The sequence below is a fragment of the Cetorhinus maximus genome, chromosome 5 (genome assembly GCF_964194155.1).
Source record: "Cetorhinus maximus chromosome 5, sCetMax3.hap1.1, whole genome shotgun sequence".
NCBI classification, from domain to species: domain Eukaryota; kingdom Metazoa; phylum Chordata; class Chondrichthyes; order Lamniformes; family Cetorhinidae; genus Cetorhinus; species Cetorhinus maximus.
Window position 1 is genome coordinate 160,352,120 of NC_135883.1, and position 124,019 is coordinate 160,476,138.

Sequence of the window (124,019 nt, forward strand, 5' to 3'; positions counted from 1 at the left end):
TCATGATCTAAAATAGTTGAACTCAATATTCAGTCCGGAAGGCTGTAAAGTGCCTAGTCGGAATAAAAGGTGCTGTTCCTCCAGTTTGCGTTGGGCTTCACTGCAACAATGCAGCAGGCCAAGGACAGACATGTGGGCAAGAGAGCAGGGTGGAGTGTTGAAATGGCAAGCGACAGGGAGGTCTGGGTCATACTTGCGGACAGACCGAAGGTGTTCCGCAAAGCAGTCACCCAGTCTGCGTTTGGTCTCTCCAATGTAGAGGAAACCGCATTGGGAGCAGCGAATGCAGTAGACTAAATTGAGGGAAGTGCAAGTGAAATGCTGCTTCACTTGAAAAGAGTGTTTGGGCATTTGGACAGTGAGGAGAGGTGAAGTAAAGGGGCAGGTGTTGCACATTCTGCGGTTGCATGGGAAGGTGCTATGGGAGGGGGTTGAGGTGTAGGGGGTGATGGAGGAGTGGACCAGGGTGTCCTGGAGGGAACGATCCCTGCGGAATGCCGCCAGGGGGAGTGAAGTGAAGATGTGTTTGGTGATGGCATCGTGCTGGAGTTGGCGGAAATGGCGGAGGATGATCCTTTGAATGCGAAGGCTGGTGGGGTGATAAGTGGGGACAAGGGGGACCCTATCATGGTTCTGGGTGGGAGAGGAAGGTGTGAGGGCAGATGCGCGGGAGATAGGCCAGACAGGGTTGAGGGCCCTGTCAACCACCGTGGGTAGAAAACCTCGGTTAAGGAAGACATATCAGAGGAACTGTTTTTGAAGGTAGCATCATCAGAACAGATTCGACGGAGGCGAAGGAACTGAGAGAATGGGATGGAGTCCTTAAAGGAAGTGGGGTGTGAGGAGCTGTAGTCGAGGTAGCTGTGGGAGTCGGTAGGCTTGTAATGAATATTGGTGGACAGTCTATCACCAGAAATTGAGACAGAGAGATCAAGGAAGGGACGGGAAGTGTCAGAGATGGACCATGTGAAAATGATGGAGGGGTGGAAATTGGAAGCAAAATTAATAAATTTTTCCAGGTTCAGACGCGAGCATGAAGCAGCACCGAAGAAATCATCGATGCATTGGAGAAAGAGTTGTGGGAGGGGGCCGGAGTAGGACTGGAACAAGGAATGTTCCACATACCCCATAAAGAGAAAGGCATAACAAACCCATGTGGGTACCCATAGCCACACCTTTTGTTTGGAGGAAGTGAGAGGAGTTTAAGGAGAAATTGTTCAGTGAGAGAACAAGTTCAGCCAGACGGAGGAGAGTAGTGGTGGATGGGGATTGTTCGGGCCTCTGTTCGAGGAAGAAGCGGAGAGTCCTCAGACCTTCCCGAAGGGGGATGGAGATGTAGAGGGATTGAACGTACATGGTGAAGAGGAGGCAGTTGGGGCCAGGGAACTGGAAATTGTTCATATGATGTAGGGTGTCAGAGGAATCATGGGTGTAGGTGGGAAGGGACTGGACAAGGGGAGAGAGAATGGAGTCAAGATAGCAAGAAATGAGTTCCGTGGGGCAGGAACAGGCTGACACGATCGGTCTGCCAGGACAGTCCTGTTTGTGGATTTTGAGTAGAAGCGGGCCGTCCGAGGTTGGGCGACTATCAGGTTGGAAGCTGTGGAAGGAAGCTCTCCAGAGGAGATGAGGTCAGTAACAGTCCTGGAAACAATGGCTTGATGTTGAGTGGTGGGGTCCTGGTCCAGGGGGAGGTAGGAGGAAGTGTCTGCGATTTGACGCTCAGGCTCTTCTTCCACCGCCTTTGTCTCCGTGCTCACTTCTTTGGGCAGGAGTCTTCTCCCCATTCAACAGATCCTTTTACCCACCTCCAATATTCTCCCTCCACCTGGACCCCTCCCTCTGGATTCTTACCTTCTCTTGATCTTTTCATTGAGAACTGTTGGTGTGACATTAGTCGTCTCAATTTCTCTGCTCCTCTCACCCACTCTAACCTGTCTCTCTCTGAACTTGCTGTACTCCGTTCTCTCAGGTCCAACCCTGACATTGTCATCAAACCCACTGATAAGGGTGGTGCTGTTGTTGTCTGGCACACTGACCTCTACCTCGCGGAGGCTGAGCGTCAACTCGCAGACACTTCCTCCTACCTCTCCCTGGACCATGACCCCACCACTGAACATCAAGCCATTGTTTCCAGGACTGTTACTGACCTCATCTCCTCTGGAGATCTTCCTTCCACAGCTTCCAACCTGATAGTCGCCCAACCTCGGACGGCCCGCTTCTACCTCCTACCCAAAATCCACAAACATGACTGTTGCCGGCAGACCGATCGTGTCAGCCTGTTCCTGATAGTTTTTGCATTAGTTTTAATTTTCCAAAATTCCCTAGATTCAGGAAGGTTCCATTAGATTGGAAAATAACAAATATAACTCCTTTATTCAAAGAGGGAGGGACACAGAAAGCAGGAAATTATAGGCCCATTAGCCTAACATCTGTCATAGGGAAAAATTTAGAAGCTACTATTAAAGGTGTTATAGCAGGGCACTTAGAAAAATTCAAGGCAAACAGACAGAGTTAACATGGTTTTGTAAAAGGGAAATCATGCTTAACCAATTTATTTGAGTTCTTTGAAGGAAACACATGTGCTGTGGATAAAGGAGAACCGGTGGATGTACTATAATTAGATCTCCAGAAGGCATTTGATAAAGTGCCACACCAAAGGTTATTGCAGAAAATAAAAGCTCATGGTGTAGGGGGTAACATATTGACATGGATAGAAGATTGGCTAGCTAACAGGAAACAGAGAGTTGGCATAAGTGAGTCTTTTACTGGTTAGCAGGGTGTGACGAGTGGTGGCCACAGGGATCAGTGCTGGAGCCTCAACTTTTTACAAATTAAATAAATGACTTTGATGAAAGGACCAAAGGAATGGTTGCTAAATGTGCTGACAACACAACGATAGGATGGAAAGTAAATTGTGAAGAGGACGTAAGGAGGGTACAAAGTGACATAGATAGGTTAAGTGAGTGGGCAAAGATCTGGCAAATGGAGTATAATGTAGGCAACTGTGAAATTGTTCACTTTGGCAGGAAGAATGAAAAAGCAGCTTATTATCTAAATGGTGAGAGATTGCAGAGCTCTGAGATTCTGGGTGTCCTAATGTATGAATCATCTGGAGTATTGTGTACAGTACTGGTCTCCATATTTAAAGAAAGATGTAAATGTGTTAGAAGCAGTTCAGAGAAGGTTAACTAGATTGATGCCAGGAATGGGCAGGTTGTTTTATGAGGACAGGCTGGGCAAGTTAAGTTTGAATCCACTGGGATTTAAAAGAGTAAAAGGCGACTTTATTGAAACCTTTAAGATCCTGAGAGATCTTGACAGGGTGGATGTGGAGAGGATGTTTCCTCTTGTGGGAGAATCTAGAACTAGGGTTCAGTTTAAAAATAAGGGGTCACTCATTTAAGACAGAGACGAGGAGAATTTTTTTCTCTCAGAGAGTTGTGAGTCTTTGGAACTCTCTTCCTCCAAAGGCGGTGGAAGCAGAGTCTTTGAATATTTTTAAGGCAGAGCTAGAATTAAAAAATATTTGAAAGGTTATCAGGGGTAGGCAGTAATATGGGGTTTAGTTTACATTCATATCAGCCATGATCTTATTGATTGACAGAGCAGGCTCGAGGAGCTGAGTGGCCTATTCCTGCTCCTAATTCGTATGTTTATTTGTATAAGCCAAAATTGAAAGAAACACAGAAAACAGCTAAACCCTGAAGCTAAATTACTTTTGGAAGGGAGCCAACCAGCCAGTCACTTCAAAACACCCCATTACACAGGTTGGAAAGAAAACATTTAGCCTTCAATATTTCTTCCATAGATAAGATTTATTAATAAAATAGACAATAGGAGCTTGTTTTGTCTCTGCAGGCACTGGGCGGAATCGTCCCAGATTTGCTTTAAGTGCGGTAGCGGGCGGGTAAAATGACATTTTACCCATCGGCCGGAATGGCAGCTTTGCATACCTTATTGTCCCAAACCCACCGTGTTAATTACGCATTCCCAGGAAACACACCATTTCCATGCCAGGCGGCCTCTCATTTGCCCTCCACACCATCATCTCACCGCTTCATCACACCAGGCACCATATTTAAAGTGTAGCTGCAGCAAAACCTCTCAGTGCTTCCAGCCCACGGCTGCTGCACAGAAGACATAGTCCTGAATGGAAAAAAGACTGCAGCCCTCCCAGTTCAATGACATGTCTCTTGCGCACCTTTTGGACGTAGTGGAGACTCGCCATGATGTCCTCTAACCCCACTCTGGCCTCAGGATGGGCAGCAACATCACCAATCCGGCTTGGCAGGCTGTGGCAGTGTGGTCAGTTCCAATGCCCTGCACAAGAGGACTGCCACCCTGTGCCACAAGAGGATGAATGACCTCCCCCATTCTACCAGGGTAAATCTACCCTTTCTCCTCAAGAAGTCGGGCAGGGGCCCTTGGGCATCCATAGCGGGGAGGATCAGCAGGTGCACACCCTGAGGCGATCCATCCAGGTGATGCCGGAAGTGTCCGGCACATCTTAATCCCCTCATCCTGTGGCCTCAGCAGCTCCAGCGGCAAAGGCCGAGGAGAGTTCCACTGCCACACAGCAGGACCCCGAAAGCAGGCCGGGGCCCTCCAGGTCTCAGTCTCCAGAGGATACCCATCTTCTGTCTTCTTATTCTGATGAGCAGCGTTCTTGTCACTCAGATGTGAAACCTTTCTGCACAAGATAAAGGCAGGAGTCTCAGTCCATGGCCTCTTCCCTGTGCTCTTTGCAGCCTTCAGGCCAAAGTAATGGTGTGTCCTCACGCTCCCTGGACACATTCCTGATGCCTGAACCTCAGTGGTGCTTGTCATTGTTGCCAGAATGTCGTGGGCAGGCATCCCAGAGATCCATCATTCTCTCTGTGTGTTCTCAGCACCTTTAAGATGGGGCTGGTCCCCATCTACTCAGTATCTGTGACCAGTGACGCTGTGCTCCTGAAGGGCTCAGGTGCTGAAGGCGAACAAAGGATCAGGTGTTTCTTAAGTTTCATGGGTGTGTATCTTTGATATGACCCTGATCACAGAATGCAAGTGAGCTGCCCTCGGCCAGACAGGAGTCAGACATTCTCAGAAGCTACGTAAAGATATTAGGCGAGTCCTCACTGCATGTCATCATCATCCTTCTGCAATCAAGTGACTATTAGGGCCTCCACTGCATCTCCATGACAGGAGCATTATCACAGGGGGCAGGTATGCTGCCATAAGCCAGACTGGATTCAAATATTCATAGATGTAATTTGAGGATCTTATGGTATCTCCTCACTGCATGTTGCCATCATCCTCCACAAGTCTAGAGGCTATGAGGGCCTCCTGAGCACGCCTGCCTCGTCTGGCCAGTGGGAGGGCCTCATCCCCATCATCTTCACCTTTGAGGACCTCCACACCTTCATCTCTGTCGACGTCCTTCTCCTTCTCGGAGACCTCCAGCTCCTCCATCTCCCCCTCAGCCAGCTCCTCTCCTGTTTGCAGCACCAGGTTGTAAAGGGTGCAGCAGGCGACGATGATGGGAGACACCCACTGGGGACTGTGTTGCAGGGCTCCTCCAGACCGGTCCAGGTACTGGAACCTCCTTTTCAGCATCCCGATGGTTTGCTCCACCAGGTTACAGCATGAGCCTCACTATAGCGTTGCTCTGCTACAGTCTGAGGCCGCCGCTCGGGTGTCATCAGCCACGTCCTCTGTGGGTAGCCCTAGTCCCCGAGGAGCCATCCCTGCAGCCTCTGTGGACCCTGGAAGACATCAGGGATCTGTGACTGATTGAGAATCTAGGAGTTGTGAACACTCCCTGGAAACGGTGCACGGACCTGCAGGATGTGTTTGTGGTGGTTGCACATCAGCTGCACATTCTGCAAATGGAATCCCTTATGGTTCACATAGTGGACCGTGTGTAGCGACGGAGATCTGAGCGCCACATGAATGCAGTCGATGGCACCCTGCACCAATGGGAAACCTGAGTCCTGGACAAATCTAATCACTCTAGCATCCTGGCTCTCGTATAGTCCCTAGGTCTAGCTAGTTGCCGACCAGCGATGGCTCACTGTGGTCCTTCAGCGGCGTGAGCGGGAGTCCCAGTCGCCCTTCTTCCTGAGGGTGCTACTCCTCCCTCTGCGCAGCCAGTGCCTCAGTCACTCTCTTCTCCATCATCTTTGTTCTCTGTAAGCCACGAGGCGTACAGTTAATTCAGCCAACTCCATTATCCTAATGTACTCCTCCTGCAGGAAGAAAGGGAGAGGTGCGTGGGTTACCATGGGTGAATTAAGAACCTGTCTTGGTTAAGTGTTAAGTTTGAAGGCCCCTTAATGCATCCTGGAGAGTTCTGGCCAACACTTGGATGGCCAGAGTTTATTGCACTGCATGGCTGCCCAAAACCCCACTGACCTCCGCCCCACTCCACCCGGCCGATTGGTGACAGCTTTGCCCATTGGACTGCATGCTGTGCTCTCAGCTCAGGCACAGGCATTCTCCTAACCCGTGCTGCAAAACTGCCCTGTTAGCTTGTACCATGGGGGAGACTGGTCCAAACCGGGATGATGACAATGCAAAGGGCTGTGAGCGCCTCCACCAGTGACTGCTCCATGGACAGCTTTAGCAAGGAGATTGTACAATGTGCCCAGTCATCCAACTGTTCTGCAGTCCACTAAAACACTCATTAGTTTACAGTCTGTGCCCGAGGGGTAATAAGCTCTGGAACACTTGGTGACACTTTAATGCCTCTGTGTTGCTTGAGTGGGCAGATAAGCTCGAGGCCCAACTCCAATCATATCAATGTGGCTGCTCCTGAACTGTCTCAGCTGCAGAGTAAGGGTCACTTTATACAAGGTGTCCCTAATGCGTGGCCGCTTCCCTCACCCACTCCCCCACCCACCATCCCACATGGGCTTGTGCACTACCTTCAACTGCAGGGCAGCCTTTGCCCCAAACCCCCTGAAAAACACGCCTGAACCTTGACGTCTAACAGGCGTCCTTGGTGAGTGCTCTGCAATGTTACTGTGCACTCGCCTCCAAGTTTGCCTCAAAGTGCAGCCTGTCAAGTGCACGCCTTTTATATGCTGTTGTGAAACACATCAGCGTGAGTGGACGATCCGGCCAGGGGAGGAATGAGTCTGACAGGTGAGCCTTACAATGATATACAGGTGTACGACATTGAGGTTCCCCATGTCCAATGGATGGAAGTGTCGCCCGCCATTGCTGGACTGAGAGGACGATCGCAAACTGGTTTCACAACTCCCTGGAACCCATTTTTGGCCTTCTTGCCATATTGTCCGCTCACAGCACTGAACACGCCCGATGCCAGTGGGCACAGATAATTCCACCCACTGCATTTAAAAGTTCACACCATGAGGATTAGGTCAGTCAGCCACATTTGGAACATAAAGGGTCAGTGTTCTCTTTTGAGAATTACCCCGGGTTGAGACAGAGATATATCAAAATTCAATATAGCCATATTGAATTTGTGAGTAAATATTTTTATTAATTGCTACTGATTGTTTGAGTTATCCAACAATATTTGCAGGTAAATTGGATTTAGAAATTTCATGTATTTCAGACATGTATTGTTGACATGTTATGTTTAGCTTTACTTACCATTTATAACTTCAGGTATAAGCTATAAACTATAATGGGCTTCAATGAAATGTGTGTTTTTGAAGCATATGCAACGTGTAGTCTGCAAAATGTATTATCTCAGCAATCCACATAAATACACTACTCCAGAAGTCTTATTATGATTTCTAAGAGCTGATATTGGTTGACTTTCAAAGAAGCTGGTCTACTAAAACCGGCCTCAATGTATGTCCTGTCCTGAGATAATTTTGTGGGCTTTGAGACTCCTGGAGGAGAGGGTTTGTATTTGAGGACCCCGTCTAAGATTATGTTCCTTTAATGCTTAGAATCTATTTTAATTGAGACTTGAAGCTAGCAATAAGTTGAAGGGAATTGGCTTACCTTACCAGGAGTTAAAAATAATAGAACCATGAGAAAGACTGGAGAGAATGATCCCTGGCATTGGGAAAGTGGTCAGGGAAAAGGTCTGGAAGTGATTGGGATTGGGGAAGGTGATCAGATGCCTGTACCAGAGGGTGGACAAGGGTTTTGAGTGGATCCTGGAGTGACAATCATATTGACTGGAGGGACTGAATGGAGGGTCAGTCTCGAGGGGTTGTACTATCTATCCCTGTCCTCTTTGCCCCGTAGGAAGCCCTCAAAACATTAAAAACTTGAACATGCCTAGTTTTCTCCTTATTTTTACACTGTGCCCCCTCATTCCAGGTTCCCTTTTACCCCAGTCAGTCAGTGCCAGGGGGATTGCACCCCACTGAGAGGCAGTGCCCAGGAAACAAAAACCCAGTGAGAGGCAATGCCAGTGAAAAAGTAACACAGTGAGAGGCAGTGCCCAGGAAACAGAAATCCAGTGAGACGCAGTGCGAGGGAAAGAGAAACCCAGTGAGAGGCAGTGGGAGGGAAAGAGAAATCCAGTGGGATCAATGCCAGGGGAACGGCACCCGAGTGAGTGTCAGTGCCAGGAAACAAAAACCCAGTGAGAGGCAGTGCCAGTGAAAACATTTTTTTTATTCATTCATGGGATGTGGGCTTCACTGACTGGGCCAGCATTTATTGCCCATCCCTAATTGCCCTAGAGAAGGTGGTGCTGAGCTGCCTTCTTGAACCGCTGCAGTCCATGTGGTGTAGGTACACCTACAATGCTGTTAGGAAGGGAGTTCCAGGATTTTGACCCAGCGACAGTGAAGGAACGGCAATATATTTCCAAGTCAGGATGGTGAGTGACTTGGAGGGGAACTTCCAGGTGGTGGTGTCCCCATCTATCTGCTGCCCTTGTCCTTCTATATGGTAGTGATCATGGGTTTGGAAGGTGCTGCCTAAGGAGCCTTGGTGAATTCCTGCAGGGCATCTTGTAGATGGTACACACTGCTGCTACTGTGCATTGGTTGGGGAGGGAGTGAATGTTTGTGGGTGGGGTGCCAATCAAGCGGGCTGCTTTGTCCTGGATGGTGTCAAGCTTCTTGAGTGTTGTAGGAGCTGCACTCATCTAGACAAGTGGGGAGTATTCCATCACACTCCTGACTTGTGCCTTGTAGATGGTGGACAGGCTTCGGGGAATCAGGAGGTGAGTAACTTGTCACAGGATTCCACGCCTCTGACCTGCTCTTGTAGCCACAGTATTTATATGGCTGGTCCAGTTCAGTTTCTGGTCAGGATGTTGATAGTGGGGGATTCAGTGACGGTAATGGCATTGAACGTCAAGAGGTGATGGTTGGATTCTCTCTTGTTGGAGATGATCATTGCCTGTCACTTGTGTGGCATGAATGTTACTTGCCATTTGTCAGCCCAAGCCTGGACATTATCCAGGTCTTGCTGCATTTGGACATGGACTGGTTCAGTATCTGAGGAGCAGCGAGTGGTGCTGAACATTGTGCAATCATCAGCGAACCCAAGGCAGTGTCAGGAACTGGACTTCAGTGAGAGTTGTTACCAAGGGTTATGTACCTCAGCCAGTCTCAGTTACCTCAGGAGAGGAGGGGAAGAAACAAACAGGAACAATGTGAAATGCTCAATTCATTGGGCAGTGAGACCCACACCAGCTTCACCTACTCAGTGAGGAAATGGTGGTGTGTCCTGGGGTTGGAGTGCAGCATGGCCACTGGGTTCCCACTTTCAGCTGGTGCAGGAAACCCAAGAAATGAAACTGTGCAGACATGAAACCCGAATGTGAAATTGTTTTCTCCCGGATCACTAACACCAGCGACCGGCAGATCAATCTTCCGTTCCAGGCGACTCCCAAACAGGGAGGGTTGACAATCCTGAGTGTGTGAACTGGAATCAATTGTAAAATAGCTTCCCGAGTGTTCAGACTTCCTGGGAACCGGCACTCAGAGAGTTAATGGTTTCTAACTTCAACTAACATATCCATAATGAATCAGCCAGTGCGTTTCTTCAACACATGGTGTTGCTACCTGCAGCTAAACTAAATTCAAAATCATCTTCATAAAACAGTATAAAAAGATCTGAGCTCTCTGCTCAAACTGCAGATCCACCTGAAGGTGCTGAGAGTCATTCAGTGTGTTCACCAGTGACCTGAGCAGACACCAGGATGCTGAGACTCTTCCTAACTGTGTCTGTCCTGTTCTGGCATCAACTTGCTGCAGAGGAAAAATTCCAAGAGGTGATCGACTTCAGTGGAGAAAATGGCTGCATTGAGCCTGCAGAAGTCATTGTGGACAAGGTAAGTATTGTTCAGAGTTTACTGCGTTCTGTCATGTTTGTAACAGGGGAAATTCTTTAATGACCATTTTTGGGGTAAATAACCTGTGGTGCACCGACAGTGCACACCCCAACCCTGAAACATGAGAGCGGACTGAAATTGGTCCTTGGGTTTCATTAACATTTTATACATGAGCTGCTGTTGGCTGATTGGTCTCGACTGCCAGCTTCTGCAGTTTACTAAGAAGAACAGTGAGTTGCCTCGCTCTTCAAGAGTGGGCAAACCAGGAGGGAGTGTTAGTATGGTGACAGAGTGAGTGCTGGTGTGGTAACAGGAAGGGTGTTGGTGTGGTAATAAAGAGGGTGTTGGTGTGGTAACAGGGAGGGTGTTGGTGTGGTAACAGGGAGGGTGTTGGTGTGGTAATAAAGAGGGTGTTGGTGTGGGAAACAGAGAGGGGGCGGTATGGTAACAGAGAGGGCGTTGATAGGGTGAGTGCAAGGCTTGTGGAATCTGCATGCACTCCTGCTGCTCAGAGGAAGCAAATTTCTAAAAGGGAGCTAATAACATGTGTCAGTAAGGTTGCTATGTTACAAATGCCTTTTTTAACTCTTTTGGAGTCAACCGAATAAACTAAATTAACAAAATGAAGGACAAAATAAACGCAGCCCCTAAATTAGGGTAACTGGAATCCAAAGACAAAATTTAAAGAAAACTTACAAACATCAAATCAAAGTGATTAAGGGGGTCGATAAAACACCCCAGTCCCCGTGGTGCCCGTCGGGCACGGAAGGCCTTGACCATGCCGCAGACACCTCGTGCTCCCTCTCCAGGGACATCCGGCCGCGAACGTAGCCGCAGAAGAAGGGCAGACAGTCGGGTCGGATGACCCCCCTCAATCACCCGCTGCCTGGACCTGTTAATGGCCAACTTGGCCAGGCCCAGGAGCAGGTTCACGAGGAAGTCCTCCTCCCTCCCGGTCCCCTTCTGCACCGGGTGCCCATAGATCAGGAGCGTGGGACTGAAGTGCAAACAAAACATCAGTGAAAGGTTCTTTAAATAACTGAAAAGGGGGTGCAGCCTACAACACCCTATTTAAACGTGGTCCACGGACTCCACAAGGCCGCAAAAAGGGCAGGTCTCGTGGGAGTCTGTGAAACAACACAACCTGCGGCTGTATGGGATTGCTACGTGCAACACCCTCCACCCCAGGTCCCCGATGGAAAGTGGGAGGACACCTCCTTAGGTGGCCCCCCCCTCCAACGGGGACCTCCGCCGCTGGATGGCAACAAGGCATGCCAGGACGTGTCCGGGTGGCAGGCGAGGGCAAGAAAGTGAAGGGTGTGCAGCAGCAGCCCGTACAGGAAACACCTCCGCACCGTGCTAAAGGACACGGAGGGCATTTCCCCGAGGCGGCTCAGGTTGCGGGGCACCGGCTCCCGAGGGAGGGCTCGGGGCTTGGGGGCCAAGGTGGAATTCCGTCCGAAGAGGGGAACGCTTAGGTGGAAGACCACCTCGAATCCCAGTACGACATCGGGGCCGAGCACGACCGTCCTGAGGTCCTGAATGGCATTGGCCGTGAGCCAGCTGTCCTCGGACGCACCAACTCCTGCGGAACAAATGCCTCTTTTAGGTGGGCCCCAATCCAAATGCCCGGAATGTCATACACAGCACTGTTGGTAGCTTCCAACTGTCTTACAGTAATAGTTACTCAGAAAAAGTTAGGAGAATTAAAACAACTTCTAACTTCTGGGTAACTATAGGACTGACATCAGCAGTTCCTTGGTCTGCCAAAATCATCACAGGCAACAGGGCCTGGTAGTCAGCAGGCTACCCCCATGTCTGCTGCGGATGTTGGGGGAGCGACTAGATGTTGTGGTAATGTAAGGAAGATGAAGAAGTATTGAATGAGCACTGTTGGCACAGGTGTTCGATCATTGTAAATAGTTTTTGCACTCCCAGATACAGATGATGTTGCAATGTTTGGAAGTCGCCTGGATTCACTCTTGCTGCTAGTATTTTTAATGTCCACATGCACTCCATCCCTTCCAGAGGGGGAACCAAGGATGGGTCTTCCTCCCCCTAATACATGGCTGCGTATGGAGACATTGCTCTTTGACAAGGGTGATGACTGCCACGTGCAAGCGGCCTCCCACTCACAGGATTCCCCTTGTATCCACTGCACTCGAGACTCTATGCAGAGACCTTGTCACAACAGAAAGGCTAACCACATGAGCCCTTGTCAGGCAGGTCCATTTCCCACGGGAGGATGGAGGTTTGCCGTCGTTGTTTGGCTGCCATTCACCCACATGCCCTTTGAACGCATCCCCCTACCTCCCTTCTTCCCTAACTCTGCCTGGAGCAAATGTCAGTGGCTCAGAATGAACTGCAGCCCTACACCTTGTTGGGATCTCGTTGACGTGAGACCTGCGGCCTTGTGGCCTTCACCAAATAGTGAGGAATAGCAAATGAGAAAGCTCTCAGGCAGTCTCCACATGATTATTGGGGTTTCTGTTTACTTGTCCAGTTGTGCTGACCTTCAGCTCCACCCACCTGAGCAGGCCCTCCCCCACCTTGACGATTTGCAGTTGGACAAAGAGGGCAATGCCTTGGGTGGAAATTTTCCAGTCCCTCACACTGGCCGGATCTTCTGGTCCCGCCGGTGTGAACAAAGGTTTCAATGGCTCGCCGGCCCCACTGTGGTGTTGGGGGGGCAGAATTCTGGCCTTGCTCTGGCGCTGGCTCTGACTCAGGATGGTGCGTGTTTCATTTCAAACTGTCTCCACCACCTTTTAGCCTCCCCGTGTCACCCACCAACATCCCCCCATCGCTGTCGACTCCCACCGCCGCACCAATGTCACCTTCAATCTCCCTTGATAACCTTTGAGCCGCCCCCCACCCCCTCCCCCATCACTTTGGACCCTATCACTGGCAACTTGGACATGCCTCCCCTCCCTGCTGAGCCCACCCCAGTCACCATTCCTATGGCCACCCTCATCCTCTTCATTCCCTCTGTCCGTGTCACCATCCTTGTCCCCCTCAATGACCACCGCCCTCACCCCGGAGGGCATGCCCAGATCCTTCCACCCTACCACATCCCAATTCCCCCTCTCACAGTCACCATCCCCTCATACCACCAGCATCCCTACTTCTCCCCGCAGGATTCCAATGTCAACTCGGCTGAACTCCCCCTCTGAACCCACTCCCTCCCCCCCATGCCTTCCTTTCTCCCCTTTCCCTTCATGCCTTCCTTCGCCCTTACCCTCCATGTCTCCCTTGTCCCCTCACTCCATCCACACCGCCCCTTCTTCTCAACCACAACCACCCCCCAGCCTTCTCATATAAACACCCTCCCCATCTTCGCTGGACAACCCCCCATTTCATGTCTTCACTCATGCCCCCCTTCGTCTGCTCCGGATCTCCCCCGCTTCTGCCTTACGCATGCACTCTACCTGCGACCGGCTCCAGTGGTGCAGCCAGCTTCGACTCCAAAGTAAATGCTTTCAAACTCCCCCTTGGCGGGACGCAGGTCACGAATGTCCAGTCAGCTTAGAGAACAGCATAAACTCCCGCTGGCGGGGCGGATTATTTGACGGGGGTGCGTGATTCCGGTCTGTTGGGGTTTTAGTGGGCATGCATGAGGTGCAAAATGGGTTCCCGCTGAGCTTCAGCGGGAGATCGGACCCGCCCTCGACCCGCCCTCAACCCGCCATGAACGCCAGGAGGGGACAATCCCACCCTGGCTTTCCGACGCCGGGGACCCAGCTTTTTTGCTCCCCGCCCTATCTTCCGGCCCCCACCCCACAAGAATCCAGCTGATGGCGGGAAGAGACAATTCCGCCCTATGTGTTTTATGTTGAAAATCCAAGGGGACGGAACAAAGTCTACTGTGCGGGACATTACCGAGAGTAAAACAATCAAAGGGAAATCAAGATGGACCAGGAACTGCTGATGTAAAGAGTCCATCAAAAACTCCTGATGCCTTTTAAAGCTGAAAGCGTCCAGGAGAGGAATATTCCCACCATACCCGGGCACCGAGGACAGTCCTCTCAACACAGATATTTTTCGGTGATCGTTCAATTGTGTCGTATGGTAATACATTTTATTTTCTTGCTTTAGAATTACGAAGAGTTGGAATTTCAGTCTTTCCCACGGGTTGAAACAATGGTATTTGGGATGGATCTGGATAGTGTTGGCCAGAAGAAGCCTCTCAATTATTCACATTTTGCAAATGACGCAGGTACTATCGATGTTCTTTCAATGTAACAATGGAATATAAAACAACCCCCCTACTCTTTGACCTGTTGTATTTGAAGCTTCCTGTATAGAGAGACAGACTCACCAAAGAATTCTGAAATCTAAAGACGATAGAGAAGAGTAGAGGTTTAGGAAGAGACAAGCAGAGTGAGACAGGAAGAGACAGTTTAACAGCGTATCAGTGAATCAGGCCCATGTAAAGAATTGTAGTAAAAAAAAATTGAAGTCTCTTTATCTGAATGCGCCAAGCATTTGCAGTAAGATAGATGAACTAATGGCACAAATTGGTTTACATCGAATCATCATTGGAGAGACATTGGCCTGGACTTTGGCTCCCAGCTCGGAAGTGCAGAGTTGGGACATTTCCCAGCTCCATGAACCCTACTCAGGGTAAAAGAATTGGAATTTTCCTTCTGACATGGGGGGTAGTGGGATGGAGTGTAACAGGAATCAGACCCACTGCCTGCCAAACGAGTGTGGAGGCTGTTGTGTGTCAAAGGTAAAGACAGCAGATTTCCTTCACTAAAGGGCATTAGTGAACCAGAAGGGTTTTTATGGGTCACTTGCTCATCCTGCTTTCTACCCTTAATGCCACCATTAGCACATCCTTTAGCTAATATCACCACCATCAACACTCCTTTGTCCATGACATCCTTTGCAATCTCTTCTTTGCCTCCACCTATCACTGGCCCTCTATCCAGCTCCACTGGTCCCACCCCCCTTAAACAGCTTACATTTCACCTCATTTCTATTTCTCTTCAGCTCTGATGAGGAGTCATTCAGACTTGAAAGGTTAACTCCGTCTTCCTCTCTGCAGATGCTGTCAGACCTGCTGAGTTTTTTCCCAGTTATTTTTGTTTTTGTTTCAGATTTCCAGCATCTGTAGTATTTTGCTTTTATCTTGGGTTTTTATGACAATTGACAATGGTTTCATGATCATCATTAGGCTTTTAATTCCAGATTGTTATTGAATTCAAATTCCATCATCTGCTGGTGAGGGATTCGAGCCCAGGTCCCCAGAGCATTGCCCAGGGTCTCTGGATTACAAATCCAGTCACAACACCACTATGCCATTGCCTCCCCCTCCTCTTTTAACAGCATCTTCCAAACCCGTGACCTCTACAACCTAGGACAAGGGCAGCAGACACATGGGAACACCAACACCTGGGAAGTCCCTTCCAATCCACCCACCATCCTGACTTGGAAATATATCACTGTTCCTTCACTGTCGCTGGGTCAAAATCCTGGAACTCCCTCCCTAACAGCACAGTGGGTGTACCTACAGCACATGGACTGCAGTGGTTCAAGAAGGCAGCTCATCACCACCTTCTCAAGGGCAATTAGGGATGGACAATAATGGGTGGCCCAGCCAGTGATGTCCACATCCCATGAATGAATATAAGAAGAAATAGAGAGAATGTTTTTGTAACTTGCTGCAGAGGGTGAAGCTGATTGGTTAATCTGGTGGAGTGGGTGAAGCTGACTGGTTAATCTGGCGGAGTGGGGGAAGCTGATTGGTTAATCTGGTGGAGTGGGTGAAGTTGACTGGTTAATCTGGTGGAGTGGGAGAAGTTTATTGGTTAACCCAGCGGATTGGGTGAAGCCGACTGGTTAATCCAGCGGAGAGGATGAAGCTGATTGGTTAACCTAGTGGAGCAGATGAAGCTGGTTTTTGTAACTTGCTACAGAGGGTGAAGCTGATTGGTTAATCTGGTGGAGTGGGAGAAGATGGTTATTAACCTGTTGGAGTGGGTGAAGCTGATTGGTTAATCTGGTGGAGTGGGTGAAGCTAATTGGTTAACCCAGTGGATTGGGTGAAACTGATTGGTTAACCTAGTGGAGTGGGTGAATGTGATTGGTTAATCCAGTGAAGTGGGTGATACTGATTAGTTAACATGGCAGAATGGGTGAAGCAGATTGGTGAATCCAGTGGAGCGGGAGAAATTGACTGGTTAATCCAGAGGAGCGGGTGAAACTCGGGGGAGTGGATGAAGCTGACTGGTTAATCCGGTAGAGTTTTGAAGCTAAAACAAAAATACCTGGAAAAACTCAGCAGGTCTGGCAGCATCTGCGGAGAGGAACACAGTTAACGTTTCGAGTCCGAATGACTCTTCAACAGAACTAAGTAAAAATAGAAAAGAGGTGAAATATAAGCTAGTTTAAGGGGGGTGGGACAAGTAGAACTGGATAGAGGGCCAGTGATAGGTGGAGATAACTAAAATATGTCAGACAAAAGGACAAAGAGGTGTTGAAGGTGGTGATATTATCTAAGGAATGTGCTAATTAAGGGTAGAAAGCAGGACAAGCAAGGTACAGATAGCCCTAGTTGGGGTGGGGTGGGGTGAAGGAATCAAAAAAGGCTAAAAGGTAGAGATAAAACAATGGATGGAAATACATTTAAAAATAATGGAAGTAGGTGGGAAAAGAAAAATCTATATAAATTATTGGAAAATAAAGGGGGGGGGGGTGGAATCGTCGGAAAGGGGGTGGGGATGGAGGAGGGAGTTCATGATCTAAAATTGTTGAACTCAATATTCAGTCCGGAAGGCTGTAAAGTGCCTAGTCGGAAGATGAGGTGCTGTTCCTCCAGTTTGCATTGAGCTTCACTGGAACGATGCCGCAAGCCAAGGATGGACATTTGGGCATGAGAGCAGGGTGGAGTGTTGAAATGGCAAGCGACAGGGAGGTCTGGGTAATGCTTGCGGACAGACCGAAGGTGTTCTGCAAAGCGGTCACCCAGTCTGCGTTTGGTCTCTCCAGTGTAGAGGAAACCGCATTGGGAGCAACGAATGCAGTAGACTTAATTGAGGGAAGTGCAAGTGAAATGCTGCTTCACTTGAAAGGAGTGTTTGGGCCCTTGGACGGTGAGGAGAGGGGAAGTAAAGGGGCAGGTGTTGCACCTTCTGCGGTTGCAGGGGAAGGTGCCGTGGGAGGGGGTTGAGGTGTAGGGGGTGATGGAGGAGTGGACCAGGGTGTTCCGGAGGGAACGATCCCTGCGGAATGCCGCCGGGGGTGGTGAAGGGAAGATGTGTTTGGTGGTGGCATCATGCTGGTGTAGGCGGAAATGGCGGAGGATGATCCTTTGAATGCAGAGGCTGGTGGGGTGATAAGTGAGGACAAGGGGGACCCTATCATGGTTCTGGGAGGGAGAGGAAGGTGTGAGGGCGGATGCGCGGGAGATGGGCCGGACACGGTTGAGGGCCCTGTCAACTACCGTGAGTGGAAAACCTCGGTTAAGGAAGAAACAGGACATGTCGGGGGAACTGTTTTTGAAAGTGGCATCCTCAGAACAGATGCAACGGAGGCAAAAGAACTGAGAGAGTGGGATGGAGTCCTTACAGGAGCTGTAGTCGAGGAAGCTGTGGGAGTCGGTAGGCTTGTAATGGATATTGGTGGACAGTCTATCACCAGAAGTTGAGACAAAGGTCAAGGAAGGGAAGGAAAGTGTCAGAGATGGACCATGTGAAAATGATGGAGGGGTGGAGATTGAAAGCAAAATTAATAAATTTTTCCAGGTCCAGACGAGAGCATGAAGCAGCACCAAAGTAATCGTCGATGTATCGGAAAAAGAGTTGTGGGAGGGGGCCAGGGTAGGACTGGAGCTAGGAATGTTCCACAAACCCCATAAAGAGACAGGCATAGCTGGGGCCCATGCGGGTACCCATAGCCACACCTTTTATTTGGAGGAGGTGAGAGGAGTTAAAGGAGAAATGTTTCAGTGTGAGAACAAGTTCAGCCAGACGGAGGAGAGTAGTGGTGGATGGGGATTGTTCGGGCTTCTGTTTGAGGAAGAAGCGGAGAGCCATCAGACCATCCCGGTGGGGGATGGAGGTGTAGAGGGATTGGACGTCCATGGTGAAGGGGAAGCGGTTGGGGCCAGGGAACTGGAAATTGTTGATACGATGTAGGGTGTCAGAGGAATCACGAATGTAGCTGGGAAGGGACTGGACAAGGGGAGAGAGAATGGAGTCAAGATAGCAAGAAATGAGTTCCATGGGGAAGGAACAGGCTGACACGATCGGTCTGCCGGGACAGTCCTGTTTGTGGATTTTGGGTAGGAGGTAGAAGCGGGTCGTCCGAGGTTGGGAGACTATCAGGTTGGAAGCTGTGGAAGGAAGATCTCCAGAGGAGATTAGGTCACTAACAGTCCTGGAAACAATGGCTTGATGTTCAGAGGTGGGGTCATGGTCCAGGGAGAGGTAGGAGGAAGTGTCTGTGAGTTGACGCTCAGCCTCTGCGAGGTAGAGGTCAGTGCGCCAGACAACAACAGCACCACCCTTGTCAGCGGGTTTGATGACAATGTCAGGGTTGGACCTGAGAGAACAGAGTGCAGCAAGTTCAGAGAGAGGTAGGTTAGAGTGGGTGAGAGGATCAGAGAAATTGAGACGACTAATGTCACGCCGACAGTTCTCAATGAAAAGATCAAGAGAAGGTAAGAATCCAGAGGGAGGGGTCCAGGCGGAGGGAGAATATTGGAGGTGCGTAAAAGGATCCGTTGAACGGGGAGAGGACTCCTGCCCAAAGAAGTGAGCACGGAGACGAAGGCGGCGGATGAAGAGTTCAGCATCGTGCCGAGCCCGAAATTCATTGAGATGAGGGCGTAAGGGTATGAAACTAACTCCTTTGCTGAGCACTGAACGTTCAGTGTCGGAGAGGGGAAGGTCAGGGTGTATGGTGAAAACACGGCCGGGGCTGGGATTGGAAGACGGGATGGCGACAGAGGGACAGACAGGGGTGGAGGGTTCTAGATGGGTGTTGGTGTCGATGAGTTATTGGACCTTGTGTTCCTTTGCACCTAAAAGAAAGAGACAAAGTTTCTTGTTGAGGCGTTGGATGAGACGAAGAATAAAATGAAATTGGGGGCACGCGCAGCTTTGAAAAAGGGTGTGGCGGTGTTGCTGGAGGGAGAGGTTGAGTGTGTTCATATTGCGGCGCATGGCACTGAGTGTGGATCTCAGAAAGCGATGAGAGCAGCAGTCCGAGGAGTGTTGTATGTCCCAGAGATACCTGTAATCCTGGGTGGTTCGAAACATGAGGAGATGAGGTCAGTAACAGTCCTGGAAACAATGGCTTGATGTTCAGTGGTGGGGTCATGGTCCAGGGGGAGGTAGGAGGAAGTGTGTGTGCGTTGACGCTCAGCCTCTGCGAGCATTACCCAGACCTCCCTGTCGCTTGCCATTTCAATACTCCACCTTGCTTTCATGCCTGCATGTCCGTCCTTGGCTTGCTGCATTGTTCCAGTGAAGCTCAATGCAAACTGGAGGAACAGCACCTCATCTTCCGACTAGGCACTTTACAGCCTTCCAGACTGAATATTGAGTTCAACAATTTTAGATCATGAACTCTCTCCTCCATCTCCACCCCCTTTCCGAGTCCCCCCCTTTATTTTCCAATAATTTATATAGATTTCTCTTTTCCCACCTATTTCCATTATTTTTAAATGTATTTCCATCCACTGTTTTATCTCTACCTTTTAGCCTTTTTTGATTCCTTCACCCCACCCCACCCCCACTAGGGCTATCTGTACCTTGCTTGTCCTGCTTTAATTAGCACATTCCTCAGATAATATCACCACCTTCAACACCTCTTTGGCCTTTTGTCTGTGACATATTTTGGTTATCTCCACCTATCACTGACCCTCTTTCCATCTCTACTTGTCCCACCCCCCTTAAACTAGTTTATATTTCACCTCTATTCTATTTTTACTTAGTTCTGTTGAAGGGTCATTCGGACTCGAAACGTTAACTGTGTTCTTCTCCGCAGATGCTGCCAGACCTGCTGAGTTTTTCCAGGTATTTTTGTTTTTGTTTTGGATTTCTAGCATCTGCAGTTTTTTGCTTTTATCTTAGAGTTCTGAAGCTGGTTGGTTAACCTAGTGAAACGGGTGATGCTGATTACCAACCTTGAGGAGTGAGTAAAGCTGATTGGTTAATTCGGCGAAGTGGGAGAACGAGAATGGATTAATCTGATTGGTTAACCAAGTAGCATGTGAAGCTGATTAGTTAACCAGGCAGTGTGAAGCTGATTGGTTAATCCGGTGGAGTGGATGAAGCTGATTGGTTAACCTGGTGGAGTAGGTGTAGCTGATTTGTTATCTGGAGTACTGTGTCCAGTTCTGGGCACCATACTTGGGGAAGGATGTGAAGGCATTGGAGAAAGTACAGAAGAGATCCATAGGAATGATTCCAGGGATCAAGAGCTGTATCTACGTAGATAAATTGGAGAGGTTGGGACTGTTCCTTGGAGAAAAGAGGTGGCATTGAAAATTAACAAATGTATTCAAGATCCTAAGGGGACAGGGTCAATTGTGAGAAACTGTTCAAGAGATCATCATGAACTAGAGAGCCCAGATTGAAAACTTGGAAACGTGACGTGAGCAAATATTTTTTCGCCGAGAAGGTGGCTGGGGTTTGGAAAAACTTCCTGAGAGGCGGTGGAGGCAGGTTTGATCGAGTATTCTGAAAACAACGCGCAAGGTGATGGGGATAAAGCAGGGGAGTGGGACGAGGTAGAATGCTCTTTCAGAGAGCCAGTGCAGACCTGATGGGCCGAACGGCCTCCTTCTGCGCTGTAAAGATTCTGTTGCACCGCTGCAGTGTGTGAAGCTGATTGGTTAATCCGATGGGGGCGGGTGAAATTGATTGGTTCCCTCAGCGATGTGGGTGAAGCTGATTGCTTAATCCCGGGGGGTGGGGGGGGGGGGGTGCCGGGGGAGAGAGTGAGAGAGAGGGGGGAGCGTCTTAAACTGATTGGTGGGGTGTTTTGTTGACCCCTTTAATCACATTTTGGTTTAATGTTTGTAAGTTTCCTTTAAACTTTGTCCTTGGTTTTACAGCTGACCTGAATTAGGGGCTGTGCTTGATTTATCCCTCGTTATTGTTAATTGAGTTTAATTGTTTTGACTCGAAAAAGAGTTAAACTGATTGGTCAACCCGCCTCTGGAGCGCGGCACGAGGTCGCGGTGGGTTGCGTCAGAGCCAGTGACGTCGGTCAGTGGGCGGGGCCTGCTTCGCCCTCGTCTCCTTAAAGGCGGGCGAGCGAGCGGGAGGGAGAGAGAGAGGCGTCAGGCACCGGGAGCGAGGCAGGGGATCGAGCGGCTGCGCACATCGCCTCAGCCAATACCGAGAATTAAAACAAAAGCACGTAACAGCGCGAGGTCCACTCTTACAGATTTACCTGCTCCAGGAAGGTGTTTTGTATTTTAAATTAACGGTTTTATTGAATCGTCGAGGCGGTCCCTCAGCATGTTCAGCTGGTTGGGGAGGGATGACCGGAGGAGGAAGGACCCCGAGGTCTTCCAGACGGTGACCGACGGCCTGAAGAAGCTGTACAAAACCAAGCTGCTCCCGCTCGAGGAGTATTACCGCTTCCACGAGTTCCACTCGCCCTCCCTGGAGGATGCGGATTTCGACAACAAGCCCATGCTGCTGCTGGTCGGCCAGTACTCCACCGGCAAGACCACCTTCATCAGGTCAGGAGGGTCAACGCGGGGCAGGGGCCGGGGCCGGGGCAGGGTGTGGGGGGAGAAACCTCACTCACACTGCCCCCAGGGGCGGGGAGGGGGCATTGCGCAGGGATATCACTGTGTGCCCCCCCAGGGGAGGGGAGGGGGCACTGTGCAGGGATATCACTGTGTGTGTGCCCCCAGGGGAGGGGAGGGGGCATTGCGCAGGGATATCACTGTGTGTGTGCCCTGAGGGGAGGGGGCATTGCGCAGGGATATCACTGTGTGTGTGCCCTGAGGGGAGGGGGCACTGTGCAGGGATATCACTGTGTGTGTGTTGCCCCCAGGGGAGGGGAGGGGGCACTGTGCAGGGATATCACTGTGTGTGTGTGTTGCCCCCAGGGGAGGGGAGGGGGCACTGTGCAGGGATATCACTGTGTGTGTGTGTGTTGCCCCCAGGGGAGGGGAGGGGGCACTGTGCAGGGATATCACTGTGTGTGCCCCCAGGGGAGGGGGCACTGTGCAGGGATATCACTGTGTGTGTGTGTTGCCCCCAGGGGAGGGGAGGGGGCACTGTGCAGGGATATCACTGTGTGTGTGTGTGTGTTGCCCCCAGGGGAGGGGAGGGGGCGCTGTGCAGGGATATCACTGTGTGTGTGTGTTGCCCCCAGGGGAGGGGAGGGGGCGCTGTGCAGGGATATCACTGTGTGTGTGTGTTGCCCCCAGGGGAGGGGAGGGGGCGCTGTGCAGGGATATCACTGTGTGTGTGTGTTGCCCCCAGGGGAGGGGAGGGGGCGCTGTGCAGGGATATCACTGTGTGTGTGTTGCCCCCAGGGGAGGGGAGGGGGCACTGCGTAGGGATATCACTGTGTGTGTTGCCCCCAGGGGCACTGTGCTGGGATATCACTGTGTGTGTGCCCCCAGGGGAGGGGAGGGGGCACTGCGCAGGGATATCACTGTGTGTGTGTTGCCCCCAGGGGAGGGGAGGGGGCACTGCGCAGGGATATCACTGTGTGTGTGTTGCCCCCAGGGGAGGGGAGGGGGCACTGCGCAGGGATATCACTGTGTGTGTGTTGCCCCCAGGGGAGGGGAGGGGGCACTGCGCAGGGATATCACTGTGTGTGTGTTGCCCCCAGGGGAGGGGAGGGGGCACTGCGCAGGGATATCACTGTGTGTGTGTTGCCCCCAGGGGAGGGGAGGAGGCACTGTGCAGGGATATCACTGTGTTGCCCCCAGGGGCACTGTGCTGGGATATCACTGTGTGTGTGCCCCCAGGGGAGGGGAGGGGGCATTGCGCAGGGATATCACTGTGTGTGTGTGCGCCCCCAGGGGAGGGGGCATTGCGCAGGGATATCACTGTGTGTGTGCCCCCAGGGGAGGGGGCATTGCGCAGGGATATCACTGTGCCCCCAGGGGAGGGGGCATTGCGCAGGGATATCACTGTGTGCCCCCAGGGGAGGGGGCATTGTGCAGGGATATCAGTGTGTGTGTGCTCCCAGGGGAGGGGAGGGGGCACTGCGCAGGGATATCACTGTGTGTGTGCCCCCCCCCCCCCCACCAGGGGCATTGTGCAGGGATATCACTGTGTGTGTGTGTGCCTCCAGGGCAGGGCCGGGGGCACTGCGCAGGGACATCACTGTGTGTGTCCCCCCAGGGGAGGGGAGGAGGCACTGTGCAGGGATATCACTGTCTGTGTGCCTCCAGGGCCGGGCCGGGGGCACTGTGCAGGGATATCACTGTCTGTGTGCCTCCAGGGCCGGGCCGGGGGCACTGCGCAGGGATATCACTGTCTGTGTGTGCCCCCAGGGCAGGGCCGGGGGCACTGTGCAGGGATATCACTGTGTCTGTGTGCCTCCAAGGCCGGGCCAGGGGCACTGTGCAGGGATATCACTGTGTCTGTGTGCCTCCAGGGCAGGGCCGGGGGCACTGTGCAGGGATATCACTGTGTCTGTGTGCCTCCAAGGCCGGGCCGGGGGCACTGTGCAGGGATATCACTGTGTCTGTGTGCATCCAGGGCCGGGCCGGGGGCACTGTGCAGGGATATCACTCTGTCTGTGTGTGCCTCCAGGGCCGGGCCGGAGGCACTGTGCAGGGATATCACTGTGTCTGTGTGCCTCCAGGGCCGGGCCGGGGGCACTGCGCAGGGATATCACTGTGTCTGTGTGCCTCCAGGGCCGGGCCGGGGGCACTGCGCAGGGATATCACTGTCTGTGTGCCTCCAGGGCCGGGCCGGGGGCACTGTGCAGGGATATCACTGTCTGTGTGCCTCCAGGGCCGGGCCGGGGGCACTGTGCAGAGAAATCTGTGTGCCCAGGGAGTGGGCATTGTGCAGGGAAATTGCTCTGTTCCTTTGTGCTCTGTACCCTGTAGTCAAGGTGGCATTGAGGGAGCAAAAGCTGCATTTTGTTACCAGACTGCCACCTGCACTCATTGTGCACTGAGAATTCCCCACAGCTTGGCTTGGTTGCTCCATCACCCTGCACCTTGGATCTGGGATGGTTGTGGCTTTGGTTTATCTCCCTTCTCTGTGCGATACTTTGACCTCCTGAGCCTGCTCCTCCATCCCTTTCGATCTGGGCTCATCTGCATCTCAGCTATGTTTACCTGCCTTTGCTCCGTATCAGAGAGTATAGTGTAGAAACAAGTTATTTTGCCCAACTACAGTAATCCACAGGATACTTCTTCCATCCCTATTAAATTATGAGCAGATCCTTATTCCTTCTTTGGTTGCGTAGCTTTCCTTAAATGTGTGTCTGCGATTTGCTTCGGCTATTTGTAATGAGTTCCAAATTCTTTCCACTCACTGGGTTAACAGATTTTCTTAATCCTGTAGTCAGCAAGTCTGGCAGTACTGTGGAGGGAGTTACGTTTCAGGTCTGTGCCCTTCCATCACAATTACCTGAGACAATAACTGGATTCTCTCTCTGATGTTGCCAGAGCTGCTGAGCATTTCCAGGCCATTTGTTTTTATTTCAGATGTCCAGCATCTGCAGTTTTTGCTGGGTTTTTTTCTCTCTAGAATTGCTTAACAGCAATTCATGACCACTTGAGATTACTGGGCTCTAGTTATGGTCTTGCATGCAATCGCAAACACCTTCCATGTCAACCTTATTGAATCCTCTCATAATATTAAAAACCTCTTCCTCTTTTAATATGGAAAAGAGCCCCAGCTTGTTCAGTCTTGTCTGATACTCAGTTCAGGTACCATCCTTCTAAATTTCTTTTGTACCTTTGCCAGTGCTCCTGTAATCTTCCTATGGTGAACACAGCTCTGCTGTGTACTCCAAGTGTGTTCTCACCATAACATCTCCTTCCATTCCAGAAATGAATTCCGGTGCTTTATTTGCTTTCTCTATTAGCCTTATTTAAACCATGTGACTTTTAGTTATTTATGTATCAGCACCCTTACATCCTTTTGCTCCTCCATCCTATTTAGACTCTTACTTTCCAGGGAGTATGTGCCCCCTTATTCCTATTAAAATGCACACTTCTATTGTTTAATATTAAAAAAAAATAGGAAAGTGCTGGAAAATCTCTGTAGGTCTTGAAACATCTGTGGAAACAGTTAACGTTTTGAGTCCAATATGACTTCAGAACTGAATTGATCCATTTCTCTTCAGAGTTCAAAGAGGAGTCATATTGGACACAACATTTACTCTGTTTCTCTCTCCTCAGATGCTGCCAGACCTGCTGAGTTTTTCCAGCACTTTGTTTTTATTTCAAATCTCCAGCATCCACAGTATTTTGCTTTTATCCTGTTGTTTGATACCCTTACTAACACATTTATTGATCTGTCTTGAAAGCTCCAATTATTCTCTCATCTACAACCTTTTTTGAAAGAGATTGCTTTTGTGGAGGGCCCTTTGTGACCTTTAGAACGTCTCAAGGTACTTACAGTCAACGTAGTACTTGAAGTGTGGTCACTGTTGTAATGTAGGAAATGGGGCATACAATTTGCGCACAAACTCCCACAGATAGCAATGTGATAATGACCAGATAACTGTTCTTGTAATGTTCATTGAGGGATAACTATTGGCTAGGAGATGGTGGATAAATCTTTAAAATAGTGCCATGGAATTTTTTACGCCTCTGAGAGAGGGTCGACAGGGCTTCTGTTTAACATCTCACCTGAAAGATGACACCTCCGACAGTGCAATGCTGTCAGATGTTTACAGCATAGAAGGAGGCCATTTGTTCGGTCCATCGTGTCCACACTAGTCAACAAAAATCTGACTACACTGATCCTATTTTCCAGCACTTGGCCCATAGCCCTGGAGGCTATGGCAACGCAAGTGAATATCTAAAGACTACTAAAATGTTACGAGAGTTTCTGACTCAATCACCCTTTCAGGCAGCGAGTTCCAGACTCCCACCACCCTCTGGGTGAAAAAATTTCTCTTCAACTCCCCTGTTAGCCTTCTACCTCTTACCTTAAATCTATGACCCCTGTTTATTGACCTCTACTAATGGAAAAAGTGCCTTCCTATCCATGCTCACTCAGTATTGCACTGGAGTGGCGGTTTTGATTTTGTGCTCAGGTCTGTCGAGTGGAACTTGATTCCATAGCCTTGTGACTCAGACAAGAGTGCTACCAACTGACAGACAGCTGACATTGGAGAGATTTTGTTTGTACTACCCTTGCTTGACTCCCCTTTCATTTTCGCCTTACTCATTGGTGATAATCCTTGGTCCCATATCCCCACCTCCTAAACTCCTTAACCATCCCTAATCTTAGAATGCATTGCTGGAGGTGTGCTGTCAGATCATGTTAGTTTGCCTATCCCATTGGCTAATCCTCATCCAATGGATGCCGGAGGTCCCATGTCACAGTTTGAACAGTAGGGAAGTAAGTCCCCCAGTTACTAAAGAAGAGGCTTTGCTCCTTGTGCGATCATGTATAAAAAGAGCTGCCTTTGCAAATCATTGGACTTGAAAGTGAGTGGACGTCAAATGCTTTCAGATTTCTGAAGAAAAGGAGCTGTGTAGATGCAACTTTATCCTCAAACGTGACATCCCGAAGTGCTTTCAGAATTATTTCAGTTATCTACGTCATATACATTTAATACTTGTAAAGTATTTTAGAATTCTTGTACTTAGAAAAGGCAGAAAGTTGGGAAAATGATATATGAAATGATTGGATGAATTGAGTCAGACCTACTATGCATAACAGATGCCTTCAAAATAAGGAAGTGCGGAGTGTAGGGTTGTTCTAGATGGATGGACTAAATGGCTTTTCTATTTGTTAGTTATTTATCTTGTGACTTTGAGCTATGAATAGTTACTTATATTTAAATTAGATTTTGTCCATCTTAGGAACTGAATTAATCTCTGTCTAAATGTACAAAGTGACAAAGTGATTCTGTTATTCTAAAGGCAATACAGAAAATTAGCAGTAAATTTTAATTTGCATAATAGCCTGGAAAGTTACCTTCAAGGAAGATGTTGCCAGTTGCTGCTTGCTAGTTCAGTAGCTGCAAAGTACTGTAGACACTGGAAATATGATGCTAGGTGCTAATAAGAAAATGAAGTGTTGGAGGTCTGCCATTGCCTTGGAAACTATATCTCACCTTGTCACTGAGACCTGGCCTTCTCCCATGTGGCTTCAGAAAACCACTGGCCTAACTTTAAGGATGAGTTGTTCATGCAGCCAGAGGTTTGCTGATGGGATGTGCCATCTTACCTGGTTAAACTCCACCAAAACCTTTGCCCACACCTGAGGATCATAGGGACGGGAGTAGACCATTCATTCCCTTGAACCTGTACCATCAATTTATTAGATTATGGCTGATCTGTATCTTAACCCCATTTACCCACCTTGGTTCCATATTCCTTAAATAGCCTTGAAGAGCAAATCTGTCTGTCTTGGTTTTGAAATTTTCAACTGACTTAGCCACAATAGTTTTGGAGGAAGATGAGTTCCAGCTTTTTACTTCCTTTTACATGAGGAATTCCTGAATGGCCTAGCTCTTCCTCTGAAAACCTTGCTGTTGCTGGCATGGAGGGAGAAACCAGATAACACAAGGCTTCTGCGTTGAGGAAGTTCCTGGACACACTCATCAGGGACTGAGTGGCTGAACACTTGGGCAGTATAACCAATCAGGATAGATTTTTGAAGGTAGCTATCTAACTAGTCAAATTTTTAGGATGTCTCTAAAGTGATGGCCTCTGGAATTTCTATGTCTAATTTCTGTAAATAAACCTTTAGTGGCATTCCAAAAGTTTCTACATAAGTTTATTAGCAGAAGAAAGTACATGGAATTGGAGGTAACCTGGTAACATAGGTTGGGTAGTTGGTTTCAAGTTGGAGACAACATTGGGGATAATGGGAATGCTCTCTGACTTGTGTGTTAAAATGAGTGGTGAATGAGTACTGGGGTCTTAGCTTTTCATCAAATATATTAATGACTTGAATGACAGAATAGAATATAACTATACATCCAATTTTGCAGCTAATATTGCTTTGGGTGGCACAAAAAGTTGTGTAGATGAGAACAGGAACTTGCATAAGGACTTAAAGTAGACAAAAGTGTGGCAGATGGTGTTCAACATGGGGAACTAAAGTGATCTGCTTTGGAACCAAGAGACAAATTGGAGTTTTTGTTTTTTCATCCATGGGGTGTGGGTGTCACTAGCTAGGCCAGCATTTACTGTTCAGCCCTATATGGTGAGATCCTAGGTGCTGCAAAGGAGAAAAGGGATTTGGGCATCCATGTAAATGCATTACTGAAAGTGCATAAGTAGAAATTTAAATTTAAAAAGGTGTTGGCCTTTTGCAGTTTGGAATACAAAAGGGAGGAAGAGATGATTTCTCTGTCGAGAGATTTGATTATTCCTGATCAGGAGTATGGTATTCCATTTTGGGCATTGCACCTCCAAGATGTATTGCTCTTGAAAGGGGAAATAGCACACATTCACCAGAATGATGCCCAGGCTCAGTCTGAGTATATATTGGATAGATTTTTGATGTAAAGGGATATGGGGATGGTACAGGAAGGTGAAATTAGCCAAGGCTGCATCAAATCAAGGTGCATAAAAAGATCATGTTTCATATGGTTGGGTAAGATAGAACAAAGGGCATAATACAGCTGGTTCAGTTATGAAGTAAAATCAGGAAACCTCTTTTCACACAAGATAATGGAAATGCAAAATCTTTCTCCCCATTACCTTCAGCCTCCCAAAAAGCTGTGGGTGACATTGACATTTGCAAGACTTGAGATTGAAAGCTTTACTAAGGAACATGTGAATGTGGGTGAAAGGAGTTGAGGTGCTGATCATCCATGGTGTAATTAAGTGGAAAATGGGCTTTGAGGAGAATGGCGTATTCCTGTTTCTATAACCTTTTTAAAATAAGCTGCCCATTTAACAATGCTTAAGGAATTCCTGGGGCATCTTCCCCTCAAAGGGGGACATCGGTGTGTTCTTTGTGAACCATTGCTATTAATGCAAAGACTGTTTTGATAGGGCTATATGTGTAATGCACACGCACACAACACTTGAGATTGCTCTGAAAATTGGCCTACAATATTGTAATCCATCTTGCTATTGATCTTGCAAAGTGACCTCCATGTGTATGTGTTTTGTGACAGCATCAGAAGGCTGAATTATGGTGACACCTGAACAGTTGCTTGCTTGTATGCTTATTGATATTAATTGCACCCTTTAACCTTAATTGCTGCAAATATTGATAATTTTCTCTGGCTCTGTCTCAGGTACCTTCTGGAACAAGATTTTCCAGGAATGAGGATTGGACCTGAGCCAACTACTGACTGCTTCATTGCTGTAATGAATGGGGATGTGGAGGGTATGATTCCAGGAAATGCTCTGGTGGTGGATCCAAAAAGGCCATTCAGGAAACTTAATGCTTTTGGCAATGCATTTTTGAACAGGTTAGTACCTTTAGCACTTTATAAATTGGTAATGTTGGGGAATTTGAGGCGTGCAGCAAGCAAGATTGGAGTTTTTAATTAAGAAATCAAACTACTGTAGTTGAGTGCTGGGTTAAGCAGCTTGAATCTCAGGACTGTATCAGGTTTACTGCACATTCTTGTTAGAGATTGGGGATGTAGAAACAGGATATTGGCAGTTCTAAGGTTAAAAGTAAAGAATATCAATTAATAATATGCACCCAGTACCTGATGTGGAGATGGGAATTATAATCTACAAACTCTGTTGAATTAAAAAACATTCAATGACACCACACTTGGCACTGCTATCTCCGACTCCAATAACCTACCCTTTCTGTAGATAACTATTGTAAATAGACACTTGCAATATGGCACCCTGAACTTGAATGACACTATGCCTGGAATGCTATCTCAATCGGGCTCTGGCCCTCCAGGTTGCTCTGGTTACAAAGATTTCTAATCAATTCCATTTAGCTTGTGTAAATTCAGTGCTTTTTAGATTGCTTGGTGGCTTCACCAGTTCAATCCTTTTAAAGGCTTTAGAATTGGGAGGAGGGGTGGGGTGAAATGCTGGCATGATGGTAATATCTCTGGACTAGTAATCCGGAGGCTCAAGCTAATGCTCTGGAGACACTGGTTCAAATCCCATCACTGCAGCTCGTGGGACTTGAATTCCATTAATAAATCTAGAATCGAAAGTCAGTCTCGGTAATGGTAATATTATAAAAATTAATATGGTTCACAACTGTCCTTTAGGGAAGGAAATCTGTCATCCTTACCTGACCTGGCATATATGACTCCAGGCCTACAGCAATATGGTTGACGCTTAACTGTGCCCTGAATTGGTCTAGCAAAACACTCAGCTTGAGGGCAATTAGGAGTGGGCAACAAACGCTTACCTTGCCAGTGCCACCCACGTCCCATGAATGAATTTAGGAAATGAATGAATGTTTAATCTTTAGTGGATTTTTCCAGATTTAACAATTTGAGGATTTTATTTTTTGGCTAAAGGTGTGAATTGGGTTGAGAATTCTGACTTGAAAAGCCTAACTTTTGTACAGCTGGGATTTCTTTTAAATCCAACTGACAAACTTCCAGAATGCTTTTGATCACAGTATGGAGTTAGTTTTCCAATGTGTTTTTCCCTGAAATTTTCTGTCTTTCATCCAATTTTATCTTTCCATAATATGAATTGTTTTATGTTCTGAGATTTTATTGTCTTACAAACAAGTGAATTAATAGATTAAGAGTAGGGGCAGGCCACTCAGCCCCTCAAGCCCGCTGCACCATTCAATAAGATCATAGCTGATCTGTTTTTAACCTCAGTTCCACATTTCTGCCTACCCCTGATAACCTTTCACCCCTTTGTTAATCAAGAATCTATCTAGTACTGCCTTAAAAAAAATTTAAAGACTCTGCTTCCGCCGCCTTTTGAGGAAGAGAATTCCGAAGACTCACAACCCTCAGAAAAAATTTCCTCTCGTCTGTCTTAAATGTGTGACCCCTTGTTTTTAAACAGTGACCCCAAGTTCTAGATTCTCCCACAAGAGGAAACATCCTCTCCACATCCACCCCATCAAGACCTTATGTTTCAATCAAGTCACCTGTTACTCTAAATTCCAGTGGATACAAACCTAAACTGTCCAGCCTTTCCTAGTAAAACAAGATTATTGAATGGCAGAGCACGCTCGAGGGGCCAAGTGGCCTACTGCTTCTAATTTGTATATTTGTTTGATTCAGTGCTGGGGTGAAGTGACATTGATTCTTGTGCTAGTTAATTAGTGTTTTGGTTTTAGTTGGCCATCGTTTGGCCAGGAATTCGCTCTCGCTCTCGCTCTCGCTCTCGCTCTCGCTCTCGCTCTCGCTCTCGCTCTCGCTCTCGCTCTCGCTCTCGCTCTCGCTCTCGCTCTCGCTCTCGCTCTCGCTCTCGCTCTCGCTCTCGCTCTCGCTCTCGCTCTCGCTCTCGCTCTCGCTCTCGCTAGTTAAATAAAACAGGTATTTTCCACACTAACGGTTATGTTACTGGGGAGGCAATGACGTTTTGAAAGTAGACTCAATTACTTTCAAATGGAATCGATTAACGTCTCTTGTTGGGAAATTGTTGGAATCCATTATTAAGGAAGTAGTAACAGGGCATTTGAAAAGCCAAAATGCAATCCATTAGAGTCAGCATGGTTTTATGAAGAGTAAATCGTGTTTGACTAATTTGCTACAGTTCTTTTGAAGATGTGATGAGTGAAGTTTCCTACTTTCTGCCTCCCCTGCCCCCCCCCCGCCTTTTTAATAAGGGTGTTATATTAGCATTTTTCCAATCCACTGGAACTTTTCCAGAATCCAGGGAATTTTGGAATATTATAGCCAATGTATCCACTATCTCTGCTGCCACTCCCTTTAAGAACCTGGGATGTAGGCCATCAGGTCCTGGGGACTTGTCACCCTTTGATCCCAATAGTTTGCTCAGTACTTTTTCTTAAGAGAATTTCTTAAATTCTTGAGAAGGAATTTTCTTTTTGTAGTCATTGATTAATACAGCACAGGAGGTTGGGTCGTCATGCTTGTGCCAGCTATTTGAAAGAGCTATACAAATATTCCCTTTTCAAGTATTTAATTGATTCCATTTAGAAGTAATTGAGTCTACTTTCACTGCCCTTTCAGACAATGTGTACTAGATCACCGCTCACTTCCTCAATATTCTTTTCTTGGTGTTACTTTTGCTGCTTTTGGCAACTTCCATAAATTTGTGTATTCTAGTTAGCAACCTCTGACTGGAAACTTCTATTATTTATTTACTCTATCAAAACCCAATCCTCTAAATCGCCCCTGACTTAGCCTTTTCTGTCATTGGAAAACCAACTGCAGCTTCTCTAGCTCATTTTGTCCATGAGCTTGATTTTTTTTTGTTTGTTCATCTAATCAAACACATTTCATCTATGAGGTTATTTATTTTTGCTGCAGAATGTCTCAGCAGTGAAGTTAACAGCAGTGTTTCCTAAGCCACCATGATTTGTATTGAAGGGCTGTAAAGCAAACACTCGAGGAAGTCAGTCTGAAGAATAACTCTTACTTGTTTTGGGAATTATATTGACAAACTTGGCATAAATATGGTACAGTAAAAATTAAAATATTCAAGTCTCCTGAAAATACTTTAAGAAGAAAATGAATCTGATCATTATTATAGGCTAGTAATTTTCAGTAGGAAATATTGGGGCTTTTAAGGAGTTATCCTTGGACTGAAAGAGTTGCATATATTTGCAATGCTGATTACAACTGCAAGAAAATTAATTTGTCTGGTCTGGAAAGATTTATGCCTGATAAGTGTTCAGAATGTCTTGTCAGAGGGTGGTTTTAACTGTGTATTTGATGTGATGTTTGACCTGATTAAGCAGACTGCCAGCTTGAACGTTTTCTGCATCTCCCAGCTGTGGATGTTTTTGTCTTATTATAATTATTTTGTCTTTTTTTTTTAAAAGTTGAAACTTGATTGTGCATCTGCTTCGCCCCCTCCCCCCACCACATACAATTTTTCATTTCAAATCTGTCACTTTGAACCATTTTGAAGCAGCTATTTTTGACTAACTTTTGGAAGGAACAAAATCGTAGGATAACAATGGATGAGGAAGACTATTCAGTCCAAATTATTCATCTAACCAGCGATTCAACAACGTTTCTTTTCCCACCAACTCCTCCCTGTGTCCACTTTCAGTGGTCTACCTGTGGAATCAGTCCATGGTTGTATGCTCCATTTCCCTTCCTGGAAGGTCCTTCCATGCATTGGTCACTTTGTGTGAAGAAGAAATTGCGGTCATCAGTTCCAAGTCTTGTTTTTATTAGATTGAATCTGTGTTCCCTTCGCAATTTCATTTATGGGATTCTGACTTTTTCTTTTTGCATTAAGATTTTTTTGGGTGGAAAAAGTATCTGAGAATTGATCTCAAGAGTTGACCATCCTTTCCAGGCTGCAAATCCCACCTGTTTTCAGACTATTCTGATGGCTCAGCCCTTTAACATTGCTGAAACTTACGGGCCTCTGCACTTGTTCTGGAGCTTGAATGTCACTCATGCCTCAGCCCCTAGAACTGGATCATGTGGGATGTAGCCTAATCAGAAGTTTGGTCATAACCTCCTCTGACTTCGATTCTGTGTTCTTCAGTGATTGGACATTCTTGGCTTTTTTTTAAATTAATAGATAGCAGTAAAATTAACTTGCTCATCATGGAGCCCACGGGAGATCTGTAGATCTCTTGGCTTTGTCCTTGCTTTTTCAGCACTATTCATGGGATTCATGTGTCATTACTTATTCATCTGTGCACTTGTCTGCATTATGATACATCATTGTTCTTTCCTATCCACTTATGCATTTTATCTAATACATCCTGTAGTTTCTGGGCTGCTCCCTTATGATTCCCTTGCCCCTTCTAATTTTGTGCCACTTGCAAATTTTGACCCTCTGCATTAAGTTTCTGAATCAGTCGTTGATCTAAATTAGAAACAGTAGTGCTGCCAACGCCAAGCCCTTCTGCCCTGTGCAACCCCTGTGACTTAACCACTAATAATGAATTGTTACATTCCATGATTGGGTCCATTTCCTTTCCAGTCTCTCTAGCTTTGAGATGTGAAACTTTTCCTGTTTACGTTTTGGTATATCACCTTATAGGGCTTTCTACAATTCACCTGTGTTCGGGATGTATGTTTTTAAAGTTAACTATTGTCTGAACCTGGTTCTTGGATGCATTGCCATTAGATGCGCCATTACTTTCTGGATTGATATTTGAATATCACTATTGAATATTTATTTAAAAAAAATAAAAATTTGTTGTGATCTTGAAATTTGCCATTCTTGTTATGTCCTGGAGAGTTTAAGACAGAAACCTTTGGCAACATTTGTGTCTCCATCAGTACTCAAGTTCTGTTCTACCAGGTGACCAATTTGATATTTGCACTGTTTTCAAACAATCTTGAGTTGATTTTTATTTGCCCACAGCTTGCCCCAATTATTTCTCCTTCCCTGAAGAAAGCCACTTAAACTGCTGTGGGTTTTATGGACTATCTTGGTTCTCTGCAACTTGTGGGGGGAAAAAAAATAGTCATTTATGCATGTTCTATTATGACAACTACATGCGCACAATTTGGCAAGGGTCCTTTGACAGTGAGCATAGCTCTCTTGCCCTCCAAGTCTGTGTGGCTAAATGCTACACGATGCTGTGTAATATTCCCAAGTTGGAAGTTGAGGAATGGATGGGAGCAGCAGTAAGGGTTGACAAACGTTTAGTGGTATGAGTATTCGTTGGGTGGTGATTTATGCAGATGTACTAAAAAAATTCATTTAGAGCCTACTTTTTAGGCCCCACTGTTTGCTGATTGTCCAAAAGCCTGTTGCTAGTTCAACAGCTAAATGGTTTGCATTGGCCATAATGTTTACGTTTTAGGTCCAATTCAGAACTCCTGTTTACTGATATATCTGTTCTGTTTCTTCTACTTTAAAATCTTTTAAGTAAATGAATTAAGGTGGATTGAAAGATCTTCCTCATCCACTTCCAAACATGTTTGAGGCTCTATCTAGGAAATTTAAGTACTGCGTTTTGTGCACATCTGTCTCCCCTCACATCAGTGTTGTTTATACATGCTCTGTTTCACACTGTCCCAGACACTTGATTAGCTCATACTTATACATTAAAAACAGCAAGAGTCTGCAATATTCCAAAAGAGCTGCACCCATAAGTGACGTGAGATCGTGTTATGTTCTGACAATTCCATTGTACTGAGCTTGTATTTGAGGGTGTAGACAAGTTTAATTCCAAGTTCTTGAAGTTGCCTTTGTACTAACAACAACAAGCATTTCTATCGTGCTTTTGACATAGTGAAATGTCCCACAGTGGTTCCTAGGGACGTAATTGAACAATAAAAGTGAAATCCAGCTGAAGGACACAAGTGTCCTTCTAAAGAGAGGTTTTTAGGTTCCTCTTAAAGGAGAGGGGCGAGCATAAGGAAGAGAAACCAAGAGCTTAGGACCCAAGCTTGGGGACCATCTTCAAGTAGAACCTAAAGGATGTTAAAAGAATGAACTTTTCTTCCAGGTTCTTTTGTGTCAGCATAGGTAACTTGTGTCCATTCACAGCACATAATTATACTGTTACTGTATCCATTCTTATATTTGAGGGGGGGAAAAGGAGTGGAGGATTTGTAATATCTGATTTAGGAACTTGAAAGAAAACAGGAATGCTGGAAGCGCTCTCTCCATGTTACCTTGCAATGGACCGTGACACAGGCCAGCTTCACCAGACCTTTGGCAACAGGCTGAGCAACAGGAAGGCTGACGCAATGGTGTGGGAATACCACTGTCTTGCCATTTTGCTAGAAGTGGGAAAGCTGGCACATCTGCCTCCTGCCTACAGCCACTTAAACTCCACAGGCATTTTGACTGTGATGGAGTGGGGGCCACCACCACATGGGGAGACTATCCAGCAAAACCCAACAAGCTCCAAATGAGCACTTCATGGCCAATGGAGGGGCGTCCCAGTGGCTTTGTTGACCCCCCCCCCCCCCCCCCCCCCCCACCCTCTACCACCAATGGCAATGCCACCACCGCCTTTTTGCTTCTCAACACCCCCACAGCCTCTAATTGCAGTATGCCTGCCTAACCCTAGCGTCCCTCAACCCCATTTACCTCTCTTTGAAGACTGCAGCCATTGAAGCACCCTCTGCTGCAGTAGCAGCCTTAGCACTGCTCTCTGCTTACTATTCTTTGAATGCTGTTGAGTTCTTTTGCATCCGCTGCTGAGAGGTGCCTCTGTTTAACATTCTGTTCAAAAGACAACATCTCCAACAGTTGTGATCCACTTTCTGAAGTTGGGTTTGATACTGCATCCTGAATTGGAGTGAGAACTACCAGTGTCTAGGATGGCATCTATTGTATCCTAGTTTTGAGATATTGGCGTTATGAGGATGCAGAAGAGATCTTTGCTGAATGTTGGGAGGATTGACAGAAGATTGAGGAGACTAGCAGAACAAGGGCATAGAACAAAAATCTAGCAGACAAAATTAAGGGGATTGGATTAAGCAAATTAACTACAAAACTCTGTCCACTGGTTGTGGAGTTAACTAGAGAGACAAACTTAACGTAGCACATATTAGCATCAGTAGAATGCATAATCTCTAGATCTTGGTGTGCAGGGGTTAATTTCAAAGTTTGTGGATGATGCAAAACTTGGAAGCATTGTAAACTTCGAGGAGGACCATATAGAACTTCAAAAGGCAATAGACAAGTTGGTGGAGTAGGCATATGAAGTTCAATACAGAGAAGTGAGGTGATGTCATTTTGGTAGGAAGAACATGGAGAGATGATGTAAAATAAGGGGTACAATTCTTGAGGGGGTGCAGGAGCAGAGACACCTGGGTGTATAGGTGGCAGATCATTTAAGGTGACAGAACAGATGGAGAGCAGTTAATAAAGCATACAGTATCCTGGGCTTTATTAATAGGGGCATCGAATACAAGAGCAGGGAGGTTATGCTGAGTTTATATAAGACACTAGTTAGACCTCAGCTGGAGTATTGTGTACAGTTCGGGTGCCACACTATAAGAAGGATGTGAACACATTGGAGAGAGTGCAGAAGAGGTTTACAATAATGGTTCCAAAGATGAGAAACTTCAGTTATGACTATAGATTAGAGAGGTTGGGACTCTTCTCCTTGAAGAGGAGGAGGCTAAGAGAGGATTTGATAGGATTGATTTGATAAGGAAAGATTTACTGGCATTGGAGGCAGTCCAGAGAAGGTTCACTAGGTTGATCCTCTGGAGAGATATTCTTGAGGAGAGGTTGAGTGGGTTGAGCCTGTACTCATTGGAGTTCAGAAGAATGAAAGGTGACCTTATTGAAATATATAAAATTCTTAGGGGGCTTGACAGGGTAGATGCTGAGAGCTTGTTTCTCCTTGTGGGAGAGTCTAGGACCAGAAGGCATAATCTCAGAGTAAGTAATTTCTTCTGAGGGTAGTCAATCTGTGGAATTCTTTACCGTAGAGGCTGGATTATTAAGTAAATTCAAGGCTGAGATAGACACTGATTTTTAATCAGTAAGGGAATCAAAGATTATGGGGAAAAGGCAGGAAAGTAGAGTTGAGAATTATCAGATCAGCCATGATCTCATTGAATGATGGAGCAGTTTTGATGGGCTGAATGGCCTAATTCTCCTCCATCTTATGGTCTTATAGGTGTTCAAAATCCTGAGGGGGCTGGATAGAGTAGATGGGGACAAGCTGTTCCCGTTTGTCAAGGGTTTGAAAACGAGAGGGCATAGATTTAAATTGATTCGCAAAAGAAGCGCATGTGGTGTGCAAAAAAAAAAAAACTTTTTCACATAGTGAGTGGTTCGAGTTTGGAATGCACTGCCTGGAGGTGTGGTGGAGGCAGGTTCAGTCAAGGCATTCAAGAGGGCATTGGATGATTATTTGTTTCTGTTCAATGTGCAAGGGCATGGGGAAAAGGCAGGAGAATGGCACTAGCTCATGATGCTCATTTGGAGGTGCTACTGTGGCCATCAACGTGACTCCAGGATGGTGTGTTGCCTCCCTGGTATCAGGGTCTGGGATGTCACTGAACAGCTGCAGGGGCATCCTGAGGTGGGTGGGGTGGGAGGTGATAAGGCAGAGGTCATGGTACATGTTGGTACCAATTACATAGGTAGAAAGAGAGATGAGGTCTTGCATTAAGAATTCAAGGAGTTAGGCAGTAGATGAAAAAGCAAGACCTCTCGGGTTGTAATCTTTGGATCACTCCAGTGCCACGTGCTAATGACCTCAGAAATAGGAGAATAGTGCAGATAAATACATGGCTTAAGAGTTGGTGCAGTAGGTAGGGTTTTAGATTCCTGGATCACTGGGACCGTTTCTGGGGAAGGTGGGACCCGGGGCGGTCTATATCTGAACCAGAGTGGGACTAACATCCTTGCGGGCGGGTTTGCTAGTGCTGTTGGGAGGAGTTTAAACTAATTCGGCCGTGGGAGGGGGACACAGAATGTTAGCAGAATAGGGACACATCATAATACAGTAAAACAATCAAGTCAGAGGGAGTACAGCTGCAATAAGCTTCAAGGGAGTAAGGCAAGGCTGGATGACCTCTACTTTAATGCCAGGAGTATTACAGGTAAAACGGATGAGTTAAGGGTGAGGATTGACACGTGGAATTGTGATATAGTAGTCATCACAGATGTGGTTGAGGGAAGGGCAGGATTGGCAGCTCAACATTCCAGGATATAGAATCTTTAGGTGAGAAGGGAGGGGGTAAAAGAGGAGGAGGCATTGCATTATTAGTTAAAGAGTCAGCTACTGCAGTAAGGAGAGATGATATCTTGGAAGGGGTATCGAATGAAGCTTTGTGGGTAGAGTTTAGGAATAAAAAAAGGGGCAGCCTCATTGTTAGGTCTTTATTATAGACCCCCAGATAGTCAGTGGGAAATTTGAGGAGCAAATATGTGCACAATTTGTGGAAGTGTGTAAAAACAGTAATAATAGGATAATTATATCAGGTGATTACAACTTTCCCAACATTAATTGGGATAGACAGTGTTAAGGACTTGGATGGAGTGGATTTCTTGAAATGTGTACAGGAGAACTTTTTAGGTCAGTATGTAGAGGGTCCAATAAGGGACGGCACAGTGCTGGACCTAATTCTGGGGAATGAAGCTGGACATGTGGCTGAGGTGGTGGTGGGAGAGCATTTTAGCAACAGTGACCACAGTATGGTACAGTTTAAGTTTGCTATGGCAAAGAAATAGACAAGTTGCAAATAAAATGTTTTGAATTGGGGGGAGAGTGGATTTTAGTAAAATAAGGCAGGGTCTGGCCAAGGTAGACTGGGAACAGCTACTTATGGGGAAATCTACAGAGGAGCAGTGGGGAACACTCAAAGGAAATGGGGAGGGTACAGGCTCAACATGTTCGCTCTAAGGCAATAGGAAGGAGTAACAAGCCCAGAGAACCATGGATGACCAGAGATATTCAGGTTACGATGAGAAGTAAAAAGAGACTTTTAGCAGGTACAAGAGAAGCAAATCAGTGGAGGCATTAGTGGAGTACAAACAGTGCAGGGTGGAGCTTAAAGCAATTAGGAGAGCAAAAAGTGGATATGAGAAAGCCCTGGCTGGTAAAAACAGGGAAAATCCCAAGATATTCTATCAGTATGTCAAGGGGAAGAGGATAACCAGGGAAAGAGTAGGGTGCAAATGGGACCAAGGGGGCAATCTATGGGTGGAGCCAGATGACATTGCTAGAGTGTTGAATGAATACTTCACATCCGTCTTCACCCAAGAGAATGAGGATGAAGGTATCAAACTCAGGGAGAGAGACTGTGAGGTTCTTAAGCAAATTGATATAGGGAGTGACAAGGTATTGGAGGTGTTGGCAGGCTTAAAAGTGGACAAATCTCCAGGTCCGGATGATTTGGGTCCCAGACTGCTGAGGGAGGCAAGGGAGGAGATTGCAGGGGCTCTGACCCAAATTTTTAATTCCTCTCTGGCCACGGGGAGGTGTCAGAGGACTGGAGAACAGCTAATGTGGTTCCACTATTTAAGAAGGGTTGTAGAGAAAAGCCAGGGAACTACAGGCCAGTGAGTCTCACGTCAGTGGTAGGGAAACTATTGGAGAAAATTCTGAAGAAGAGAATCTATCTCCACTTGGAGAGGCAAGGTTTGATCAGGGATAGTCAGCATGGTTTTGTCAGGGGGAGGTCATGCCGAACAAATTTGATTGAATTTTTTGAGGAGGTGACCAGGTGTGTAGATGAGGGTAATGTAATAGATGTAGTTTATCTGGATTTCAGCAAAGCCTTTGACGAGGTCCCACATGGGAGACTTTATAAAGAAGGGAAATACACATGGGATACAGGGTAATTTGATAAGGTGGATTCAAAATTGGCTTAGTTGTCGGAGACAGAGGGTGATGACAGAAGGATGCTTTAGTGACTGGAAGCCAGTGTCCAGTGGCGTGCCACAGGGATCTGTGCTCGGTCCCCTATTATTTGTCATTTATATAAACAACATAGATGACTATGTGGGGGGTAGGATTAGTAAGTTTGCGGATGACACAAAGATTGGCCAGGTGGTTAACAGTGAGGTTGAGTGTCTTGGGCTACAGGAAGATATAGATGGGATGGTCAAATGGGCAGATAAGTGGCAGATGGAATTTAACCCTGAAAAGTATGAGGCGATACACTTTGGAAGGAGTAATTTGACAAGGAAGTATTCAATGAATGACATGACAGTAGGAAGTTCTGAGGAACAAAGGGACCTTGGCGTGTGTTTCCATAGATCCCTGAAGGCAGAGGGGCATGTTTGTCGGGTGGTGAAAAAGGCGTATGGGGCACTTACCTTCATCAATTGAGGCATAGATTACAAAAGTAGGGAGGTCATGTTGGAGTTGTATAGAACCTTAGTGAGGCTACAGCTGGAGTACTGTGTGCATTTCTGGTCACCACATTATAGGAAGGAAGTGATTGCACTGGAGGGGATGCAGAGGAGATTCACCAGGATGTTGCTTGGGATGAAACATTGAAGTTATGAAGAGAAGTTGGATAGACTTGGGTTGTTTTCGTTGGAGCAGAGAAAAATGAGGGGCGGCCTGATCGAGGTTTACAAGATTGAGGGGCTTGGACAGGGTGGATGGGGAGCTGCTGTTCCCCTTAGTTGAAGGGTCAATCACAATGGGACATAAGTTCAAGGTGACGGGCAGGAGTTTTAAGGGGGATATGAGGAAAAACTTTTTTACTCATGGTAAATGGTGACGGTCTGGAATATGCTGCCTGGGAGGGTGGTGGAGGCTAAGTTTTGACTAAGTGTGCACATTTTGTCTAGTATTGTAGCATAACATTTCAATCCAATTTAAAATGGTGTATTTTAAAGTTCTGAGATTTAATTCAATGTGGCATAGAGAACATTGATAAAACCTGGCACTGCTTACCAGTAAGAGAAAAGTTTATTGCATCCATATTGTGTTACATTCTGTTTTGGGGGGAGAAGAAAATCCTTTCAAAGTTAGTGTACTGAATTATGTTTATCACACCCAATTATACAAGGGGGCATGTGAGGAAAAACTTTTTTTATCCAGAGGGTGGTGATGGTCTGGAATGCGCTGCCTGGGAGGGTGGTGGAGGCGGGTTGCCTCACATCCTTTTAAAAAGTACCTGGATGAGCACTTGGTACATCATAACATTCAAGGCTATGGGCCAAGTGCTGGTAAATGGGATTAGGTAGGTAGGTCAGATGTTTCTCACGTCTTGGTGCAGACTCGATAGACCGAAGGGCCTCTTCAGCACTGAGATTCTGTGATTCTGAGAGCTGGTGTTGACACGATGGCTGAATGGCCACCTCCTGTGCCGTAACAATTCTGAGATTCTGTGGAAAGAGAAGTAATTACCAAATATTTGTTGGGGGGGTGGGGAGAAGAAATTTTAACAGGCTATTGGAATAAGACTAAAGGGTTAGCATTTCCAGCTGAATGGCCTCCTCTAGTCCTGCTTCTGTTGAGCTCAAGTGACCTTGTGATTGCTGAAGTGAAAAATGGTTTGAGCTTTATATTGGATTCCAAGATGGCACTAATTACAAAATATTCAGACAAAACCATCCTATTCAAGAGGAAATGTTGCTTTGAGAACATTCTGTGCAAGCGAAGGGTATTAAAACTGCTTGGTAATGGAAAATTAGATGGAGATTGATTTTTGCAAATTTGTGAATTCTTATTGGAGACTAAGGTGTGATGGGCTAGTTTTGTCATCATTGTTCTCACAACCCCAGTCTTTTTCTCAAATTTGATTGTGACAGATTCCCCTTGGACTTTGCTGTCTAAAGCCCAGGACAATTCCACAGTGAAAAATTATGCTGAATCCAAATTATTCAATTCCACCTTTGAAAAAACCTAGTTTTCTTCAACACACAGGATCCTGGCATTCCAGTAATTTCTTAAATCGTTTAATAATCCAAGGGGGAAAGAACTTAAAACAACTGCTAACAAAGCAATCTATCTTGCTATGCTCATCATTTGGCCCCATTTCCATAACTGACACTTGTGGAAATTTTTCTAAATCCTGTGTTCTAAAGTGTTTTTTTTTAAACCCATTATCCAGCAACCCCTTCCTCAGATGATACTGTTGTGACCTGTTCTCAGAACTGAAAAAAAACATTGTTTGTTCAAGGCAGTCAACCTCCTGGGAAGATGACACCAATGAATTGACACCTCTGTCCTCTGCTACTCTGATGCATTCCACATAAGCAAACAGCATCCAGTCCACTCCTGTCGCTTGCCATTTCAACACTCCACCCTGCCCTCATGGCCACATGTCTGTCCTTGGCTTGCTGCATTGTTCCAGTGAAGCTCAACGCAAACTGGAGGAACAGCACCTCATCTTCCAACTAGGCACTTTACAGCCTTCCGGACTGAATATTGAGTTCAACAATTTTAGATCATGAACTCTCTCCTCCATCCCCACCCCCTCCTTTTTTGTTTTTACCAATAATTTATATAGATTTTTCTTTTCCCACCTACTTCCATTATTTTTAAGTATATTTCCATCCATTGTTTTATCTCTACCTTTTAGCCTATTTCGATCCCTTCCCACCACCCCACCCCCACTAGGGCTATCTGTACCTTGCTCGTCCTGCTTTCTACCCTTAATTAGCACATTCCTTAGATAATATCACCACCTTCAATACCTCTTTGTCCTTTTGTTTGTGACATCTTTTGGTTATCTCCACCTATCACTGGCCCTCTATCCAGCTCTTCTTGTCCCACCCACCCCCTTAAACCAGCTTATATTTCACCTCTCTTCTATTTTTACTTAGTTCTGTTGAAGGGTCATTCGGACTCGAAACGTTAACTGTGCTCCTATTCGCAGATGCTGCTAGACCTGCTGAGTTTTTCCAGGTATTTTTGTTTTTGTTTTGGATTTCCAGCATCTGCAGTTTTTCGCTTTTATCCACTATATCTGTCGTCCATGTTGTCCTTTTCTCCTCCAAAAACTGTCTCTTATCTACTGTCTGCTCTAGGTGAATGAAGTATTGTATCTTTCTCTCTTTTGTTATGCATTAATTTTTTTTTTCTCCAAACATTTCCAGCACTTATTTTTCTGCCTGTGTAGGATATGCAGAACATCGTTTTTTATGTCCACATCTCAAATGTATTCAGTCTATCAGTAGTCTTTGTTGTCCATGTCTCCTAAGCATATAACAAAGATGACAAAAGCATGCTTTTCCTCAGATTTGCGCTCAGTTTCTCTGTTAACACTGCCTTCCTTCTGACAAAGATGGTCTTGACTACCTCAATTATCTTTCAAATCTCAATCTCATCTTCCATCGTTCTGTCATAATCTGCCCAAGGTATATGAACCTTTTTCCTTGTCCCAGGATTTGACCAATTACTTCAATTTTAATTTCCTGGGTTAGATCTCCTCTTATCACCATTTTCTTCACATTTTATTCTTAATCCATGTTCCTCGCTCCTTACTTTCACTTTATTTGCAATTTCCTGTAGTGCCTCTTCTGACTCTGCAATCAATGCAGTTTCATCTGTGTATCTCCAATTTTTGACATTCAACCCCTGCCATGTTTCAATCTACATCTCTGAAGATTGTATAGGATGAACAGTTTTGGGGACATGGCACATCACTGGCGCTCGTGCACTCTCCTTTTGATTGGGAAGCTGTCTGACAAACTGCTTCAGGTCTTGCCACTGCTGATTGATTCCAGTATGGATTCTGAATTATCCTTTTATCATTTCAGTTTCTGGGTTGTCTAAACACTCCTTTACTTCCCGATGGTAGACTCTCCAATGACTTCTTGCAGTCTATAAAACATACATACACTAGGTTTTTGCACTTCCCGGAATCTTTCAATGACTACTCAAGTTAAAGATGCCATCTCGTGTTCCTTTCTTTGGTCTGATGCATGATTGGCTATCATTTATCTCTGCTTTTATAGACTGATTTCTTTACAAAATAATTAGAAATCATTTTCATCACATTGCTTATGAGGCTTATTGTCCTGTGCTCGGAACACACCAAGGCTTTTGGTTTCTTTGGGAGCTTAATGAAAACTGACTGCATATGATCCTCTGATAGGAATCCTGCTCAATAAATTTTGTTGCAAAGGTTTGTCAGTATCCCAATGTTAACAACATTTGGGACTCTCGGGCATTATGTTGATATCTTGGGGAGATGGTGGCATAATGTTGGTAATGTCACTGGACTAGCAATCCAGAGGCCTAGCCTCCATGTGACTCCAGATCCACAACAATGACCTTTAACTGCCCTCTGAAATGGGCTTGCAAGCCACTCAGTTCAATAGTAATTAAGGATGGGCAACAAATGCTGGCCTTACCAGTGATGCCATGAAAGGATAAAGAGGAAAAAATCTTGTTGATCCCAGGTGCTGCCCTTGCTTTCACTGCCCTGACTTCTGTCTAAGTTATCTCTGGTCAGAGATAATTGACCAGTGATAATTGAAAAAATTGAAAATATCAGTTAATTCCCATTGGAATTGATTTGGGGAGGGTAGGGGCAGGAATCTAACAACAAAGCAGACTTGCTCTGAAGTGAAGTTGAATCTGCTCTAGAATAGAAAATGTCAAGAGCATGGCACTGCTAGCTGCCTGAAACAATGGCTTTATGACATCTTGTCATGGAAGAGGAGACCATGGTACAATTTTCACCTTCCCCTTAAGATAACTTTGCCAAATGAACTATATATATTTTTTAAAAAGAATGAGACTACTTTAAAGACTAACCAATGAAATCTATTTGGAGCATTATAATACTTCTAACTTTCTAAATTGTGGTAAAAGATCACAAAGTTATTGATCACAGTGCAGAAGAGGCCCTTCAGCCCATCGAGTCTGTACCGACATGTGAGAAACACCTGACCTACCTACCTAATCCCATTTACCAGCACTTGGCCCATAGCCTTGAATGTTATGATGTACCAAGTGCTCATCCAGGTACTTTTTAAAGGATGTGAGGCAACCCGCCTCCACCACCCTCCCAGGCAGCGCATTCCAGACCATCACCACCCTCTGGATAAAAAAAGTTTTTCCTCACATGCCCCCTTGTATAATTGGGTGTGATAAACATAATTCAGTACACTAACTTTGAAAGGATTTTCTTCTTTCCCCCCCCCCCCCCCCCCACAAAACAGAATGTAACACAATATGGATGCAATAAACTTTTCTCTTACTGGTAAGCGATGCCAGGTTTTACCAATGTTCTCTATGCCACATTGAATTAAATCTCAGAGCTTTAAAATACACCATTTTAAATTGGATTGAAATGTTATGCTACAATACTAAACAAAATGTGCATACTTAGTCAAAAAGTTTTTAAATTCAGATGATATGGTGAACCACATGGTAAGCAATTGCATTTTGTGATCCTATGCATCCTGTGCATTACAGGGATAGAGGTTAAATACCTGCAGACTGAAAACCGCATGCACATTACACAGCAAAGCTTTACAGACTTAATATGAATCAAATGCCTTATCACAATAAGATACTCTGTTGAGAATGAGACATAATTCTATAGCAGTAAGCAAAAATCTACTTGGTATATTTTGTTGCCAGTTTCTAAAGGGGCCAGTGATCTTTGTCAAGTGCCAAGTTAAATTATCATGAATCTAAGCATTCAGGATTTCAGCTTGAGCAATGCTTTTTTGGGCTCTAAACAAAGCATACTACTGTATGTTAGAATTGCTCTCAGGACTTTGCTGATTGAGGAAAGACTTCCTCAATGGCAGAAAAGAACATAAGGCAAATGAAATGCAGGCGATTTTTAAAATTTGATTTGAAGTTAGTTTCGGCCTCAAGCTCCTTCTCCCTCACCTTCTTAAATATGAACATTAAGTGAAAAAGCTTGAGCGGCTCTTTTTTTTTTGTGGCCTCTTTTTCCATCCCACCCTCAAACACAGAATCACAAAGTGTTGACACTCGTGAGGCAGAAACAGCATTTGTATGTACGTAACACCTTTTTTAGTAAACTGAATAAGGAGAGAGGAGGCGTGAGTGTGGTGTGTTTTAAGGAGAAAAGTCGGAAAAGCAGGAGGGTTTAGGGAAAGTTTCTAAACAGTGGGACCTAGGCGGCTGAAGGCATTATTGCTAATGGTAGGTGTGGGCTGCTGTGATGCACAAAGGCTTGCATTTGTGTGGTGCCTCTCACGACTTGGGGACTTTACAATAGTGTCTACAACTCTATGAATTGTTTTGTAGAAAACTGGCCAATTTGTGCACAGCAAGTTCCTGTAAACTGTTCTCCTTGGAGGAAAGACTGTTCAGAGGCGATTTAATAGAGGTGCTCAAAATCATGAGTCCTATCATGATCTCTCTTTTTGGTTTCATCATACTGCATTAAATGAAAGTGCTAATTTATACAACAACAGCTTGTGTTTATGTAGCACCATAACATAGTAAAGCAACCCAGTGTTTAAGTGTGTTATAAAACAAAATTTGACACCATGCCAGAGTTGAAGGCAAATGACAAAAGCTTGAAAGAGGTAGGTTTTAAGGCGCATTGTAAGAGGAAAGAGGTGGAGAGGGTTTAGAAGCGCATTCCAAATCTTATGGCCTTGGCAACTGAAAGCACAGTTGCCAGTGGTGAAGCAGTTAACATAGAGGATGCTCAAGAGGCCAAAATTGAGTGCAGATATTTGAGGATTGGAGGAGATTGGGGATAGAGAGAGGCAAGACCATAAGATGTGAAGGCAAGGATAAGAATTTTAAATTTGAGATGTTGGGAGCAAGTTTAGGTCAATGAGCATAGTGATCATAATGAGGTTAAGAAGACTTGGTGCTAGTTGTGCATGGGCAGCAGAGTTTTGGACAACCTCCAGTTTATGGAGGGAGGCTGTGAGCAGTTATTAACTTTGATTATTTTCTCCGGCAGCACTTAAGCTGGCAGATGCTGGTCAATAGATGACGAAAGTTGGTGCGACTTTTAGTTTTGCAGTATATTTTTACATATGTTTGAGGGATCGGGGGAAATGGAAAGAGATGGCATTTATTCACTTGTGAAAATGTTAAATTAAGATTTTTCCTTCAGTTGGTTAAGCTTTTCATATAATTCTGCAACCATGACAATATACAATAAGCTGGATGAAAGTTTAATTCAAATGCCAGAGGCATGTCAAAGTAACATTTTCCAGTACAACTGTTGGATTCAACCTGACCATTATAACTGCTTGCAGCATTCATGAGAGCTTGAATCATGTAATTAATTATTGCAGTTCACAGCACCATGTGGAAGCCACCCTTTGGCCCACGTTTATACTGGATTTTTGGAAGACCAATCTAAATTTAATGCCACTGCCCTGTCCTTTCTTTTTAGTCTAATATCTTCCTCTGTTTCAGGGGAGGGTTTGGGTGAAGGGAGACTTAGAAATCCAAAGTGAGGTCGATGTATCGGAACAGTATAAGAGATGTGGGTAAAGATGAGCAGGGTGGGACAGGAAGGGACAGAGTTGTACTTTTTTTTTTGTTATTTAGAGCATAAAGTCATTGCAGGGAATACAAGTAAAAAATAAAGTTATTTTATCTGATTGCTTGAAGCATCTGCAGTAAGATGGATGAATTAGTGGCTCAAATAATAGAAATTATTTCGATCTGATCATTACAGGAACATGGTTACAAGGTGATCAAGTTTGGGAAATAAATATTCCAGGCTACAAAATATTTCAGAAAGAGTGGCAAAGGAGGTTGGATAGCCCTTATGGTAAAGGATGACATAAGAACATGATTGAGAAAGGATGTTGCCTCTGAGGATCATGTAGCAGAATCAGTATGGGTGGCAATTAGGGATATCAAGAGTCAGAAAATACTGGAGGGAGCAGTTTGTAGGCCCCCTAACAGTAGTTATACAGTTGTGCAGAGCATTAATCAAGACATTATTGGAGCCTGTAACAAAGGAGATGTAATCATTATGAGGGACTTTAATCTTCATATGGACTAGGACAATCAAATCAAGAATGGTCTAGAAGATGAGTTCATAGAATATTTTCACAACTGTTTCTTGGAGCAGTACGTTGTGGAACAGATTAGGATAAAGCTATCTTAGATCTAGTATTGTGTAATGAAGCAGGGTTAATTAATAATGTCATAGTAAAAGACCCACTGGGAAATAGTGACCATAATACCATTTGAGTTTCAGGTTAAATTTGAAAGTGAAGTATTCCGATCAAAGAAAAATCTTAAAGCCATATGAGGTGGAGAACTGGCTAAGGTTAATTGGGTAAATAGACTAAAAAGGTAGGGAGGTAAATGAATAGTGGGAAACATTTAAAGAAGCAATCCAGAATGTTCAACAAAAATATATTCCAGAAGAAGGACACATTCCTGGCTCACTCGGGAAGTTATGGATTGCATTAGATTAAAAGAAGATGCTTGCAATGTCGTAATAAACAGTAGCAAGCCTGAGGATTGGAGTGTTTTAAAACCAGCAAAGGGCCACCAAAAAGTTGATAAAAAGGAAAAAAAAAATGAGAAACTGTATAAAAATCTGTTTATGTAATATAGTTAAGACTTTTTAAGTATATTAAAAGGGAAGAGTGGCTAAAGTAAATGTTGGTCCCTAAGAAACAGACAGGAGAAATTATCATGGGGAATGAGGAATGGCAGAGGCATTGAACAATTTTTTTGTCTGCCTTCACAGTAGAAGGTATAAGTGTCCATTTCTGGCATGGAAATAACTTACAGGCTAAAATGGGTGAGGAAATTTAATATCAGAGAAAGTATTGGAGAAACTTGAGGGACTAAAATCTGACTAATCCCCAGGACCTGATGGCCTACACCCTAGGCACCGAGCACATCGAGAGACTTTGGGAGCATGTGGAGGTGAAGCCAAAGCATCAGAGTACAAACCTCCAAATGCCTCATCTGATCAACCCTTCATGCACCCCCTGACCTGCATGTGTCAGTCTGCTGATCATGCATTAGACTTATCAGCTATCTTGGAACCCATCAAAACAGTAGAAGCAAGCCATCCTCAATCCTGAGGCACTGCCTGAGAAGGTGACCTTGGAATCACTGAAACCATCTGTTTCTAGGCAGCCTGTTCCATCCCTTCAATTTTTTAAAACAGCTTTGCCATATCCAATGTAATCTCCTCTTCCAACAACAGGTCCAATGTTTCCAGGTTTTTCTTCATGTTTCATCATACCAGGCAGTTTCATAGTGAATCTACACTGTACCGTCTCTTACTTCAACATCCTTCATTGCATGTGAAATCCAAAATAACCTATAGTATTCCAGCTGTTCTGCTTTTATTACATCTTGGCTTTTGTATTCTATACCTCTTGCCTTAAAACCATGGTTTTCTATTATCTTTTTTTAAAAGCCTTATCCACTTGAAGTGTTGCTCTAAATCCAATTTGGACAGCCCAGGTCACAGTACTGTTATGTGGATTGCCTCGAATCCTACAGCAAATTTTTGTAGGTCACGTCCATTCACACTGGTGAATGGTCTGATCTGGGCAACCACAGTTGCAAACTGGGCTGACATTGAAGGTCCAATTGTGGAGAAAGTATGATCTCCTTGCATGAAGAGTTGATTCTGTTGAGAGACGACTTTTTTTTTTCAAGGGAGGTCAATGGCTGTACTGTCAAATCACACAACCAATCTTTGGCAATATTGGTGTCAGCCCGGAGATTGTGACATTTGTCGTCTTTTTTTTTTTCCTTCGTCAAAACCTGTATCACTCAAAGCATTCAGTATTCCAGAAAGATTTGTGATTGGAGTCACATTTAGTAACTTCTGAAGGTCTTCACAGATTTGCAGTTCTGAGTTGGCTTCAGTGCAGTCAAACTCAAGTGTTTTTTGCCTCAAGCACCCACCAAGAGGTGGGACATTTGACAGGACTGGGAGCTTTTGTACATGCTTGATTTCTCTGTACCACTGATTATTTGCGTTGTGTTGACAACCATTTCCAAGCACTGAGACTATTCTTTGCCACACAGGAGCAATGCAGGATCCTGGACTTTATAAATAGAGGCATGGAGTGGAAAAACAAGGAGGTTTTGATGAACCTTTATAAAACATGGCTTAACTCTCCACTAGATTGTTGTCTCCCCATAAGATCCACTATGTGCTTTATCTTGCATTGCCCTTCAGCTTGCTCATTTCTTTTAAATGTGGTACCTATTATTTCTGTGCCAAGATTTACCTTTTTTCTGTTTTGATCTCAAACCATATCACTACTTCCGTGATGCTCACCCACATTTAACTCCTCACCTTGAGTTCTGATACGAGTTGGGGATGTTTCCAGCAGATGTCTTTGCCAGAATCGACATCACCTCGGCTCCCATATCCTGTAGGAACCATGCATCACTCTCCCTTCCTGCGCAACCTGCAAGTCTCACTATGCACGATATCAAATTAAAACTCAACCAATTTTAAATTTGCCTAATTTCACTTGAACTACTCTTGCTCCTTCCTCTGCTTTTGAATTTCACCTTGAGCTAAATTCCTGTTTTGGAAATATTCTTTTCTTCCTACCTCACTTATTGTTGCCATATTCATTATTGGACTTTTCACATGAACTTTTGTATTCTTTTCAACTCCCTTAATGATGTCTGTGCTATGAGTTTGTTTGACCATTTTTTAAAAATTGTTTTAAAAAGCATTATCTACATCTACAGCAGAATATGTACTGCTAGTATAAGTTTTATTTTAGACGCTATTGCTAATTCTAAATACATCATTGTATTGCAAATGTAAATCTTGCCATGTGTTTGGCAACATCAGGGTAGTAGCTAAGTCATGGAGGTCATTTTCCTCCCTCATGTAAATATTGAGTTATACATGTTTTGACTATTGAGGTATGAATTTCATGCCGGGGTGTTGGAACTGCAACCCTTCCTCATGGTTTTACTACGGTTTATTCTTCTTTTTTATTTTATTCAGTCACGGGATGTGGGCTTTGCTGGCTGGGCCAGCACTTATTGCCTTACCCTGGTTGCCCTTGAGAAGGTGGTGGTGAGCTGCTGCCTTGAACTGCTGCAGTCAATGTGGTGTAGGCACACCCTTAGTGCTGTTAGGGAGAGAGTTTCAGGATTTTGAGCCAGCGACAGTGAAGGAACGGCAATATATTTCCAAGTCAGGATGGTGAGTGACTTGGAGGGGAGCATCCAGGCGGTGGTGTTCCCCATCTCTCTGCTGCCCTTGTCCTTCTAGGTGGCAGTGGTTGTGGGTTTGAAGGTGCTGTCGAAGGAGCCTTGGTGAATTCCTGCCGTGCGTCTTGTAGATGGTGTACAGCTGCTACTGTGCGTCAGTGGTGGAGGGAGTGACTGGCATCACAACCACAAACAATCAAGCAGACTGCTTTGCCCTGGACAGTGTCCAGCTTCAGTGTTGTGGGAGCTGCACTCATCCAGGCAAGTGGAGAGTAGTCCATCACACTCCTGCCTTATGCCTTGTAGATGGTAGACAGGCTTTGGGGAGTCAGGAGGTGAGTTTCTCATCACACGATTCCTAGCCTCTGACCTGCTCTTGTAGCCACAGTATTTATATGGCTAGTCCAATTCATTTTCTGGTCAATGGTAACCCCCAGGATGATAGAGGGGGATTCAGTGATGGTAATGCCATTGAACATCAATGGGCAATGGTTGGATTCTCTCCTCCTTGGAGATGGTCATTGCCTGACAGTTGTATAGTGCAACTGTTACTTGGCACTTGTCAGCCCAAGCTTGGATATTGTCCAGGTCTTGCTGTTTTTGGACATGGACGACTTCAATATCTGAGGAGTCACGAATGGTGCTGAACATCCCCACTTCTGACCTTATGATGGAAGGAAGGTCATTGATGAAGCAGCTGAAGATGGTTGGGCCTAGGATACTACCCTGAGGAACTCCTGCAGTGATGTCCTGGAGCTGAGATGACTGACTTCCAACAACCATTGCATCGCTGGCAAGGCAAGAATTTACTATCCCTGATTGCCCTTGAGAAGGTGGTGTTGAGCTGCCTTGAATGTCTGCAGTCAATCTGGTGCAGGTATATTTAGTGCTGTTAGGAAGGGAGTCCCAGGACAGTGAAGGAATGGCAATTATAACTGCAAGTCAAGAAGGTGTGTGGCTTGGAAGGGAGCTTTAACATAAAGGTGTTTCATATGTCTGTTGCCCTTCTCGTTTTGAGGTGGTAGAGGTTTGGAAGGTGGTATTGAAGGAGCCTTGACGAGTTGCTCAGTAAACTCTGGGGTTGAGTTTACTTGGAAGTTCTTCCGATAGCCTGCCATAAATTCAGCCATAAGTTCCAGGAAAACTGCATACACAACCACATGTGAAATTTCTCAGGTTTCCATTAAAGTTGCACTGCTAATTACCTGTGGAAATTCTGAACCAGAGAGAAATTCCCAGGGATAATGTGTGGGTGCTGGTGTATACACTAACCTGATTGTCAAAGCCCTTGGATATCAGGAAGAAAATTGATTCCTGAGGTAACAGACCCAAAACTTCTACAGGGATTCCTTTGAGGAAAAGTGGAATGTGTGAGAGGCTGCATCCCTATCAAGGGATTTGGGTCTGAGAAATTGAATTATGTCCAGTATGTCTTCTCTAAATGTAAAAAAAAATACATTTATTGACAAGTGGGAAGCCCATATTATACAATGCTACTATTGACAAGCGAAATTAGATCAGGTAAATAACAAATATGTAGGTTCTGGACCTGTGCATTGCTGTCTTTCCCCAGCTGCTTTTGTACAATTGAGTGGCTTGCTAGGACAGTTAGTGTAATCTGTGTTGCTTTAGACTGGAGTTGCATGTGAGCCAAGTAAGGATGAGAGGTTCACTTAATTGAAGTGAATTGGTTGGGTGTACTGCCCCTAACAGCACTGTGGGTATTCCTATAACACATGGACTGCAGCTCAAGAAGGCAGTACACCACCTTGAGGGCAATTAGGGATGGATAGATAGTAAATGTTGGCCTAGCCAGTAATGCCCACACCCCATGAATGAATTTTTAATAAAATTACAGCAATGATCATTTTACTAGTACCAGATTTTTATTTCCAGCTTCTTTTAAAAACTGAATTCAAATTCTCAAACTAGAATTTGAACTATGGATTTACCTGTCCAATAATGAATAGCTATGCTACCATCTCCAAGGCCTCACTGGCAGAGAGTATTACTAAATGACCAATCTGACTAACACCAATTTTTCTTTGTAATTAGTGGAAAGAAACCCAGGCCCAGGGTGACTTATCTGTCTCTATCTTCCAACAATGATTTTTCTCTTCTTCCTCTCCGCACCAGTGTTAAGTACTTAACCTGTACTAAGTTTGCTTTATTTCTAATTTGTCAGAGGTTCAAGCGCACAACCAGATCCTAGTCCTCCATACCCAGCTAACTGAAGATTTGTCTTGATCAATTCTGTGCAGGGAAAATGTAATTTCAAAATTGCTTATGCTACATAACTTGATAAATTCTGCTCAAGATGCAGCTCCTGCCCCCACACACCTTTTTATAAGCATTAATGCACCCTCCATCCACCTGGCAAATCAGGACTGGAGGTTCGTTCCAGTTCTCTATTCTTTATTTTGTTGGAATGCAATGATTTTAAGCAATATGTGGATAAATCCATGGATGTGCAGTGCACAATGTAAAAATTTGCAGATGGCACAAAACTTGGAAGTATTGACAACTTTTGAGGAGGATAGTGATAGACTTCAGGAGGACATAGGCTGCTTAAATGGGTGGACATGTGATGGATGAAATTTAATGCTGAGAAGTGCGAAGTAATGCATTTTTGATAGGAAGGCCATTTTTGATAAAATATGCCATCCTAAATGCAGTGCAGGAGCAGAAGAACCCAGGGGTATACATGCACAAGCTGTTGAAGGTGGCAGGGTGGGTTAAAAAAGCAATTTAATGAGGCATTTGAGGTCCTGGGTTTTATAAATGGAGGCAAAAAGCGCAAAATCAAAGACGTTATGATGAACCTGTATTAAACACTGGTTTGGCCTCAACTAGAGTATTATTTAATTCAGGGCAGCGCACTTTAGGATGAAAAGGCATTGAGAAAATATTTACAATGTTCCTAGGGGATAAGAGACTGTAGTTACAAGGATAGATTAGCAAAGCATGACTGTCTTCTTTAGAGAAGATTTTGAGAGGAGATTTGAAAGAGGTGCTCAACAGCATGCACTGTAGAGTACATAGGGAGAAACTTCCCTTTTGTGACAGGGTCGAGTTTAAGGTGATTAGCAATAGAAGCAATGGCAACATGAGGAAACACTTTTCTACACAGGTTAGGATCTGGAATGCACTGCCTGAGTGTGGTGGAGGGAGGTATAATCGAGGCCTTCAATAAAGAATTGGATAATTATTGAAGAAAAAATTTGCAGGGCTACAGGGAATGGCAGGGCAGTGGGGCTAGCTGAGTGAGCTGTGCCAGCACAGACATAATGGGCTGAATGACCACCTCCTGTGCTGTAATTATTCTTCCTTGAGTGTGTTTCATTCAATTTAAAATAGCATTATTTCATCAAATCTTGTGGTTAATACAAACTGAAACACCAAAATTGTTTGTCTTCTAGATTTATGTGTGCCCAGTTGCCGAACCCTGTGCTCGAAAGCATTAGCATCATTGACACTCCTGGCATCCTATCTGGAGAGAAGCAGCGCATCAGCCGAGGTGAGGTTTTTTATGTGACTCGGGTTTAACATTTTTTTAAAAACACCCTAGTTGTGTTTTAGTAGTGTCCTCTTTTTTTTTAAAAGAGGAAAACGGACACCTGTTTATTGCAGGGCCCTTTTGTCAGTGTACCGAGCCACACTGGTAAATTAAACTTCAAAAGATCACGGAAATAAAATATTCCAACTCAACTTATGATATTCAATTCCATCTTGCATTGAGATATGAAATGATTGAATGTTCTAAAACCATATTTAAAAGCAGCACCCATTTCTTTTTTCCCTACAACTTATTTCCCCTCCTGTGATTGACAAGAATGTTGATACATCACCAAGTATCCAGACAAGAAACAGAACTTGTACAGGGTGGGAGTTACCTGGGAACAATTGTTTTTGCAATGTGTAGGAGCTCCTTTCATATAAGTTACTATGGTGAACAAAATACTCTAACTAGCAGCTTCCTTTTGAACAAATGATGTAGAATCACCAAATACCTCAGCAAATAAAATGTTGTATTGGTGTACTAACAAGTGTACTGTTTGAATCCTTTCTTTGGCCTGATTTATTCTTTAATCCCAGCAGCAGTTTATTTTCTTGCAATTTCCTTTTTATACAGCCCAATTGTCTCTTTCTCTCTCTCTTTCCCCCCCCCCCCACCCCACTATTTTCCTTGTTTGTTTTTAAATGATGCTGATCTGTAATATTTCTGGTATTAAGGAAAGGGCCAGTGATTGGAAACACTGACTGCTGTTTTTCCACAGATGTTGCCTGACCTGAATGTTTCTACTTTGTTTCTACTTTGTTTTTTCTGTTTTGTTGAAGGGTGGGTTTGTTTAAATACACAGCTATTGCTTGTTCAGGAAAGGTGAGTGAATTGGCAAGCAGTGCTACAACCAGGAGGTTGTGAAGCAAACACCTCAACTGTTAGTCAGTTTTTCTCTCTTTCTGCTCTCCATGCCACTAGGGAATGTTTTATTTCTCAGTATCCTGCTCAGAGTGGAATTGACAAAGATCTCACAGCAATTGATGCCTCTGTACTCTGCATTGGTGGTGGCGCTAGGGGGAGAATAGGTGGCACTGCAGATAAAGCCATTTATTCACTTCCTTCTCCCTGCCCACAGACAAGTTGAGAGTAAAGTCCACAGGCGATGAAGAGCTGCATCAGTGACCCCAGAAAGATGACTACAATTGACGGCGTGTCAGATGTTTTCATGAAAATTCGAGACAAAGGTGGAAGTAACTACTTGCTCCTTAGGATGTAAAATCCAACTAAGAACAGAGTGCTTATAGCAATTCACAAAATGGTGAGGGCTGTGGACAAGTCCCAGTGATTTGTTCTCAAACAGTAGCATTATTGCTTCCAGTGTGAAGGCTCTGGTTTATAAAGTATCAGTAGACCTATTTCCAACAGGGAAGACTTCAAGAACCATCAGCCCTAATCTTTCCTTGGGTCATTAACGGAGCATAGAGCAGAATCTGTCCCACTTGGTGTTTCAACATCTTTGAGGATTCCTTCACACTGAAGTACAAAGGCCAGGCCAATGTGTCACCCTTTCTTCTTTCTTTTCGCTGAGGAAAAATACCTTGTTGAGCTTACTTTTTTTTTTCTCTAAGCTATTTTGACCTTGCACGAAAAAGGTAACTTCTCATTAATACAAATGAACAGACTTAGTCCTGATTTGAAATAGCTAACAAAGCCGACTTGGGATTTGATATTTAAATTTGGCCTGGAATGACTTCCTGAGTATAACACTAACGGGGCTTCCACAGGGTGACCTGGCCATCCCTAGGATGTATGCTTCAGACGTTTAATGTCACCTGTTTGTCCAGAACAGGAGACCCTGCCTGGAAGCAGCCAAGGAACAACTGCTGTGGACCTTGAGCGCCTGAAGTGTAGCAAGTGGCATTTGGGGCTTGGCACCAAAATGCTATAGTGTATGTGATCAATCCCCCTGTGATCAATTACAAGGTCTTTGTAGCCTTTCAAATTTCAAACCCTCGCCACACTACCAACAGGAGTACACCAGTTATCTTTGAGCCCAACATTGTGTTATGATCTTGGTATAGACCAGTAACTTTTTTTTCTTAAGTAAATGAAATTCTAAATACCAGGTTTTTACCAAGAAAATAAAACCACAAGATTCCACAGTTTTAAACTAACAGAAGAATTCTTGTTTTACAAGAGTCAACAAATACTATCTATCCTGTTCTCTAACCTCCAGAATTAACACTGGGTAAACAATTGACAGGCAAGTTGTGGACTAATCAACTATAAATGCACCTTTTAAATGGCAGATACAACTAAGACCGATTTATTTTTCTTAATTATAAATTGGCTCAGCAGCCCACTTAGATTTTAAGGATCAGCGTGAGTCTCAAAGTCTTTTAAACTCTGTTGTCCTTGCAGGGAATTTCAGCTCCACTGCTGATCCCCAGCCAACAGCAGCGCATAACTAACCAGAGTTCTACAGGTACAATCCTCACCAAGAGGCACACTATATCCTGTATCTCTCAGATCTGCCCCCAGATCAAATCTTTTTGGACTGCTTCTCCAGCTTCATTGACCATTTTAAGAGTGCATCCCACTCTTACCAGGCTACACTCCAGCCTCTAGTCACCAGACACAGTCCCAGCTGAGCTGCTGCTAACAAGTACTGCTTGGACTGATATGTCCTGCTATATCTCCCAGTAAGGTTCAGCCTCTGCCCTGATGTATTGAAACTTGGTACATTATGTACTTCAAATGTTTCAATCTGTGGAATCCCCTTTGAATTGTTTCCTGGCATGGCCATCAGCTGGTTGATGTATATGTTTGGCATGTTCAAGACTTTGGTTTTGATGATCACCATGATTAAATACTTCCATCCAGTATATACAGACTAGGAAGTTTTATTGTTGCTGTCAGTGGGAACTGGGCGATTGTTGAAGGAGTTTAAGGAAAATCCGTATGCCAAACTTATATGGCTCTGAGGAAACTAAACAAAATGCTTTGTTTATAATGTGCCTCTACCCATAACACTTTTTGAATTGCTGCTGATAATGAAGCAGTGAATATTATTGATCTGAAATGTTCTTAACCTTGCAAAACAACTTTTCATCTCATGCAGTGAGTACTCAACGTTCCTGATCTCAGTCTTGTAAATGGTGGCAGAGGATCTGAGGTCAGGTGGTGAGCCGTTCATTCCAGAGTTTATGATAGAGGACTCTGTAGTCGTGGTGTTACTGAAGTTGGGGGGGAAAATGGCTGGATTAGATCTAGTTTGAGATGATCAATAGCTTGCAGTTGATGGTTAACATCAATGCTGTACATGATTTTTTTTCAACAAGCACACTAGGATAGGATGAGCTGCATCTTTATTGGAGGAGTTCTGAATTGAGCTGAGCACTATGGAATTGCCTGTTTCTGGGCCTAATAACCTATTCATGAGGGCAAGGATATTGAAGTAGCTGAAGATGGTCAGGCCACGTGATGTCCTGGTTCTGTGATGAGTAACCTCTTGGTACCATAGGCATCTTCCTTTTGCATCACATATGATTCTAGTCATGATTTTTCTCTTCAGCCCCTTTTGCTAGGGCTTCCTGATGCTATACTTGATCAAATGTTGTCTTATTACTGAGGGCAGTTACTCTTCCTTGACACTTACCTGCATCAAGGTTGTGATGAGATCTGGAAAAATCCTTGGGACCAAAATGTAGCATCACTGAATAGGTATTTGATAATGTTAATGACTTCTCTTCTACTGATTGGGAGGAGGTTGATAGTTGGCCAGGAAAACTTTCCACTCCTACAGCAGAAGTCTTAATGTTATAATATGCATTGCTTAGTTTGATCTGTAGTTAAGTTTACTACAATGACTATTAGTAGGGTGGATGAGAAAGTTCAGCAGAGGAATGTGGTGAATCCCAGGTCTGAAAAAATCCTTGCCTGAATGTGGCATCTAAGAAAGAAACATCCTAGTATTGTTGAAGGGCTGTATTTTTGAAGAAATGTTTTTTTAAAACGTTTTAACCTGGGAGGTTAGGAACCCAGTCAAGGTTTGCAAAATTCTGGAGGACTAGTGAACATTGTTCCACTGGTTGCCAATCACTAGGGGCATTGATTTGCCGTATATCGAGAAGGAATGGGGACACTTTGAAATATGGGATCTTTTACTATAAGAGGCTATTGAGACAGTGCTTGAAAGGCAATTTGGTGTCTTATTGAAAAGAACTATAAAAGGCTGCAGGGAAAAGGCATGAACATCAGGGTAAACAGTAAGAGAACTGACCGTGGCTCGGGCACAGTCGGTCAATTGAACATATAAATATGCAAATTAGGAGTAGACAACACAGCCCTTCGAGCCTGTTCTGCCATTCAGTAAGATCATGGCTAATCTGTAACCTCACTCCACATTCCTCTACCACTGATAACCTTCCACCCTCACCCTCTTGCTTATCAAGAATCTATCTACCTCAGCCTTAAAAATATTCATAGACTCTGCTTCCACTGCCTTTTTTTTTGTTGAAGAAAATTCCAAAGACACCTAATCCTCAGAAAAATTCTCCTTATCTCTCTCCTAAATAGGCAATCCCTTTTTGTTAAACAGAGGCCCCTAAGAGGAAACATGCTCTCCATAGTGACCCTGTCAAGACTCCTCAGGATCTTGTGTTTCAATCAAGTCACCTCTTACTGTTCTAAACTCCAGTGGATACAAGCCTAGCCTGTCCAACCTTTCCTCATAAGACAACCGGCCTAATCCAAGTATTAGTCTAGTAAACCATCTCTGAACTGTTTCCAATGCATTTATATTCTCCTTTAAGGAGACCGATACTGTACACACTACTCCAGATGTGGCCTCACCAATGCCCTGTATAACTGAAGCATAACCTCCCTACTTTTGTATTCGCCTCCCCTCACAATAGATAACATTCTATTAGCTTTCCTAATTGCTTGCTGTACCTGCATACTAACCTTTTGCAATTCATGCACTAGTTCATCTAGATCCCTCTGCATTTCAGAGCTCTGCAATCTCTCACCATTTAGATAATATGCGTCTTTTTTGTTTCCTGCCAAAATGGACAATTTCACACTTCCTCACATTATACTCCATTTGCCAGATCTTTGCCCACCCACTTAAGGAGGCTACAAAGGGACATAGATAGGTTAAGTCCTCTTCACAATTAACTTTCCTTCCAATCTTTGTGCCATCGACAAATTTAGCAAACATACCTTCGGTCTCTTCATCCAAATCATTTATATAATTTGTAAAAAGTTGAGGCCTCAGCACTAACCCTGTGGCGCACTGCTCATTACATCCTGCCAATCAGAAAGAGACCCATTTATTTCTACGCTCTGCTTCCTGTTAGCTAGGTAATCTTTTATCCGTGCCAATGTTATCCCCTACACCATGTGCTTTAATTTTTTTGCAATAACCTTTGTGGCACCTTATCAAATACCTTTTGGAAATCCAAGTACAGCATATCTACTGGCTCCCCTTTATCCACAGCACATGTTACTTCAAAGAACCCCAATAAATTGGTTAAATATGATGACCCTTGCACAAAACCATATTGACTCTGCCTAATTACCCTGAATTTTTCCAAGTGCCCTGCTATAATGTCTTTAATAATGGCTTTCAACATTTTTTCCTTATGACAGATGTTGGGCTAACTGGCCTATAGTTTCCTGCTTTGTCTTCCTCCCTTTTTGAAAGGTTACATTTGCTATTTTTCAATCTAATGGAACCTTCCCTGAATCTGGGGAATTTTGGAAAATTAAAACCAATGCATCAACTATCTGCTGAAGGGTCATGAGGACTCGAAACGTCAACTCTTTTCTTCTCCGCCGATGCTGCCAGACCTGAGTTTTTCCAGGTAATTCTGTTTTTGTTTTGGATTTCCAGCATCCGCAGTAGTTTTTTTGTTTTTTGCATCAACTATCTCACTAGCCATTTCTGTTAAGACCCTAGGATGAAGTCCATCAGAACCCGGTGACTCATCAGCCTACAACTCCGACAATTTTCTCAGTACTACCTCCCTGTTGATTGTAATTTTCCAAGTTCCTCCCTCTCTTCCATTTCCTGATTTACATCTATTTCTGGAATGTTACTTGTATTCTCTATAGTGAAGACCCATTCAAAATACTGGTTCAATTAATCTGCCATCTCATTATTTTCTATTATTAATTCCCCAGGCTCACTTCCTATAGGACCAATGGTCACTTTGTTAACTGCTTTCTTTTTTAAATAGCTATAGAAACTCTTACCACCTGTCTTCATATTTCTAACTAGCTTTCTCTCATACTCTCTAATCTTTCCTTCCTTCCTTATCAATCTTTTGGTCATCCTTTGCTGTTCTTTATATTCTGTCCAATCTTTTCACCTGCCACTCATCTTTGTGCAATTATGTGTTTTCCTTAAGTTTATTACTATCTTTAATTCTTTTAGTTAACAAAGGATGGTGGGTTCTCTCCTTGGAATTTTTCTTGTTGGAGTATTCTGTAATTTCCCCATAAATGTTCACCACTACATCTCTATGGACCTACCCCTTAAACTATAATTGATATGACTCTGTTGTGATTGTGTCTGAGAATTTATTGTTGCAAATTGAGGCTGGATTTGGTCTGAAATCAATCCAATGTCTCTCTAATGCTTTAACACGGCACATTACTGGCAGAGATCCAGATTGCATTAAAACCTAGACCAACTGCAGGAGATTTGATGTTGCTGACAATCGGGTTTGTATGTTGGCATCCAGTGTTGATGCTGCTTCCTAAGAAGCATGTTTCCTTATGCCAAACATTTCCTTTCCCTTGAATAACTCTGACCTCTCTCAACTCAATTCATTCCAGGATTTGGATACTCAACAAGATTGAGACCTACTATACTGGAGAGTTGAGTTTCAATGAGTTGAATGGTCTTTTGTCAACTCTTGACTTAACATTTCTTATTGCTGATTAATGGCCAGTGCATTCCTTGTCCCTTACCTGGTGTATCATCCCATGTATTATTGCTTGCATCACCTGTCTCTCTTTTTACCCTTTCCTTCTGCATTACCTGATGATTTCTAAAGCTGCTGAAACATGTTGATTTTCATGAAGTAATATTCTAACCACGTCCCTGGCTTTAAATAGAAGGCATTTCAGAATTTGTGCCAAGGAAAGAGCAACTTGCACTTGTAAAACTCCTTTCACAACATCAGTAGGTCCCAAAACAATTTGCAGCCGATTAACTGTTTTTGAAGCGTAGCGCCTTTTGACACAGGAAAGACAGCAGCCAATTTGTGCACAGCGAGACTTCTAAGATGCATAATTAGATAATCTTTAAATAATGTTAGTTGGTTAAGTATTGGCCAGGCCACTGGGGGGGAATGTGTAATTGGTTTCACAAAAAGCACATGAAGTTATGAGCATTTCTTGATTTCCACCCCCCATTTGTTTACAGGATGTTTGTCATTCAATTAAGACCAGAGCTTAATTGAGTAATTGATTATTGCAGCTAAATTCTGGATTTTCTTTGTCATGGTAATGGATTATGTATTAGAGATTGCTGAGGCTTTTTCCAGTGGCGTTCTCCATATAATTGTAACTACAGCATGTTGACTACCAGTATCTTGCACAAAAGGCCATTCAGCAGGTGCCACTGGTCTATAGCACCATAGGGGTGCTTGACTCGAGAACCTGACCCTGTCCTTGCCGAATATCAAAATGTGAAGATTAGAAAAGTTTGCTGATTAGTAAGAGTAGGAAGCCTTTTTATTTCCTGTTCTCTCCCAGTTGGTGGATACATGGCCAAAGGCCACCACTTCCTTTAGACCTAAAAAGTGCCCTGTCTACCTCCAATTACCCTGGAAGGGAGAAATATCTCATTTGAGCAACAGATGAAGCTTTCTGTTTCGTGCTCCTACTATGCAGTGCTAACACTGCTTTTCCACTAACAGGATGTTGCTGTCAAGCCAAAAGGATGTTCTGTCTTCCACACAAATGAGTAATGTGGTATATAAAAGCAATGCCAGTCCGATACCAGGTACGTAGGTCATATGTCCAAACAACTGGCAAATCATATCAAACAGCAAGTCCCTTCGCCTGTTTTGCAATAGGCGGAGTACTGACTGTACTCAACCAACCCATGCTTGCAAAACTCAAAACATAATGTCTAACATTAGATGTGACTTCACATCTAATTGGCCAGCTCTTGCTGAACAATCACAAGTGTCCGAAGAATTAAACAACTAATTTACAATTATCAGTCGGGCTCACAATGCAGCTCATTTATGCTTGCTAGAAGCTACATATCATATGTAGGGATCTGTCCTCTGCAGGCAAAAGAAATATGTCCAGACAGTACCTTTTTTTGAATAAACAGAAGCATGGGGGACAATAGCTCCCTGGTGCAATTGCCAAGGCAACATCTTGACCAATCAGCGCACCTTTTATGATGCAGTGTAAATTGTTGTTACCTTTGAAATTTGGCATTCTTGCATCTGTCCTGAAGAGTACAAGACAAAAAGCTTCAACAGCATGTCTTTCTAAAAAAAAAATCTGACTCTTTTTCACAAGAAATTTGGACAGTGTGTATTTTAGGCAAAAGTTTTCTGAAAGGTGGAAATTTAGCTTGACAGAAATATGTTAGTTTCTCCATCCAGAGGTAGCTAAGATGTAGTATAGATGCAAGCCAGGATGCTCTCCCCAAGCCCCAAACAATACCTCATTCTTTAGCAACATCTGATCATTCAAAAGACCATCTGGCACCTTGGCATTGTCAAATTTCCTTTGATTTCTGCAAGCCTTTCCAAAAAAAGGTTTACCTCAAATGCTGTGTATTGCACATACTCATAAATGGGCCAAAGGTCTTTCAGAGGATCAAGAGACTGATTTAAGAGGGGAAAAATAGAGTGAGTAAACTTGCAAGGAACATAAGAGGACTGTAAAAGCTTCTATAAGTATGTATGTCCCTTACAGTCTGAAACAGGAGAATTTATAACTGAGGAAAAAGGATATGGTAGAGCAATTAAACAACTTCCTTAGTACTGTCTTCACGGAGGAAGACATAAACAACTTCCCAGAAATACTAGGGAACCAAGGGTCTAGTGAGAAGGAGGAATTGAAGGAAATTAGTATTACTAAAAAACAGTGCTGGACAAATTAAGGGGACTGAAAGCTGATAAATCCCCAGGGACTGATCTATGTCGCAGGGTAGTAAAGGAGGCGGCCATGAAAATAGTGGGTGCATTGGTGGTCATCTTCCCAAATTCTATAGATTCTGGAACAGTTCCAGCAGATTGGAGGATGGCAAATGTAACCCCACTATCTTTTATTTTAAAAAAAAAAAGAGGGAGAGGTGAAAACACTGGGAATTGTAGACTGGTTAGCCTAGCATCAGTGGTAGAGAGAATGCTAGAGTCTATTATAAAGGATGTGATAACAGGACACTTAGAAAATATCAATGGGATTGGACAAAGTCAACACGGATTTATGAAAGGGAAATTATGTTTGATAAACCTACTGGAGTTTTTTGAGGACATAACTCTCAATAGGTGAGGGAGAACCAGTGGATGTGGTGTATTTAGACTTTCAGCTTTTGATAAAGTCCCACATAAGTGGTTAGTGCGTAAAATTAAAGCACATGGGATTGGGGGTAATATATGGACATGGATTGAGAATTGGTTAACAGACAGGAAACAATAGGAATAAATGAGTCTCTTTTGGAATGGCAGGTAGTGACTGGTTGGTTACTGCAGGGATCAGTGCTTGGGCCCTAGCTATTCACACTATATATCAATGATTTGGATGAGGGAACCAAATGAAATATTTCCAAGTTTGCTGGCAACAAAACTAGGTGGGAATGAGTGTGAAGAGGCTTCAAGGTGGTTTAGACAAGCTGAGTGAGTGGGCAAATACATGGCAGATGCAGTATAACGTGTGGATAAGTGTGAAGTTATCCACTTTGGCAGGAAAAACAGAATGGCAGAGTATTATTTAAATGGTGATAGATTGGGAAATGTTAATGTACAAAGACACCGATCACTGAAGACAAGCATGCAAATGCAGCAAACCATTAGGAAAGCAAATGGTACGTTGGCCTTTATTGCAAGAGGGCTTGAGTACAGGAGCAAGGATGTCTTAACTGCAGCTACATAGAGCCTTGGTGAGACCACACCTGGAGTATTATGTGCAGTTTTAATCTCCTTTCCTAAGAAAGGATATACTTGCCATAGAGGGAGTGCAGCAAAGGTTCACCAGGCTGATTCCTGGGATGGCAGGATTGTTGTTTGAGGAGCGATTGGGCCAACCAGGCCTGTATTCACTGGGATTTAGAAGAATGAGAGGAGATGTCATTGAAATGCATAAGTTCCTGACCATGCTGGACAGGCTGGATGCAGGGATGATGTTTCCTCTGGCTGGGGAGGCTCTAGAACAAGGAGTCACAATCTCAGGATAGGGGGTAGGCCATTTCAGACTGAGATGCAGAGAAACTTGTTCACTCGTAAGGTTATGAACCTATGGAATTCTCTACCACAGAAAGCTGTGGAGGCCAAGTCACTGAATATATGTAAGGAAGAAATAGATTTCTGGACTCTAAAGGCGTCAAGGGGTACGGGGAGAGCGCAGCAGTCTGGCGTTGATAGAAGATTAACGATGATCACGTTCAATGGTAAAGCAGGCTTGAAGGGCCGAATGACCACCACCTGCTTCTATTTTTCTATGTTTCTATCTAAAAAGTTACTGTACTGACAACTAAGCTTCAGTGCTTAGTTGGCTGTAAAGCCCTTTGAGATATCCTTCAGTTGTGAAAGGTAGTTCACAAATGCAAGTCTGCCTTTTCTAAATTGTGAAATAGAACTGTGACTTTGAAGCAAGATATCAAAAGGTCAGTGAGTCTTATCAGGAGAGATAGGGCAGAGCTTTCTGGAGTGGCCCTCATCAGCCTGAGCTGTTGGGTTTCCTTTCCTGTAGCCTTCACCACAGATTTATTTTGCACAGTAACTTGCTGGAAGTGCAAACTTAAAACTGTGGTGAGGCCAACACCATATCAGGGACAATTGAACAGCAGGGCCAACAGTGCATCTCCTTAACCATTGAGTTTTAACCATTGGGAAAATAAGAATGGCGGAGAAGGAAATAAGGTGAAATTATTCAAATCGGTACTGAAGGAAATGGAAAGAAAGGCAAAGTAAATTGTTAGATTTGAAAACTATGCATTCCAGTAGTGAGATTGAACCATTTCAATTGCTCTCCTTCTGGGCCAGGGAGGTTGGCATTGCATTCATAAATATTATGGTTCCAACTGTAACTTCCTGCAGTTACTTTAATTAGTAATTAATGTGGATTTAGGACCTGGAATGCACTGCCTGAAAGGGTGGTGAAGGTAGAATCAGTTGTGGCTTTCAAAAGGGAATTGAATAAGCACCTGAAAGAGAAATAATTGCAGGGCCGTGGAATGGGGCTAGCTAAATTCTCTGCCAGAGAGCTGCATGGGCTTAATGGGCAAATAACTTTCATGTTCTGATTCTAAATTCTTTAAAAGTAATTGGCTAAAGTCAAGATGTCGCTTGCGCAGAGCAGCATAAATCAACCAGCAAGCCCTGGAGATTCACAACTCACAGCATATCTCTGAAAGCCCAGGCTTTCTGGTTGATTTGTGTGCTGTTTACATGCTGTTTTTCCAGCAAGATTTGGCACAATATATTTCGACTTTGACTGTTTCTCAATGCATCTAACTGCTTCAGCTTTTAACCTTGCTGAATCCATTTCAACTCCTCGTTCCAAAAGAGCATTAAGTTTAGCAAAACCCCCATCAGTCATACTAAACATTTAAATTGTGTTGGCAACATACTATCCACAACCACTAACATACAAATTATGAATACTGTCTAACAACCTCACTTTTTAATGGCTTTAGGCATGCTATAGCCACACTTTTGATTAAAGCTTAAAATTAAACTAGCCAAGTATATTAGTAACTCCAGAATTATAGCAAGCATGGCATTAACTCCAGCTTCACAGAATAGCATGGTATCAACCCTAGAAATCTGGAACATAAGTAGCTTTTGTTGCCTTTTGGTCATCAAGTCATTTGTGGCACAGGAGACCATTCAGCCCCTCAAGCCTCTGCCAGCTCTCTACAGAGCAATCCTGCTCCCCTGCCTGATTCCCATAGCCCTGCAAGTTTATTTCCTTCAACTGCTGATCCAGTTTCCTTTTGAAATCATTGTTTCCACTTTGGCCGCCCACTGCCCTCGTGGACTGCATGTTCCAGGTCATTACTGCTCATTGCGTAATAAATTCTTCCTCATTCCCCCTGCATCTCTTGCCCAAGACCTTAAACCTGTGTCCACAACTCCTTGTACTATTAGCTAGTGGAAACAGTTTTTTCCCTTGTCTACCTTATTGAAGCTTGTCGTCATCATCTTATACACCTCAATCAAGCCTCCTCTTGGTCGTCTTTGCTCCAAGGAGAACAGCTTCAAGTTGGTGAAAAGGCCAGAAGGAAAGTAGGGAATGCCCTTACCAATTGCCTGTTTCTTTTTCTCTCCAGATTGTTTCTAAAACCTTAACCACTACTGATATTAAACTAACTGACCTGTAGTTAGGACTGTACTTGCAACTTTTCTTGAATAAGGGTGTCATATTTGCCACTCTCCAATCCTCTAGCACCTCCCCATATCAAGGGAAAATTGGAAGATTATGGCAAGCACTAATGCTATCTCCACCCTCACTTCCCTTGGCAATCTTGGATGCAGACCAGGTGTCTTAGCCATTTTAAGCATAGCCATTGTTTCCAGTACCATTTCCCTCACTTTTCACCCTATCCATTGCCTCTACTATCTTTGCTTCTACTGAAATTTGGTCAGATTTCTCCTCCTTAGTAAACACTGATATTATCTTATGATGTTTATTTGTGGGGTGACAAACCACTTGCCTTCCATCTTGTGTGGGCAGTAGTTCCAGTATCCACTTGTTACCAACACTTGGCAGTTTAACATTGGCCTGTTGAATATTGCTTCACCCATGGATACAAGTTAAACTAACATGCCACCATAGAATTTTTTTGACAACGAAGTTGAGATTGATGTTTGCAGCCTCTCAACCAAAACAAACTTCAGAAAAAGGTAGAAGCTAGGCATTTATATGGTGAGCAATCTAATACAAAAAAGTATCTTGCAGCAAAGCAATGATAGCCTCAACAACAAATCTGCAATTGTTTTTGTATTTTGCTTTACACTGGAGGCTGTTTTCCTTCCTTGGATGAGAATGCATCATATTACAAGGATGGGCTTTTCTCTGGATGAGGAGTGGCAGTAACATTCTCCTCTCATTCCATTTAATGAGAGCTTTGTGCTAAGTGGGTATTGACTGTAATGAAATCTGTTTGGATGCAGTACAAAAAAACAAGTGCTGTCGACCAGGAGGTTCTCTGAGGGATTTCAAAGGAAAGTAATCATTGAGATGTCCTTGACCCAAGTATAAACTGCATAACCTACTGTAACAAACAATGTTGGCCAGAAGCAGCCATAAAAGGACAATGGATAGAATTTTATTGTTCTGACAATTAACTTGAGTGGCGATCCTGATTTAAAGATGAGCTTTGCTGCTATCAAAGTAAATGGGAATGAACAATGTTACTTTGGTTGCCGTTTCTGTTCACAATCTAAATCTAACTTTATTACTAGAATCATATGTCGTTCATTAGGGCCATAAAAAATTCATCTGTGAAATGTCAGTGCTCAAGCTTCAAAAACCTAATGTTTGAATCCTGGATTGTTTTTATTTGAATTGGCTTCAAGGTCTGCAACATTTCAAGCAGGTGGCTCACCTTGAGGGCAGTTGGGGATGAGCAATAAATGTTGGCCTAGCCAGTTATGCCCACATCCAATGAAAGAAATAAAAAGAAGTGACAAAGCAGATTTCCAAAAGTGGATTGTAACCTTGTCTGCTTTATGGCATAGAATTTCATAACATGACCAGTACAGAAACTGGCCATTCAGTTCCATCCTGCACTTCCTTCATCTAACGCCCTCAACATAAGCAGTAACTAGTGGGGTGCCACTGGGTTCGGTCCTTGGGCCCCAACTATTTACAATCTATGTTAATGACTTGAATTCAGGGATAGAAGGTACTATAGCTAAATTTGCAGATGACACCAGAATAGGTGGGAAAGTAAGTTGCAATGAAGAAATAAATTTACAAATGGATATGGACAGGTTAGATGAATGGGCCAAAACTTGGCAGATGGAGTTTAACGTGGATAAGTGTGAGGTTATCCATTATGGTTGGAAGAATAAAAAGGCGACTCATTATTTAAATGGAGAGAAACTTCAGAATGCTTCAGTGCAGAGGGATCTGGGTGTCCTTGTGCATGAATCGCTCAAAGCTAGTATGCAGGTGCAGCAGGTAATAAGGAAGGCAAATGGAATTTTGGCATTTATTGCTAAAGGAATAGAGTATAAAAATAGGAAGTGTTGTTGCAACTGTACAAGGCATTGGTGAGACCGCACCTGAGTACTGTGCAGTTTTGGTCCCCTTACTTGAGGAAGGATGTAGTTGCACTGGAGGCAGTTCAGAGGAGGTTCACTAGATTGATTCCAGAGATGCTGGGCTTGACTTATGAGAAGAGATTGAGCAGTTTAGGCCTATACTCACTAGAGTTTAGAATGATGAGAGGAGATCTAATTGAGGTATATAAGATGCTAAAGAGATAGACAAAGTAGATGTAGAGCGGATAGTTTCCCCTTGTGAGGCATTCTAGAACGAAAGGCCATAGTTTTAGGCTAAGGGGTGGTAGATTTAAATCAGATGAGGAGGAATTACTTTTCTCAAAGGGCCGTGAATCTGTGGAATTCACTACCTCGAGAGTGCAGTGGATGCCGGGACGCTGAATAAATTTAAGGAGGAGATCGACAGATTTTTAATTAGTAATGGGTTGGAATGTTATGGGAAGAGGGTGGGAAATTGGAGTTGAGGCTGAAATGAGATCAGCCATGATCGTATTAAAGAGCAGGGCAGGCTCGAGGGGCAGAATTGCCTTCTACTGCTAGTTATGTTATGTTATAACCTTTTATTCATTTGTCCTTTGTTTATCCAATTCTCCCTTTAAATGCAGCTATGCTATTCACCTCCAATTATTTATTTTAATGAGTTTCACATTCTAACCACTATTGTCCAGTCACTCCTGGATTCTGTCCCATCACCAGAACCACCACCTACCCCAGTACCATTCAAATTCTCATCTGTAACTTCATTACTCTAATTTCTCCCAACATTTTGTCTAGCACTCTTCAAAACCTCCATAAACCCCAGTTCACTCAAACTGCACCACTCTCACCCAATACTATATGAAGTCTTACTTGCCTATTGCTCCTGATCACCACTGGCCCCTCATGGCTACCCCCCACCCTACCTCTGCTGTCAGTTTGCACTCTGTGGTCTTCCCCTTCTCCCTGCTGCTCCATATGTGACACAACTTCCAGCTGTTTCAGCTCTGCTGAGGAACTCCTATATTTAAAAAAAAAAAAATGCCTTACTGCATTTTTCACCCACATATCTTTGGGAATGCTTTTTAAAAACAAAATATAGAGCCCAAAATTCGTATTGGGGACACTAGAAATTTGTCACATGTTTTGCAACTCGCCATTGGTCAGGAATGTGTGGATCTTCCTTCCCCAGCTTCCTTGTCAAGAAGTTAGGTTAGTTGATTGTTAAGCCCACCCCTGCTTGCCCCCGACCCATTTCTCTGGAGGTGCTGAGATATTAGAGGTGTTTATGTGCATGTTACGGTCGAAGTTAACAGGTGTTCATTGGTTGCCGCAAGTACAGGCTAAGTTGTAGTTCAGCTTTTTCTGTTTTCTCCATCAGGTAGTCTGAGAATGTAAATATTTAAAATCAGAACCAGCAATTATGGTACTTTTGGCACCAATATTTGGACCCCATAATTTAACTAGCAATTGGGACGACCCCCATGAGCATGAAATATGCTTTTCAGCTCATGCTTTTAGTTCTCGGCGTATTATAACAGGCGTATTTGTTTAGAACCTGATTTTGGCCCATGTGTTATGATGTATATCTGGGAGGGTCATCATAACTCAGTAAAGAAACATAGTTAGACCTCCAATTAAAGTTGTAGTTATGTTCCTGAAAATTGTGACTAAGTGAATCATGGGTTCCCATAGGAATCAATGTTAAAGCCAGAGTTGGGTTACTTTGTACATTCTTGCCCAGAAAGCCAATGCACAAATTGAAATATTGTATCATACGTGTGCAGCACTATGTATTTCTAGCTGGAATAACTTGCAAAATAAAATAAATCTCTGAATATAAGAGAAATACTTTTATTTTTCTAAATTCACAGAATGTAGGCTTTGCTGGCCAGGCCAGCATTTATTGCCCTTAAGAAGGTGTAGGTGAGCTGCTGCCTTGAACCGCTGCAGTCCATGTGGTGTAGGTACACCCACAGTGCTGTTAGGAAGAGTTCCAGGATTTTGACCCAATATTGGGTGATTTAGTGTTATCTAATTTCAAACCAGTCCTGAGTAGCTGACGGGGCAGGGGGCCTGCCACAGAAAGGGTCTCGTGCTCTCCTCAAACCTGGGTTTCTGGTGACTGTGGCAGCAGTTGCAGCGTTTGAACGTTGCGGCGTTTGAACATGGCAGCGGCTGGCCCAGAGTTCAGCGCAGTGCTGCGTGGCCAGAATGCAGATGACGTATATTGAAATAAAGTCTTAGTGAATGATATTGAAGCAAAATTTAAGTGGGGCAACTTGTAGTGAGGGCTCACTATAATTAAGTACAATAATCAAATTGATTTACAGATTAGCCATACCAGTTCATGTGTAAACTTATTGGGTTTACATCACCAAGGAATCGATGCCATTTTTCCTCATTTGAGGGAAATGAGCAATTTCCTTGGTTACCCACCGACTTCAGGAGTTTAATGATGGTCTGTAGCCAAAATATATGGATCAGGGAGCCCTAAGTGTGGTGATCTGTGTTGAGCTAGCCATGACTGCTTTGGTAGCAGTGAGGTACTCAACTTTTCTCAAGTGGATAATTGTCCAGGGTCGGAGTTAAATCAGTGCCTCATTCACCCTCTTGGGTGAATGTCAAAAGATCCTATGACACTATTTGAAGGAGTTTTGGCGTTCAGACTGTTTATCCCTCAACAAAAGCAGACAGTCTCCTCTTGTATTTCACTTCAATTTGTGAAATCTCGCCTGGAATAAATTAGCTGCTAGGTTTCCTACCTTATAAAATTGACTACATTTCCAAAAATCCTTCATTTGACTTAAAGTACTTGGGAATATCCTGCAGTTGCAAAAGGCACCATGTAAATGCAAGTTCATTTGTCCTTGCAATGCACTAAATCTATTCTTCCTCAACAGAGATATCATGCACCCTATATAGCCTGCCAACTGATACTGTCTAGTTTTACCCAAGACCACATGAATGGTCACTTAAATGCACTGATGAATCACTGCCTTCAAGGAGAAAAAGATAGGGGTGAAGTGTGTGGGTGGTTGTGGGCACGATGGGGAAGAAAGACTTTTGAAGAAACAAAACTGGGTTTCGCCCCCCTCCTGTTTTAGTCCTTGAAATTAATTGAGCACCAATTCCAGATATTCCGCCTGACATTATCTAGATTATTCAGCGTCCAGCTTCAGTTCCAGCTACTTTGTAGCCACGGCTTTCAGTTGAGCATTTAGCTATTTCGGCATTCAACTCATTTTCACTATTTACTCTGAATTAAGTTTTGCCAAACTTTATATTAAGTACATACAAACATACGAATTAGGAAAAGGCCATTTGGTTCCTTGAGCTTGCTTCACCATTCAATAAGATCATGGCTGATCAAATTGTGGCCTCAACTCCACGTTCTGCCTACACCCCCATTGTTCTTAGTTGCAACCTATGGGTGGAATTTTATGGCCCTGTCGTAGCAGGGGCAGTGCTGTAAAATGCAGTAAGGCGTTCAAAAATCCATTGACTTTGCAGGTGTAAAATTCCACCCTGTGTCAAGGTGAGATGTATCCCCACTTTAATTTCAGTGTTAGTGTTTTCAGACCAGCACCAATCAATTCCTTTGTTAACCCCTCCCTCAAAGTAAAGCAGCATTTGTTTGGATCAGACACATGGGTAAGGTAGGCTCAAAATGGCTGGATTAAGAACTCTGCTAGTGCCTTGTTTAACTGGAGACTGAATTCTATCTCTAATGAAGAGTGATCCCTATGGTCCTTTGTGGACTATGGGTCATTACTTAATGGCAAAAAGCAAAAGACTGCAGGTGCTGAAAATTTGAAGTGGAAACAGAAGACTGAAAACACTCAGCAGGCCAGGCAGCCTCTGCTGACAGGACATACCTCATTTGGAAGGGTTGCTTGTCTGAAAAGTGTTCAGCTTTAAGCAAGGGTCAATACTGGGTTTGCGTGGAGTGGGGTGGAAGAAATCTGCTGTTTCCTCACTGCCCTTTCAGTGGGTAATGGCTAGCCTACTGATTTGCAGTGATTTCTGTTGTTTCTATTTATCTTTCCATGCTTTTCTCAATTTCAGCTGCCCTGAAAGAAAGAAGCGCAGATGTGTGGAGCGCAAAGGGTTTTTTTTTTACTTTGAGTCATTCCCACTTTCCCATCTTCAATTCCAGCCCTCTGTTTTTCTGTGGGTGGCAAGTTGCTCGTTCTGACTGGACTTGTGACCAATGGGGCACTTTTATTGCAATTTTAATGAGGAATCTGAAGGGTGCATGTCAGTGTGGGCAAAACAGCTGACTGGCAAGGCCCTGCTAACCCCTGGGGTCACTCGCTAAGTAGAACTTATTTACAGGCAATCTCAAAGATTAAAATAACTATACAGCGGAGATGAGAAAAGTAGTGAACTATTTTTGAATTGTTCTCGTACTTCAGGGATTCTGCTTGGCACTGTGATGCTGGCACTTTAATGTGAGATCTCAGTCATTTGGCAATTGTTATTACTGCAGGGATTTCAAAGTGGACATCTGATGTGGAAATATTGTCCAGATAATGCTCAGTTTGAAAGTTACACCATGTAGTCAAAAATTTGGCTTTTTCCTAAAACGACAGCAGTTCTGGAATTAGTGCATTGTTTAATCGTGCAGGACATCAACAGATGTGGGAGGAAATCCTTCACTATTCTCCCTCCCCTGGCTTGTTTCACAGTTGTCTTTGTGCCTGTCTCTGTAATAGCCTCAAAAGGGAAAATTAATGAATATTTGCAAATCAAAACTCTTAACAGGTTTTGGGCAAGAGCAGAGGAATGAGGAGTGGATGACCATTTGAAAGCCAGTATGGGGGTGGTTGGGAACAATTGGGCATTTTGACTTTCAAGTACAAATCCTCCACTACAAATCTACCTAATTTTATAGATGTTCCGCATTGAGGTTCCAACTTGAGTTACCTTTTCTTGCATTCCTTTTCTCTTCTGTTCCTCATCTCTTCTGTCCATGCCTGGCACACTTCTTTCTTTATTTCATTGTCTTTTTTGCTTTTTGTTTCTACAGCCCAATTTTGGTTTTGGAACACTTTGCTGTATATTTTCAAAAGAGGGATTTGTGCTGTTCCCTTGTCTCCAGGTTATGGGTTGCCCTCCCCAATTCTCTCAGAAGGAAGATTGAGCAGTGAGGCAGCAGCAAAATGTGGCCCCTATATTAACATTTTATAGCCCAGTGATATGCTTGGAAAGTTTTTTTAGTAAATAACGTGCTCTGATGATGCCAATAACATTGAAATCATACTCCTGTAATTTTCAAATTACGGTGAACCAAGTGCATATGGGACCAGAGGTCATGCCTTAAAAACGTATCGGTAAGAGCAGGCTAGATGTTAAGTGATTCTTTTCCCAAAGAGTAATGAGTATGTCTCTGACTTTTGCAGTATGAGCTGCCTCCCTTCATACTTTCAAAGGGAGAGTTAGATTGTGATCTCTGCCCTAGGCAAGGACCATATATAAAAAGTAAGTGATTTAACAGTTGATGTGCAAAAGGTCCATATGACTTTGTGGGACTGCCTTTGATCACTTGAGGGATATGGGGCATGTTTCAGACTCTCTTCCACCCCCCCCTCTTTGGCCCTGGGTTTCCTTTTCTCCTAAGCTGGGATGCAAGATGTGTCTAGTTGTGTTACTTCAGTCATTGTGTGTGGCAAGCATGATTGACATGCTGTTCTCTTCCTGCACATCTTGTTCATCTGAAGTGTCCCAGGGTGTGCACTACAATACAAGGTGGCAAACAGTCACTTTTTGGAAATGGGAAGTCTTTATCTTCAGCCCATGACTCTTCTGGGAGGGAGAAAGGCTTTTATAGGCCCAATTGAATGTCTTGCATGGGAGCTATGTAGAACAGAGCAGGAAATTTAGAGGATAGAGGATGAGTAAGCAGCTCTCTCTCTCTCTCTCTCTCTCTCTCTCTCTCTCTCTCTCACACAGCACCACTGCCAATGTCAGCCCAATATATATATTTTAATAAACCAGTTGCATCATGAGGGATCTCTGGGACTGGAACTGGAGTGGATAGAAAATGGCTTGAGTATTCACTCCCTTGTCTAGTCTTCATAGAGTTAAACTGAGACCGTCATGGTGTGAGGTGTGCCTGAAAGTTAGATGGGAGCAGTAGCAATTGAAAGAATTGAAGTTGAGGAAAAGGTTTTACCTAATGAGTGAATTAGAAAATAGCCATTGGAAACATGAAATCCCACATTAAAAGTACTTAACTGGTGAAGAAAATAGACCTGTTTGTCTGTCACAACATAGTGATGATCTATTTTAATAACCATAATGTATTTGCAAAACACAAATTGAGGTGTATAATTTAAATTTAAATGGGGCAGACCACATCTTGAAGCTCAGGAAAATGTTAAAGGAATCCATTCAAAATCTGATGAAGCCATATTTAGCAAACTCATTGGAGTGACAGAAATTTGAATTTAATCAGCATGGTCGTGAATTAGACAATGGACATAAGAGGAAATATAAAATGAAGAATTGGATCATTAAGAATTCAGAAACCCACGAAGGCTCAGCAGTTAATATCTTAATCCATTGGAACATACTGAACACTTAGTCCCAGGGCAGATATTGCTTCAAGACTGCCACATCAGTGTGGAATGTAAATAGGGGGAGAGCATCAGTGAATTGGTATTCCCCAAAATGTGATCACAAATCTTCAGATTTTGTAAAACCAAAAAAAATTCTGAAAGTTTGAAAAAGATTGACAGCAAGCTGTAATATTAATATGTTACATGAGATCATGTAATGGTTCATAACCTGCTATAGATGAATGCAAAGAACCTTCAGTCAATGAGTTCCTTTCCATGGAGGTATTTTAATGAATTTTACTACTTTAAAAGAAAAAATGGGCAGTTTTCTTTCATACTGGAACTCCAGAGGACTGCATGTGAACAGAAATGGGTCATTTAGCCCCTCGAGCCTGTTCTGTCATTCAATGAGGTAATGGCTAATCTGTGACTTAACTCCAAATAGTTTGCTGGGTAAGCAGCAATGTCCTTGGCAGCAAAGTTCAATCTTTCTAGCCTGAAAGCTAGAAAATGATAGTACAACCCTTTCAATGTCCATCTTGAATTGTGTAACTTTTCACAGGCAGCCTGAATTGGATGGGTTTAATGCTGTTTTCGAATGTTTCTTATCTTTCCTTATAACCATCTTTTATCTTTGAGCAGAGCAAGAGGAAGGGTACAGCTGGCTCCGTAGATGCCCGTATGGAGGTACTTCAAATTAAAGCAGCGCAGCTTTTTTAAAAAAAACCACAAACCTTTGCTCTGACTTATGAATTACTTACATCACTGGCTTCACTGAAAGAAGGCTAAGCTCTGGCTTGCAATTTGCCTGCTTCACTTTTTTAAAATCCCTTATCCTATTAATAGGTAATAGGAAGGTTTCAGGGCTCAAATTCCAGTAATCTCTTTTCCACCTTGATATCTGTTCTCCATACCTCCACACACTTCTGCTTCATTTTTTTTTCCCAGCAGAAAGCAATACATGTCTGTTCCTGTTGAAGGTGGATATATTCACCATTATCATTTTCATTTTTCAGGCTCAGAGGTAACCGTGTCAGTTTGATATCTGTTTAGACAGACCTTGGAGTGACATTGGCAGACATTTAAAAGCCAGTCATTTGCCCATCTAAAGTAGGCAAGACCATTTAAATGGTTTAAAAATACAATATCATAAATTTAAAAATAACTAAATTCTACAATAGTCCCTTTCTTGATTTAGAGCCTCCTATGATCATTTCCTGTCACTCTTATTTGATTCATGCCTGTATTGTAGAAAACCTGTGTCCATATTTCAAAAAAATTGCCCCTTTAACATGTAGAAGCTTTTATATAATTTTCACCTTGTTTCAAACTACCTGACAAACTGACTGCAATCGTCTGATAACAGATTGCATCAACTGCCTTTCAAGGCCTTCTCTGATGTTACAATGATCTGTCCAATTATACAGGTCTGTATCATTTAAGAAACCACTGGATTCTCTTTCTTTGGAAGTGGGGCAGAAATGAGTGGAGTGGGCAAGAGATTGTCGGTCCTTTCAAGTTTAACCACCCAGAATAGGCTGCATAACCCTTGTTACCTTTATCTTGATGTCTTGAGTATTCCACAAACAAAAATGAAAGCTGGCTTGGAGGTGTTTTGTTTTGAGTCATGAAATAAATGAATTGTCACTTCGGAGTGTTATGACACTGTGCTAGGAAGCCTGACATCTTGAGTGTAAATCCCACTGCAAAAAGCTTGAAATTGAATTCAGTAAATCTGAGTGCTAGAAAATCAGAAAGGAATCTGCTACCCGCATGTGCTTTGACCTACAAGTGACTGTAGTGGCATACTGCTTTGCTAGTCTTGCCCACATGCCAAGAACTAATTTAGAAAAATAACATTTTCCACCCACCCAGATATTTTTATTTGCAGTTTTATTCCGTGGATAATGTTCAGCTTTTTAACCCTGTTTAATGTGTTGGAAAACTGGATGCTTATGCAGTGAATAATAAACGAATGATTCACTTGCTTCTAAAACATATTATGGTATTGCATTTGTTTCTTTTGTAATATTTGCATTTTTTAATACATTTTGTTTATGAAACGATGCATTTGAAGTGGAATCCTGCTGCAGAAATGGATGGATAACTTTTTTTTTCTAAAAAGCAGATTTGATGTAATGATAAAAAAATTAACATTTGCTATAAACAATTGAGCGCTACTGTACAAAACATACTAGGATTAGAATGTATTTGACACATTGATTGACACTTGGTATGTGATACAGTAACACAACACCTTGTATGATATTAATTGGTTTACAGTAAATTCCCACTGTTCCCTCCCCCTTCCATCACATTTCGTTTACCTGTGCAAATCTGTGTATCCAATTGCAGTTTGCACCTTCGAAACTTTGCGCATCCACAGTTAAAAATGTAACAATCTGGATGCTACCTATTGAAGTCGAACCAAAAAGGCACTTGAGGGACACAAACTTGCTTCCATTTGCAGATCTTCGAGCTGTTGACAAACTTGCTGCTTCAGTGCTTCAAGCTCGTCGGACCAGCAAAAAGCCACAAGTGCAGAGTGACATTTTAAACAGCACACATGCAAAAAAGTTAATAAAGAACTTGCTGTACTGTACCTTTATAAAAATTCTTCAGAAACCATAAAAAGTTTGTCCTCCTGTCCTCGAAGAAATGACACACTGCAAAAGCCCCTTCACTGCCATATGCAGCCTCCATGTGCGTATGGGGTTGCTGTGATTCATAGGATTCTACAGTAGTGCAGTATTTTGCAGTACTGTTACAAGTGAGCCAGAGCCAAGCAGAAAATGTCCAGCAAGATGATACATGAACAAAAAGTTACAATCCTAGATAGACTGCAAAATGGGTGCAAGTGCTTCCATGTTAGCCCCGGAATAATAGAATGAATCCACAATCGGGTACATTAGGCAGTCTGAAGGAAAAAATAAGGGCCAGCCTTCGTGTTTCTAATAGTTGTACTGACAGGTTAACTTTTGTAAGTAGGAAGGATCCACACTTGGAGAAAATGGAGAAGTTACTCAGTGTGGATAGAGCAACTCTTTCGAGTACAATCACAGTTCTTGGTTTTTCCAGGAGTGGGACATGAACCCACAACCCTCTGATTCAAAGGCGACGGTGCTATGAACTGAGCCACAGCTGACACCTCTAAGAGCACCAGCATCAAAGGAGGACCCCTGTTAATGATCCAATCATTCAAAACAGCCCTTGAATTGTGCCAGCAGAGAGTAGTGAAGAGGGTAGTGCTGCTGATGACTAAGGTGTTGCAGCAGGTGTCTCCTATTTCCAAAGGATTCTCAGACAGTGCAGGACTGTTCAATCACTCTATATAAAAAAAAAAGCGTTTTGGGCTGCATAATGTGCAGTTGGTCGGGGAGGCTGCTTCAGCTGACCATGTAGCTGCAGGAATACATTGAGAGGCTACCAGGCAAAGCAGGTGTTCAACACAAAACTGGCCTGTTGTGGAAGATGTGAAGTAGGACTTGCATGTCAAAAGAAAAGACAGCTCCTGAGTTTAAAGCAGCAAAGGAGGACAGGTTGATACTTCTGCTATGTGCCAATGTGGCTGGTTTTAAACGTAAGCCACTGCTGGTTTATAGGACAGAAAACCCTCGAGCTTTGGGAAAAATAAATCTCATCTGCCAGCCGTTTGGAAGGCTAACAGCAATGCCTGGATTCCAACATCTGTATTTGAAGACTGGTTTGCCAATTACTTTCTGCCAGCGGTCCGCATTTATCCGAGGGAAAAGAACCTGTCTCTCAAAGTCCTGTTAATCTTCGATAATGCACCTGGACATCCACACTGTTTGGCCAGAACCATCCATATGTTGAAATTTTGTTTTTGCCCTGAAATACAACCACACTTATCCAACCAATGGACCAAGTGTCATTGCCCCATTCAAGGCTTACTACACCCGATGAAGTTTCAGCCACAGCCCATGATTGCTGGAAGCAATTCAACATCCTCATAGCATTAGGGATAATTAAGGTCTTGTGGAATGAAGTTCGACCTTCAGCCACAAATACCTGCTGGAAAAAACATTTTGCCTGAGGGTGTGAATGATTTCACCAGGTTCCCCAGTGTGGATGCTGAAGTGGCCAGGATTGTTGACTTGGCAAAGCAAGTTGGAGGGGAGGGATTTGAAGACATCACCACAGCTGAAGTGGATGAGTTGCTTCAATTTCAAGAAGAGGAACTCTGTCTATGGAAGAATTGGTTGAACTGATGAGATTAAATGAGCCTGAGCAGGAGTGGGAAGAAGAGCCTAAAAAGGCTCAGTTCGATGGCATATCTCATGAGGTCAGCCGAAAGATTTGGGGGTGGGGTGGGGGGAGAAAGCAGGCAACAGACCATGATACAAGCATGGAAAGAAGCAACGCCTTTTGTAGTGATTGACACAGCTATTGCTCCTTACAGAGAACCGTATGAAATTGATAAACAGAAAGTGAAGCACTCAACAATAACATTGTTCTTCTCATCCAAATCATCCATATCAAAGCCTACATCAGCCATGTCACCCACTCCATCTACATCCATTCTCCAAAGTATGGTACCTGTACTGTACAGTAACACACAGCACTGATTTGTAAATTGTTCTGCAGATACAAACTATATTCTAAGTTTTTTAATTCCTGTTTTCTTGTGTTGACAATTTTTCTTCAGTAAAACTGTCTTCAATTTAATCAACAAAAATAATTTTTATTGCTTCCATTAATGTAAAAATATGAAATTTGGGATGACTGGAACATATCTAATTCAGTTCCATTATACACTGTTCGCCCTTCGAGATCTGATGGGAACAGAACCCCCATGAACGGCAGGAATTTACTGTATTCATTTGAGTGCATCCAGATTTGTTCTAAAAAAAAATAATTGCTTGTTTACTTTGCTAAAAGCCTATCCCAAATTATCGATCCTACAGCTCAGCAAATGCTTATATTAATCAGTACTGTCCTTCCTAGAAATTGATTACAAAGTTGAGGAGTGTCATGTTTTGCTTTAAGTACCCTTTTTCACTTGCATGATTAATTATTGATTGCACAGTTAGGAAAAAGTGGTGAGGGGGATGGACAACAGAGTCGCACAGGATTCGAACTGGTGCAATCGCTGACTACCTTGCTTTAATGACTAATTGACCTCAGTCATTTGGCTTCAAAACATAGAACAAGAGGCCATTCAGCCCCTCAAGCCTATTCTGCCATTCAATGTGATTGTGACTGGTCTGTATATTAACTGTATACACCCTGACTTCGCTCTGTATCCACTGTACTACTGCTAGCCTCTTTTTCAAATTTAAAATGATGAATCGAACAAGCACCTCCTTTTTGTAGGAAGCAGTTCCGCATCTTTAAATCTTTTGTGTGAAGAACTGTCCTGACTATAATTTGGAGGTCATGCCCCCCTTGTCTAAGACTCCTTCCCCTCCCCCATCCCTGCCTAACCAGCATCTGCTTATCAACACGTTAGTTCTTTTCCAACCTAGCGGTGATTATGAGAGTAGTCAAGGTAACTTGTTGCGCAGTCGGCTGTCAGTATTTAATGCAAGGTAATTACAACAAAGATTAACTTGGTTTCGTCTGCAGGACAATATCTTGCACTGTGCAGATGATGATGATATCCTCTCTACCATTGTGTCACTGGCGTTCCAGAACAATGCTCCCTGATGCCGTGCAACATGAAATTAAGACTAAAAGTCATTCAGTGTGTTAATATAATGACTCACTAAGCTGGAAACTATTTGAAAAAAACTGCCTGTATAATAGCTGTCACATTTCATAAAATTGCTATCCTGTTTATGTAATAGTTTTCCTCTTGTGAAGTACAATTGAGATAAATTCATGAATGAGAAGCTATTTTTATACAAATGTCCAGCCTTGCATTAGAATCTTTGGGAGAAGTTGCAGAATATGCTGATTTCAATACCCAGTTGAGGCAAACTTTTTCTCGTATTTTTGCAAAAAAAAAATAATTCTGGCAGCATGCTCCATAAAAATTAACCCTTGAGCTGAAACCATAAATATTTAAACCAAATGGAATTTCACTACTTAATCCACAACAGAATTACTGAAGGTCATCTTCTAGTTGCATGAAAAATGAAGCTGTGTATTGCTGCAAATTAGTGTTGTACCTGGCCGAAGGAAAGATTTGATGATTATGTTGACCTTGTAGTGCTTATGAAGAGTATCAACAAGATGAACTCTTCAGAGATTTTTTGCCATGAGCCTTAGATGGTGATGAAGGGCACAGGACAAGACTGCAAAGGGGGAACGTGATTGAACAGATCTGATGTAATTAATTTGCAGATTAGGCAGTAATTAATTCGCACATTAGGCAGTTCTTATTTGGAATGGGGAAGGCAATTTAGACTGGTCACAACAGTAATTTTAAGAGGGAGTTCCAAGAACATTTGCCCAAAAAAGATTTGAGTGGGGTGGGAGGCAGGGAGCAGAGAAAAATGATAAGCAGATGTAACTGGCAAGCTGAGGTGAGCAACATGAACTTTAAGCAGCAGGTGAAGTTAGCTGTTTCATGCTACTACTAAGCAGGAGTAACACGAGTGGTATTCACCACTAACTAAGATGCTGCCGTCAAGCCAAAAAGACGTTCTGCCTATTGCACAAATGAGTTATGTGGTATACAAATTTCAGTGCCAGTGTGATGTTAGGTAGCCTTATGTCCCAAAGACTGGCAGATCGTATCAAAAATTATGTCCCAGCCACTATTCTCAACAGGCAATGTAGAGACTCTGCCCAACCCAACCAGTCCGTGCTTGCAAAACTCAGTGTCTTAACATTAGATGTGATTCCACGATTGGACAACATTTTGCTAAATAATCCTCCATGCCCTTAAATTGGTTGCAAGCGCAATTTTTTTTTTTTAAGATTGTCAGTTGGGCTCGCAGTGTGGTGCTTTTTATGTATACTGGAAGCTACATATATTAATACACAGGGCTCTGTTCTTTACAGACAGAACATGTGTACACATTGCGCTCCTTTCAACTAAACAAAGTAAGTGACAGCCATTCACTGGTTCATTCCCCAGGGCAATCCCTTGACCAATCAGGGTCAAACTGCCTGGTTTAAATTTCAAACAATGCTTGGCAGTTAACTGTCGGCCCCCATCACTCATGCACTCTCCATGGCAATGCCTCCATCAATCAGCACTTCTCATGCAGTATAAATTGTTGTTTTCCCCTTATTGGTATTCTTGTGAAGTGCCCTGGTGAGTGCAAGATGAAAAGCTTCAACATGTCCCTTTTCTTCAATGTGAGCTTTACAGCTGCATCTGAGCAACCATACTTGAATTTCAGTTTCCTTCCGATGAATGATGAGGTTGAGCAGCATTGCATTCTGAAGTTCCTTTCTTTGAGCTTTTATATTTAGACATAACCAGGCAGCCTTGTAATGAATCTGCATTGTCCCTCTTCTAAAACCTCAACGTTCATCCAAAAGACAGAACTCGATACTCCACAGCATTCTTGAGCTCTGGTGGATTTACAGATCCTTGTGATAACTAGAATTCCAGTGATTTCTAGTGATTCTAGTGATAACTAGAATTCCATGAACTTCTTTTCACAACCACATCTACCTCTGGTATAAAACCTGTGAACATCTTTTTTGAATTTTATTGATGGCAATTTGGCAATTTCCGTAATAGGAATGCTTGCTACCCATTTTTCTTGTGCACCACTTTATATTGGCCTGTGTTAAGCTTCATTGCCGTTGCTCAATTCCAATCTTAAACATCCAGTGTCACTGAACGAAACAATGCTCGGGGTGGAGGACTGTTTGAGGAGGATAGTGTGACTGGTGTCAGAGCTGAAGGCGAGCATGGATAAGACATCGTGGTCGCAACCACAGAGAATATTTACACTGCCATCAGGACCATTTTGTGCTGTGGAATTTGGGAAAACCTAAGTAAATGTTTTAACACGGGTATAATAATTTTCAGATGATACCATAAAATGGATACAACACACTGCAGGACAATTTATGGGTTGAGTAAGCAGATCAGGCATTTTATTTTTTTTTTAAAGTCAAAATTGCTAAATGTAAATCTAAATCCATTTGACTAATTTGCATGTAAAATTTAATAACTTCATTTTGTTTGTCATTATGTAATTTAGCACCTGAAAAATAAGTAATTCAAATCAGTTAAATTTTTACTTGGGTCTTGTAACACGGAAGCGAGAGATCACAGAAGTGAGAGTGCATCTGGGGAATTGATAATGGAAAGTTGAGTGATGAGTTAAAGGTATTTTGCATGGGTCTTCACTATAGTGGACACAAGTAACATCCCTGAAATTGCTGTAAATCAGAAAATGAAAGGGAGGGAGGAACTTAGGGAAAATTTACAATCACCAAGGAAGTGGTATTGAGCAAATTGTTGGAGTTGCGGGCTAACCAATCCCCAGGTCTGGATGGGCTTCACCCTAAGGTCTTAAAGTGGATAGTGAGATAATTGATGCACTGGTCTTAATTTTCCAAAATTCCTGAGATTCGGGGAAGGTTCTATTAGATTGGAAAATTGTAAAAATAACTCCCCTATTCAAAAAGGGAGGGAGACAAAGCAGGAACTATAGGCCAGTTAGCCTAACATCTGTCGTAGGGAAAATGTTAGAAGCTATTATTAAAGACGTTATAGTAGGACACTTAGGAAAAAGTCAGGCAGAGTTAACACGGCCTTGTGAAAGGGAAATCATGTTTAACCAATTTATTGGAGTTCTTTGAAGGAGTCACATGTCATGGATAAAGGGGAACTGGTGGATGTACTGTACTTGGACTTCCAGAACGCATTTGCCACATCAAAGGTTATTGCAGAAAATAAAAGTTTATGGTGTAGCGGGTAACATTCACATGGAAAGAAGATTGGCTAGCTAACAGAAAGCAGAGTTGGCATAAATGGGTTGGCAGGATGTGATGAGTGGTGTGCCACAGATCAGTGCTGGAGCCTCAACTTCTTACAATTTATATAAATGAAGGGGACGAAGAAATGGATGCTAAATTTGCTGACAATCAAAGATAGGTAGAAAAGTAAATTGTGAAGAGGATGTAAGAAGGCTACAAAGTGACAGGTTGAGTGGGCATCAGGCAAATGGAGTATAATGTGGGCAAATGTGGAATCATTCATTTTGGCAGGAAGAATAAAAAAGCTTATTATCTAAATGGTGAGAAATTGCAGAGCTGCGAGATTCAAAGGGATCTGTATGTCCTAGTGCATGAATCTCAAGGTTAGTATGTAGGTACAGCAGGTAATCAGGAAAGCTAATAGAATGTTATAATTTATTGAGAGGTGAATCGATTACAACAGTAGGGAGGTTATGCTTCAGTTGTACAGGGCATTGGTGAGACCACATCTGGAGTATTGTGTGCAGCACTGGTCTCCTCCTTATTTAAGGAAAGATGTAAATGCTTTAAAAGCAGTCCAGAGAAGGTTTACTAGACTAATACTAGGAATGGCTGGTTTGTCTTATGAGGAAAGGCTGGACAAGTTAGGCTTGTCTCCACTGGAGTTTACAAGAGCAAGCGGCGACTTAATTGAAACCTTTAAGATCCTGAGGAGTCTTGACAGGGTGGATGAAATTGGAGGTCACCGTTTTAAAAATAACGAGTCACTCATTTAAGACAGATGAGAAATTTTTTGAGGGTTGAGAGTCTTTGGAACTTTTCCTCGAAAGGCTGTGAAAGCAGAGCCTTTGAATATTTTTAAGGCAAAGGTAGATAGGTTATCGGGGGTAGGCAGGAATGTGGGGTTGAAGTTGCATTCCATCAGCTATGATCTTATTGAATGGCGGAGCAGGCTTGAGGGGCTGAGTGGCCTACTCCTCCTAACTTGTATGTTCGTATGTAGATCATTAGCTGTCACCACTTCCCGTCACAAAAGTATTCCTGTACATTATCTTTTCTTTTTCCCCTTTAATTTGGAAAAATTGCAGATGATTTTGTACCCTTCCTATTTTAAAGCAAAGTAAACTTTCCATTTGATGTCACTTCCAGGTTATGACTTTGCTGCAGTATTGGAATGGTTCGCAGAGCGTGTTGATCGTATCGTGCTCCTGTTTGACGCTCACAAGCTGGACATTTCTGATGAGTTTTCTGAAGTTATCAAAGCACTGAAGAATCATGAGGACAAGATTCGTGTAGTGTTGAACAAGGCAGACCAGATTGAGACCCAACAGCTGATGCGTGTTTATGGTGCGCTCATGTGGTCTCTGGGCAAAATTGTCAATACTCCCGAAGTGATTCGGGTGTACATTGGCTCGTTCTGGTCTCATCCTCTGCTGATTCCAGACAATCGCAAGCTTTTCGAGGCCGAAGAACAAGATTTGTTTAAAGATATCCAAAGCCTTCCTCGAAATGCTGCTTTACGAAAACTCAATGACCTGATCAAGAGGGCACGTCTTGCAAAGGTTTGTTTGCGTAGAAGATATTGAAGGGAAATTTTTGTTACTCATTCACAGGATACAGGTGTCATTGGCAAAGCCACATTTATTGCTCATATCTAATTGCCTTTAAAAAGTGGTGGTGAATACAACTAAATGGTGTGCTAGACCATTTCAGAGGGCAGCTAAGAGCCAGTTGTATTAATGTGGGCCTGGAGAGTCTCGTAAGTAAGGACAGCTGATTTTTTTTTTACCCTAAAGAACCAAATTAGTGAACCAAATTTTATTTTTTTTAATGACAATCCAGTAGTTTCTTGGTTGCCATTACTAATTAATAAATCTGGAATTAAAATCTGGAGTTAATTGAATTTAAATTCCCCGCCTGCTGAGATGGTTTGAACTCATGACTACAGACCATTAGTCCAGACTTCTGGACAGTTCAGTAACACTGCTTCAAATCTTTAAATGATTGAAAACTGAACTTTTTTGTTTCCTCCATATCCCTATGTGCATTATTCGAGAATTTTAAGAGATGGGAAAAGATCATTTAGCCCATTGAAGCTTTTCTGCAGCACTGTCATAATAGCATCCACCTGTGTTTTGATCTTGATTTTTGTCCTTCTGCCATGTATGGCAGACCATTCTACACATATTACTCTTTGAATATAGATTTTTGTTTTTCTTGTGCTTTAAATTTTTAACTACTTTCCATTCATGTCTTTATACGTTGGTCACTTTTGATGTGATAATTTGGGTTTGCTTCCTTCAAATTTAGTTAATATTTTATGTACCTCAACTTAAACACTGCACACCTGTCTAGCACACCCTAGATTGTAAGGCTCAAACTTGCAAATATTTATTTCCTCTTAGCATTTACTACTTTGTTTTATTTCTCTACAAGTAGAGTAGCAAGTATAAAGTTTAAACATTTGTAATCCACACTTAAACAATGTCCAGTGGGGGCTGCATCGTTGAGACAGTCTACACCTGAACCATGTTCTTGTGAATCGCATAACCAGGGAAGTAGAGAAGGCTTTAAGCTAAACAAGGGGGGTGGGGGAGGATGAGGGATGAAGCTTGCATAGATGTGACAAATCAGAGGATGGTTCAAGGCAGGAGACCATAACAGTAATATGGGAAACAAGGGCCACAGAATAGCAGGAAGAGGCAAAGAGATAAAACCTAAGAATACATCAATAGTCAAGACTACATGTTACAAAGAGACAAAACTAAAGGCTCTGTATCTGAATGCGTGTAGCATTCATAAATTAAATGAATTGAAGGCACACATTGAAGTAAATAAACATGATCTGATAGCCATTATGGAGATATGACTACAGGATGATGAAGATTGGGTCCTGAATATTGAGAGTATATGACATTCAAGAAGAGCAGGAAGCTAGATATGGTGGAGGGGTAGCAGTGTTGACGAAGGATCACATTGGTGCAGTGGTTAGAGATGACCTTTTTGTTCAGGAGACCAGGATGTGGATAAAAGCCAAATACTGTGGATGCTGGAAAACTGAAATAAAACAGAAAATGCTGCTAAAAGGGATGTGGAATTGGTTTGCGTGGAGATGAGGAATAGTAGGGGAAAGAAGTCTCTATTGGTAGAGGTCTACAGGCCCCCTAACAGTAACCACAATGTAGGACAAAGTATACAAGAAGAAATATTGGGTGCTTGTGATAAAGGAACGGCAATAATCATGGATAAGTTTAATCACCGTATAAACTCTTTTTAAAAAAAAAAAAATAGAATAAAATAAATAAATTAGAATGGCAGTAGTAGCCTGGATTAGGAGTTCATAGAATGCTTTCGAGAGAGAGTTTAAGAGCAGCATGTTCTGGAACCAACCAGAGAGCAGGTTATATAAGACTTGGTATTGTGTAATGTGACAGGATTAACTAATGACCTCGAGTGAAGGCACCCTAGGTAACAGTGACCACAATATGATTGAATTTTACATCCAGCTTGAAAGGGCGAAGAGTGGATCTAAGACTAGTATTTTAAACTTAAATAAGGGCAACTATGTGGACATGAAAACTGAGCTAGCTAAAGTGAACTGCAATACTAGGCTGGGGATAGATCAATAGAGAAGCAGTGGCAAACATTTAGGGGGTTTTTCAGAATAAGTATATTCTTAGTATAAAGAAAAATTTTAAATTAAGGATCCACCATCTGTAGCTAACTAAAGAAGTTAGGGAAAGCATCAAAGGTGAGTGGCAGGTTGGGTGATTGGTCAGAATACAAAATGGCAGAGAATGACTAAAAGGTTAGAGTATGAGAGGAAACTAGCTGGAAATCTAAAACAGCAAGAGTTTCTACAAGTATTTAAAAAGGAAAAGAGTAAGTAAAGTGAGTGTTGGTCCTCTAGAGAGATTGACAATGGGGAGTTAATAGTAGATAATAAGGAAATGACAGATGAAATGAACAAATATTTTGCTTCTGCCTTCGCTACAGAGGATACAAAAAACATTCAGTAATAGCTGTAAATCAGGAGGTGGAAGGGAGAAAGGAACTTAGTGAAATTACAATCACTAGGGAAGTGGTACTGAGCAAACTGATGGAGCTGTGGGCTGACAAGTCTCTGGGTACTGATGGAGTTCATGCCAGGGCCTTAAGAGGTGGCTAATGAAGTAGTAGATGTGTTGGTGTTAATTTTCCAAAATTTCCTGGATTCTAGAAAGGTTCCGTCAGACTGGAAAGTAGCAAATATAACCCCTCTGCTCAAGAAGGGGGAGGGAGGCAGAAAACCGGAAACTATAGGCCAGTTAGCTTGATGTCTGTCATGGGAAAGGTGATAGAATTGATCATTAAGGAGGTTATAGATGGGCACTTAGAAAAACTCAAGTTAATTGGAAAGAGTCAGCATGGTTTTATGAAAGTGAAATCATATTTAACCAATTTTATTGGAGTTTTTTGAAAGAGTAACATGCACCATGGATGAAGGGGAACTTGTAGACATGCTGTCCTTGGATTGCCAGAAGGCATTTGATAAGGTGCCACAAGGGTTGAGGGAAATAAAATCTTATGGTGTAGGGGATAATGTATTAGCATGGATAGAAGATTGGCAGAAAACAGTATGTATAAATGGGTATCTTTCTGATTTGTAGGATGTAATGAGCGGAGTCCTGCAGGGGTCTGTGCTGGGCCTCAATTTTTTACAATTTATATCAATGACATAGATGAGGGGAGTGAAGGCATGGTAGCTAAATTTGCAGATTCCACAAATATAGGTAGGAAAGTATGTTGTGAAGAGGACATAAGGAGGTTGCAGACAGATCTGGATAGGTTAAGTGAGTGGGCAAAAATCTGGCAGATGGTGTATAATGTGGAAAATGTAAAGTTGTTCACTTTGGCAGGAGGAATACAAAAGCAGAGTATTACCTAAATGTAGAACGGCTGCAGAATTCCGAACTACAGAGGGATCTCGGTGTTCTGGTGCATGAGTCACATAGTTAGTATGCAGGTACAGCAAGCAATTAAGGTTAATGGAATGCTATCCTTTATTACAAGTGGAATTGAACATAAAAGTAAGGGTGTGTTTCAGTTATACAGGGCATTGGTGAGACCACATCTCAAATATTGTATGCAGTTTTGGTCCCCTTGTTTAAGGGTGTAAATGCATTGGAGGTGGTTCAGAGGAGGTTTACTAGATTGATACCTGGAATGAGTGGATTGTCTTATGAGGAAAGGTTGGACAGGCTGGGCTTTTTTCCACTGGAATTGAGAAAAGTGAGGGGTGACTTGATTGAGGAATATAAGACCCTGAACATGGTTGACAAGGTGGATGTGGAGAAGCTATTTCCCCTTGTGGGTGAGTTCAGAGCTCAGTGCCCTGTTTTTAAAACTAGGGGTTGCCCTTATAGGGCAGATGAGACCTTTTTTTGAAGGTTTTGGGACTTTGGAATACTCTGCCTCAGAAGGCAGTGGAGGCAGGATGATTTGAATGTTTTTAAGGTGGAGGTTGATAGGTTCTTGTTAGGCAAGGGAATCAAAGGTTATTGAGGGTAGATGGGAATGTGGAATTTGAAATGCAAACAGATCAGCCATGATAATGAATGGCAGAGCAGGCTCAAGGAGCTGAAATGACCTCCTGCCCCTATTTTGTATGTTCGTATGACTGTATTGCTTCCTTTTGAGTGAGATGTTCTTTGGGTTCATTATGCACAAAAAAGTCTTGGCAGGCAGGCGACTTGGGTATACTGTAAAAAAGGGGGAAATAGAATGCAAAGAATGGACACGCCAATGAAGTTTATTGTTGTTGGGAGGGGTGGCCCAAGGTGGCAAGACAGTCATAAGCAGCATGCAATAGACAGAACTAATCAATCCCACAACCAACAGATCAGATCTAAGCTCTGCAGTCCTGCCATATCCAGTTGTGAATGTTGGTGGACAATTAAACAACTAAACATGAGGAGGGGGCCCCACAAATATCCCCATCCTTAATGGTGGGGGAGCCTAGCAAAAAGAACAGGCTGAAGCATTTACAACCATCTTCAGCTAGAACTGCCGAGTGGATGATCCATCTCTGCCTCCTCCTGAGGTCCCCATATCATAGATGCCAATTTGATTCGCTCCATGTGATGTCAAGAAATGGCTGAAAGCACTGGGCACTGCAAAGCCTGTTGGCCCTGATAGTATTCTGGCAATAGTACTGAAGACTTGTGCTTCAAAACTAGCTTTACCCTTACCTAAAGTCTTCCAGTATAGCTGCAACACTGCCATCTACCGGACAATGTGGAAATTTGCCCAGGTATGTGCTGTCCACAAAACCAGGACAAATCCAACCTGGCCCCTTAGCCCCAACAGTCTACGTTCAACCATCTGTCAAGTGATGGAAGTGGTTGACAGTGCTATCAAGCAGCACTTGCTTAGCGATAACCTGCCCACTGATGCTCAACTTGGATTCTGCCAGGGCCACTCAGCTCCTGACCTCCATTGCAGCCTTGGCCTGAACATGGTTAGAAGAGGTGAGATGAGAGTGACAGCCCTTGACATCAAGGCAACATTTGACAGAACATGGCATCAAGGAGCCTGAGTAAAACTGAAGTCATGGTAATCGGTAGGGGGGGAGAAACTCTCCACTAGCACAAAGGAAGATAGTTTTGTGGTTTTTGGAGGTCAGTCATCTCAGCCCTGGGACACTGCTGCAGGAGTAACTCAGGGTAGTGTCCTAGGCCCAACCATCTTCTACTTTGTCAGTGATCTTCCCTCCATAAGGTTAGAAATGGGGATGTTTGCTGATGATTGGTGTTGAACATTGCACATTCATAACTTCTCAGATGTTGAAGCAGTCAGTGTCCATATGTACCAAGACCTGAACAACATTCAGGCTTGGGCTAATGAGTGGCAAGTGACATTCACACCACACAAATGCCAGATAATAACCATCTTCCCTTGACATTCAATGGCATTCGCATTGCTGAATCCCCCACTACCTACATCCTGGGGGTTACCATTGACCAAAGACTGAACTAGACTAGCTGTATAAATACTGTGGCTACAAGAGCAGGTCAGAGGTTGGGCATTCTGCAGCAAGTAACTCACCACCTGACTCCCCAAAGCCTATCCACCATCTACAAGGCACAAGTCAGGAGTGTGATGGAATACTCTCTACTTGCCTGGGTGAATGCAGCTCCCACAACACTCAAAGCTGGGCACCATCGAGGGCAAAGCACCCCTCTTTATTAGCATCATATGCATGAATACACACTCCCTCCACCACTGACGCTCATTGGTAGCAATGTGCACCATAATATACACTGCAGGAACTCATCAAGCCTCCTTAGACAGCACCTTCCAAACCCACGACCACTACCATCTAGAAGGACAAGGGCAGCAGATAGATGGGATCACCACCACCTGGAAGTTCCCCTCCAAGTCACTCACCATCCTGACTTGGAAATATATCACCGTTCCTTCACTGTCGCTGGGCCAAAATCCTGGAACTCCCTCCTTAACAGCAATATGGGTGTACCTACACCGCATGGACTGCAGTTCAAGAAGGAAGCCCATCACCTTCTTGTGGGCAATTAAAGATGGGCAATAAATGCTGGCCCAGCCAGTGACACCCACATCCCATGAATGAATAAATAAAAAAAATCATCTGCCATTTCTACCACCTGCAACATAATGCTGCCACCAAACCCATCTTCCAGCATCCCAAAGGGACCATTCCCTCAACCTGTTACACCCCTCACTGGGTGATTGCTTTTTTGAAACACCTCTGTTCAATCACTGATTTTGTGTGATATACTCTTACCTCTGTCCTCTGCCTGTTACACTGTTGTAATGAAGCTCAATGAAAGCTCAAGGAACAGAATTTCGTCTTTCACTTAGGCACTTGACAGCCTTCCAGACACAACATTTGAGTTCAGCAATTTCAGATCATAACCACTACTCCCATTTTTTTTCCCCACATAGTATGTCGCATATGATGTTCCTCCACCTCCTTGTTTCTTTTACTTCTCTCATTACCGGTGTCTTTTTTTCTCTCCTGCCTTCCACCCTATCACAAACCCTCCCTTTTTGGCCCTTTTTCTCCTCCTCTCCCATATGAACAAGTGCAGGAGTAGGCCATTCGGCCACTGAAGCCTGCTCCATCATTTAATAAGACCATGGCTGATCTGATAGTACCCTCATCTGAATCCCGCCTAACCCCGATAGCCTATCACCCCCTTGCTCACCAAGAATCTATCCACCTCTGCCTTAAAAATATTCAAAGACCCTGCGTCCTCTGCCTTTTCAGGAACGGTTCTAAAGGTTCACGACCCTCAGAAAATTTCGTCTCATCTCCATTTAAACGGCCGACCCTTATTTTTAAATAGTGACCCCTAGTTCTAGATTCTCCCACAAGAGGAAACTGCTTCTCCACATCCACCCTGTCAAGTTCCCTCAGGATCTTGTATGCTTCAATCAAGTCTCCTCTTATTTTTCTAAACCCCAGTGGATACAAGCCTAGCCTGTCCATCCTTTCCTCATAACACAACCTGCCTGTTCCAGGCATTAGTCTGGTAAAACTTCTCTGAACTGCTTCCAACACATTTACATCTTTCCTTAAATAAGGTGACCAATACTGTACACAATACTCTAGATGTGGCCTCACTAGTGCCCTGCATAACTGAAGCATAACCTCCCTACTTTTATATTCCATCCTCCTCGCAATAAATTATAACATTCTGTTAGCTTTCCGAATTACTTGCTGTACCTGCATACTAGCCTTTTGCAACTCATGCACTAATACACCCAGATCCCTCTGAATCTAGAAGCTCTGCAACCTCTCACCATTTAGATGATATGCCTCTCTTTTATTCTTCCTGCCAAAATGGATAATTTCACATTTGTCCGCATTATACTCTATTTGCCAGATCTTTGTCCACTCACTTAAGCTATCTATATATTTTCGTAGCCTCCTTAAGCCCTCTTCACAAATTACTTTCCTACCTATTTTTGTCATCAAATTTGGCAACTATCCCTTCACCCAAATCATTTATATAAATTGTAAAGCAGTTGAGGTGCTTGCACTGATCCCTGTGGCACACCACTAGTTACATCCTGCCAACCTGAAAAAGATCCATTTATGCCTACTCTCTGCTTCCTGTTAGCCAGCCAATTTTCTATCCATGTCATTGTTACCCCTGACACCATGAGTGCTTATTTTTCATAATAACCCTTGATGTAGCACTTTATCAAATCCGTTCTGAAAATCGAAGTACAGTGCATCTACTGGTTCCCCTTCATCCACAGCACATAATACTTCCTCAAAGAACTTCAATAGAATCACACAATCTCAGGATCTCAATGCAGAAGAGGCCCTTCGGCCCATTGAGTCTGCACCAACACATGAGAAACACCTGACCTACCTACCTAATCCCATTTACCAGCACTTGGCCCATAGCCTTGAATGTTATGACTTGCCAAGTGTTCATTCAGGTGGTGCTTTAAAGGATGTGAGGCAACCCGTCTCCACCACCCTCCCAGGTAGCGTATTCCAGACCGTCACCACCTTCCGAGTAAAAAGGTTTTTCCTCACATTTCCCCTAAACCTCCTACCCCTCACCTTGAACTTATGTCCCCTTGTGACTGACCCTTCAATTAAGGAGAACAGCTGCTCCCTATCCACCCTGTCCATGCCCCTCATATAATCTTGTACACCTCGATCAGGTCGCCCCTCAGTCTTCTGTGCTCCATCGAAAGCAGCCCAAGTCTATCCTAAACAAAAATACCTGGAAAAACTCAGCCCGTCTGACAGCATCTGCAGCGAGGAATACAGTTAACGTTTCGAGTCCGTATGACTCTTCACCAGAACTAAGGAAAAATAGAAAAGAGGAGAAATATAAGCTGGTTTAAGGAGGCTGGGACAAGTAGAACTGGGTAGAGGGCCAGTGATAGGTGGAAATTGCCAAAAGATGTCATAGACAAAAAGACAGAGATGTTGATGGTGGTGATATTAGCTAAGAAATGGGCTAATGTTGACATTAAGGTTAGAAAGCAGGACGAGCAAGGGACGGATAGCCCTGGTGGGGGTGGGATGGTGGGAAGAGATCGAAATAGGCTAAAAGGTAGAAATAAAACAATGGATGGAAATACATTTAAAAATAATGGAAATAGGTGGGAAAAGAGAAATATATATAAATTATTGGAAAAAGGGGGTCGGGATGGAGGAGAGAGTTCATGATCGAAAGTTGTTGAACTCAATATTCAGTCCAGAAGGCTGTAAAGTACCTAGTCTGGAGATGAGGTGCTGTTCCTCCAGGTTGCAGTGAGTTTCACTGGAACATTGCAGCAGGCCAAGGACGGACATGTGGGCATGAGAGCAGTGTGGTGGGAAATGGCAAGCGACAGGGAGGTCTGGGTCATGCTTGCGGATAGATGAAGGTGTTCTGCAAAGCGGTCACCCAGTCTGCGTTTGGTCTCTCCAATGTAGAGGAAACCGCATTGGGAGCAGCAAATGCAGTAGACTAAATTGAGGGAAGTGCAAGTGAAATGCTGCTTCACTTGAAAGGAGTGTTTGGTCCATTGGATGGTGAGGAGGGGGGAAGTAAAGGGGCAGGTGTTGCACCTTCTGCGGTTGCATGGGAAGGTGACGTGGGAGGGGGTTGAGGTGTAGGGGGTGATGGAGGAGTGGACCAGGGTGTCCAAAGGGAACGATCCCTGCAGAATGCCACCAGGGGTTGAAGGGAAGATGTAAAAAACAAAAAACTGCGGATGCTGGAAATCCAAAACAAAAACAGAAATACCTGGAAAAACTCAGCAGGTCTGGCAGCATCGGCGGAGACGAACAAAGTTGACGCTTCGAGTCCTCATGACCCTTCAACAGAACTAAGTAAAAATAGGAGAGGGATGAAATATAAGCTGGTTTAAGGTGGGGGTGGGGTGTGGGGGGCGGTTGTAGCGACAAGCAAGCAGTGATAGGAGCAGATAACCAAAAGATGTCACAGACAAAAGAGCAAAGTTGTTGAAGGTGGTGATATTATCTAAAAGAATGTGCTAATTAAAAATGGATAGCAGGACACGCAAGGTACAGATAGCTCTAGTGGGGGTGTGGTGAAATAAGACTAAAAGGGCATAAAAGGTATAGATTTAAAAATAATGGAAATAGATGGGAAAAGAAAAATCTATATAAATTATTGGAAAAAACAAAAGGGAGGGGGAAGAAACGGAAAGGGGATGGGGATGGAGGAGGGAGTTCAAGATCTAAAGTTGTTGAACTCAATATTCAGTCCGGAAGGCTGTAAAGTGCCTAGTCAGAAGATGAGGTGCTGTTCCTCCAGTTTGCGTTGAGCTTCACTGGAACAATGCAGCAAGCCAAGGATAGACATGTGGGCAAGAGAGCAGGGTGGAGTGTTAAAATGGCAAGCAACAGGGAGGTCTGGGTCATTCTTGCGGACAGACCGAAGGTGTTCTGCAAAGTGGTCGCCCAGTCTGCGTTTGATCTCTCCAATGTAGAGGAAACCGCATTGGGAGCAACGAATGCAGTAGACTAAGTTGGGGGAAATGCAGGTGAAATGCTGCTTCACTTGAAATGAGTGTTTGGGCCCTTGGACGGTGAGGAGAGAGGAAGTGAAGGGGCAGGCCCCCCACCCCCCACCTTAAACCAACTTATATTTCACCCCTCTCCTATTTTTACTTAGTTCCGTTGAAGGGTCATGAGGACTCGAAACGTCAACTTTGTTCTTCTCCGCCGATGCTGCCAGACCTGCTGAGTTTTTCCAGGTATTTCTGTTTTTGTGTTGAAGGGAAGATGAGTTTGGTGGTGGCATGCTGGAGTTGGCGGAAATGGCGGAGGATGACCCTTTGAATTCGGAGGCTGGTGGAGTGATAGGGTCCCCCTTGTCCTCACTTATCATGGTTCTGGGAGGGAGAGGAAGGTGTGAGGGCGGATGTGTGGGAGATGGGCCAGACACAGTTGAGGGCCCTGTCAACCACCATGGGTGGAAAACCTTGGTTAAGGAAGAAGGAAGACATGTCAGAGGAACTGTTTTTGAAAGTGGCATCATTAGAACATATGTGACAGAGGCGAAGGAACTGAGAGAATGGGATGGAGTCCTTACAGGAAGCGGGGTGTGAGGAGTTGTAGTCAAGGTAGCTGTGGGAGTCAGTAGGCTTGTAATGAATATTGGTGGACAGTCTATCACCAGAAATTGAGACAGAGAGGTCAAGGAAGGGAAGTGTCAGAGATGAACCATGTGAAAATGGAGGGGTGGAAATTGGATGCAAAATTAATAAATTTTTCCAGGTCCAGACGAGAGCATGAAGCAGCACTGAAGCCGTCATCGATGTACAGGAGAATGAGTTGTCTATCCAACCTCTCTTCATAACTTCAGTGTTTCATCCCATGCAACATCCTGGTGAATCTCCTCTGCACCCCCTCCAGTGCAATCACATCCTTCCTATAATGTGGTGACCAGAACTGCACACAGTACTCCAGCTGTGGCCTCACCAAGGTTCTATACAACTCCAACATGACCTCCCTACTTTTGTAATCTATGCCTCAATTTTTAAAGGCAAGTGTCCCATATGCCTTTTTCACCATCCCACTAACATGCTCCTCCGCCTTCAGAGATCTATGGACACGCATGCCAAGGTCCCTTTGTTCCTCAGAACGTCCTAGTGTCATGCTGTTCATTGAATACTTCCTTGTCAAATTACTCCTTCCAGAGTGTATCACCTCTCTCTTTTCAGGGTTAAATTCCATCTGCCACTTATCTACCCATTTGACCATCCCATCTATATCTTCATGTAGCCCAAGACACTCAACCTCACTATTAACCACCTAGCCAATCTTTGTATCATCCGCAAACTTAGTAATCCTACCCCCCACATAATCATCTATGTCGTTTATATAAATGACAAATAATAGGGGACCAAGCACAGATCCCTGTGGTATGCTACTGGACACTGGCTTCCAGTCATGAAAGCATCCTTCTGTCATCACCCTCTGTCTCCTACAACTAAGCCAATTTTGAATCCATCTTATCAAATTACCCTGTATCCCATATGCATTTCCCTTCTTTATAAGTCTCCCAAGTGGGACCTTGTCAATATGGATTTCAGCAAAGCCTTTGACAACATCAACTGCACTACCCTCATCTACACACCTGGTCACCTCCTCAAAAAATTCAATCAAATTTGTTAGGCATGACCTCCCTCTGACAAAGCCATGCTGACTATCCCTGATCAAACCTTGCCTCTCCAAGTGGAGATAGATTCTCTCCGTCAGAATTTTCTCCAATAGTTTCCCAACCACTGACGTGAGACTCACTGGCCTGTATCTCTACAATGCTTCTTAAATAGCGGAACCACATTAGCTGTTCTCCAGTCCTCTGGCACCTCCCCCATGGCCAGAGAGGAATTAAAAATTTGGGTCAGAGCCCCTGTGATCTCCTCCCTTGCCTCCCTCAGCAGTCTGGGACCCAAATCAACCGGACCTGGAGATTTGTCCACTTTTAAGCCTGCCAGCACCTCCAATACCTTGTCACTTCCTGTAACAATTTGCTTAAGAACCTCGCCGTCTCTCTCCCAGAGTTCGATACCTTCATCCTCATCCTCTTGTGTGAAGACAGATGTGAAGTATTCATTCAACACTCTACTGATGTCTTCTGGCTCCACCCATAGATTGCCCCCTTGGAACTTATAGGCCCTACTCTTTCCCTGGTTATCCTCTTCCCATTGATATACTTGTAGAATATCTTGGGATTTTCCCTACTTTTACCAGCCAGAGCTTTCTCATATCCCCTCTTTGCTCTCCTACTTGCTTTCTCAAGCTCCACCCTGCACTTTCTGCACTCCACTCATGCCTCTGCTGATTTGCTTCCCTTGTACCTGCTAAAAGCCTCTTCTCCTTCTCATCATAACCTGAATCTCTCTGGGCTTGTTACTCCTTCCTATCACCCTAGAGGGAACATGTTGAGTCTGTACCCTTCCCATTTCCTTTTTTAACCCCCCCCCGCCACTGCTCCTCTGTAGATTTCCCCACAAGTATCTGTTCCCAGTCTACCTTGGCCAGATCCTGCCTTATTTTACTAAAATCCACTCTCTCCCCCCCCCCCCCCCACCCCCAATCCAAAACATTTTATATGCAACTTGTCTATTTCTTTGTCCATAACAAACTTAAACTGTACCATGTTGTGTTTGCTATCACTAAAATGCTCACCCACCACCACCTCAGCCACCTACCCGGCTTCATTCCACAGAATTAGGTCCAGCACTGCGCCATCCCTTGTTGGACCCTCTACATATTGATCTGAAATGTGTACAGGAGAACTTTTTAAGAAATCCAATCCATCCAAGCCCTTAACACTCTGTCTATCCCAATTAATGTTGGGAAAGTTGAAATCACCTAATAAATTACCCTATTGTTATTGTTCTTACACACCTGCAAATTGTGCACATATTTGCTCCTCAATTTCCCGCTGACTATCTGGGGGTCTATAAATAAACACGTAACAATGTGGTTGCCCCTTTTTTATTCCTAAACTCTACCCACAAAGCTTCATTTGATGCCCCCTTCAAGATATCATCTCTCCTTATTGCAGTAACTGACTCCTTAACTAATAATGCAATGCCTCCTCCTCTTTTACCCCCTCCCCTGTCTCGCCTGAAAATTCTATATCCCAGAATGTTGAGCTGCCAATCCTGCCGCTCCCTCAACCACATCTCAGTGGCTGCTAGATCACAATTCCACGTATCAATCCTCACCCTTAACTCATCCGTTTTACCTGTAACGCTCCTGGCATTAAAAGTAGAGGCCATCCAGCCTTGCCTTACTTCCTTGAAACTTAATGCTGTACTCCGTCTGACTTGATTGGTGGTTAAACATGGTTTCTGTTTCCCAACGCCATGTTGACTCTGCCTGATTACCTTGAACTTATCAAAGTGCCCTGCGGTAGCTCCTTTAATAATAGCTTCCAACATTTTTCCCTATGACAGATGTAAAGCTAACTGGCTAATTTCCTGCTTTTTTTCTCTCTTTTTGAATAATGGAGTTCCAATTGCTATCTTCCATCTAATGGGACCTTCGCAAATCTTGGAAGTTTTTGAAAATTAAAACCAATGCATTAACTGTATCACTTGCCACTCCTTTTAAGGCACTAGGATGAAGTCCATCAGGACCCGCAACTCTCACAATTTACTCAGCACCACTTCTCAGGAAAATACAATCGCCATAGTCCCTCCCTCCCTTCCATTTCCTGATTTATAGCTGCTTCCTGTATCCTCTTTAGTGAAGGTCCCTTTCCCTGCCTCACCCTGTTATATCTTTATTGTTTCCAGTCCTGATAATCATTTAACAGAAACATTAACTGTTCCCTAGATGCTGCCTGATTTGAGTGTTTCCAGCATTTGCAGTTTTTATTTCCAGATTTTGAGATTCTATCATATTTTTCCTTAAATATGTTTGGCTGTGAATTGCTTTGGGACACCCTGAGACTGAAAAAGATCTTACTATGAACCAAAAGTTTAACTAGTTGCATTTATATCACTTAAATCCCAAGGTGTTTCACAGGATTAAGCCTACAATGATATTACCCCATTTCTAACCCATGCATACTTAGAGTGCAGCTCTCCTGTGGGTTCAGCCCTGGAATCAACCCTAGGGTGGTGTGTGAAAGCTGACTGTAGTTTTCAGTTTTACCATTGTGTTTGTGGGGAATTTGAATGGCATATTCATAACATGCAGTATTCAAAGTTAATTGCAATGGGTAACATGAATCTTAATTAAAAATGTCTGTAATCCTAGCCTGTTAATATACTTGCTACTAAAGAAATTCTGACCCACCTGATGTAGTTCCAACTTTGAGAACAATGCATATTCATTACCTAGGTGGCCTGGTGGTGTTCTAACTGTATATACACAATATATTTGCTGAAAACAGGTATTTTAAAGTTTTATTTCTAGAATAAGTAAGCTGATTATTGGATATAGAAGCATTTATCTTAAAGTTGCAGCATGCTTTTCATTATTACATAGGATATGCAGCATAGAAACTGGCCATTCGGCATCCATGCTGGAATTTATGTTCAAGACTCCACCTGCCTTCATTTAAGTCTTATCCACAGCCCTCCATTTCCTCCTCCCTCAAATGCTTGTCTAGCTTCCCCTTAAATGCTTTACCTAAAATTGAAGGAATAGGCACACCAGGTTTATAACTTTCAACCCAAAAAATAACCTTCACGTTTCACATGACTCAAAGAAGCACAGACCTCAATGTTTGCTTTGAGAAGGGAGGGGGTTGCTTATACTGCAGCTCAGATAGTAGGAGTGAGTGGAAACACAGCAGCCATCTGGTATCTTGCCCAGCTTATTTTGTGAGTTAACATGGGGATTTGATTCTATGTCTGCCTAGACATCATTTCCAGGAGTGGTCACTGGATAATCAGCAGGATCAGAAATTCCAGCCAAAGATTGCCAGACCCCAGCCTTGGGAAATGTTGTAACCAATTTATATTCCCACTGTTGGCTTGGCTGAGATCACCTAGCTTCCCACAAATTATTGTTGATCTACCTGGGTCTCCGCTACGCACTGAACATGAAGTTGCTAGTCCAGAATGGTTACTTTCCAATCCCAGAGTCTTATATCTTTCAGACCTAACTCCCAAATAAATGTTACAGGCTATCTATTGTACTTGATCCAGGGTGCTTTCTGGAATATAATCAACTTTAATAATGATCCTTTCCAACTCACTTGTAAGGTCAAGGTGCTCTTCCTTTTGTTAAAAGGGAAGCAGTTTTGCAAATGAATTATTACATATACATCCCGAGAGTTTCCGGAGCTTGAATTTGTTTTCCTGTTTGTGTCACTTGGAAATACTTGTCGTAACTGACTGTTCTCGCCTATCCTTCAGACCCTTTTTTTAAAGTAGTCTTTTAGGTCCTTTTAAAATAGTGAAGCATCTTGGTTGTGCTGGTTGCTTTGACTAGTTACTGGATTAATTATTTACTGGTTTTGACTGTTGGTCTGCAGAAGAATTCTAGTGGTGAGATTACATTTGATCATTTAGAAAATAACAACATATGTGCAAATCCTATGGCTCCTATATGCAATCAGTAAGGAATTAAAGCTTGATGCAATGTTGAGCATTTGCTTTACATTTACTCAAAAGTTGTTAATATCAGTATAACCTATTTTTCTACTTTGGATTTTGCATGGACTAACTTAATCATAGGTGGACTTTTAAGGATATGTCATAATACAAAAATAATAAAAAAGCAATTCGATCCAATCTTAAAAAGTTGCCTCCATAGAGGCCTTAAAAGCCACATTGATAATGCTCCTGTAGTGTAGTTCTCCTGTAGTGTAGTTCTCCTGCAGCTAGAAACCAGTACAGGATTTTTTTCACCAGTTAGAATGGCCCATTTTCTTACTCGGGACTAAGACTATAACACAACATCACCATGGACAAATCAATCTATCATTGTCATAAGTCACTGTCAATGAGTCATTAGTGTGTGCTTATGCATTGACCACAGTGTCACAGTCTGCCCTGCATACATGTACAGGGTTGGGCTTTCACTTTGCAGCTGCTTTACAGGAAGACAACAGCACCATTGAAAATAAATAAGGGTGAGCAGCTGGGTTAGCTGACTCGAGACCCAGGCTGCTATGAAAGAGAGAGAAAAAAACAATACATGTATTTGTACAGCACCTCAATCCCTCATCAGAATACTTATTCACAACAGATAAATTATTTTTGAAGTGATAAGACTGCCTCTTAATGTTTGAGCATTTGCTTCTGGTTGCCTGCCCAGTAAAGTCAGCTAGATATTCATCATGCAATGCGAATGAAGTGCTTCCTGACAGCAAGCCTACAGTTGTCTTGTATCGATTTGTACCTAAGCATCCTTGTCCTGCACTCTTGGTTTAATCTCTTAACGGTGCTGAGCATTACACTCTTCTATTCCACTTTGCATTTTGAATATCTTCATATGCTTTTCATTTATTCATCTTTTCTCTTGGGGCTCTTAGAGCTTTCCTAGCCTTCCCTTCAAAACTATATTCTCTAGGACTCTGGTTTAAATGAGTGACCCTCTCCATCATTCCTGGGCTTTGATGTTGCCTCAGTGACCAGGCTGTTACGAAGCTTCAGCATAGCTTTAGATTGATGCTCTATTGATTTGGTAATATAACTCAACAGTACCTTGATACTGAAATTGAGACCCAGAAGTTCAGACTCTCACTTGATTGTGCCTTCTAGGCAGCAAACTTGGCTGTTCCATTTTGAATAACCATCTGCCATATTAGTTTGTATCCAGCAGCTCTCCTTTACATTAAAACATATTTAATGAAGTTCCCTTTAAAACAGAGAATGTTCATGGCTTTTGCCAAGCTTACTAAAGGATACAATTTTTTCTGCTGGGAAAAAAAATTTATGCTCTGGTAAAGGCAGGGGCAATTGAGAAGGCTCAGTGTATAAAGGCACATCCCAGAGTGTGACTGAACCACACAACACAAGGATCCCAAGTTCAGTACCCAGCCTGTGTTAAGTTAGCTGATTCATGTTGAGGTGCTATCAAGTCAGGGAAGAAATGAACTGATCCTTAACTGATGCCTGTTCCAAAGTACCCATGTGCAGAGGTCCAGTGAGGCTGGCCTCTGATACAGTTCGTAGTGGGTTAGCCTGTAGAAGTCAGGTCAAGCATATACGTAAAGAATGGTTGGTTTTTGAAGAGATACAGGAAGGCTGCCAGTCCACATGGAGCCATACTGAGTCAGCAGCACTGGGCAGCAAGGAGCCCAAAGCTGTGGAAAGCATGATTTTGAAACTTGTTGGCTTTTGCATGAGTGGGAAAAGCAGGCTTTTTCGTGTGCTGAAGCAGATTGGGTGGGTATCAAATATTTGCAGTCATTATAAAATCAATTTTTTAAGTCCTGGTGATTTAACTACCTTTAATGATGGCAAGGTTACAATTGCCTTTTGCTATGGAGTCTCCCTGTCCCTGGTCATGTTTTCTGAGTGTGTGCAACGCCTAGTTTGTTGTTCTTGGACAACCTTTCACTAAAGAACAGCTGGTTTGCTAAGTTGATGATCTGCAACCTTGATGTAGTCAGCCCCAAATAGTTTAGCGGATGCACTTTCCTATTGGGATGCAAATTAGTTCCTGGAACATTGTAAATGTAGAGAAAGTTGGAATTTATCACTCTCTAGTTGTAGTAAGGGAAGTAATATTATATTCAGAACTCTGTTATGCTTTTGCATTAGACAGTTTGTAATGCAAACGTTCTTTATCGGTAAGTATGCAATTTCAGGTGAGCTTTCACTTTTTAAAAAATCTAGTCCATTGTGGCAAAGTTCAATACAATTTTGTGATTTGAGTGCCCAGCTATTGATAATTAATCAAGTTTCATTTCATTCTAGTTGGTGTGAGATGGCCAATTGGATTGCAAATCATTTTTCTGCATTCTAATTTGGAAAACTTGCCCTATGAAGTTTCTTTACAGGTTTTGAGGTAAATGCTACCAAAGTAGCAATAAGCTATGTGGGGTTAGGGACACTCACTCCAGAGGAGATGACTTTGTTTCTACCTCCTTCCCAAGATCCACAACCTACACTGTCACAATAGTCTGTTCTTGCCCTACAAAACTAAATGCTTATCTATTTTTTTTCTCTCCTTTTCTCCTTGTTCAGTTTCTTCCTGTCAACATCTGTGACACTCGCTTCCAATGGCCTTCCAACTGCTATTCTGCTATTGCTACTTAGAGACAGGGAAAGAAACTGGGGCGGGGTAGAAAAAAGGTTTATGATAGGATGCCAAGCAAGGGAGTTTAAAAGGATGATGGTGCAAGTCAAAAAAAGGGGATAGCAATGCAACAAGTTCAGCACCATTTGTGACTCGTCAGATACTGAAACAGTCCATGTCCAAATGCAGCAAGAGCTGGACAGTATCCAGGCTTGGGCTGACAAGTGGCAAGTAATATTTATGCCTCAAGTGCCAGGCAATGACCATCTCCAACAAGAGAGAATCTAACCATTGCCCCTTGACATTCAATGGTATTACCATCACTGAATCCACCCCACTATCAACATCCTGGGGGTTACCATTGGCCAGAAACTGAACTGGACTAGCCATATAAATACTGTGGCTACAAGAGCAGGTCAAAGACTGGGAATCCTGCAGCGAGTAACTCACCGCCTGACATTCCAAAGCCTGTCCACCATCTACAAGGCTCAAGTGAGGAGCATGATGCAATACTCTCAATTGTCTGGATAAGTGTAGCTCCAACAATACTGAGGAAGCTTGACATCATCCAGGGCAAAGCAGCCTGCTTGAATGGCACTCCATCCACAAACATTCACTCCCTCCACTACCGACACACAGTAGCAGCAATGTGTACCATCTACAAGATGCACTGCAGGAACTCACCAAGGCTCCTTAGTACCCTCCAAACCCACAACCGCTACCATCTAGAAGGGCAAGAGCAGCAGACATATGGGAACACCACCACCTGGAAGTTCCCCTCCAAGCCACTCACCATCCTGGCTTGGAAATATATCGCTGTTCCTTCACTGTCGCTGGGTCAAAATCCTGGAACTCCCTTCTTAACAGCACTGTCGGTGTACCTACACCACAAGGACTGCAGCGGTTCAAGAAGACAGCTCGCCACAACTTTTTCAAGGGCAATTAGGGATGGGCAATAATGCTGGCCTAGCCAGCAACACCCATCCTATGAATGAATAATTTAAAAAAGTAAAAAAACAAAAGATGAGCCAAGGAGTAGGTGCAAGTGGCAAAAGCAGAATCACCACCAATAGCTGCTGGCTGCAAAAAGAAAAATGGGTGTAGAGACTATGACCTGAAATTATTGAGGTCATTGAGGCTATCAAGTGCCTAATCAAAAGATGAGATGCTGTTCTTAAGCTTACATTGAACTTCATTGTCCAAAATCTCTCAATTGTTCTAGTCTATGCGAACATATGAATTAGGAGCAGGAGTAGGTCACTCAACCCCTCAAGGCTGCTACACTGTTCAATAAGACCATTACTAATCTGACTTTAACCTCAATTTCACATTCCTGCCTACCCTGACAACTTTTCACCCCCTTGCTTATCAAGAATCAGTCTACCTTTGCCTTGAAAATATTTAAAGACTCTGCTTCCACTGCCTTTTGAGAAAGAGTTCCAAAGACTCACGACCCTAGAGAGGAAAAAATTTCTCCTCATTTCTGTTTAACATGGGCGACCCCTTTTTTAAACAATGACCCTTATTTCTAGATTCTGTCACATGAGGAAACATCCTTTCCACCCTGTTTCTTTTCTCAGGATGTGAGCAATGTTTACAAGACCACGTTTATCACTCTATGATCATCCTTCGGCGAGGAATCCTAGGACAGGGGCAATGAAGGACTACCATGTGCATTAAAGTCAGGATGGCTTGAGAAGTTAAATAAAAACAGAAAAAGCTTGAAATATCACCACGTGTGACAGAATCCAAGGAGAAACAGAACTGATGCTTCAGAACTGTGGCCCTTCTTTAGTTTTGGGAAAAGTTAGCAATGTAATAGGTTTTGAGCAAGTGAAAGGGGAGAGGGTGGGGAACAAGGGAAGATCTATGGTGAAGTAGAAGGAAAGGCAGGAGATCAAATGCCAAAAGGTTTAGTGTTGCAAGGTCAAAGGGAGTGGTAGTGGGATAAGTAAGGAAACAAGATGAATAGAGGAGGTTTCAGTGACAGGATTCTGAACAGCTACCATATGAAAGTAAAGGAGCTAAGAGGTAAAAAAACAGCAAAAATAAAAGAAAATGGGGACAGAGGTTACAATCTGAAATTCTTGAACTCAGTGTCCAGAAGTGTGTAAAAGTTCCCGGTTGAAAGATGAGGCGCTATTCCTTGAGCCTGCTTTGAGCTTCATTGGAACACTGCAGCAGGCCAAGGACAAAGGTCAGAGTGAGAGCGTGGACTGAATGGAAGTGTTCTGCATCTGGTGGTCTCTATATCAGGGAGGCCAAACTGTGAGCAATGAATACAATATACTGAATTGCAAGAAGTGAAGGTGAAGTGCAGCTTTAGCTGGAAGAAATGTTTGGGGCCTTCAATAGAGAGAAGGTAGGATCTTTCTGTCCCTGTTCCCCTGCTCAGACTATTTGCCTGGTGGTAATTCCAGCCAGAGCTGGGCTTCCAGCTTTTTTGAGGCTGGGTAGTGATCATGGACTCCAGGCAGGGAGTCAATTGTTAGTGAATTTTAAAACAACTGTTTTCAGCTCCTGCACTTGCATGGAAAGGTGCTGTAGGAAAGGGAGGGGGTGTTTGGGGGTGACTGAGGAGTGGATCAGGATATTGCCAAGGGACTGGTCTCTTCAGGATGCTGAAAGGGAGAAATGTATTGCAGGAAGGAAAGACGTTTTTGCTGATAGCATCACGCTGGAGGTGGCAGAAATTGTGGAGGATGATCCATTAAATACTGACGCTGGTGGAGTGGAAGGTGAGAAGGGGAAGCCTGTCATGGTTCCATGAGGGAGCAGAAATGGAGACAATCCTTGCTTAAAGAAAGGAAACTCATCGGAATGAGTTTGGTGTTAAAGTTGATTAGCCTGATTGCTGGATCATTGCCACTGGATCTTTCTGATTTTTTAATATTTTTTCTTTTTATGTCGTCATTTGATATGTCATTTACTTACTGTGTCACTTCAGGAGGGCATTAAGAGTCAACTAAGTAGTGAGAGCTGGAATAATCTGTAGACCAGACAGGGTAAGGTTAGCAGGCTCCCTTCCATGAGGATATTAGTCAACATGTGGATTTTTAAAAATAATTGTTTGGGAACTTTCATGATTTATCTGATGTAGCCCACAAATAACAAGATTGTAAAGAATGCAGTTTTGTATCTTGCCATGGTGGTAAAGTATTGAACTTGGAACCTCTGCATGCTACTGTGGCACTGTAACACACCAGAAGTAAACATTATTTGCAGTCTTCTGTTGCCCAAAACGTGTATTTGAGTGCTTACATAAACTAACTACTGTTAATTTAAGCTGTTTTTCCTGTTCCCAGGTTCATGCCTACATCATCAGTGCCTTACGGAAAGAGATGCCAACTGTGTTTGGTAAGGACAGCAAGAAGAAAGAACTGATCAATAGCCTCGGAGACACGTATGCCAGGATTGAACGAGAACATCAAATCTCCCCTGGGGATTTTCCTAACCTTAAGAAAATGCAGGTAAGTTTGAGTTAGGTAGCTTTACCTTGCTTGTTTTTTTTTTAGTATGCTTTGCCACATTGATGATGTATGATGTAGTTACAGTACAGAAGGAGGCCATTCGACCCATGTCTGCTCAGACTCTCCAAAGGAGCAATTAATGCCGTTCCTCCACCTTCTCCCTGTAACCATACACATTCTTTTTCAGATAATCTAATTCCTCCTTGAATGCCTCGATTGAACCTGCCTCCACTGCACTCAGGCAGCACGTTCCAGACCTAAACCATTTGCTGCGTGAAAGTGCTTGTCATCATTTGGCCATTGCTTTTTTTTTGCCAATTACCTTAAATCTGTGATCGAAATGCGTTGCAAACTGGGATCCTTGGGTTGAATCTGCTGCCTGATTATGAATTGTCTATGAATGTATATACCTTTTGTTCTTTTGTGTTTCTAGGAAATCGTTATTAACAAGTCTCCAGTCTGTACAGTGTGCTGTCTGATCTGTCATGTTACAATCATAGAAAGTTTACGGCACAGAAAGAGGCCACTTGGCCCATCGTGTCTGTGCCAGTAGAAAAAAACAAGTCACCCATCCTAATCCCACTTTCCAGCATTTAGTCCATAGTCCTACAGGTTAAAGCTCTTGAGGTGCATATCTTAACACTTTTTTTTAAATGAGTTGAGGGCTTCTGTCTCTACTACCCTTGCAGGTAGTGAGTTCCAGACTCCTACGATCCTCTGGGTGAAAAAGATTTTGCTCATCTCCTCTAATCTTTCTACCCATCACTTTAAATCTATGCCCCCTTAGTCACTAATCTTTCTGCTAAAGTAAATAGGCCCTTCCCATCCACTTTATCCAGGCCCCTCACAATTTTGTATATCTCAATCAAATCTCCCTTCAGCCTCCTCTCTTCCAAGAAGACCAACCTCTGTCTATCCAATCTCTCCTCAGAGAGCTGTAATCTTCCAGTCCTGGCAACATCCTCATAAAACTCCTCTGTACCCTCTCTAGTGCAATTACATCCTTTCTATAATGAGGTGACCAGAACTGCATACAGTACTCAGGTTATGGCCTAACTAATGACTTATACAGTTCCTGCATAACCTCCCTGCTCTTGTATTCTATGTCCCGGCTAATAAAGGATTCCACAAGCTGCCTTAACCACCTTAATCTGTGCTACCTTCGGTGATCTGTGGGCATTCACTCAAGTCCTTCACTCCCTCTGCAACTCTCAGTATTCTCCCATTAATTGTGTATTCCTTTGCATTTGTTTCACCTCCCCAAATGCATCACCTCTCACTTCTTTGGGTTGAATTCTATTTGCCACTTTTCTGCTCACCTGACCAGTCCATTAATTTATGTTATTAATGAAGGATAAAGTGTTTACCAAGTATGCACCATTGAGATACTATCATCTTTCATTTCTATGACCCATTTTTTTTTTTACTAGTATTGCTACAGGTATTAGTGCAGCTTTCTTTTGTTAATTGCATCCAATGTGTTCCTGAAAAGCAGCGTGGTAAATGAAAATTCAGGAACAATTAACTGCAGGCTCCCTGCCTGGAGTTTGGGATCACGACTGGGCCCCAAAAGGCTGCAAGCCCGGCTCTGGCTGGAATTAGTCAGGTGAACCCAGAGCAGCACATTCTGAGCAGGGGGACAGTAACAAAAATCCAGTCCTGCTGTGACAGACTGGAACATAGATATATAATAACAGGAGCAACCTATTCCGTCCCTTGAGATTTAACCACACTAAACTGAAAACTGAGGTCATGGCTGCCAGTGCTACTTGAAAATGTTCCCTACTTTTAAAAAAAAACTCTCTAAAATGAAAACCCACTATTCGAAAATGCTTTAAATGGGGGATTAATGTATTGTTGAGGTTTTTGAAGATTAAAAGCAGATTTAGTATTTGCAAGATTGACTCTTGTATTGCTGTATTAGATAGCGATGCATGGAAATAAGTGTCAGAAAAACATCCTTAACCCAGTAAAAGCATTGACATTTTTCAGTATTCACATATGTAAGTAGTGCAGAATGAGAGAGCTCGCATAGCCATGGCTTTGCTTTCTCATTGACTCAGATGCTTACAGCATAGGAGGCTATTCGGCCCACCATGTCTGTGCTGGTCAACAAATCTGACTTCACTAATCCCATTTTCCAGCACTTGGCCCATAGCCCTGGAGGCGATGGCAGCGCAAGTGAATATCTAAACGCTTCTTAAATGTTACGAGAGTTTCTGACTCAACCACCCTTTCAGGCAGTGAGTTCCAGGCTCCCATCACCCTCTGGGTGAAAGGATTTCTCCTCAACTCCTCTCTTAGATTTAAGGGAAGAGGTAGATGACTATGTCCCCTGGTTATTGACCCCTCTACTAATGGAAAAAGTACCTTCCTATTCACCCTAAATATACCCCTCAAATCTTAATTATAATTATAATCTCTGATGCTACTGGAATGAAGTCAGACCCACTGGGCAGAATCTTCTGGCCTGGAGTATAAGTTGGGAGGCGGGAGTGGAAGTTTGGGCCAGGGTAGGGTGGTGAGACAGCTGGCCGTGCATGATCTCGTGCTGGTCAACTCATTACATATGCATGTACGAGCAGCATGGTGAATCTCGTGATGGGGTGGGCAGGAAGTTCATGCCCCCGCCACTTCTTCGCATCTGGACCATAGTTAGTAGAAGTGCAGGTTTGCCTGGCACCAGCATCTTGTATGCCTGAGATGATTAATGTACAAATTGCAGTGATCCATCTAATTAGCATATTCTTTGAAGCTGTTTCTCCTGACCCTGAACATTTCAGCCAGTGGGAAGCCCTATACCTAGCACTGGCCTACCCCTGGCCTCGGCACACACACCCCCCCCCCTCCCTCCACCCACCATGGCGAAGCCTACACTGGAGGACTCCAGTGAGTTCTCTCATTCATGCATCCATGTGCATGGAGACTGCAGTAATGAAAACTATGCCTACACAACCTTCCCCAAATACTACTGGGCTTCACTCCATCACTCTCTCTCTTGAGATGCTTGCCTTGCCATCATAGATGCACCATCTACCCAGGATCCTCGAGATTCTAAACCAACACATGGTTATGGCCTCCCCGTGGAGCTAATCCCTGCCGCACTTCCCATCTCCCTACCCCCAAGTTTTAGTCGACTTGAGTTGCCCTTCAGCACAGACTATACTGCAGCTCCCGACCTTGCTGGGATCTCAATGTTGAGACCCATGAGGGGAGCATACCTGCTGCTGTTTGGGCTTCACCGAGTGAAGAACACACCTGAGCATGGTTCTGATACAGTTGACTCATGATTATTAGGGTGTCCCTTTAGTCGGCCAATTGTACTTCATCCACCCAAAAAGACCCTCTTCCCAATTTGAGGATTTACATGCACAGAGCAACTGTGTTGTGAAGCAGAGCCTTGAGAAAATGGTGTAACTTTCCAGACACACTCCTCCATCTTCTACCTACCCCACCCCCCCATCACCCACTAACTTCCCTGTTCCCCATCACACTTCACCCACCCAATGTAAGAGTTCCTCTCCACTCTGTTACCCTTGAACTTCCCCCATTATCCCTCAGCCTATGATTATCAACCTGTGCATTTTTTTTAGGGCATCACTGGCCAGACCAACATTTATTGCCCATTGTTAGATGATAGAGAAGCTTTCGGCATCAGGAGGTGAGCCACCTGCTGAAGAATACTTAGCCTTTGACCTGCTCTAATTTCTGGCCATGACTGGCCAAAAATTCAATCAGACCAATGCTAATCCCAGGAAGTTAATGGTTGGGGGGGGGTTGGTAATCGTGGTGCCACTGAGATGTCATGGGAGCTGGATGGGATGGCACACACTTGGCTCTGTTCTTAAACATCTAACTGAAGCCAGAGTATCAGTTCCACTGGCCTCTCTCTTCTTGCCAGTGCACTGTTATTTCTGGTATCCGTTTTCCCCCCCCTCCGCCAACAATCTATCATTGACCACCCCCTTCCTATTTTTCAGCTACATGCTCGATGACCTCATCCAAATTCAGTAATCACATGAATGCTGATGAGAACTAACTCCACCTCACCACCACCTCTCTTGATCCTACACTGTCTTTAAATTATAACTGTCTGACATCCAGTACTAGATCAATGGAAATTTCTGCCTATTAAATATTGGGATGACTGAAGCTGTATTGTATAGAAGCTTGGTTGGACCATGCCTGGAGTACTGTGAGCAGTTTTAGTCCTTTTACCTCGAAAGATGATATTGCCATAGAGGGAGTGCAATAAAGGTTCACCAGACTTGTCCCAGGATGGCGGGACTGTCTTATGAAAAGAGATTGGATAAACGGGGTCTGTGTTCTCTACAGTTTTGAAGAATGAGAGGTGATCTCATTGAAACCTACAAAATAATTGAAGGAATAGACAGGATAGATGCAGGTAAGATGTTTCCCCTGGCTGGGGAGCCTTAACCAGGGAACAAAATTTCAAAATAAGGGGAAAGCCACTTAGGACCAAGATGAGGAGATTTTTCTTTACTCAGGGTTGTGCATCTTTGGAATTCTCTACCCCAGAGGCCTGTGGAAACTTGAGTCATTTGAGTATATTTGAGGTAGAGATTGATAGATTTCTGATTAACAATAATGTAAAGGGTTATGTGGATAAAAGGCATTGAAGTGTTCAAACAACCATGATCGTATCGAATGGCTTGATCAGCTGAATGACCTGTTCCTATGTTGTCTTCAGTCTCCACTACAAAATCTATCCCCTAGCCACTGACTGCATCCCTCTTACCAACTGTCTGAGGCTGAACCAGACTGTTACCAAATTCGTTGCGCATCTCAGACTGATGACCAGTCATTCATGAAGTGAGTTGGGTCAAGAACGTCCTAAAGTGATGTGATGTGGTGGTGTTTTATTCTTTCCTGGGATGTGGACATCGCTTGAAAGGTCAGCATATGTTGCCCATGTGTATTTGCCCTTGAAGTGAGCTGCCTTCTTGAACTGCTGCAGTTCATGTGATGTAGGTGCAGTCACACTGCTGTTAGGGAGTGAGTTCCAGGATTTTGACCCAGCAACAATGAAAGAAAAAACAATATAGTTCTAAGTCAGGATGGTCTGTGGCTTGAAGGAGAGCTTGCAGATGGTGGTGTTCACATGTATCTGCTGCCTTTGTACTTTTAGGTGGTAGAGTTCACGGGTCTGGAAGGGGCTACCAAAGGAGCCTTGGCGAGTTGCTGCAGTGCATCTTGTAGATGGTACACACTGCTCCCACTGTGTTGGTGGAGGGAGTGAAAGTTGAAGGTGGTGGATGAGGTGCAAATCAAGTGGGTTGTTTTGGCCTGGATGGTGTCAAGATTCCTGTGTTGTTGGAACTGCACTCCTGACCTTGTGCATCGTAGACGGTGGACAGGCTTTGGGGAGTCAGGAGGCGGGTTACTTGCTGCAGGATCCTTAGCCTTTGACCTGCTCTTAAGACCATAAGACGTAGGAGCAGACGTAGGTCATTTGGCTCATCGAGTCTGCTCCACCATTCAATGAGATCATGGCTGATCTGAATCCTCAACTCCACTTTCCTGCCTTTTCCCCATGACCCTTGACTCCCTTACTAATTGAAAACCTGTCTATCTCAGCCTTGAATATACTTAATGACCCAGCCTCTACAACTCTCTGCGGTAAAGAATTTCACAGATTGACTACCCTCTGGGAAGAGATTCTTCCTCACCTGTCTTAAATGAGTGACCCCTTTACTCTGAGATTATGCCCTCTGGTCCTAGACTCTCCCACAAGGGGAAGCAACTGCCCAGCATCTACCCTGTCAAGTCCCCTAAGAATGTTATGTTTCAATAAGGTCGCCTCTCATTCTCCTAAACTCCAATGAGTACAGGCTTAACCTCTCCTCATAAGAAAATCTCTCCATACCCAGGGTCAACCTAATGAACTTTCTCTGGACTGTCCCCAATGCCAGTATATCTTTCCTTAGATAAGGGGACCAAATATGTTCACAATATTCTAGATGTGGTATAACTAGTGCCTTTTTATAGTTTTAGCAAGACTTCCCTATTTTTATACACCATTCCCTTTTGAAATAAATGCAAGTATTCCATTTGCCTTCCGTATTACCTGCTGAGCTTGTATGCTAGCTTTTTGTGATTCATGCACAAGGGTTCCCAAATCTCCGTGCTGCAGCTTTCTGCGGTCTTTCTCCATTTAAATAATATTCAGCTCCTCTATTCTTCCTGCCAAAGTGCATAACCTCACATTTTCCCACATTATATTCCATCTGCCAAGCTTTTGCCCACTCACTTAACCTGTCCATACCCCTCTGCAGATTGTTATCCTCACCACTTGCCTTCCCACCTATTTTTATTTCATATGCAAACTTGGCGATAGTACATTCCCTTCCTTTATCCAAGTGATTAATATATATTGTAAATAATTGTGGCCCCAGCACTGAATCCTGTGGCATTCCACTAGTTACATGTTGCCATCCTGAAAATGCCCCCGTATCCCAATTCAGTCTTCTATTAGTCAGCCAATCCTCTATCCATGCTAATATACTACCCCCAACACCATGGGCTCTTATCTTATTAAGTAGGCTTATGTGCGGTACCTTATTGAACGCCTTTTGGAAATATAAATATATTACATCTACTGGCTCCCCTTTATCTATCCTGCTTGTTACCTCCTCAAAGAATACTAATAAATTTGTCAGGCATGATTTCCCCTTCATGAAGCCATGCTGACCCTGCTTGATTATATCATGTATTTCTAAATGCTCTGCCCTTACAAGCTGTATAATAGACTAACATTATCCCAGTGACAGATGTTAAGCTAACTGGCCTATAGTTACCTGGTTTTTGTTTCCCTCCCTTTTTGTATAAGGGTGTTACATTGGCAGTTTTCCAATCCTCTGGGACTTTTCCAGAATCTAAGGATTCTTGGAAGATTACTACCAGTGCATCCACCATCTGTAGCTACTTCCTTTGATATCCTAGGATGCAACCCACTGGGTCCAGGGGATTTATCAGCCTTTAGCCCCATTAGTCTCCCTAGTACTTTATTTCTAGTGATAGTTATTGTATTTATTTACTCCCCCTCTTTTGCCCTGATTATTTAGTAACTTTGGAATGCTGTCAGTGTATTCTATTGTGAAGACTGATGTAAAGTATTTATTCAACTCCTCTGCCATTTCCTGGTTCTGCATTATTTCCTCTGCCTCATTCTCTAAGGGGCCTATGTTCACTTTGACCTCTCTCTCTTCCTTATATATTTAAAGAAGTTCTTACTGTCTGTTTTTATATTATTTGCTAGTTTACCCTCAACGTTTATTTTCACTGTTTTTATTTTTTGGTCATCTTTTGTTGGTTTTTAAAACTTTCCCAATCCTCTGGCTTACCACAAACCCCTTTGCTACATTGTATGTATGTATTTTTTCTTTCATTTAGATGCTAACTTTAACTTCCTTGGTTAACCATGGTCGGTTTATCCCCTCCCTAGAATCCTCCTTCCTCACTGGGATATATCGGGGGGAGCGGGGCCCGCTCACCAACGCGCAGTGACTTCGGGCGGGTGTCCTGACATCACCGTGCGTCATTTAGATTTTCAGTTCGGCGGGCACACAGCCGAGTTGGTTGTGTGCCTGCCGAACTGTCAAAGGCCTATTAAAGCCTGTTTAAAAACTAATATAAACAATTAAATGAGCTGCCCATCCAACCTTCGCGTTTTTCATGGAACCTCATCCACGGGCGGGATGAGGTTTCATGAAGTGTTTAAAAATTCAATAAAATTTTTTTTAAAAATCATTGATATGCCCCAGCTCTTGTGGCACTGCCGCATGAGGGGATATGTTCTAAAAGATTTCAAATACTTAATTTAGAAATTTTAAACTTAAACAAATCTCCCTGAGGCACCTCTGTCTCAGAGAACTAACTCAGGGAATCCCCCCCAGCCCGCACAGGGAGCACTCGGCGCTTTCGGGCATGTGTCACGCTGGGCTGGCCTTAATTGGCCCGCCCACGTAAAACGGCAGCACGCACCTGATTGGGAGCGTTGATCAGGTTTGCGCCCGCCCCCACACAACCCCCCCCCAACCAAACGGGGGGTATCAAAATTCAGCCCATGAACTATTTTTTTTTTTAAATGTCTGCCATTGTTCGTCAATCGACTTTTCTGCTAAACTCTCTTCCCAGTTTCCCCCAGCCAACTCTGCCCTCATTCCTTTATAATTACCTTTTTATTAAGTTTCACACAGTTGTTTCTGACCCAAGTTTCTCTCTCTCAAACTGAATGCTAAATTCTATCTTGCTATTGTCACTGTTCCTAACTGATCTGTTACTCTAAGATCATTTATTAAACCTGCCTCATTGCCATTACCAGATCCAAAGTAGCCTGATCCCTGGTTGGATCCATAACATGTTGTTCTAGGAAACTGTCCCGAATACACGCTATGAATTCTTGCTCGTGGCTTCCTCTGCCAATTTGATTTTCCCAATCTACATGAAGATTAAAGTCACCCATGATTAATGTACTGCCTTTTTTACATGCCCTCCTTATCTCCTGATTTATTATCTGTCCTACAGTATAGCTACTGTTAGGGGGCCTTTAGACTACTCCCACCAGTATCTTCTTCCCCTTGTTTTTTTTACCTCCACCCAAATGGATTCTGCATCTTCCGATCCAAGGTCATTTCTTGTTATCGTACTTATTCCATCTCATACTATCTCATACTAACAAAGCTACCCCACCACTCTTAGCAGCAGTGTACCATCTACAAAATGCACTGCAGAAACTCACCAAGGTTCCTTCAACAGCACCTTTTCAAATCCACGACTGCTACCATCTAGAAGCACAAGGGGCAGCAAATGCGTGGGAATACCACCAGCATGAAGTTCCCCTCCAAGCCACGTGCCATCCTAACTTGGAAGTATATTGACATTCCTTCACTGTCACTGGGTCAAAGTCTTGGAACTCCCTTCCTAACAGCAGTGTGGGTGTACCTACACTTCATGGACTACAGCGGTTCAAGAAGGCAGCTCACCACCACCTTAAGGGCAATTAGGGATGGGCAACAAATGCTAGCTTGATGTCAAGGGCACTCTGTCTCTCAACTCTTGAGCCCAGCTCTTTTGTCCATGTTTGGACCATGGCTGTAATGAGGTTGGGAGCCGAGTGGCCCTGACAGAATCAAAACTGAGTGCCAGTGAGCAGGTTGCTGAGCTAGTACTGTTTGATAGTACTGTCGATGACACCTTCTGTCACTTTGCCTTCTCTCCCCTCAAGTCTACGTCCAGTGCAGCCCCCTGACCTCCCCCAATTGTTTCTGTGACCACTCTCTCTCCCCCTCCCCCCCCCCCCCCACCCCTCCCCACCACCACAAATGAGACCATGCACCACCCAACCGTGACCCTGGACCTGCCACTATGCACATCTCCGACCTCCCATTGTGACAGTTCCCTCCGCTGCCCAGTACTTCAGTTCAACCTTTCAGGACCCCACTGTAGACATCACTGACCCCATCCTTTCCCACCAACCCTGCACGGAAACCCTTCTCCTCAAATCATTCACAGGAACAACGCACTCATCATGCAAGGCCCTTCCCTCCCACGTCCCTGCACCCTCTCCTTCCCTCCCTGACTCTGTCCATGCCCCAGGCTCCCTTCCTACTTCAGCGCGCCTTCCTGCCCCGTGCCCTTTAGACTGCCATCGCCTCATTGAACAACATTCCCAAAAGAGGGAAAAAACAGTGGCTACTCCCAACTCCAAGTTTACTACCTCACCTGCTGCATGCCACTTATATGCAGTTGTAAGTCTGAAGGCATGTATTGCTCACTCACTGATAACATAATTGAGAAAGGAACTTGCTTCTGGCAAGCTGACCTTCTAATGAGCATGCATGACATGCAAACACATGCTAATGCGCTTCCCAACATTTGCTGTCGGGAAGCTCAATGCTCCTTCAAAATTCCCTGAACTTAATTGCAAAAGTTCATCCTGCCATCAGGAAGAGCTAATTTTTGGCCTCCTGCTCAGGTACGTCCCCCCAACCATCTTGCCTCCCGTTCTTGGGAGCAGCGCAAGATTCCTCCCACTGACGTTTTTCATCTTTTTACTTTAATGGCATTTGCTGTATTTAAAATAAATAAATAAATTGTTCAACCTGAATTGATACTTCCACAGAGATGCAATTTTTGGTTGTATGATCACTCATGCAGATTGACAACTACGAAAAGCTCAAGTAGTTTAAATTAATTACAATGTTCATTAATTACAAGATAATTGTATCCTTTTTAAAATAACATTGTGCATTGGTAATTTTTTAAGTTAACTTTGTAATTGTCTTATGGGATTCTTCCTTTATCTTGACACACTTAAAATTGGTTACTGCTAGCTATGTCTGCAGGCTTGCACAAATCTCAAAATTTGTCTCCTACCTGTTGAGGTCTGCCTGTTTCTGATTCATGATGGCTCAAGATAACTTTATCCTGTTTGTTTCCAGGATTTGCTGCAGGCGCAGGATTTTGCCAAGTTTCAGCCTCTAAAGCTTAAACTTTTGGAGACAGTAGACGACATGTTGGGAAATGACATCGCTCAGCTCATGACCCTGGTACGCCAGGAAGAAACCCAGAGGCCTGTCCAAATTGTGAAAGGTGGGGCCTTTGAAGGCACGATAAATGGTCCATTTGGACATGGATACGGAGAAGGAGCTGGCGAGGGCATTGATGACCTAGAGTGGGTTGTGATCAGAGATAAGCCGAGCTACGATGAGATTTTCTACACCCTTTCACCTGTCAATGGGAAAGTCACAGGTGCAAATGCAAAGAAGGAGATGGTGAAGTCCAAGCTTCCAAACACTGTACTGGGGAAGATTTGGAAGCTGGCAGACATCGACAAGGACGGCATGTTGGACGATGAGGAGTTTGCATTGGCTAATCATTTAATTAAGGTCAAGCTGGAAGGTCATGAACTACCCAGTGAAATTCCACTGCACTTAATTCCACCATCAAAGAGAAAGTTGGCTGAGTGATACTGAGTGGCGATTACCCTTCTTTCCTCAAACTGAAAAATACACTGCAATATCAATTTGAGGATGAAAAAGACTTTGGGAAACTAGACAAAGTCTTCAAACTAAATGAAGCAGACAGAACCATGTAACTAACAGCTTTTACAATAGTAAAATACTTCTGTTTCCTCCTATATAGAAGGGAAAATGCAAATTTTACATAATTACGAAGCATGTATTCTGTATATGATCACTGAAACATTATGATCTGAGAAGGAAAACATTTTCTCTGGTTCAAAGAGCAGGGTGTTATAGGCTAAAGTTATTGTACACTAAGTGTTGCATTGAAAGCACAGGCATCTTTTTACCACCAAGTGTTTGTTTCCAAGGCAGCAAATTCAGGGTTCCACAGTAGATCAGGCAATATATTATCACGGTTGTGTTGGAGATCCTTTGATTTGTTACTCTTCTATACTTTCCTCCCTTGTTTTGAAATGCTTTGAGGCATTATCTTGTACACAAGGAGTACTGCAGTAGCTTGAGTTATCCACTTGTATCAGGACAGTGGAATTCCTTTATCCGTATTTAGCCCTGTGGCTCATAACCGTCAGGGTGGATCCCTTTACCCAGAATAGTTTGTATTCCACTTAAGAATGAGTGTTTATGTATGTAATTTTAGTTTTTTTTGCCTTCTGTTTTGCAGCTCCTGAACCATGGTTGAGTGTTCACCCATTTGGGTGATCTCTGGGTAAAGCCACGCTAGTGTAGGGACAAGTGTCGGTTTTTATGAAAGCACTAACAGGACTTTCTATGTATTGAAAGTTTCATGAAGAGGTGCTCCTGTTTTGCAAAATCATTCCATTCATGCCTTTGCTGTGACTTGTAATCTGTAACAATAGATTATAATTTTACTCAGCTTGTGTGGTAACTGTATGAAGTAAGATAGGTGATGACATTGGCAAAAAAAAAGCTGAACCGAACTCCATTGTATGGAGAACTGTGAATTGTATAGCAGTATATTGACTGTGTACTTATTTGTCAGGTTTACCATGCATAACTAGATATTGGAGAAAAACATGCAAAATAACTATGCATTGAACAGCTATGATACATTCATGCACGTACTCTGACTTGGTACACTGGCCCTTTTGCCTTTAAATGTGTATATGTAGTAGTTTCCACATGTTGCTTGTCCTTTCTGTTTTGTGCATTTTTTTTTAAACTGGGCGTCAGTGATTATAAGTTACTATACATAACCTTATCAATCGCTCAGTACAATTTCTTCCATTGTGGTTGTATTGAAGACTACTGCACTGTTTCTAAGTAATGCTTGTGTGGTGTAGATGAGTTCTTTGTAATGTAAATTTCTTAGTTTTTCCTGTCATGTTCAAAACTGCACTATTGAAAACTGCCCTACTGAATCAATCCTGAGTACAGGTGCAATATATTTGTGGGAGGTTTGCTGAGTGGGTAATAAGCCTTCTCAGATCTTCCATTATTAGAACATCAAGACATAGTAAGATTGTCAACTGTTAGATGTAATTTATCTACAGTTAACATTGCAGTATGTTTACTGAATATTGAGCTAGTCTAGAACCTGTAAGAATACAGTATATATTGAGAAAATAATTGAGAATTTTAAATGCTACTTAAAAAGAGAGAATTTCACAAATGTACACTGAAAATTGAACCAAAATTTCTTGCCCCCCCCCCCCCCCCCCCCCCCCCACCCCACTCAATGTGAAACATCAATTAAGAAAAGCTAGTCAAAAACTACACAAGTCTCCCACTGACAGTGGAATGCTTGAGGAAAGCAAGTATGGATTTTCACACATCAATCATCAGGTTAAGTGGAAACTAGTGTCTCACTGATACTGACCCCTCTGATCAAATTAATGTGAATAGTATGATTTGACTTTCAATTTGGAATATTTGTGATTCATTGGAATTTTAACCTCTTGCACCATTTTAAATGTTTTTTTAACTCTAAAATGTAATATCATCTTAGAAAATTTAAATCGGGTTACCAATGAGTAAAACTTCCTATTGGGATTCCACAGGTGGTGGGTTAGAGTGTGTGGGGGTGTTTAGGGACAAAGGGATGAACTTCAGCTTTACACGAGCAGTATTCTACAGTTTGATTTTTTTCCAAATAAATCATTTGAGGGAATTTATTTGTTCTATTTTTGCTGCAGGGAAGGTGTTGCAAGAAATATTGAAAAGTTTCCTTGCAGAGCTATTCCTTTTGAGTATCAAAGTAGGGGTTTGGCCCCCAGGGTTGTAAAGAGGCTGTAGAAGATGCGGGCTAATTGGACCAAGTCCCTTTTTCTTGATTCATGCTGTGATAGTTAGGTTAGCCTAATAGTGAACTCAAGGTAGGCTCTTCACCAAAAAAGCCCCCTTTAATGTTGCACAGCTGTTTTTGGGTTTTAAGTCTGCCACCAATCTACTGTAGACCCAACAGATCCAGCGAGAAGGATGTCTGAACCAGCTGTTGCTATAACAAGCCTCTACAACTGTTTATATAAATAAATAGTAGTTCAGGCACTTAGGGAATACTTTCAACTAGTTTTCCACTGAGTTAATGGTACCGGAATGAAACACAAAAACGCCTAAAGGGTTAACGTGCAGGGTCTGTTCACTATGGGTCTGCATAAGGAGGTACTCTTGCATCTTTATTGTGCGGACCAGCAATATATTATGCCAGCACTTTCCAGTTAAATATTCATATATGATCCAAATGATTAGTGTGGCCTTTAAGAATGTAGGCCAACTCAAATATTCCGTAAACAACCACTTCAGTTATGTTCTTGACCAGATGTGTCAAGATGCACTTACATTAGGCCATTATAGGAGCAGGCTGCTTCTAGTCATTATTGTAGGAAATAGAAACTCACAGCTAAGATTTCCTCTAGTCATTATTTCTAATTAAATTAATGCATTCTTTTGAAACACATCACCACCTATAGAAAACATCCTCACATATATAGACAATTTATTCAGCCTTCCCCTCATTTGGTAGTGCTCTTACTTCTGGTTTTGGAAGATTGAGAGTAATGGCTCAAGGATTAGTGGATAACGTTTTAATCTTCCAACCATTGACACAAGCATAGCACTGAACTTCCCACAGACTTCCTAATGTAAACACATTGAGCAGTCCTTTGGACACCCTGGTCGCATAACACCAAATAAATATATACTTCTGTGCATCATTGGTTTTCAAAGAATAAGGATAGAAGAGCAAATTAATTTTGCCTGCTATTCAAGTGCACTGTTAAAGAAATGCCATTAATAATGTGAAATACTGTGGTCCAGTGTAGAACCATATTTTACTGTAAGCCACCTTTGGTAAACAAGTTGCTGCTTATGAAGGATATTTCTGCTGAAGTTTGATACCAAATTCATATTGGCAGCAAAATCTATTGAACAAAGGATTATTTGCCACATTTTTGGAAAGCCAGAGTGTAATGTACTGTTGTTGAATGGGATATATATTAGTCTTTCACTGTGCGCTATGGTTGGCTTTTTTTGGCAGTCTTTTTTTCTTTTTAATCAGAGGTTATAAAATTATGTGTCCTAGTTTCATGGCTCTTGCTGATTCTGCCTGATAATTACGTATCTTCCTAAATTTATATTTCTTCCAAGCATTCAGTTCAGATAGACCATTCTCCATTATATTCCTTACTTTGTTTGGATCCAAATATCAAAATAGGTTGGATGCTAAGCATTTATCGATGCATTTTTAGTCCTTGATCCATTTTCTGATGTGCTCCTGTTAGTGATATCTGTATAGTGATTCATTAGAAATGATATCCATGCCTATGTGCAGGATAGTACTGTCCTGGGTGTGTTGTGTTCAAAGTACACATGCTGAGTGAAACAATAATGGATTAAACTTGCTAAATGCTTATATTTCTCATCAGGAAAATTTAATATAGTAGCATTGATTAACTTGTTTTTTTGGCATTTATTGTGGTGTTTCATAACTGAGTACTGGTTTCCCTATTTGCACTAATTTAAGGGTTTGTTACCTCATTACTGGGTTTGGAACACTAAAAATCAGCACTCGTAAATTGAGCATCAGACAGGATGTCAGTTTTTGAAACTACTTTTTTTTTAAAAAAATCATGGTCACTGTCACCTTTTTTCAAGCCTGTTCATGTAAAGAGATATTGTGGCACCTTGGCATACATTGAAAATCAAAATTCTCGCCTATTGTGCTTCTGACAGCAGAATGAGGATGAGAAAATGACTATGATCATTGAGGTGTTTGTGGTTTTGCTACATATTCCAATTATGCAAATACCTTTACATGTAGATACTGCATTTTGGAAATTCCATTGTGGCATTCCTGGTTCAGTACAAAACAACTATGTTTCCAAGAGTTTGTCAAAACAACTTATCTCTTCTAATATTTTTGTCATTTGCCAATAATATGCTATTGTACATTTATAAAATGTAGATTGTATTAACAGATTTTCGTTGTATAAAGCTGTGTCGTTTCTCTATCTCT

The 124,019-nt window shown here is 43.4% G+C and overlaps 1 protein-coding gene across 1 annotated transcript; it reads left to right on the top strand.

Moving 5' to 3' along the window:
- The first annotated feature begins 21,539 nt into the window (after nt 1-21,539).
- LOC144681035 (EH domain-containing protein 3) lies at nt 21,540-120,466 on the top strand. Its single transcript, XM_078542720.1, has 6 exons — nt 21,540-21,962; nt 29,645-29,821; nt 55,392-55,489; nt 86,502-86,914; nt 108,375-108,539; nt 119,003-120,466. The coding sequence occupies exons 1-6, from the start codon at nt 21,736-21,738 to the stop codon at nt 119,528-119,530; spliced, it is 1,608 nt and encodes a 535-aa protein (XP_078398846.1). The 5' UTR covers nt 21,540-21,735; the 3' UTR covers nt 119,531-120,466.
- Nucleotides 120,467-124,019: the final 3,553 nt, after the last annotated feature.

Coding starts and splice junctions, on each gene's coding strand:
- LOC144681035 (XM_078542720.1), top strand. CDS start 21,736: ATGTTCAGCTGGTTGGGGAGGGATGACCGGAGGAGGAAGGACCCCGAG. Junction 29,822..55,391: donor GGCAATGCATTTTTGAACAG/GTTAGTACCTTT, acceptor TTTGTCTTCTAG/ATTTATGTGTGCCCAGTTGC. Junction 55,490..86,501: donor GAAGCAGCGCATCAGCCGAG/GTGAGGTTTTTT, acceptor TGTCACTTCCAG/GTTATGACTTTGCTGCAGTA.